Raw genomic sequence first — 144,179 nt, 5'->3', positions numbered from 1 at the left:
TTAGACTAAATTTGGAATTGGATAAGGTTGTTGAAGAGAGATGGAGCAAGTGCACAAAGGATGATGAATTGAAGGATGGAGCAAGTTTCACGCATGGTTTACTTTTGTGTATCTTGTAATGTTTCTATTTTTCATTTTTGAAGTAAAAATTGTTCAAGATTATAAAAAATTATTATGTTATGCTTTCAAACTTAAGTTAGAACTAAGTTCTCATGAAGTAGACACATTCATGGTTTGAATTAGTTATTGTTTAATGTAATACTTATGGTTTATCAATCTATTGAGAATTACAGTTTATGATTAATTTTGAATTTTTTTTTTATCAAAATACAATAATGAAAATCTTTTATTAAAAAAAAAACCATATAAGTATACTTATCAAAATAAAAATAAAAATTTTATTACTATATGTTATGATTTAAAAACATATTATAAGCGAAAAAAATCGTTATGGTTTATATAATATAATAAACTAAAAATGTTATCAAAATAATCAAATGTAACAGTTGAAAAGTGTTATGAAAAAAGTACAAGATTAAACTTCAAATTTATAACCAAAAACTCTATCTAAATGTTATTATTTGAATATTATAGCACCTGAAAATGTGTTATTGAATAGTTTAAGATAACACCGAACATAACATTCAAAAACTGTTATAGAAAAGACTGGACTTTTAATAACAGGGGCTATGTTAGCATTTTCAGAAGTGTTATCAATAGTCCCAGTTAGCAGTTTTTAAGTGTTATGAATACTGTTTTTTCTTGTAGTGTTTGTTACGTCGAACTGGGTCGATATTGACAGTAGAAAGGATAAGTAAACATACCGCTATTATCTATTCTAGTCATATCATATAGTTGACCATAGGTCAATTCAATCTCAATTCTGAGTGGTTAGTATTCTAACTGATTGTATTATTTGAGTTCTTTGACTTGTTCATTACAAGCGTACCTTACAGACTAGCCCATACTTACATCTTGGGAACTCGGTAGTATAATTGAGTGGGGGTGTTAATCATAGATATGGACATATATAACTTCTGATGGAGAAGTGAAATGATGGATTCCTTTTAGTTTGGATCAAGGTGCTAAATGATAGAGATCTCATTTCAGTAATTAATATTAGTGTACAGAAATATCATTTACAAGGAACTAAGTATTTTAAGGATAAAATACAATGTGGGGTAAAACAGTATTTTAGTCCCATCTCATTGTAGACTTTCTATACAGGATTGAGTGACAATTATGGTTGTAACAATTGATAATTAATAACATATCTATATTTCTTATAGAGTGTTCTATGAATTCAAGAGTGCAATTCCGAGTCTTTAGTGGAGTCACGAGGAATTAATAAGTTAGTAAATTTATTTGTTAGATTTATGTTAACTTATTGGAGCTTGATTTTATAGGCCCATGGTCCCCACTGTACCTTGGATAAAATCATCTAGATAGTCACAATCAATTGATTTAATTATCAATTAGAATTATCAAAGTTGACCAGGTCAATTTTGGATAATTTCACAGAGTTATGTAATTTAGAGAAGAAAAGAGAAATTAGGATAGATTTATTAATTAAGATAAATTGGTATCTAAATTAATAAATAAGTTTAAATCAAGGTTCAAATTATAAATAATTAATTTGATAAAGGATTTAAATAATTATTTAATTAAATTAAATCAATAGAAAATAATACACGCCTTGATTTTATGTCCAATGGGCTTATAATTAAATGCGAAATCTCACGAGCCTAAAGCCCATGAGAATTTTTACCTTGGGTTGTTAATTGTCTATTACTTCATTGATTTTTTAATTAAATATATGACCTAATTGAGCTTATAAAAGGAATGTTAAGTGAGAGTTGAAAGTAGAAGTTGAATCACAAGTTTCTGATAGGTTTTAGATTCTCTCTACTGCATAAGTCCTTTTCTAAGCCTCCTTACTCTTTTTTATTCTTCTCTCTGTATCTATTTCATGTGTTCAGAATTGTACACCCAGTTTAGGCTATTCTATGGGTACTTTGGAAGACTGTGAAAAAAATTGAAGAACGGTTCCGTTTCTTTGTAATACTCTACGACAGAAAGGATACAAGGGTTAGAGAAACTAAAGGAATGACTCATTCATTCCGCTACGTATAGTGTAAGTATTCTTATCATTATTTCTTTTTGAATTCAATTTTAGAAACATGTTCTAGGTTGTCTCTTATTAACTTGTTTAATATTAGATCTACATGAAAATAAATAAAAATCCTGTATAAGTTTTCTAAACAACTCGCCTCAGAGCCTTTGGTAATCTTTATTTCCATGCATGAACATGTTAAAAATTGAATTAGATGATGTGTTGAGTAATTGGATGGATTTCATGATTTTATGAAACATATTGAATTCTATGTGATCATTAGAAGTTTTTAGGTTATTTTGTTGTTTTTTCTATGCCATTACTTTTTATATATGCTTTATTTTGTATAAAACATGGTACAAATTAATTAGAAAATGGTTTTGATTCGAAAAATTGCACACAAAATATTTTTTTTTCGAAAAGTTTGGCATGGATGTCCACGTGCGCACACCGCCTAGCCACTGCGCACACTAGCGCGCGCATCACCCGAGCACCAACGCACACACCTGCGCGCAACGCCCTACCACCCGCATGCACCCACCCGCACGGTGAACAGTAGCCGTCATGGGTACTATTCATCCAATTTTTAAAAAAAATAAATAAAATGTGAAAATTGATTATTTATAACAAAGCCAAAAATATCAGATTTATTTTATCATTTAAAAATATTTTTTAAAATAAGATATTTTTGTTATTTGAGATTTAACTAATTAGTATCCTTACAAAAATTCAAATTCAAATTTAAAAATAGACTAATTTAATTTTAAATCTTTTAATATATTAAAATATTAGAATTAAGATATCAAATATTTAAGATATTTTCTTTTAAATACTTGTTATTTTTATTAAATCTGTTTATTCTATAGTTTTTAATATTTAAATTATTTAAAATTTGAAATTTGTTAGTTAGATATTTTCATGTATATTTGAATTTGTTTAACTTTTTTGAGATATTTTAAGGTTGTTATAACTATTAATATATATTTTTAAAATGGTTAAAATATTAACTTATAGTTGTAACAACATAATTCAAATACTTAAATGAAAAACATTTAAGATATTGATTTAAAATATTAAAATTGGTTAAAATTTGAAAAATATCAAAAAAATTTCAATCAATTATTAAAATATTTTTTTAATGGGATTTAACTTTAATTGTTGATAAATCCCATTTAAATTAAATTAATATTTTTTTTCCAAATTAACCTAAACCAAGTTAATTGTTGATAAATGAAATTTAAATTCATTTTTGTTAATTGTTGATAAATTTCATTTAAATTGACTTATTTTTGTAATTATTTAATTAATTCAAATATTTTGATAAATTCTAGATAATTAATTGTGATATTTTTGCAAATGAAATAAATTGTGATATTTTTGCATAAATTCATAGACTTGCTCATATAGTAACATGATTAGGCCAATCCAATTATAACATATTTGTTTGCACTATACGTGGTATTTTTGCAATTGAACTTAGATGCATATAGTGGTCCATATGTATGCTACATATATGGATTTTTCCAAATAAAATAGGGAAAATTACATCCTATACGTCAATTAAAAAAATGCTTTATACGGTAGTATAAACTAATTACCAAGATACAGTGAATTTACACCACATTGATAAATCTCCTCTACTATCAACTATAAATTTGTTCGTCTACTTTTTTTATTTTATTGTCTTAGTATCATACACAAAAATTCTAATTAAATATGGAGTTTTCACTTTTTTTTTGCTCTCCATTAATATTACTTTTTATAATTAATTTGTTTACAGTCGTATTTTTATTTAAATTGATATAAATGATCTTTCAATTTTATTATATATATTCATAAATTTTTGTAATATATATTAATAGTAGTAGGAGAGATAGTGAAAAAAAATATTATATTATTTTGAAAATCATAGCTAGTCAAATCTTAATCTGGTCAAAGTTTAAGCTTTAGTGCAGAAATATATTTTAAAGTTAAAAAATTAGTTTTGTAAATTTGTGTAACAATCATGTTAAATAAATTTATAAATATTTATGTAAATGTTAGTTACAAAAATAAACTTCTTGATTGTGAAATTAGTTTTGCAAACTGTTGTTACAAAAATGTAAAACTTGTTTACAAAATTATTGTAATTCACTACTCTGTAACTGCATTTTTATATAAATATATATATATATAACAAAGTGGTTTATAAATAATGAATATCTTAAATTTATATTTTTAAGTTGTATAACATAAATTTGATGGTTCCTGTAATTTTTTGGAATAATATTGTAATATATGAAAAAGTATAATATTTTTATGTAAATTTTGGTTACAATTTCTTAACTATAAGTTATTTTTGTAAATATTAGTTACAAAAATATCTTTCCTAGTTATGAAACTAGATTTGTAAAATACTGTTACAAAAATAAAAAACTAGTTACGAATTTGTTCGTAAGTTTTATGTACAAAAATTAATATTTGTAAATATTATTTACAAACATGTAACAAATATTTACAATTTTGTAATAGATATTTACAAGTTTGTAAACGTTGATCACAAAAAATTGTATTTACCACTTTTATTTATGATTTAACTTTTAGTGCATTTTTGTAGATTTCCCAATAAAATAATTCATAAAATGATAGGTTTTATTTGGGCCCATTAGAAAATGTAAAATTTAAATTCCTCTCTTGTGGGTGGTTCCACTTGTGAATGCCCATTTTCTTTGCATGACTATAGTGGACCTAATCAATTAATAACAATTAATAAAACGAATGTTTAAATTCCAGTCTTTTGGACCTTGTATGGAAGTATGAGGGCATTTGTAGTTGGAACGACATACTGGACTTAGCCCTCCTCCATACAAGCCCAATTGTTAAGGCCTATTTACCTGAGTTGGACTTACTTGTATAAGTTCATTATATTAGTTAAACCTAAATATTGATTAGCAACAAATTAATTCTAAATTAATTGAATTTGTTTCAATGTGACACTTTAGAATTAATAGGAAATTATAGGACTTTGGTTTCAAAAATTTAATCTTTTAAATTTTTTTGGATAACAATATTCATTAATTTTCTAAAAATAAATAATAAAAATACTAATTTTTAATTTTATAATGAGCTTATTTTAATAATTATATTCGATTTCCACCATTGGTTTAACAAAGTCAATAACTTAATGGGGCCTCAAGACACTTTGATTCGTCCCCCTATGGAAGGTGTTCATTAGTTATTTTGAAAGATAGATAATTACATGTCAAATTCTACTAGACTCACTCCTACGGTGACTACTAGGACTAAATATATTGATTATCGAAACTGTGGGTCTATCTCATAAAATAAGAGATTTTGTTTTCTTATTTTGATTGAATAGGAAGTTGTTAAGAATGGTATCCATTATTAAATAAGTTTACAACTTTATTTAGCTAGTGGTATTTTTTACTCTTGCCAACTGGGACAAGAATATCATAGATTAGTTAAAAACCTAAAGAAATAGAGATATGATTATTTTGGTATTTTTTTCCTCATATCTTACATATTTTTTGTATATGTTGTGTTATTTCTTAAAATTAGAGAGAATAGAGGTTTTATTGATCATAAGTGATTGATTTCTATTTTATTGATAATTTGTAGTATAATTATGGTTGTCTCTACTCCTATCCTTTCTCAACATTCGATGGAGAAACTCACTGGAGAAAACTTCCTTAAATGGAAGCAAAACATCAACATTGTGTTTATTGGTGACAACTCCAAGTTCGTCATGACTGAGATCCCCGGAAGTTCCAGTTGAAGGAGCTACCAAGTCTGTGAGGGATAAGTATGAGTGTTGGCAAGCGGCAAACAACAAGGCGCGGTTCTATATGTTGACTATTGGTCGACACTTCTAAGACAAAGATTGAGAATGTCGAGACGGCCTACGAAATCATGGATAAACTCCAAGACATGTGTGGTGCCAAGTCAGCACACACTCGTTTTGAGGCCACCAAGAAATATGCCAATGCTCGGACGACACCTTCTCAACATGCCCGCGATCATCTGATCAAAATGACAAACTACTTTTAGGAAGCTAAACTGCATGGATCAACAATAGATGAGGAAACTCAAGTTGGCTTAATCCTCAACAGTCTTTCTCCAGCTTTCGTGTCGTTCACCACCAACTATGTGTTGAATAAACTCAACTATGGTCTGACGCAGCTCATGAACGAGATTCAGACTTTTGAGTCTATCATGGGTGGACCATGTAAGGGAGGAGAAAAGAAGACAACTACTAGTACTGCTGCTGATCCAGCTAAGGCTGAAGCTAACCATGATTCGTCATCGAAAGATAGAAACAAGAGGAAAGGTGGAGGAAACAACAACCCCAAGCCTGCAAAGGCTGCAAAGATGAGTGCACAACCAAATGCACATACGCTTAAGGGGAAGAACAAGAAAAACAAGAAAGGTAAAGGTAAGTGTTTTCACTACAAAGAGAAGAGGCATTGGAAACAGGATTGCCCCAAGTTTCTAGCAGCGAAAAACAAAGGTAATGATTATAGTTCATATATCTTAGAAACATGTGTTTTAGAGAATGATAAATCTGTTTGGATATTGATTCTGGATCTACTAACCATGTTTGTAACTCTTTACAGCTTCTTTAATCGTGGGAGGAAGTGGATGAAGGCGGCTTGAAGCTTAGAGTTGGGAACAGAGCATTCGTTGCGGTCCAAGCTAAAGGAAGAGCTCGTCTGAAGTTCGAAAATAAATATTTAATTTTGAAAGATGTATTTTTTATTCCGGATTTTAGTAGAAATTTAATTTCAATTTCCATGTTGCAATTAGAACAATTTGTTATGACTTACACAAGTTCTAATATATCTATTTCTTTCAATGGATTACAATTGTGTATTGCATGTTTGGAAAACGAGATTTATATTCTGTGACCTAACGAACCCCTTGCTCTTAACAATGATTTATTCAAAGTAGCTAAACCTGGGACTAATAAACGTCAAAAGACCGACAACGATAACATATATTTATGGCATTTGAGACTACGTCACATTGGCTATGATAAAATTCAAAGACTTACAAAGGATGGGCCTTTGAGGGGACTCACCTTAGATGAATGACCTATCTGTGAATCATATGTAGAAGGCAAACTGACCAAGCGTCCATTCTCTGCAAAGGGTGATAGGGCGAAAGAACCACTTGGACTTGTGCATTCAGATGTTTATGGACCTTTGAATGTACATGCCAGGGGTGGTTTTGAGTATTTAGTCATTTTCATTGATGATTACTCTAGATACTCATGTCTTTACCAAATGTATAGGAAATAAGAAACATTTTCAAAGTTTCAGGTTTTCTTAGCAATGGCTCAAAACCAATTAGGTAAAACGTTAAAGATCTTGTGATCTGATAGGGGTGGAGAATATTTGGATATGCAGTTCCAAGTTCATTTAACTGAACTTGGGATTTTATCACAACTTATTGCCCCGGGTACTCCGCAAAAAAATGGTGTAGCAGAACGCCAGAACAAAACTTCATTGGAAATGGTTAGATGCATGCTTAGTTACTCAAATCTACCAACTTCATTCCAGGGACATGCAATTGATACCGCAAATGATATTCTCAATGTTGTGTCATCCAAATCAATCCCCAAAACACCTTTAGAACGTTGGAATGGCCGTGAACCTAGTTTATGCCGCTATAGAATCTTTGGGTGTCCCGCCCACATCCTTTGGAAAAAGGAAGGAAATCTAGAACTGCAAACTGAAGTTTGCATGTTTTTTGGCTATCCTAAAGGTACTCGGGGTGGACTTTTCTATAGTCATTCAGAAAAGAAAGTGTTTACTTCTACAAATGCTACTTTTCTAGAAAATTACTATGTCCAAAACTTCAAACCACGCAACAAAGTAGTTTTAGAGGAGATGGTTGAAGAATTGACTCCAACCAATATTCCATTGTGATAAATGTGAGTTGATGATGAAATTCCCACTCTTCATGTCCAATCGATGCAAGTCGATTTAAATGAAGAAAGTACCACTGTTCCTGAGCAAACAGACACGGAGCCTCGTCGTAGTGGGAGGGTTTCTAGGAACCCAGTTCGCTATGGTTTGGATGGTGAAACCAATATGGTTGTTGGTGACACTAGTGATGATGATCCTTTGTCTTTCAAATAGGCATGGTTAGCCCTGAAAAGGGAACTATGGCTCGAATCCATGAAACAGGAAATGGAGTCCATGTACTCAAATTCCGTCTGGGATCTTGTGGAAGCACCTAGTGACATTAGGGCCATTGGGTGAAAATGGATCTATAAGAAGAAACGAGGTGTTGATGGAAATATCAAAACTTATAAAGCTCGATTAGTGGCAAAGGGTTATACCCAAAGAGAAGGTGTGGACTATGGGGAAACTTTTAGTCCGTTAGCTATGCTCAAGTCCATTCGCATCCTCCTATCCATATCAGCTGCTCTCGAATATGAGATCTGGCAAATGGACGTCAAGACAACTTTTCTTAATGGAAATCTTGACGAAGTCATTTATATGGATCAGCCAGAAGGTTTTAAAGTTGTTGGACAAGAAAGAAAATTTTGCGAGTTGAATAGGTCTATTTGTGGACTTAAGCAAGCTTCTCATTCTTGGAACCTTAGGTTTGATGAAATAATCAAAACCTATGGCTTTGAAAAAAATATTGATTAGCCTTGTGTTTACCAACTGAAGGCAAATCAAATAGTGGTATTCCTAGTTCTCTATGTAGAAGATATCTTACTCATTGGAAACAATGTTAAGAAATTATCAGATGTGAAGAATTGGCTAAGCACTCAATTCTAGATGAAGGATTTTCGTGAACAAGTTATGTTCTAGGTATCTAGATCATCAAGGATAGAAAGAACAGACTCTTAGCTCTTTCTCAAGCATCTTACATTGATAAAATGCTTGAATGTTTCTCAATGACAAATTCCAAGAAAGGACGTCTACCATCCTGCCATGGAATTCATCTTTCAAAGAAGCAGTCTCCCTAGACTCTTGAAGAGGAAGATGCAATGAGAAAAGTTCCTTACACATCTGCAGTTGGAAGTCTGATGTATGCTATGTTGTGTACTAGACCATATATCTGCTATGTAGTGGGAGTAGTGAGCATGTATCAGTCAAACTCAGGACCAGAACATTGGATAGTAGTTAAGCATATCCCGAGGTATTTATGGCAGACTAGGGATTATATGTTAGTCTACAATGGTGGAGTTCTGAACCCTGTAGGCTACTCCGATTCTGATTTTCATACTGATGTTGATGACAGGAAGTCTACTTCTGGAATGGTGTTTACTCTTGGGGGTGGAGCTGTGATATGGAGAAGCGTAAAGCAGTCTGCGATCTCAGCTTCCACCATGGAGGCTAAATACATAGTTGTGTTTGATGCAGCTAAGGAAATAGTCTGGCTAAAGGAATTCTATTCGAATCTTGAAGTTATTCCAGAAATGGATAAACCACTTGTGTTGTTTTGTGACAACATATGAGCGATAGCCAACTCGAAAGAATCTCGTAGTCACAAGAGGAGTAAGAATATAGAAATGAAGTATCACATAATTCGAGAATATGTGGTCAGGGGAGATGTGAAGGTTATGAAGATTGCATCTGAAGACAATCTTGCTGATCTGTTTACGAAGATACTACCAGAAGCTACATTTGGTAAGCATATCAAAGAATTGAGATTAGTAGAATTAAGACATTAGTTTCAATTAGTGCAAGTGGGAGTTTGTTGGGGTATTATGCCATAATTAAAACTGAATTTCTTTGTAATCTCAGTTATTATCAATAAAAGAATAGAAATCATTTTTTGACTTGGTATATCACTTTCCTCACCTGTGTTATTTTCATGATTATTTATTTAATATAAATTTCTATTAAATCCCAAACATATCGCTAATCGTATTTGTAGTGACATAATCATAGTGGAATATAAATATGATTATATGTTCAAATATAAGTTAGTCCTAAGATTAGTCAGTGCACATGATTTCCACTGACTTGCCAATCTACGATATGATGTACTTACACATTGCAGTGTTATGTTCTTTCCAGAACATTAGCAAAGTAGATAAGATCAGATGTATTTGTTACATCGGATTGGACCGATATTGACATTAGATAGGATAAGTAAACATACTGCTATTATCTATTCTAGTCATATCATATAGTTGACCATATGTCAATTCAATCTCAATTCTGAGAGGTTAGCATTCTAACTGATTGTATTATTTGAGTTCTTTGACTTGTTCGTTACCAGTTTACCCTACGGACTAGCCCATACTTACATCTTGGGAACTCGGTAGTATAATTGAGTGGTAGTGTTAATCATAGATATAGACATCTATATCTTCTGATTAAGAAGTGAAATGATGGTTTCCTTTTAGTTTGGTTCAAGGTGCTAAATGATAGAGATCTCATTTTAGTAATTAATATTAGTTTACTGAAATATCATTTACAAGGAACTAAGTGTTTTAAGGATAAAATACAATGAGGGGTAAAATGGTATTTTAATCCCATCTCATTGTAGACCGTCTATAGAGGATTGAGTGAAAATTATGGATGTAACAATGAATAATTAATAACGTATCTATGTTACTTATAGAGTGTTCTATGATTTCAATAGTGCAATTCTGAGTCTTTAGTGGAGTCATGATGAATTAATAAGTTCGTAAATTTATTTGTTAGATTTATGATAACTTATTGGAGCTTGATTTCATATGTCCATGGTCCCCACTGTACCTTGGATAAAATCATCTAGACAGTCTCGATTAATTGATTTCATTATCAATTAGAATTATCAAAGTTGACCAGGTCAATTTTAGAGAAGAAAAGAGAAATTAGGATAGATTTATTAATTATGATAAATTAGTATATGCATTAATAAATAAGTTTAAATCAAGGTTCAAATTATAAATAATTAATTTGATAAAGGATTTAAATAATTTTTTATTTAAATTAAATCAATAGAAAATAATACAAGCCTTTATTTTAAGTTCAATGGGCTAATAATTAAATGGGAAATCTCACGGGCCTAAAGCCCATGAGAATTTCAACGTAGGGTTGTTAATTGGCTATTACTTTATTAATTTTTGAATTAAATAAATGACCTAATTGAGCCTATAAAATGAATTATAAGTGAGAGTTGAAAACAAAAGTTGAATCACAAGTTTCTGATAGATTTTAGATTCTCTCTAAACACAAGTCTTTTTATAAGCCTCATTACTCTTTTTTCTTCTCTCTATATCTATATAATGTGTTGAGAATTGACCACCCTAGTCTAGGTGATTCTAAGGATACTTTGGAAGACTGTGAAGAAAATTGAAGAACAGTTAAGTTTCTTAGTAATACTCTGGGACAGAAAGGATACAAGAGTTAGACAAACTGAAGGAAGCACTCATTCATTCCGCTGTGTACAATGTAAGTATTCTTGTCATTATTTCTCTTTGAATTCAATTTTAGGAACATGTTCTAGGTGGTCTCATATTAACTTGTTTAATATTAGATCTATAGGAAAATAAATAAAGATTATGTATAAGTTTTCCTAACAAATTCGAGGAGGTGAAACACCCCAGCAAATCCATCTGTGCCATGGTCAGTGGTTCTGGCACATAGAAATGGATCGGTCCTTCCTCCAACCTAAGAGATTGAGGTAAATCAGGGATGAGCTAACCCAGTGCGCTCCGATGAAACAAGGATAACTTCACTAATAAGACATTCACCGTCATTGGTTTGACATCCAACGCCACCTCGCCCACAGAGGAACTCTCCAGCTCAAAGGGATTACAGGAGAAATCCTCCTCCCTAAGAGGACATCTATAACCAACGGTCTCACGCTAATATTCAAGGTCCTCGATCCCAGCCATGAGCTATAAGATTTGCTAATGGACGTTACTGGATGGAGAGCTAGCGTGGAGGCAGGCCTGAGAGCGACTCGAGGAATCATTTGAGCTCTGCATAAAGTCTTCGTTCCGACAAACATCCCGACCTGCGTGATCATCTGAATTCACAAAGAAGATATCTAGTTAGCCATGATGATTTGAGTTATACTCAACACAGGGTAGATCCATCTATCGTACGCGAAAATAAGAATGTCCCACCTAACTGAGCTCAAGCTTGGAGAGAAAAAAACCCATCTAACGCATACAATAGGATGGGGGCTGAAAAAGGAGTCGATGCTTGTGATTCCTATGACGCGTACAACCCATCTAACAGCACATCTAATGCGTACAATAGCCTTTTGCTCCAAACATTGCGCCAGCTTCGTATCCTATTGGCTTTAGGAAGCCGACCATGCCTGCATATGATAAAAAAACTGACCCATCCAACAACCTCAGGACGTTCAACACATTAATGATGGTCCACAACGTCGGGTTTAACCTAAGATGTATCTTGTCCCTCGCAACTCTGACTGGACCCACGAGATTGTGGTTCAGCAAGTACAAAATACATTCAATCACCTCGTGGAAGAAATTGTCTTCCAAATTTAAGAGATAGTTTCGAGCATTGAAGGAAGCTTGCGTTGAGGCTGATTCACTGGCTAACATAAAACAACAACCTGGTGTGTCCCTGAAGGCATATCTGAACCGTTTCACCAATGCAATAGCACGAGCTATGGATGTTAATGATAGCTCCAAGCTCATGGCAATGCAAAGACATTTTATTAGTTTTAAATAAAAGTACAATTTTATTATATTTGAATATTATAATTATTGTTTGAATTAATTATATAATAATATCAAGAAAATTCCATATTCATTCATGAGAATATGATCTTGGATTAGTACGAGAGAATTAATATTATATATAATGAATAAAATAGTCAGTAACATATTAAAGTAAGGAATCTTTAATGAATGGTTACTAGTACGGTTTGCTAAGCATACGTGATGCAAGTAATCTAGGTTCAGATTACTAATGTGGATAGACATCTTAGTAAAGGTATTGTATATAATAGAGATTATATATGACATGACCGATGAGAATTAGTTATCTTTATAAACTTATCGTTTGACGTAAAGATTTAATTCTTGTCATAATAGATGATTATTTGTAAATTAGTCTAAATCCTGAGTATTCATGAACTTCTATTTATGTTTATTGGATCTTTTGATTCACTCGTTAAGGTCTCTTAGAATAATGAGGCTAACAACTTTGGTTTTGGAGATTCAATATCATGGATGGCTGGGAACATGAATTACAATATTGGAATCCATGCTTTCCTAACGGATCGAATATTGGTTCCCTTAACGGTTGATTCTGGAACTAAATAGTCGTTGAGCTCAAATCTATAATTAGATTATAGATAAATTATTTGCTAGTGAATTAATGGTACTTAAGGATCAAGAGGTAATTAGAAGGGTAAAACGGTAATTTTGACCAGCTCTAATTAACGAACCAATAATGGAAGACAGAACTACATATATTGATTATATCAATGGACTACTAGAGAAAACTCTGTAAATATAATTCTATAAATACTTAGAGTGCAATTCCATATTTATAGTGGAGTAATAATGGAATTAATAAATAAGATAATTAGATTAAAGAGTTTAATTAATAATATGGTTTATTTGAGCTTTGTATTATAGGTCCATGCTCCCCAGATCACCTATGTCCTACACTGTCAAGGGTAAGGATGTCAAAAGAAAGATTTGTTAAGAGAAAGGAATAAATTGCAAAGAAATTTATTTTCCACATGCAAGGAAATAATTATTTGATAATTATGGGTAGGTTAGTACTTGTGAATTAATTAATTATTTAACTATATAGTTTTTATTTTGAAAAACTATAGGTTAAAATTAATATTAATCTTGTTTGGATTAATATAAAGAGAGAAAATAATAAATATCTTATTTATAATATGATATTTATTTATTTAATTTAAAACTGATATTTTAAGATAAAGTTAATTTTAAATTAACTGATATTTTTTTTGGAATAAATATCTTGTCTTAAAAGTTGATTAAATAAATAAATGAGAAAATTAGGGCAACCCTAATAGGGCTGGGCGACACACACTTTACAGTACAGTGTGTGGGGCCTACCATCATGATTTTTATCACTGGGATTTGAATTTTGAATTTCCAATAAATTTGTTTAATAAGTTATTTTATTATTCTTTTTAAATATTATTTAAATAGATAATTAAATAAAAATATCTAATCAATTTTAATTTCAATTATATTTTTATTAAATAAAGATTATTTAATTATATTAAATATCTTTATAAATCTGATATACGTGATATTCAGATAATAGATGGATAATTAGACTCTCTGTATCCTAACTCTCTGAAAACTATTCTAAACCTTCTCTCTATCAAAACTCTCTAGATCTCATGTGTTGAGTGCATCTAGGGAGTCACATAAGTCAACCTTTTGATTCCTATGTGCCCACACACGTCCTTGTGTGTTTGAGGATTGGTCTGGAAGATCAGGGTGAAAGATCTCAAAACACTGGATAGGAAGATCGTTGATTTATACAAAAAGACTCAAGGACACTTGATAGGCTACAAGAGGTAATCCCTGATCTATTTGTATGTGATTTAATATTTATATATGTATATGATCATGGCTGGTATTACTATTTATGAAAATGGGTGCATATATTCCATTGGGTACCTTTGATTTGATCATTTACCAACAATCGGTACTTGAGCAATCTATACATATATATTAAATATTTTGTAGGTTTCTTGCATTTGTCATATGTATGTTGATATGCATATTGAATGGATGAATATGTTCTTTGAATGTATGGTTGAATGATGGATCGTTAATTTTATTGTTTTTCTAAATCTTGTGTAAGCCATAAAGGACATAGGATTTTTGTAAATTTATTTGAGAAATATAAATTTTAAAAAAAATATGTACACAAAAATGAGGAGGAACCCAAGCCATGCACCTAAGAGGCACACGACCCAAGCCTCCTATAGCCGCACGCTCTAGCGCCGTGGTTGCCTCACCCACGTTCGCACCTCGGCCCCGAGCTCCAAGCTCTCACGTGTGTCACTCAGGCTCCCGCATGCACACTCCCAACCGCACCCCTACGCCCTGGTCTCTTGCCGCGTGCTTCCCTATCGTGCACCCAACACCTAGCGTCGAGCCCCTGTTGCAGCCATGCACCCGAGCCTAAGGCTCAATGGTGTTGTCGTCCCTAGGATGGCTAGGGCACCAATCTTGGTGTCCAAAACTATAATTCCTAAGTTGTAATAAAATATCTTTTATTTAATTAATTTTTAAATTATTTGAATTTAAAAGTGTAATTATCTTATTTTATTTTATTAGAAAATAAAATATCTTTAAGTTGGTTAAGATATTTTAATATCTTAAGTTTAAATAATTATTTGAATTTGATTCATTAATTATTTAAATTTAACTAAATTAAAAAGATGACAAAAAGGGTTATTTAATTAAAAGTTATTTTTAATTAAATAAATTAGTTAGAAAATTTATTTCTAATTAATAAGTTGGGTAAAAGAAAGTTCCTAAAGATTACCAAGAAAGCCTAAAGGAGAGGATGAGCATTCTTGGATAGTCTTGAAAGCTACATAGGCTTAGATTGCAATTTTATTTCTAATTTTTTCAAAGAATTGTAAATCTTAGAAATACCCATTAGTACCTGGTTCATCATTTATTGTTTATTTATTTATTTGAATAAATGTTCATTGATGTTTGATTGATAACATGATCATGCATTAGTCAATTGCATGCCATTCATGAAACCCCACACAGTTTCTCATTAATCATGCATCTTTTGGAACACATGATTATCTAGGATTTTCCTATTTGTTTATATGAATTAGTTTTGATGAAATCAATTGCATGTAAACTACAAAGTATCAAATTAGTTAAAACTTGGTAACTCACACCATAATAAAGGCAATAGTTTTTATAGGCCTTTAAGATAACAAACTTTATATGAAAAGCGTTTTAGTAAAGTTAGATGAATGTAATAGGTAATTATTCAGATCACATTAATTATAGAAACAGACTCTTTTATAATTATATATTTTTTGTAATTAATTACATTCATAGGGTTATTAATGAACTAGTAATTAATTTGGAATTAATAGATTAGTTTAATAAAACACATTTAATCTAAAATAGTAAGTGGGAGAAGGTGAACATCTCAATGTGACCTATGGTCTCCATTATTAGTACAACACCATGAGATTTGAATAAGGCTTCAAGGCGGCTTTGTTTCCGTCCCCCTAAGGAAGGTTTCTAGTTATATCAATACAAAGGTTGGCTTCTTACGAAGATAGAAGGAAGTAATGTATTTTAGGCTTGACCGACCCTGAGGTGGCACTCTCTAAGTTAAGTCATGAAATATGAAACAATGGGTTACACTTACAAAGATGTAATTAAGCTTTTGCAGTGGATAATTGCATCTTGACCAAACGAGTGGTACTTTATATTTAAAAGAGAAAATCAAGAGTTATTTTAAGTTTTAAATTATAAAGATAAGATTGTCTTATAAGCTATCTGAATTTAACTTGACTGACCCTAAGGCGACACTTTATTTGTTGGGTGTGGAAAAGTAAATGTTAATTTATGTGTTTTAATTGTAGCATTCATGCATCATGTTTACTTTCCAAAACATTGATATTTTTTCAAATGATAATATTATTGATTTTTATTTATTTCAGTAATGTCGAACGGTGGAAATCCAATAACTGCTTTACTATCACTTGAAAAACTTAATGGTGATAATTTTATAAGATAGAAATCAAATATGAATCTTATGTTAATCTGTTAGAACCACAAATTTGTCCTAGCTGAGGAATGTCCTGAAGAACCCGCTGACACTGCCCCAAAGAATGTTCGGGACAAGTATGATGCCTAAATTCAATCTAATAATAAGGCAAAGTGTTACATGCTTGTGAGCATGAATGATGTTCTGAGAACAAAGCATGAAACCATGGAAACTGCATTTGAGATAATAGATTCTCTGCAGGCAATGTTTGGGCAACAATCTGGTCAAAGTAGACATAAGGCTACTAGAGCCTACATGACTACTAAGATGAAGAAAGGTGTTTCTATACGTGAACATGTTTTACACATGATTAATGTGATGCATGAAGCATACGTACATGGGGCCATCATTATGAGCGTACAGAAGTAAGCATCATACTGGAATCACTCACTTCTACCTTTTCTGTGTTCACTACCAACTATATTATGAACAAGTTGGAATTCAACATGACCCAGGTGTTGAATGAACTACAAACATTTGAGTCTCTTAAGAATTCTATTACTAAAAGTCCAATAAAGGCAAGAAGGCACCAAAAGCCAAGGAGAACGAAATTGACAACAACTCCAAGAAGAAAGTGTTGGGAATTGTGCACTGAAAGCATATGTAGTAGATATTGTTTTAAGAAATAAATAAATAAATTGAATTTGTTATGCATATATTTTATGGACTATATTATTCTGTGATAGTATTAAGTAAATATCAGAAAAATTCCTAAGTTCATATATGTGATCTCAACCACGTATTGGTACGGGAGGATTGTGTTTGAGTAAATGAACTTGAATAGTTCGCGATAAAATAAAGTTATGGAATCTTTAGATTAATTACTGCAGGTACGGTCCACTAGTAATATGAATACATGTGATCTAGATTCGGATTACTAGTGTAGTGGGACACTTTAGTGGATGTACTTTATATATTAGAGAATATATAGAATTGGACTAGATATGTTTATTAATACTTAGTTAAATATCGTTTCAAAGTATTAATTAAATATATCAACAGATTATCATATACAAATAGATCTTAATCCCGAAGTTACTATGAACTTCTATTTATGTTATATGAGTTCTTTGATTCACTCGTTAGGGTTTGTCAGAATGATCAGGCTAGATACTTTTGTTTTGGAAGCTCATTAATGTAAATGGCTAGGGACATAGTATATAGATATGGAATCTATACCTTCTCGTAAGAGATTGAATAATAGTTCTCTTAAGGGTTGACTTTGGGACTGAAATGTTATTGAGCTCAAAGTCATAATTTAGTTATCAATTGATCTTCACTAATGAAGTCAATGGTACTTAAGGGAACAAAATATAATTAAAAGGGTAAAATGATAATTTTATTCCCGATTAATTATGAACCATTATTAAAGGGTTAATTTGTATGTAATGATTATATCAATGGACACTTTATTATAATAAAGTATTCACTAAATGAAATGTCTATAATTACAATAGTGCAGTCTCATATTTATAGTAGAGTAATCATGAGATTAATAAATTAAGATTATATAATTAAAGAGTTTAATTAATAATCTCAAATTTATTGGAGCTTGGAATTATAGGTCCAGAGGTCCCCATAGTGGCTCTATCAACACTATTCAAGGCAAGAGTTGATATAAATGGTAAAATGGTGAAAAGATACATTTAAGAAGAAATTTGTTCATCGAGCCAAATATGCAATTATGTGATAATAGTGATTAATTAATTAATTACAAATTAGTTATAATTAATAATTACTTATTATGTAATTTTTGAAATTATATATAATTAAATTATTATAATTTTCAAAATTATAATAAAATAAATATTTAATTTTCGAAATTAGTATTAATTAAAATTTGTTTTAATTAATTGGTAGAATTAATTAAATATCTTTACTTGAGTGGGAGATAATAATATGATAAGTTCAAACTGGAGTTGATTTTAAAAGATTAATATTTTTTCAATTAATTAATTATATTTGATAATTAGTTAAAAATATAATAAATTCAAATTTGAATTAATTATCAGGTTGTTGGATTTTATCTCATAAAGTAGTTTGAATAAAAGAATTAAATAATTATGGAAAAATCAAATATCTCATGACACATATAGTCCCTGGACTGTGTGTTGCATGAGCTATATAAAAATCAGGGATAGATTTTTTTACTTTTATTTGATTATTTAATTAATGGAAAAATCAAAAGTTAGTTTTTTGATATTTTCATTAATAAGATAATTAATTAATTAAAAGATAAATTGTAAATTAGTTACAAATTTATTTTTTAAATTTGAGTATTTTCTATTTAAGTTAGACTTATCAGAAAATAAATATACTGAATACTCAATACATAATTTATTCGCTCTAAAGAAAAGAACGATGTTGTTATCACTGTTTTCTCCCCGGCGACGTGGCACGACACACTGGGTCAATGGGATATTTTAAAGAGATCCAAGGCCCAGACTTAGCCCAATGGATGGGGGAATAATTCCTCGTGGCCCAATTACCAGCAAGCGAAGCATTGTCCACTGGACGCACCCCCCCCCCCCCCCCCCATGTGGCACGACACATTGGGTCCATGGGCTATCTTCCCAGACCTAGCCTAATGCATCATCCATGATGCGATTAAGGGTGACAGACTCAAGTCTATGAACGGACCGGGATGATGGCATGAACCTGAGCTCTGGTAAACGAGCCAGGGTCCTGGTAAATGGACTAGGATGTTGGTAAATGAACCCGGACCAGGCGTCCGGGTTGGGCAAGATAGACTGTCCCCGTCATTGACATCACCCCAAGAAACACGGAGTTTTGTTTCCTCAACTAACTTGTAGAAAGGTTACATATGGAATGTACGCCGTCATTCAGAATAGTAGCGCCACTACTCTGATAGATCCTGTCCCCAGGATCCCCTTGGCAGCCAATGCAGACCAGTCTGAAGCAATGTACTGTTGTTAGCCGAAAAGCTGGGATAGGCTAAAGCCGACCCAATGGGCCCTGATTAGTGTATTTTATTTGATAAAATCATTTGTATTAAGCCTCCGTTAGTGATAAAATCATGATTATATCCATATTGGGCCCGGATTTGTTTGGCTCAAACCCAATGCACCCAACTGCCTATAAATAGGACCAATTGTGCAATGTAGAAAGGATCGCAAAATTTTCTCTTGTAAGCAATTACTATGCTCAACTTGCAGAAAACCCCATTGTAAAAGCTCTCTAAGCTCTAATACAATAGACTCGTGGACTAAGGCTCTTTAGCGCCCCAACCACGTAAAAAACCTTTGTATGATTATCTTTAAATCCTTTCTTTTCGCTCTCTTATCTTTCATAATTATAGTTTCCGAAAAACTCAGTAAACATTTTGGTGCTTTCATTGAGAGCCAAAGAAAGTTTGAAAGAAATCTTGAATATCTGCAACAATGGTGAACACCAGGCACACTGTGTTCGATCCTGCTCACCAACAACAGCAAGGCAATGGGGAGCCCTTGTCCAATCAACCATTCCCTCAGGACCAACCCGAGGATACACCCTATCGAATGCCTCAGTCAGACGATTCCCAGAATTTTGAGGACAGGGCAGACTATGATGAGGGTTACTATGAGGAAGATGAAGAAAATGAAGGGGGATACCAGGATCACGAGGTTGAAGGATCCTTCCATCCCTGAAGAAGAGATGAATCCCAAACAGGAGGACCCAGAGGTGGTCAGACTGAAACAACAAGCCCTGGATCAAGAAGCCATGATAGCTAAACAGAAGGAGGCCACCCGCCAAATGCAAGAGTCGCTCCTGGCCCTTCAGGCCTTCATTGCTACCCAGGGATTGACAACCAATCCTCCAATCGTTCCGCCTCCAGAAACACGGCCTCTGGCCCCACCAGTTAGGACTGGCGTGCCTGAAAACATGAGTCTGATTCCTCCTCTGGGATCACATCCTGGAGACGGCCCATCAAACTCGGCTCAAGAGAAAGGGAAAGCCAAAGTGGATGACCCTATGGGAAAAGAAAATCCCCAGAGGAAAACTCATCCAATCCCAAAATCTGGGGCTAACCCTTGGCAGCTCCCTAGGAAGGAGCGGAAAGGTCCCGTCCCAGGACGGGATAATCCAATCGATCCACAAGGGAAGCGCCCGCAGGGTGCCAAGCCCCGGACTTTCCCTAGACAAACTGGACGGGAACAATGTTTCCATACCAGTGCCTTCGTGAACAAGGATCACAAAGGACACCACCATGTGGAAGAGCTAGAGGCCATCAGTTCAGGAGACAATACTTGGGCGTGTCCGAACACTCCATCAGTGCCACACTGGTGCGGGAAGAGGGAATAGTCCAGCTCCTGGTTTATTACGTGAGCAAAAGGTTATTGGGTGCAGAGTATAGACACCCGCTAATTGAGAAATTAACATTTTGCTTACTTATTGCGTCCCGAAAGCACTTTCAAGCCCATGCCATAAAGGTACTGACGAACCATCCCCTACGGCAAGTGTTACAGAAACCCGAGTCATCTTGAAGACTCCTGAAGTGGGCCATGGAACTTAGTCAATTCGACATTGCATACATCCTTAGGATTTCAATCAAGGGGCAGGCCCTGGCTGACTTCATCTAGGAGTGTACCAAGATCATTGAAGATGAAGATCTCGTCGACCTCGTTACGCTTCTACGGAAGGTCTTCGTGGACAGAGCCTCAAAGGAAAATGGGACCGAGGTCGGGATCATCTTAATATCTCCTCAAGGACATCAGTTGCAGAGTGCCCTCCACTTCTAGTTTGAAGCATCGAATAACGAGGCCGAGCACGAGGCCATGTTGGCTGAATTATGTCTGGCTCGAGAAGTAGGAGCAGCAAGTCTAGAAGTTTACAGCGACTCCCAATTGGTGGTCAGACAAATCTTGAGGGAATACCAAACGAAGGGGGAAAGGATGGCCACTTATGTGACGCGATCTCAGAAGCTACTCCAATCCTTAAGGAAATATTCCATCCTCCAAATCCTCAGGGAAAGAAATGTGTTTGCAGACCCATTAGCAAAGCTGGCCATGGATGTTGTAGCAGAGCTCTCTGGGCTTGTCCTAATCAACCACCTTCCTGCATCGAGTATTCATGCCCATGAATTCAATGCCATATACTACTCCACATCCTGGATGGGCCCTCTCATCCACTACCTAACCACAGGGGGCTTACCCGTGGACAGGGAAGTCGCTAGGAAGCTTTAGTACCAGTCTCCCAGATGGATGGAAAACTCTATCACAGAGGGTTGTCCATGCCATACCAGACTAAAAAATAAGTGCGATCATGCAATCATGCACGAAGTGCACAAAGGTTTCTGCAGAGATCACACAACCAGACTTAGTCTGTCCAAGAAAATCCTAAGGTAGGGATATTTCTAGCCAACATTGAAGAAGGACTGTGTTGGTGACATCCGCAAGTGCGAACAATGCCAAAGGTACGCGAAGATCTCACGAGCCCCTCCAATGGAAATAACCCTGATGACTAGTCCTTGGCCTTTCCTAGTGTCACTACACGAAAAAATGCTTTTAATAACACCGAAAATGTGTTATCAAAACATACCATAACACTTTTTGATGTGTTAAGACTGACTATGTTATCGTAGGTCAGGGTACTTTACATAACACTTTATCAGTGTTATACAGATGTGTTATTATACTGTCAACGATAACACACTTTCTGTGTTATTTTAATATATAGATAAGTGTTTAATTATGTTATTTATAGTCGATTATATAACACATTTCAATACTTATAAATTTGTGTTATACTACACCTTAGTATAACACTTTTTTTGTGTTACACTACACTTTAGTATAACACTTTTTTTGTGTTATACTACACTTTAGTATAACACATTTTTTTGTGTTATACTATACTTTAGTATAACACATTTTTTGTGTTATACTACACTTTAGTATAACACATTATTTGTGTTATATAATGAAGTTTGCATAACACAATTATTTGCACAAAAAGTGTTATTGTAATAGATATTATAACATAATTTTCGTATTATTGTTATATTTAGATATGTTTAAATTCTCATTATATATTTTATTTATATAACACTAATTTATTCTATTATATTTTAATTTTTTTTATATAATTAAAATTAGCTTTCTAATATATACTAGCATCATCAAATGAACTTGATTTTCAAATAACAAAAAGTAAAAACATTCAACATTGTATTAACAATTCACAAATTAGTTTAAAACATTCAACACTGTCATCAACAACAAATGTTCTTTAAGTATTCAAGGAGTCTTAAATATTCAACATAGTGAAAATTTACTACTTTCAACACAAAGCCTTCAAAATTAAGTATCCTTTTCTACTTCGCTTGTCACATCTGCAAAATAAACAAAGAAATATTTTATTGTTATTATCTAGCATCACAAATTACTTCAAGAAAAATGCTATGGAAATTATATCCAAGAAAGGAAACCACATACAAAATAATGAATTCACACTACACCAAAGCAAACAAAGAAACCAAACACTAAATTATAAGCTTATGCTTTGGATGCAATTTATTTTGCTTAGTACTTAGTGGGCATCACCCCACCGTAGTTTTAGGATTGGACAGATATTTTGGTTATCTATATGCATATTATGCTTTTCAAGCTGAAACTCAATTTAAAAAAACTGTTATTATGAAAGAAAAACTGTTAGCATTGGTTTATGTTCTATTCACTTATCCCATACATTAAGCTATAGTGTGTATAATACTAGTTATGGAGTTGGGGTTTTTTGTTTTTTCTTTCAAGTGAATCTCTACTGATCATGGGAGTGACTAAATGCTTGGGGTACTCTTAGGCACTGGTAGTGATCGAGATTGGTGAGAATTTTGGGAGACCATTATATATTTTGTCTAGCCTTCCTTTTTATTTTTTAGTTGCAATTTTATGAACTTCTCCAAAAATTTACGTTGCCTAAAATGAAAGCATGATGGTCCTAAAAGTGTTGGCAAAAGCGAGTTTGAAATAAAGAAAGGAGATTGGAGCTATCCCAAGTAAGTACCCGCTGCCCATAATGGTTCAGTGAAATTAGATACTCATGGATTATATTTCATAGGATTCATCCTAGAACTTTTTACATTGAGAATATTATATTAAGTATAATTAAGTTGAAGGATATTACACTTTCAATAAAATTTTAAAGTAAGTTTTATTTTTATTACTGCAAATTTTCCCTAAAAGTGCCCATTAGTATAGTTTTCTATCTACTCTTCTGACCACACCTATCTTTCTTTCTTGTTGCTTCTTTCCATGTGTCCTCTCCACTTCTTCTTTCCATGTGTCCTCTCAAGTTGCTTTGGGTTGACATTTTTTTAGCATGCCTATTCCCAATTTTCCACAATCTATCGCCAAATGAATCTTAGAAGTAATCTGAAATATACGCAAACCCATAGTGCACCCATCCAAATTTCAAACAGTGCAAAGCCTCTTCACATTAATACTTTTGTGTGTTGCAAAATGATTTAATTAAATATCTAAAGTGGTTTAAATATAATTTTTTATTAGGTTAATTTCTTATTGTGACTGCAGCAAGGCATATGGTTTTCTATTTTTTGTAATTTAATGATTTGCTTATTTGGCTCAATCTGAATTGTTCCCCAGGATTCCCATACAACTAGCTGCAAATTGAAGTTGTAATAGAGAGCTTTCACCAGTTGAATAGAGGTATAATAACTGCGTTTTTTTTTCTTCTGTTTTTGCTAGGTAAGCACTGACTTGATTTCCATTTTAGCATCTTTTATATTTTCCCTTTGATGAGCATGATATTTGGTCTAGTTAGATTTTCTATTGAATGTGATGCCTCCTGATACGGGTTTTGATGCACATGCATATTGTAATAATCACATATGGTAGTTCTAAAGGCAGTAGTTCTTTCATGTGGTGACTGTGTGTTTCATATTGAGTTTATTCGATTCTTCCTTTTTATTTGTTGATTTTTCTTAAGGAAGAGGGTGTGTATATATATATGTGTATCCCTTTCAGTATTGTTTAAGAATTAAGATACAGGAAATGAGAAATTGTATGTTTGTTTTTCATTTGTAATCATTTAGAAGCTTAAAAAGATCCTTTTCTTCAGTTAAATTTGATTGATTGATTTTTTAACTCAAAGTTGCGTGTGTATGGCTTAATTTTTGTTGAACTTGTGTTTGGCTGTTTGGTTTCTGTTGAATAGAATAATCACGTGGAATGGCTATTACTTTGTTCTAAGTGTTCACAGTGCAGTATATTCTTTGAACACTGAAACTAGAAACTAGAAACTAATGGTACAAGGAGTTGAGTGTGAAAATAGGAATAATATTTAAATGATTGGTTTGTTGTTGGATGAATAATATTTCATTCTAGTTCAATTATAATTTAGCAAATTTGAAAAATGATCTCACTATGTACTATGTTATGAAGAGTTGAACCAAGATCATTAAACAACACTAACCATGACTATCAAAGATAAACATTATTTAAGTAAGCACATTAATATTTTGGATGGATTTTGTATTTCTTTAATACTATTCATGCTTCTGTTTGATCTTGCTCTTTAATATTTTCCAATTATACATGCTTCTGTTTCACCATATTTAATATGTTCTAATTAATAATTATACATGCTGGATTCTTAACATTTCCTTGGCCAGGTAGTCTCTTGGTCATTTCCTTTATGTATATCCTATCTTGATAGAAATATTTTCATATATAATCAACTAACATCATGAAACATATATTTATATATTATTAATTGTGCTTATTTATTTGTGGCAATTAAGTCTATAGTGGCATTTAAGCCTTGATTCTCTTAAAATATAATTTAAAAATTTATAGTAGCATCCCACTTGGTTTTGTACTAAGGAATAATTTTGGCTGGTTATATATTAGTATAACTTGTTTTTATCTTTGATTATACATATAATTGTTATTTGACTTATTTTTCATCAATATTTATGGCTGAAAAATCTAATCTATACATATGGAAATAATAAAAACAATATGACTAAATGAAAAATCTAATCTATACATATAATGAAAAATCTAATCTATACATATAAGAGCTTACCTAACCATCTATCAATACCAAGTTAAAAAATTCAAACAACACATAATAAGTTGTCTTCCTTATATCACCACAGCACACAAACAAATTTTCCAGAACCGACTTCTCTAATACACACAAGTTTTCAACCTTCCGTTATCACCGTATCACACAATTTTAATCTCAGAACCTACTTCTCTATGGATGAATATTTAAGATATTCAAACTCCTCTAACATTTTTAAGATATTAATAATAAGAGTTAAAAGAACATAATTCCGTACCTCTTGCAAATTAACTTTGCAATGCTCCTTGCCAATTCGATCCACAACCTAAAGAATATAATCAATACCTAAAAGATTAATACAAAATTAAAATTAAATGATATAAAAGAACCATAAAATTCATGAAATTACTTCTTATCAGTTGAAGGTCAAAATAATTTATTTGGCAGGGTTAAATCGCTAGAGCTGAACATAAAGATGTGTGTGAAGCCATTCTACATGGTAGTATCTTATATTCAAAATGGTTGGTAATTTCTTTTATGTTTATAATTGGATTCTTGTTAGTTATTTTGGTCCAGTCAGCAATCTTTTATGTTTATAATTGGATTCTTGTAAAGCAGTTAGTTATGTTTCGTTATGTTTACTACTGCTATATATACTGTTGATTTGTATACTTTTACATATAGTTTTTTAGAAACTTTTCCTTGTAATTCAGTAAAAAAATCTGTAACTGAGAGAAGAGAGATTTGTTCTGAAAGAAGAAGGAAGTTTTAATAAAAGTGGCTGCCCGTTGATGTAGCTTAGAGTTCTAAGTTTTGACTCTAATTCGAACCACGTAATTCTTAGTGTTGTGTTTTAACTGGTTTGATTTCTTGTGTGTTTCTTCTAACTGGTTTGTTCTCGAAAACTTAAACTAATAGATCATAAATATGTATATGGTAAACTATCACAAAAGCTTTCAGTTTTTATCTTGAATCTGTACTGTGAAACACTATCTCAAAAAATCATTTCAGAAGAAAAATAAAAATAATTTAGCTAGCACTGTTACCAAAAGTAAACTGAAAATAATGGTGAACCTGATTTGCACAATACAAAAATATCAACATTCAGGGCATTAAAGTATAGCAGAGGACAAAAAGAATGGAGAACTTAACCTTCCAATAGAGTAGACTATGAGACATAGTTGACCAAAGACTTTAGAGATGACTAGAGACACTCAAGATGACCAGAAGAGAAGCAAGTAGGGGCAGATCTTCAATGGTGAAATAGAGATTTTCTTTTCCTAAAATGTTGATATAGCGAAAATGTAAAAAAGAAAAAACCCTTACAGTTACCAAAAATACAAAATAATGAAGAAAAAAACAAGAAAATTCATACCAAAACAATGATAACGATTCCAAGAAAATGCATACCAAAACAGTGATAACGATACCAAAACAAGAAAAAAACAAGAACAGCCAGTCTTTAAAATATTGACCTCTGATGTGTAGAACTATATTAAACTTGGCAAATCAAACTAAAGGCCTTACCTCAAGGAACCATTAGAGCCAGTATCAAGAATATTTGTTTTTAAAGCCACATTAAATAAATTTGCCTTAACAGTTGCTGCAGAAACGTATCAAGGGCAACTGACCAAAAAAAAAAACAATGTAAAAGTCATCATAATCAGAAGCCAGGCTTCGGGCAAGAAAACAATTTAAGTATATGCCAAGAGGCCCCAAAACATTTTAACACCGTGAAATTTTGGGGTTTGTAGCATTCAAGCACTTAAATGCCTTATTGAAACAATTGCATCAGTAAATCTTCTCATAAGAAACGTACTGGTGGAAAAGTATAATGATATCCTTATACACAAATTTTTTTAGTCAAAAGCAAATGACATAACTATGATGCTCTTGGTGACCTTAACTACTAGCTAGAGAGATAGAGTTGCATCCTAAATTTATATATATAAAATGTAACTGTTCTAGCATGTGATTTACACATTCAATCTATATTTATCTGTTCAACACTCATTTTCTCTCATAAAAAATAATCTTAAGTTATTAATTTTATTCTCAAGACTTGAAAGAGAATATAAATTTGTAGTGCGTGTAAATATATACAGTACAAATTATTCAGATTTCCTCTCTTCATTCTCTTCTACTTCTTCTTTCACTAATTCCACTACAATTTACCAATTCAACATTTGTTGTCATCTTTGAATTACACTATTTATCTCATTCACTTTACATTTTTTTAAAGAGAGTATTTATTTGGCCCTCAAACTGTAGAATTAGAATCTCATTTTGGCCTCAAGACCTTCAAATGTATGGTTTTACTACCCAGACCTAGTTTTTTTTGTCAACAATAAAATAAGGGGCCAAAACATGATTAGAATGGTAAAATGAGACACTTGAAAGTTAAAAGGGCCAAAGTTAGAATGGTAGTGCATAAAAAAGCAGGGGCAATGGAGACCCGAGTATATCCACAACAGCAGCCATAGCCAACAACAGATCATAAAAGCTTTTGTAATGCTTTTTTTAATGCAAAATGAATGTCCAAAAAGCAACATGCCACCTTCACAGATCAAAACAGGAAAGGGAAACTTTTCTAGAGCAATTATCATCATATTCATCATCTATGAGGGAAACTTTAAATAACAAATTACCAATTACCACTATATAGTAGGCAAGACCTTTCAATTCTACACCAATCTAGAAGAACAGAATGTTATCAACTATACTATAAATGATAATTGGTATATGTATATTAACATTCTAATTCCTTCATGTGCACATAAAACTACAAGATACTGAAAAGTTGCCATGCTAAAAAAATTTCAGTTCTTGCACTCAAATCACACATGATGAACAAACTCCAAAAACCATCAGTATAACCTTATTCATTTTCAATTTTGGTTTTATAAACCTGAAACAAAGATCTCTTAAAACCTAACAAACAATATATTAAAACATTAAGAAGACAACCAGAAATCTAAACCCAAAAACAATATTAGTTTGCAATCTTCATTTTTAAATCATATAATCTTATAATAATAATATTTCCAATTTATTATTTTCAAATAAAAAATCACTTAACTCCTAATATATCACCATTATCTCCCATGGGAATTGCAATAAAGAAACTCTAATGACCATCAAAATTCAATTTCATCAAGAACTAACCTTTATTGCACTAACGCATAAGACATTGTATTGAAGCAAATATGCATAGCCATCTTGAATCTATTAGGAAGAAGGAGGAGCATTCTTTAGTCTCAATTAAACTCAGTGGTTTGAGTTTTTTATTCATCCATAAAAATCATAAAGTTATCCATCTATATCTATTGGCATCAGAACACTTTGTAATGCTAATTTTTGTCATCTTGTAGTTGTAACCATATACACCTAATATCATACCTATCAAGAAAGAAAAAAAAGACCATAGATTCCTCACCTCTTGAACTAATCCTTGAGCTTTCATCAAATTTCCAAGATTACTGTGTGCATCAACCTGTAACATTAAGAAGAAATGTTATGTTCTATTCAAAGATTTTGTTAAATCATTGAATATCCAAGTGTCAAGAGTCAGAAAGAAATTCTACCAAACGTTGATTCAGTGCAAGAGCTTGGTGACAACATTGAGCTACCTCATTAAACTGCCCTTTACGCATATATGCACTTGCTAAATTTGACCATGCATCAGCAAAATTTGGCCGGAGCTGCAAAATAAAACAATCAGTATAATATGGAAAAAATAATTCAAAGAAAGAATATATATTTTTGCTCTTGAATACTTACCTTATCTCCAGTAAATAAAGAGAACAGACTAATGCAATATATAGGCAATAGAATACTTACCTTATCTCCAGTGCAAGCATTGGATCAATTGGATAGGCTATTGCATGTAAAGGTTGCACACTAGGAATAAGAGACATCTAATAGCAAAGATTGATTGATTTAGAGTGGAACCTGACTGGTAAAGTGGTAATTATCATCAAATTAAACAACACTTTACCTTTATCTGTCTTCTCAGAATTCCTTCAACTTTAATAAACTTATTTTCATGATCATCCCAGTCGCAAACACACTGGAGAGTGGCACAAATTCAAATATCAGATTAGATAAACCAACGGGGAATAGTTATAAAATCCAGACAAAGTTTCACATAGGAACATAAGAGTACAACATAGAAACTATAAGCTAAGTCAATAATGTGTATTAATGTACACTATTGAATTAAAAGTGCATTTTCCAAAGAGCAAAAAGGAAAGGCCCTTTCACCACACATGAGGCCTTTAATTTCGCAAAAAACATAATGATACTCTGCATACTAATACTGTATATGAGGCTAAACTAGAAGAACTTGAAAAACAATAATCTACAAGGCCCCTACCCATGTGCCATATACATATTCTATATGAAACAGAAGATGCAATGAAACTTCAGTTGCATTCCTGACTTTTAGAGCACTAATAACTAATTATGCTAGGTAACATAAAAGACTTATATAATAGTCAGTAGTGAGAAAAAATAAAACTGAATTAAAACATAGTTTAATATGCAAAGTAAAGTTACTTCTTACAATACCTGTAATGTATGTAAAAGGTTACAAGTTGCTTTTGGAAAATCAGGATGTAGAAAAAGTGCTTGCTTATAGTTTTTTATAGCAGCTTCAACATGTCCACTGTACATACAAAATCCAAAAATACACTATGTTAAAACATGGAAGAACAAACAGTATGCAATCAGATAAAAAGCTTGCAACCCCTTATAATTATTATTAAACACCTGTCCTTGTAAGCAGAAGCTAGATTAGCATGAGCTTCTGCCATTGAAGGTCAGATATTGTTGGCTCGAAATAATCTTGAATGGCTTCATTAACTCTCCCAATCTCTTTATATGTGTTCCCTCTATTGACAAGTGCATCAGCCGCCAAAGGATCAATTCGGAGAACTTCATTATAGCAAGATACAACATCTGTGTAATTGCCTTGTAGTATTTTTTTTATATTATTATATAAGAAACAAACTTTAGTTAATAGAAAAAATTAAATTGTGAAGAGAAGAAGAAATATATTCTTTTAAACAAAAGGAAATAGAATAATACAAAATGAAACCGGAAAGAAAAACAGACTAAACACCAACCATATAACCAAAACGTTCGCTATAACCATATAACATAAAATTACCAATGCCATCTTCTCTTAGTTGGAAAAGGCAGAGCAAGAAACAAAACAAATGAAGGTGACCATTCTATAGATGATAACCTTTCTCCATTTGGAAAGAAAAAAAATATTGTATAATTAAGTATTTTCCCAAAACAAATATAAGCAACCATTACAGGCATGATAAAAATATATGATTACCTGCCGTTTATATATAATTGTTAAATTGTTAAAAGGAGCAGAAAGTCCTGTTGTCACAAACAATGTTCCCTTGTCCTGCAGCAGAAGCATAATAACTGTCTATTAGATGCTTGCAAGCTAAATACTTGACAGTGGAACCATAAAAGATACTAAAGATTACCTTCCAAGCATTTGCCATGTTTCCATAACACTCAGCAAAGCGAGGATCAATTTGAATAGCTTCTTCATTTTTTGCAATGCACGTATCAAAATCATGTAGCTAAAACAGAATAAAATAAAATTTAAGAATCAGGTGCAAGTAAATTCACTTACAAGCCAGAAAACACTGAAGAGCGTACATATATTGAGAAAAATACATGAGTGCTAATAAGCTTCATTGAGAGCCTGATAATGGGTTGCACCCAAGAGAAGGAGATTATCTGTGCGCCGAGGGTGGATAAAAAACTCAAAATGGCCATGGGTGGATAAGATAAAAAGCAAAGCAAACCAGGAAAATTAGCATAGGGTGATAGCAGTTAATTGAAGAATGTAAATGGAGAAAAAGTATCTCTAAAGAAGATTTTGAGACTCAGGAAAATCTTATTTATATATAGAACTTTACAACAGTAGCAATACACAACATAGAAATAGATGGAAGTTGTAACAGTCTAACTGAATACAACTGAAGCTAACAAAACTAACAAACCAGAAACAGAAAACTAATCATGTAATATTACATTGTCTAACAATATATACATATATTGTTATCTTATTGGAAAGCTTCCACTTTTCACCCTTGAATTTATAAAATTATGGCCCTAGAAAACCAGTGGTAACGACTATTCAATAAAAACAAACAAGCATAAGTGGATTCATTACAAAAAACTAGTATACAATCTGATCCCAACTTAATCCACAAAACCCATTACAAAAATAAATGTTTATGTTGTCTTTTAAACAAAATGATTGGTTGAACCTTAACTCTTTTTTAACTTCACATTGAGTTTTTCATATTAATTTTTCTATTTCAAGTAAATAGGCATCACATTCATCCAATGCAAATAAAGAGCCATGATCTTCTTCTTTCTCAAAATTTGTCTCTCATTGACAGTTAAATGAACCATTATCCTACAATGAATATAATCAAACAAATGAAATTTTTAATCCAACAATCAATTATTCTAGCAACATAAATACTTAAACTCAACCTAAGAAAATATCCCATAAGAAAAATTTCACATGGATTAAAAATTGCCAAATATGGGTCTTAGCCATATTATTACAAAGACCCAAGAAAATGTGATGATATTGCTAAGACCCATGTGAAATTTCTGAAGCTGATTTTGAATTTTTTCTATACACAGGTCAAATTATAGCAGCTGATGCCAAAAAAAACTAATAACATCATGTACATAAAACTTATCTCCTCAAAGCTATATCATCATCATATTTTTTAGTAAAAAAAACTTCTCTTTGTTAATCATAATAATCATCTATCAAAGACATCAACACTTTTGAGAACACGATATGATTGGAAACATGAGGCTCTTGCGAAATGGTGAGCCAACTTATATGGAGACCATTTAATAAAAACAATATAGCCAAATATTATAGTAGCCATTTATGGCTGTGAATTTTTTTATTTAATCATAATCATAAGATAAATCAGTTTAACATAAAATAATAGTTTTGTACTCCTATGATAGTTGCGTCAAACTAAAACATCATATCTCCAATCCAAAAACAAAGAAACATAAACATACATACACTCCACTGTTCAAAACTCAAGATTGGGATTTATTCTACATGATTAATAAATGGTTCAGTTAATGTGGTGCTATTCTTTGTTAGCTGTGCTTTAGTGTCTCAGTTTCACAGATTCTAGACCATTCATATGTAAGACAATGGCATCAGCTCCCAGCTAATCTGAGAAGCCTTTCCAGTTTCCATAATACTTTCCTTACTATTTTGTTTCTCTCATCCGTTTTCAATAAAAAATTGAGGATACCATACTAACCTATTGTTTGTTACCTTATCTGAGTAAGGACAGTATTTTGCAACTCTCACTGTCTCTGAAGCCTAATTCAGATTTTGAATGACAAAGTGAGATTTCAGGGAGAGGTCTAAAACGGTAAAAAATATAATCCATTCATTCATGAAGTCCCAGTTCTATTTTCCTTTTTCTTTTTTGGAATTGGTGAGCTGTTCTATGATGTTGTTTATGTTCTCCCCCTCTCTTAATAACATTTTTTGATCTCTAAAATGACCAATACTTTCTTTCACTCCCTCTGTAGTTTTTAGGTCTAAGAGTAGTGATGCTGGCTGGCTGACTTGGACAAACTGCTCAGCAGAGTCACCAAAACAAAGAAACAGTCACTTTCACTTTAAAAGAGATTGTCAAACAACAAGAACAAAGCATTTCGATTGGAGGTGTTACTATGCTTTTTTTATTTGCATGTACAATTATTTAATTATCAAAGAATAAAAAATGGGCTAAAAATGGTTTTTTTTAGTTACTATTTGATTATTATTTAAAAAAAAAAGTAAGTTGTAGATGAAGATTTTTATGGTAATATTTTGAAGACATGTTACTACTCCTTGTCTTAAAAAAATAAATATTTAGTATTATGATTGGAGTTGTATTGAAAAGTTAAGGAATCTACATTAAATTGGAATAGTAAAAGTTGCTTTCACTTTCCATGAGAGAAAAAAGTTTGCAAGTCAGTACTAGAATAACATTGGTGGATACCAGAAACTATTCTCAATTTTGGGATAGTTAAGTTATTATAGTCTTCTTTATTTGAATTTTTGTATGTCTATCATAAACAAAGAAGAAGAATAAATCTCTCTACACTCCAGACACCAAGACTAGAGTTCATTTTCTCTCTATACGATATAACAATATATGATCATCAACATACATACACTCCACTATTCTCCAATCACAAAACCAAACCAATATTTGGCTCAAAAAATACCTCAACTCATTTGATAATAATTAATACTTTTAAAGCATCACCTCTGCATCTCAAAAAATAAAATAAAAGACATCACCCCAGCCTCTGAATGTTGATTTCTTACAAAAATACAAACAACAAAGAAATGAAACCCAACTTTTCATTATCCTCATTCTCAGGACAACCAATGAGAGCAAGAAAAATGATAATTATAAAATCAAGAACTTAAACAATAAGTGAAAAAAGAACAAGAAAATCAAAGCCAGTAATTCCCTTTGCTCTTTCTAAAAACAAAACAAACATATAATTGATGATTTCCAGCCACAACAATAGTTCAGTACATTTGACTGAAATTTAAAGTTATGGAAGGATTACTGATAATAGCACCAAACCAATTCAAACTTCATTAAAACCAGCAGTAAAAGATAATTCCTTGGTGAGATCAAACAACTTAAGATAATTCAGAAGTGGGTTCTTAGTTTTATGTTGTGATCAGATTTCAAAAATCCTACATCATTATCCATTGTCAAAACCAAGAACCATGAGTCTCCAGCAATTAAAAGAGAGACTTCATCCTTGAAATCCTCTAAAGGTACAGAACATAGTAATATAAGTGTTTCTTTGAAAGGAAATCCTTAGAATTTTCTAAAGCTATTTCATCTAACCAAAGAATCTAATCTCAGCAGTCATTACTAATAACTAAACACAATACAAAGTACAAGCTACTAAAAAGATTAAAGGGCATATTGAAATATTCACTGGATTGGAAGACATTAATTTCAAATTGTGTTTCATGAAAAACATCAGATGCTGTAAACCCAAAAAGAAAAACAACTATTCCCTGTCATTCCTATTCAAACACAACATAGGCCACGCTCTTATTGAAATCTACCAATCCAAAAACTCTTATTCGCAAATTAGATGCGATTATACCCATGTTTAAGCAATATATACATACATATATAAACACCTGAATCCATTTAGTAAGAATTATTCATATTCATGTCATATATAATCCCAAAATAAATGCATATAACATATGAACAATAAATCATTAAAGACAATGCTGCCCTAACCCCTAATTTGGGACAAAAAAACAAAATTAGAAATAAAACTTAAGAAAAGAAAAAAAAGACATGGCCAAAAAGAAAGAGATCTTTGGGGCATAGAAGACAAAAAAGAGTTAGTTCATAGTTATCAATGGATTATTTAATATATTTTTATGAAAGTGGTGAGAAGAAGAAAGTGGAGAGGACACATAATGGAAAAAAGCAACAAGAAAGAAAGATAGGTGTGGGCAGAAGAGTAGATAGAAAATTGTACGAATGGGCACTTTTAGGGAAAATTTGCAGTAATGAAAATAAAACTTACTTTAAAATTTGAATGAAAGTGTAATATCCTTCAACTTAATTATACTTAATCTAATATTCTCAACTTAATTTAGATGCTATAGAAAAAACAGGGGCAGTGTTTATAAAGAGAAGAAAATATGCAGTTGGACATTATAATGCTTTGATTGCTCCATTGTTTCTCAAAAATAAATCCAAGAAAAGGTGCTCACACTTGTTGAGTCATTTTCACAAACTTGATACCTTATTTCTAACATAGATTAGTCTATGCACATTGAGCAAAAAAAAGTAGACTAAATGTCATATGAATATATATCTTCATCTTCAAAGAGTTTTACTAAAGCATGTTTAAAATACAAATTTATCTTGAATAGTTTCTACTCAAGCATTCTGTAGCCAAGAAAAGTTTCTTGATTTGTATTATTGCTTCATTAAAATTCCAATAACTAACATATATTTTACAGGATATGTTTAACAAAAACAAGAAAAATGACATCTCTATATATCAATGGTAAAAAATGACAGTTTCTGCATAGGAAATAAGCAGCCACAAAAGTCTTTTTTTTCCCTAAGCAAAGTGCATATTGCCAAAATGTAGAGAGATCTCATTCATGGGCATGCTTGGATATATTTTTTATGAATTAAATATATTTCTTTCTTTTTTTTTCTATTTTTTTAAAAAGGCAAAACATAAAAGTAAAAAATTGTTATCATACAAGGCCAAAGGTTTTCTAAAGAAAATAAAGTTTTCCTAAAAAAATAATATAGTGAGGGTTTTGGCTAGTATATTAGTGTTTGCAAATTAAAAGGAAAAAAAACTAGTATAGGAAGAAGTTGTACCTGAACAGCCACCAATCAGAGAGTAAGAGAAACAGTGAAAACACATAATTGTAAACAGTTCAGATACCATAAGATTAGAGCAATTACATGTCCACAAGTGACAAAAAGAGCTGCAAGCTGTTCTTCAGTGACCTATGTCCCAGTTACCAATTAATTAGTCATGCATACACCAAAGAAGAGGTAAATAATGGGCCTAATGGAAACACCAAAAATAAGTTGCAAATGGCTTACCTGTTGATCAATGTCAGAAACATAAACAATTTTTTGAATTCTATCTTCCCGTTGTGCCATACTAGTCCTGTTGTTCGTTCTCCGTTTTCCTTGACTGTTCCTCTGAAAAACAACACCCATCAACAAACTTTTCAACTTGGTTCTAAAGGTTAGAGTTCAATTCACATTAGTTTTAAATCATAAATATAATCTCTCTGAACTTTACCTTATCTTTCCAAAAGATACAGCAAGAAGTTATGAAATCAAAACCCATAAAAACTCATATGAAAAACACAAACGGGCACTGGTCATTCATATAAATTCGATTGAATTGAATATCAGTAAATTTCCTGCCTTACATCTTCTATGAATTTTCATTTCCTTGAGTTAGAGAAAAAAGAGCAATCGTCACAGTAATAAGCAAGTTGGCAAATGGAAAATCATTGAAAAGAAAAAAAGAAAGAACATTGAAATATGAATAGATAAAAAGCTACAGCAGTGGCTCAGATAGAAACAAATTCAGTCATCAAGTAACAAATATATACATGACAACACAATTTCCCAACATTTTCTACCTGATTAACTGTAGAATAAGCAGCGAGAACGTCTAGATACCATTTGCCTTCAGGATCCCATATACATGATCCCTTTGCCTGAGAGAACACAACTGGTATTGGGTGATAGCTGCATTTCAACAGCTAAAAACTCTTAGACAAGTATTGTATTAGTATTTAGAAACAGCTGCTCATTAGGTTGCTCTAGCAGAAGAAATTCAATACAAGGAAAACTATACACAAGATAATGTAAGTGCAAACTTCAGAACATCAAAATGACACAAGTTGAAGAACATCAAAAGTGCTTACATTCCTTGCCAGTTCGTCCAAAACAGGGTAAGCTTCTCTCTCGAGGTCCGTCACACTGGAATCCTAGAACGTACAAACAATGTCCAATGCAATCTCAAAAACTTGAAACTCAAATGGAAGCTCACATTGCAGACCTTCAACAGCCTCTGGAACAGGTAACCAATGTCTACTTGTTAAATCATTCATTTCATTTTCTTGTTCCACAAAAGGACCTGCTGCTCCATTGATCTGAAATGGGCCTTTATTAGGAAGTTGTTGCCTGAGTTGATCCACAAACGAAAGAACTTCATGGCGAAGAGGGTCAAGCAACAACACCTCTTCAGCAGTAATTATTGCCTTAATAAATTCTAAATTAACCACCATGGCCTTCTCTCTTGCTGCAAGACAAATATAGCAAATATACTTATACAATTTATCATAACCAACTACCATACATAATTAATATACAACAAACAAAGAATCAGATACCAGGGTTCATTGATTCTTTAGCTACTTTTGACTAATTGGACTGTAAAGCTATAGCTTGGGCAGATTTCATTAAAGTGAGGGGAACACGCAAGGTGAAAGAGAACAACTCCAAAACAGTTTCTTCTTAAATTGTTCATATAAATAATCTGTAACTACATTAAATTTTCAAAACTAGAAGACATATATATATTCCCTAAACAAAATTTACAATATTCTGATATTGAAATTAGAACAAATTCACATCAAAAAAGGGGAAATTACCAAGGATGTTAGAGGAAAGATCTCAAAAAGTAAGAAGAAATAACAAAAAAACAGGGTGATAATATCAAATGTACTAAAATGTTGAATATAGTAATTTCCCTGGTGAAAAGTTTCCCGATTTTGATTTCTCCAAACAAGCCACATGAACATATCTCCCAAGCTTGTCAACTTGTCTTGCCTCACCCCTTCTATCTTTCTTGCACACTTTACAAGTTTTGTCCACCCACCCTTCTTCCACATATTTCCCATCCACTGATTCATTGAAACAAAAAACAAAAAAATATTCTATGATTTGTGGATTGAATTAATGATATTTTCAATAATTCAAATTCTAAATCAGTCCTACATAAAATCTTGATATGCATTTGAAACTGAGAATCAATTGTACTAAGAAAAAAAAATTAAAGTTGTTTGTTTAGAGAAGGTACATGTGTAATAACTATATATATATAGAATATCTTCAACGTAGGATTTGAAAAAATCTTTGTATGTTCCTCCAATTTTCCTTCTGAGATCTCCATACTGAAACAAAACAAAACAAGACAAACCAACTTTGTCAAGAAAAAAAATGTCAAAAGGACCAAACACATAATCAAAGAAAGTTGGGAACTAAAACCATATATGATGATATGATTATGTGTGGTATACATGTTCTCTGTTCATCTTTTCTCCTGATTTGTTAGCTTGTCTGGCATCTTCTAGAAGCGCAACATCGTGTTCTGACCTAACACGAGAAAAATCAAGTGTCTCACGCAGGGAAGAAGAAGGCTTGGCCGCACATAGGGAAGAGGAGAAGAAGAGCTGGCCTCCGGTGTCATCGTTCGCTTCTGGTGTCGTGTCAGGGCTTGGGCCCGCGTGGTCGAAGCTTCGACGACCTCTGAAGATCCCTAGACGGCGCGTGTAGGGGAAGGTAGCAGTCGGTCTCCACAAAGACAAAGGTGAGAGAAAAAGAGTGAAGGAGAGAGGTCTGGTGGGAGAAGGAGATCCGAGAGAGAGGAGAGAGAATGATGAAGAAAAATGAGAAGGAATTGAAGGAAATGAATTGGGTCTCTCGGGTCTCACAAATTTTCATGTCTCACAAATGAAAAAAAAAAATGCTAAGTGGCAGGATGGTGTAATTATTACCGCCCTTTTTTTCATAAAGTGGCCTAATATAAGTACTCTAGCATGATACTTTTTTATTAGTATTATATTCATGTGTTATGGAAATGGGTATTTGGTGTAGTGAAGACATAGTCTCCCACTTGGAACTCCAAGTTCCTACTCTTGGGATCTGCATAGCTCTTCTGCCTACTCTGAGAAGCGAGCATCTGAGCTCTAATCTTCTCAATGGCCTCACTGGTCCTCTGAACTGCCTCAGGACCCAAGTATCTCCTTTCACTTGTCTCATCCCAATGAATGGGAGATCTGCACTTCCTACCATACAACATCTCATAAGGTGCAACTCCAATGGTAGACTGATAACTGTTATTGTAGGAGAACTCTATCAAAGGTAGATACTTACTCCAAGATCCACCAAAGTCCAGTACACATGCTCTCAACATGTGTTATAATATCTGGATCGTCCTCTCATATTGCCCATCTGTCTGAGGATGATAAGCAGTAATGAAGTTCAATTGTGTTCCCATGGCCTTCTGCAAACTCCCTCAAAACATGGAAGTAAAAGTAGGGTCCCGATCTGACATGATCGACCTAGGCGCTCCATGGAGGTGCACGATCTCTCTCACATAGAGATCTACATACTAATCAACTGTATAAGTAGTCCTCACTGACAGAAAGTGAGCTGACTTGGTGTAGCGATCCACTATCACCCAAATAGAATCATGCGGACCAACAGTCCTGGGTAAGCCCACCACGAAATCCATCGTGATGTCTTCCCACTTCCACTCTGGGATATCTAGAGGCTACAATAACCCTGCCAGCCTCTGATGCTCAGCCTTGACCTGTTGACATGTCAAGCACTTAGCCACATACTCAACTACATCTCTCTTCATCCCCGACCTTCAATACAACGATCTCACATCGTGATACATCTTTGTGGTGCCTGGATGCAAAGAGTAAGGTGTAGTATGAGATTCATCCAGAATCTCTCGCCTCAAAGCAGTGTCTAACGAAACACATATCCACCCTTTGTATCTCAAAATTCCTATCTCAGACACTATATAATCTTTGGATGCTCCAGCCAGAACATCTTCTCTGATCTTGATCAGCTGTGGATCACTTAGCTGACCCTCCTTAATTCTCTCCAACGATGTAGACTGTAGCTTAATGTTAGCCAACTGGCCCACCAACAACTCTATACCCGTTCTGGTCATACCATCTGCTAACTCTCTGGCTATCAGCCTCATACCATGAATCTATCCCGGATCCTTCAGGCTTAAAGCATCAGCTACCACGTTGGCCTTTCTTGGATGATACCGAATCTCACAATCATAATCTTTTACTAACTCCAGCCAACGCCTTTGTCTCATATTAAGATCTTTCTGAGTGAAGAAGTATTTCAGGCTCTTTTGGTCTATATAGATCTCACACTTCTCTCCATAAAGATAGTGCCTCCATATCTTCAAAGCAAAAACCACAGCCGCCAACTCTAAATCATGAGTAGGATATCTCTTTTCTTACTCCTTCAACTGACGAGAAGCATAAGCAATTACCTTCTCTGATTGCATCTAAACACGGCCCAAACCTTGATGAGAAGCATCACAGTAAATCACAAACTTCTCCTGATCTGTCGGAAGACTCAGAATTGGAGCTGTAATCAATCTCTGCTTCAGTTCCTGGAAGCTGTTCTCACATTTATCTGATCACACAAATTTCTGGCTCTTGCGTGTCAGCTCAGTTAATTCAGTAGCAATCTTTGAGAACGCTTCCACAAAACGCCTATAATAACCTGCCAACCCAAGGAAACTTTTAACCTCAGAAGCATTCATTGGCCTTGGCCAATCTCTAACCGCTTCAATCTTCGCTGGATATACCTTAATTCCCTCCTTACTGACAATGTTCCCAAGAAAGTATACCTGAGATAACTAGAACTCACATTTCTTGAACTTAGTAAACATTCTGTGTTCCCTCAGTCTCTGCAGAACCAACCTCAGGTGATACTCATGTTCTGACTCAATCTGAGAATACACTAGAATATCATCGATGAAGACGATCAAAAACTAGTCTAGATAATCCTTGAACACTCTGTTCATCAGATCCATAAACGCAGCAGGGGCATTAGTCAATCCAAATGACATAACTAGGAACTCATAATGCCCATACCTGGTACGAAAATCTGTCTTCGGTATATCTCCCTCCTTGACCCTCAACTGATGATAACCAGAATGAAGGTCGATCTTTGAGAATACCTTCTTACCTTGCAACTGATCAAACATATCATCTATCCTTGGAAAATGATACTTATTCTTAATTGTTAGCTTATTCAGTTCTCTATAATCAATACACATTCTCAGAGAACCATCCTTCTTCTTTACAAACAGAACTGGCGCACCCCAAGGTGAGAAACTAGGTCTGATAAAACTCAAATCCAACAGTTCTTGCAACTGTACTTTTAATTCTTTTAACTCAGCTAGGGCCATTATGTAAGGCGCTCTATACACTGGCTCCGTCCTTGGTGCCAGTTCTATAACGAACTCAATTTCTATGTGTGGTGGCAACCCTGACAAATCTTCTGGAAACACATCCCGAAATTCACATACAAGTCTAGTATCTTCTGGTCTCACTGGCACGACTTGAGTGGTATCAACCACACTGGCTAAGAATCCAATGCAACCTCCTTGCGATAAATCCCTAGCTCTCAATGTAGAAATCATAGGAATGCGAGGTCCATGCACAGCACCAACAAACACAAAAGGATCCTCACCCTCAGGCTTAAAGGTGACCATCTTCCTTCTGCAATCAATGGTTTCCCCATACTTTGCTAACCAATCTATACCCAGTATCATATCGAAGTCAGTCATAACCAACTCTATTAAATCCACTGATAACTCTCTGCCATCTACTGTCATTGGCAAAGATCTGACCCATCTCTTGGATACCACTAACTCTCAAGTGGGTAACAAAGTTCCAAACCCCACAGCATAGAAATCACAAGGTCTACGCAGTCTATCAATAATACTACTAGCAACAAAAGAATGTGTAGCACCAGAGTCAATCAACACATTATAAGGGGTTCCAGCACTAAGAAGCTGACCTGTAACAAATGAAGGAGAAGCCACAGCTTCCCCTTGAGTCAATACAAACACTCGAGCCGGGGCCGAGCTGTCCGCCTTTCTGGGTTCTTCTTTCCTTGCCTTAGGCCAATGCTTTTTAAGATGACCCACTGCTCCACATGAGAAGTAGGCCTTTTCCCTACACTCTCCTAAGTGATGTCTCTTGCATCTAGGGCACTCAGGATAAGACTTCCAGGCTTCACTACCACCTGGACGACCCATAGAAATACAACGAGGCCGCCTTTAAGGACCTAGAACTGGGAAGGTGTCAGGAACCTTCCTCTTCTGATCACTGGGGCCTACACCCCTACCAAAACCCACAAATGGAGGACAGTTACGGTGAACGGTGAACTGGAAATTTGATCTGCTACCCGAGTCCTTTGGTTAAAAACATGCTCTAGGTGTTATTAACAGGTTAAGGTGGCACAATAATAAAAAGGAAAAGATATATTTTATTAAGTATATAACTGCTCATGAGCTTATCAAAATGTGTACAAGTTATTTACAACTCAAAATGGTCACTACTGTTTCAAATTTACAAACCCTCCAACTTAAGCGGAAAAATAGGGTAAACCCCCTAGTTCCTCTGAGAACTCCTTGGCCGTGGTGGTGAAGCGGCCGCATATGTACACATCACCACCTCAGATCTCCACTCAAGGCTGGGTGAGCTTTTCTTTCCCTTTACCTGCACCAAATAGCACCCATGAGCCGAGGCCCAGCAAAAAAACACAATATAGCATGATATAATATCAACAATGATCATAATAATCATTCAGGACTATCAGTCCAAAACAGATAGGTGACAGTCACAAAAGTCACTAAATTAGGAATAGCTCCCTTCAGCCTTGTGACGATAGGGTCGTCGGGGCTTAACAGGTAAGTAAACCTTTCATTAGCTTAAACAGGATAGGTACATTGTGACTAGTCACCAACATAACCTTCCTCATGACCATAGAGTCATAACCCTGGAACATCGTTCCCTAGCCATGTGACAAGCGGTCACCTGAGCCTTAGGCCCTGGCTCTGAGTAACTAGTCTTAGACTAGCCAAGTGCTTATAAGTTTCATCGACCTTAGGGTCGGTCCAGCATTAATGCCTTAGAGACATTCAATGCTGATATCGATTAGATCTAATCTTCATTCGGCCCTGCGTTCAGGATGCTTATGCTGTTTCTGACTCTTAGGTCAGTGTTCCTGACTAGTCAGTGCCATATACAAGTAAGCATCGTTCACTAGCATTTAATATGCAATACATGTCCACATTTATCAATCAACATGCCTCAATAACAAATACGCATGTCATATATACACAGGGTGCAGTTTTCTTACCTCAGATTCGAGCTAGAATTAATAAAACAACGACCTCAGAGAACGAGCAACTTTTAGTCCTTTAGCGGTCACCTAGTCATAACCAAACATAGGTTCCCAAACCAAAATATAGCCTCCGGGACATCAATCCAAACTAATCCAAGTAGTAGGAACAATCCCGAGGCCTAAAGCTATGTTCCCGGGGTCAAAACACACAAACGGGCTCAACCCTGCTCAAGGGCTGTGGCTTTGGCACCTTGGGCCGCGGCCACCAGCCACCTCTGAAACAAGGGCCGCGGCACCCAGCAAAGGCAATTTCCCCCACCTGCTTTTTCGAGCTAGGGCCGCGGCACTCCAAGAACAAGGTCACAGCCCCCAACCCAGAACATGCCCAAACTCGTTCTCCAACATCCCAAAGCCTCCAAAATCATGCCTAAACATTACCAAATCATCAAATCAAAGTTCCCAAGCTTCCCAATGGCCCAAAACCATCAAAAACCAAGGCTCAATCAAACCAAAAACTCAATGGTTCACAAAAATCCAATTCAAAGCATAGAAACTCTAAAAACTCAAAACTTTAAACTTAGATTACCTTTGATTGCGTTGTTCTCCATCAAATCCTTCAGTCAAGAAGCTTCTAATCTTTCCTAGGATCGCTATGCCTCTATACTCGCTTGATTTCGAATGCTAGAACTCGAGATATCTTTGAAAAGGCTTCGAACGGTAAAAATGAACTACGAGAAGAGAATGAGAGGTTTTCTAACGTACGTTCTTTCTGACAAGCTACTTAAAGCTTAAGTAACCTCAAATAAAACCTAGTGCTCGGGGTCCCAAAAACCTCCCCAGGGACTAGGTGTGTGCACGACGTGGTTTGGGCAGTTTGAACATTTTTTAATACACCACGCCACAAGTGCGGTGTAGTAGCTAGAACACACCGTGCGGTGTGATTTCGTTGCACCAAACCGACCAAACCAAACCGTTTTTTGTGGTGTGGTTTGGGTGGTTTTCCACGGTGTAAGTGTGTTAAAAAATATGTGTGAGATAGGGAGGTGATAGGGAGGGGGCACAAATGATATGAGAGAGGAATGAGTTGTTGTCGTGTATGATGTGTTAAAGAGTAGGGTTATACCCTAATTTAAGTGGGCTCCTAGTTTTAGATTGAGTTACTAAAAATTGGTATATATGTAAAGTTTAATTTTTTTAACATATTTGTAAGTATATGGTGCGGAGTGGTGCAAACCAAAATTTCACATCGCCAAACCGCGCACCGCACCGCACTGCGCGGTTTAGCTAAGATACAAACCATACCGAACCATTCCACTTTTGACACCGCGGTTTGTGGTGTAGTGTGGTGCGATGCGGTCGGTCGCCGCGGTTTTTCAGTTTAGATGCTCACCCCTACCGGGGACATTATAGTCAAAACTTCCAGAATTTCATCCTGATCTCAATAACTCCTAATTTATCATCAAATAAACATTCTTATTACCCAATAATTGACCCTGTTATGACAAAACCGCTAATCCATTATATAGGACCGTCTCATGCCGAATAGCTCGAATATATCTCCATAATAATGGGATCTCATTCACAAATCACAATATGCACCCAAATTCACAAATATACCCTTAATGGGCCAAATTATCAAAATATCATAATACTCAAATGTGGACCCACATGCATGCATATAACATCATATTATAATATAATTCACATAAACATGTATATTATCATTTAATGGCATAATTAAACAGTTATGGCCCTCCCGGCCCACTAATCCAGCCTTTAAACCGCATTAGGTATTCGGGGCATTACATATGGCCCAGACCCAATCTTATGTCGGACATACATGGTCCGAGAATACGAAATACCAAAAAATTGGTTGACCTAATGTGGTGTCAAATAACCAAATACCTGTCCACGTTTCCTCTGTAATGACCCAGAACCATTGGGACATTTGTCTTAGGGCTAAGTTGTTTAAAATTAGTCTTATGAAAAGCCAGGTTGTTGGAACCTAACCCAAAGGTTCAAAATAAGCTAATAAACTAATCTCTAATGGCCCAGGCCATTGGAACCTGAACACCAGAGTCAGGACAAATAAATTTGATGACAATTATTAACTCCCTAGCGGTCCAGGTCGTTGGAACTTGAACATCAGGATTAAAGTGAGTTAAGTAGTTAAGTCATATCTAAAAGAAATCTCTAACGGTCCAGGCCGTTGGAGCTCGAACTATAAAATTGGGGTAAAAAAACTAAGTTATACTGACAAGTCCAAAACAGTCCAGGCCATTAAGACCCGAACACGAGTCCCTGGACAAGCTAAACGCCTTTTGAAACCTTTCTCTTGTGGTCCTGGGACCGAAAATTCGACTCATGTTCATGCAAAGTGGTAAAACACTTAGTGAATTTTGGAGGAAAAACAAACGAATGAAAAAGGGAATACTGTGTGCAAGAAATAAATTCAATATATAAAAAAGCAAGCAAGAAAAATTGTCTCGGATGCATCTCCGTCCATAAAGGTAATCCAAATATAAACAAAAAAGATGCCCTAGTTACAATTTAAAGGCCCAGGCCCAGACCTCTATCTGCTCCAAGGCCTCTGGAATGACTTCATCTTGTTTAGCCTTGGCCATGAGCTCTGCATTGGCCTTCTCCTTAGCCTTGAATTCAGTTTTCTTCACACCAGGGTCAAGGTAAATAAGGAGGTTCATGCTTTTGTCCTAGATCCAGGCCATGTAGATGGCCTCATCAAAGGTGGCCTCCAGCAAATCGTCTGCCTGCTCCTTTTCTTGGCGAACCTTCTCATTTCGCTTCATCTCCAACTGAGCAAGTCATTCAGGGCTTGGATCTGGGAGTCAAGAGTTGCAACCTTCTCTCGATCCTGGTGAGATTGGGCCTCACTGCCTCGAGGAGGGCCTTGGTCGATGCCTTCGAGCCCCGAAAATGAAGAAGCTTTGCCTCCTGACTATCCACCAACTTTTTGTGGTCAGCTTCCTTCCTAGACATGGTTTCTTCAAGTTGGAACAGGACCTGGGTGGCCTCCTCGCAGTCACCCTAAACCCGAGCAGCCTCCTTGGCCAGGGCCTCCCTAGTGGCTTCTCACTGGTTCACCGCCCCCTCTAGCTCTATTTGGACCGTCCCCAACTTCATTGCCATCTCCGCCACCAGGTCAGCATTCCTGTGGGCCATCAGCGCATCCTGGAACAAACCAAAGTTAGAAAACGTCCAGGAAAAAGTGTGGTAAAGTAAAATATCTTGCAAACATATAACTTATGACAGTGGCCTGGTGACGAATGTCTTCGGAGATGAACTAGGTGTCTTGATTTTCCAGAGTGGTGTATCGCTTCAGTTGCAGGTTGGACATGGTTGTTCAGACCTGTGCCAGCAGATCTGCGGCCAGCGGAGCCGTGTCCTGCTCTAACATAGGATGAAAGCCAGTCTCAGAAACGAGCAGGTCCACGATCGGTTGCGGAGTGCTAAAGGCTATCGGGTGTTCGGTGAACTCCACCTTTCACCGGACAGTTAAGGTCCGGTATACTTCCTCCCATTTTTCTCAGCCATCTTCCCAGGCCCGGGACACCATTCTCATCCTTTCCTCCTGGAGGACCATGTCCCCCTTCTCGGGGAGGGCCGGATTGATAGCAGCACGTGGGCCCCCGGGATCTCCTGAGTGACAATAAGGCTCTCCCCAGAATAATGCTCCTTGGCCAGGATACGATCTTTGGTCCAAGCCTTCTTGGCCCCTTTTGCGGACTCGCTAGCGGCCAAGTCCATAGCTCTTTTCTCTAACCCGCTATTATCCAAGGGCTCTTGATCCAAATCGATAACCGGGAGATGAGAGAGCAAGAACGGAATGACTTTGATGCGTACCATTGAGTGAACAGTCGCGACTGGAGTCCTTTCGACATCCTCCGGGTCCGGTCTCAAATCCCCGATGACCAACTCGAGCACCTTCTTCTTAGGTAGGCCCTTGGAAGCCTTCTTCACTATGCTTTGGGTGTGGCCGCCCAGGCCTCCATCATCTAATTCATCTTGGTCACGGGGTTAGACATGGACAAACAGAAAACAGTCAATAAGATAAAGCAAATATTAGTGTAATGTCCTCCGGGACGAACCCTTGTCTAAACCACGGGCACGACTCAACTCCCCTAAGTCAAAGGAATGAATACGGTCCCCCATGCCGTCCAGGTCCAGAAAACTCCCATATTGTAGGAACCCGGACGAATACATGAGGGCTAATGTATCCAGGACAATGGGGCAGGGGAGCCCCACCTCTCAGACGACCTGAATCGGGTAGTATCGATATTTTTCCTATCCCTAACTAAGTCCTCGAGGTGAGGAGCATAAGTTAAAAGAAAAGAAAAATTACCTTGCCCCGAGATGCTGGCTCCAGGAGCCCCACTGTTTGGCTAAGCCTCCCCGAGGAGGGCATCCAGCTCCTCAGATGCAGCCTTCTCCGCTTGGCGGGCCTGCTCCATTTTCTTTTTTTCCCAATCCGCGCGGGCCACGACCTCAACGACCTTGATATGGAAAAGGCCAATTCCTCCGTCAGGGCAGGATCTCTCTCGCACTGCAGCCCCGGGAAGCTAGGGGCTGCAATTTTCTAGTTGGTCGCGAGCATCCCAACCAGTCGTAAATTCTCCGTGTTCACATTGCCCCCCACATCCAGCTCCTCCATGCTCAGGTTGGCATAATACTTCTTCCAATCCAGGATCAACTTGGTGAGAAGAGTTTGGGCATACAATCCTATTTTCCAGGAGCATGAATGAGGAACAAACAAAACAAAAGAAAAATGAAAATGAGTTAGGGAGGAAACAACTTACCCATGCATTGGAAGTCCAACACCAACGTGGGGTTCTTCTCCAGGAGAAACCCGGATGTCATGAACCAGTAGTGCCTGATGTCCAGGGGGTGCTTCCAGGAATTATAAGGAGCTGGATAGTTGTCGCGGGGCTTCAATATGTAAAAGTCATCCTGGGTCTTGTCTTTGATGTTAAGCTGTAGCTCCAGCTTATGGATGTACAACACCTCCTCAAGGGTAGGCGACGGGATCTCCTTAGACGCATAGAAAATGTACCACTCCGCGAGCAACTTGTAAGTCTGTGGCAGGATTTGGAACGACGCGATTCCCACAAACTTAAGGAATTGCGTGAAGTAGCTGTGAAGTGGGAGTGTAGCTCCCGCACTAATGTGGCCTATGCTCCAGGCACCAAATTTGCCCACGTTGGTGTGGGCCTTCTCCTCCCTCCTGGCCAGCCGATTGTAGAAGTGTCCGAGAGTTGATTCTATTCCCCAATGCTTCTCTAAAGCGTCCAACATCCGATAGTTCCGGAACTCATTTTTCTCCCCATCCATCTCCCATGTGTTACTAGTGGGAGGCTTATGCCCCTCCAGGATGATGGGGCTCGATTGTACAAATTCCTCCGGATGAAGGGTGACGCCGCGACTAATGATCGATGATCTGGGAACAATTAAGGAAACAAGAAAACCAAGCAGTTAGCACCAGAACCCAAAAAGATTGGTTAAGGTATGAGGGTATCTCCTAAAACTTCTTGGAGAAGTCCCCTCTGGGCCTAGATTTGGGATCAATGGAGATCCCAAGAATCTTGATCGGGAACTAGGAAGGAAAGATTTTTTCTCAATTTTCCTAGATCAACCTAGAATGCCCAAAGAGATTCGGGATGACCTAGACCGCCTGTTCTACAGACCAACTCTATTGTGCTCGGAACCACCCTATACGGTGGTCCTGGCTCTAATAATCCTATGTTCATGAAGGTAATACTATAAAACAAAAAAAAAAAGAAAAAAAAGGAAAAAAAAATAAAAATCAGGGAGCTTACTGTAAGGCAATATGTATGAAGGTTGTAGTATTTCCGGTGATAAGGTCGGCAAGATCTCGACTTTGAACAGACGGAGGCAATACAGAAGCTCGTCTACTGGTTCGATCGAGATTGAACTGTCTGACGATGGTGCAAAACAAGGATGAGTTGGAAAGAAACGGTGACGGAGATGGAATAGTCGTCAGAGAAGTTTGTCTCTCTCTTTTCTTTTAACTTTGATTATTTAGAATGCATAAAGTTGCAAATGAAAATCTTGGGGTATTTATAGGGCCAAAAGCACACTTCTTGATCTAACAATTTAGGATGACTTCCCTCATCTAACGGTCCCTATCAAGGGCTTTAATTAGCCCTATCAAATATCAGATCATGGATTAGCCAATTCGCACTCCGCGTCCACCCGATCCAACAGTCCACAATAGGAAATTTCAGAGATATCCTCATCCGACAGTCCTAGTAAGTCCAGAAATATTAAATAATCTACTCAATTACCATATCAACATCACTTGTACAGACGAGCCGCCTCAGAAATCATGCTGACACCTGTATGTCAACACGATAATAAAGAGATTCTCTCCAATTTGTCAGGCGCGAGTAATATAGATACACCAATTTTGGGGAAACACATATGTATAGCATAATGAATTTGAAAGGATAGGGGTCGGCCAAACGTCCCTTAAGTAAATTAACCTGCCTTCTGGGAAACAAACCGGGCTGTTGGGATTTGATCAGGGACATTGGCACAAACTCTTTTCATGCGAGGTTAACCAAGTGGCCTCCCATGGAAGCAAACCCATCTCCTGGGAAACAAACTGGGATATTGGAATTTGATCCAAGAAAATGAAGCAAGCCTCCACTGTGCAAGCACAAATGAAGGCTAGGGAGGTAAATGTTATCCCTATTTTCCTCCCGGGCACGTGGCACGACACACTAGGTCCACGGGCTATTTTGAAGAGATCCAAGGCCCAGAATGAGCCCAATGGACGGGGAAGGAATAAGTCCTGGTGGCCGAATTACCACCAAACCCAGCATTTTCCACTGGGTGCTCCCACACGAGGGAACTGGGACCATGATGTGGGCCCGATTTGTCTTCCCGGACCCAGCCTAATGCATCATCCGAGATGTGATTAAGGGTGACAGACTCAAGTCTAAGAATGGACCAGGATGATGGAGGATGAACCCGAGCTCTGGTAAATGGACTAGGATGTTGGTAAATGAACTCGAACCAGGTGTCCGGTTTGGGCAGAATAGACTGTCCCCGACACTGACATCACCCCGAGAAACACGGAGTTTTGTTTCCTCAACTAACCTGCAGAAGAGGTTACATATGGAATGTACACCGTCATTCAGAATAGTAGTGCCACTACTCTGACAGATCCTGTCCCCAGGATCCCCTTGGCAGCCCACGTGGACCAGTTTGAAGCAACTTACTTTTGTTAATAGAAAAGCTGGGATAGGCTTAAGCCGACCCAATGGGCCCTGATTAGTGTACTTTAATTGATATAATCCTTTGTATTAAGCATCTGTTAGTGAGAAAATCATGATTATATCCATAGTGGGCCCGGATTAGTCCGGCCCAAACCTAATGCACCCAACTGCCTATAAATAGGACAAGTTGTGCATTGTACAAGGGATTGCAAAATTTTCTCGGGTAAACAATTACTCTGCTTAACTTGCGAAAAACCCCATTGTAAATGCTCTCTAAGCTTTAATACAATAGACTCGTGGACTAAGGCTCTTTAATGTCCCAACCACATAATAAACCTTTGTGTGATTATCTTTAAATCTTTTTTTTTCGCTCTCTTATCTTTCATAATTCTAGTTTCCAAAAAACTCGTTAAACAGATACTTTTCTATCTCTCCCTGAAAAAGATACAGAACCAATCTTAGGCCTATTCTCTTGATCTCATGTGTTGAGTACATCAAGTTGAATAAGAAATATACCATCCTTTATTTTCTAAGTGCCCACACACTTCTTGAGGTGTACAAAATGTTGTGGAAGATCTTGGTTTGAGTACCTGGGAGCAGCTTGGATTGGAAGTTCGTTCATTTTACGAAAAGATTGCAAGGACACTTGATAGGGATCAAGAGGTATGTTCTGTAATCCTGCTTATGATTAATGTATGTATATTAATTGATCCACATATTTTAAAGTAGTACACTGGGCAAAAAACCACCATTCTGTTGCGTATTAGGAAACGCATTCTTAACAATTGGTACCAGAGCAGTCATTAATCTCTGCATACATTAATTACTGTGTGGGCATAATGTGCATTCTTATGTTATCATAATATGTGTGAATGGATGGATGTATGTATGTTTAAAGTTTATACTTAAGGGTCGTTAATTATATGGTGTTTTGGGTTTAGGAATTGCTCTTAAATTTCTAGATGAAAAATGTAAGCCAATTTGGGGCATAGGAATTTTTTGTAATTAGTTTTCTACATTAAATTATTTGAAAAAATTATGTAAGGCCAGAGCCCCGGGTTCCGTGCCCTAAAGCCGGAGCCAAGGCTGTCGTACGGCTCCGTGGCCTAAGGCTTCCATGAGCGCGCCCCTGCGCCAGTGCCACGCGTGCCCTTGCACTGATTGCCGTGCGCCTCTGGGCCTCTCCTGTCATGCGCCTCCCGTGCGCGCCCCGCGCCTGCTGCCCCGTGCCCATGTGCTAGCCACTTGCAGCTGCGTGCCCCAGCCACGCGCTTCCTGCCATGCCTCCTACCCCACGCCGAGCCTCCTTGTGCCGCTAGCCCTAGGGTTTTTAATCCTAGGGTTCGCACATTGTTATCCATTTAAATTGTGGGCCTAATTAATTTTAGCCCATAATTAAAAATTGTTTTGTTTTGGAATAATTGTTTGAGCCCAAATTCATAAGTGAGCGTAATAACTTATTGGGCATTAAAGCCCAAAGTTGATTATTCTTAATATTTGTTTAAGATAATTAAAAGTTAATTTAATTCAAAATTAAATGGATAAATGACTTAATGGATCATGACTACTTGTGAAGGCCCAAAGTTGAAGATAGATATCTCTTTAGGTTTTATTTAGTTTCTTACATTTTTATGTATAATTTTGCAAGTGTTGTAATTTTTCTAGAAATACCCAAGACACCCGGCCCACATTTATTTATTTATTTAGTATTTATTTATTTAAAATTTTTAATGTGATTAAATTGTTCAATATATTATCATGCATTTTTTGACATGCCATACATATTACCCACACAATATTTAAAATTAGCATGCATCTCATATGAGTAGAAACATGCATTAGGATTGTCCTTTGTCATTATATGATTTATGATGGACCATATAATAATAAATCTAGTTTTAACTAGTTCAAGAGCGGAAATTGATTTTAAAAGTAGTCTAATTTAAAGTATTTAATAAAATTGTTTTATTAAATAATAAATGATATTCCTAGTAGTTATAGCAAATTAAAATTGAATTAATTAGGGCATAATTCTATAATTTTAATTTTGCTTAATTGGATTAGTAATTATTAGAATATCATTTGGTAAAAATAGATCATTTTATTTTTACAAACTATTTAAAAAGTATATGATGTTTTGAGAAAACACATATTTTAAAATAGTGAGTGGGAGAAGGAGTTATGACAATAAGTCATATGGTCTCCATTATTAGTTAGCACCGAGGTAACATGGAGAGGGCTTCGCGGCACCATTTCTTGTGCCCCCCTAAGGAAGGCTTCCGAATGTGTTATTCTCAAGGCAAACTTCTTTTTTAAGAATAGGATTTAATGATGTATTTCAAGTTTGACTGACTTTAAGGCACACTCTTGAGTTAAGTCATTGATCTAAAATAATGGGTTACACTCACAAGGTGCATTAGGCTTTCGAGCGGACTAGTGTATTCTTGACCAAACAAGTGGTTGTTTATAAGTCAAAAGAGAAATGTTGATTTGAGTTTTCACTTATAAGTTTGAGAATTTGTCTCAAAATTAATTTGGAATTAGTCTGACCTACCCTAAGGCTGGTCCATTAATGTTCAAGTTAATTAATCGTGGAATTAGTAATTAATTTTTATGTGTTCTTTAATTGTTGCATTCATGCATCATGTTTACTATTCCAAAAATTACTAATATTTATTATATGCATAAATTCATTTTTTTTATTTATTCCCATCAAAGATGTCTATTGGTGAATTACACACCGATGCTTTTCTCAAATCTTTGGTAACACTAGTTTCAAGGCATTTTGACCATTTTTTCTTATAAGAAGTTGATGTCAACTGTTTGTAACAAACCTCCAACAGAACTACCTTTGGCTACTAGCTATGAAGCAGAAGAAAAATATACGAATTGGATGAAATCCGATCGGTTGGCACGTTATTGCATGCTTTCAACCATGCTTGATGAAACAAAAGAAAAATATATACACTATGACTCAGCACATAAGATGTGGCAAGCAATGACAAAGGAAGTCTTTGCTGAGTGTCATCGTTTCTATTGAACGAAAAAGGTAAATGAGATTTACATATATTTTTTCAACTTTGAATAGTAGATTCAAATACTATGAAAGTAGATTCAAATTTTTGGATAGTAGATTCAAAAATATATGCCACTAATCTATTTTTCTTTGTTTTTCCTTTTGCAGAATCAGAACCCTGAAAAGGAGGAAGAGACAGATGAGGATTTTGATAGCAAGTAAAGCTGGAGGAGTTGGAGAGTAGTTTTCTTTAGAAATTTTATTGTTAGTTGAACAATTTAAATTTTTATTTTGTTTTAGAAATTCTAGATTTCTTTGAACAAAGAAAACTACATTTTATAAATTTAGTTTATTATTAGTAATTTTGATTATTAATGTTTGGAAACTTATTTATATTTTTGCATGATATTTATTTCGTTTATTAATAAAATAGTTATTATTTAAAGAAATTATTTATTTACTTGTTATGCAAATGATTTGGGATAAACAAATTTGCATACTTATATTGAATGAATTTTTTTTAATTAATTCTGAATTATTTAAAACAACTAATCCTAGATCTATTAAACGACAAAAGACTAATTCCAATTGTGAAACATATCTATGGCACTTGAGATTGGGCCATATTGGTCTAGATGGAATTAATAGGCTTGTAAAGGATGGTCCTTTAAGAGAACTATCTATTGGAACTATCCCTATTTGTGAGTCCTGACAAGAAGGCAAGATGACCAAGAAACCTTTCTCTGCTAAAGGATCAAGAGCTACAGAACCACTTCAGCTGGTACATACAGATGTTTGTGGCCCACTTAATGTACAAGCAAGCAGAGGTTATGAATACTTTGTCACTTTTGTTTACGATTATTCAAGATATGGTTACCTATACTTAATGCATAGAAAATCTGAAACTTTTCGAAAGTTCAAAGAATTTCAAGCAGAGGCTGAAAAGAAATTAGGTAAATCACTAAAAGATCTTTGATCTGATCGAGGAAGAGAGTACTTGGATTTTGAATTCAAGGACCATCTGCGTGAGCATGGTATTCAATCCCAACTCACAGCACCTGGAACGCCACAGCAAAATGGTGTTTCAGAAAGACAGAACAGAACGTTACTACTTATGGTTAGATTAATGATGAGCTTTTCATCATAACCACTATTATTCTAGGGCTATGCGATTCAATGTGCTATATACATATTGAATGTTGTTCCATCTAAGTCTATCTAGAAGACACCCATGGAATTATGGAATGGTTGTAAACCTAGTTTACACCATTTTCGAATTTGGGGGTGTCCTACACATGTGCTTAAAGGAAAGACCAAGAAGTTGGAATCACGCTCTGAAGTGTGCATGTTTGTGGGCTATTCGAAAGAGACAAAAGGTGGAATTTTCTATAGTCCAAAATAGCATAAAACATGACTATGTCAATAACCACAAACCTCGCAGTAAGGTTGTACATGAGGAGATGGTCTTGAATGAAGTTGCAAAGTTACCAGCAACAACCAATGAAAAACAGCAAGAAGAAACTGCTAGTTCTCGTTAGAATAGTAGAGAGCCTCGTCGTAGTGGAAGGGTTAGTAAGCAACTCATACGTGATGAACATGGAGTTCAAATGCTTGTGTTTGACACAAAAAAAGACGATCCATTGACATTTAAAGATGCAATGGATGATTCTGACAAGGACAAATGGAAAGACGCCATGAACCAAGAAATGGAATCGATGTATTCCAATTCTGTTTGGGTTCTTGAAGATCCAGCTAAGAATATCGAACCCATTGGTTGCAAGTTGATATTCAAGAAGAAAAGAGGAGCGGATGGGAAAGTAGAGACTTTCAAAGCAAGGCTTGTAGTCAAAGGCTACACACAGAAAGAAAGGGTTGATTATGAAGAAACTTTTTCTCCTGTAGCCATGCTAAAATCCATTCGTATACTTTGTCAACAAGGTTTGTCAACATTTTGTTTAAAACCAAACGTTTTCTCCTGTAGCCATGCTAAAATCAATTAAAACGTTTGGTTTTAAACAAAATGTTGACAAACCTTGTGTCTATAAACCAATCAAAGATGGTGTAGTAATATTCCTCGTTCTTTACGTTGATGATATATTACTGATTGGCAATGACGTAACATCATTATCAAAAGTAAAGAACTGGTTAGCTGAACAATTCCAAATGAAAGATTTGGGAGAAGCCAAGTAGGTGAAGGGCATTAAAATTCTTAGAGATAGACAAAACAAGACTTTGGCACTGTCTCAAGCAACTTATATTGATAAGGTGCTAGAACGCTTTAATATGTAAAACTCCAAAAAGGGTGATATGCCAACCCATTCTGGAGTATTCCTTACCAAGGAGCAGTGTCCTAAAACACCTCAGGAAGATGAAGCTTTGAGAAGGTATCCCCATGCCTCAGCGATAGGCAGTCTAATGTACGCCATGTTGTGTACAAGACCTCACATTTGTTATGTAGTAGGGATAGTCAGCCGTTATCAATCCAATCATGGATTGAGTCATTGGATTGCAGTGAAGAATATTCTCAAGTATCTTACAAATACTAGAGATTATATGCTTGTAGATTCAGGTGGAGACCTGAACCCCACTGGTTATACTGATTGTGATTTTCAATCAGACAGAGATAGTCGGAAATCATTTTCTGGATCAGTGTTTACTCTTGGAGGAGGAGCAGTAGTCTGGCGAAATAATAAACAAACCATCATTGTAGAATCTACCATGGAAGTCGAGTATATAGCAGCTTGGGAAGCAGCTAAGGAGGATGTGTGGCTGAAGAAGTTCTATTCTGACCTGGAAGTAGTATCAGATATGGATAAGCCACTAGTCCTATACCGTGACAAAAGTGGGGTAGTAGCTAACTCAAAGGAACCACAGAGTCACAAGAGGGGAAAGCAAATTGAGAGGAAGTATCAATTGGTAAGATAGATAGTTCATCGAGGAGATGTTACTGTTTTGAAGATAGCTTTAGAGCATAATCTTGCATATCCTTTCACAAATACTTTATCTATAAAATCTTTTAATGAGCATGTAAGAAACATGTGAATTGGAGAGATGCTTCATTTGCTTTAGGGCAAGTGGGAGATTGTTAGGAATTGTGCCCTGAAAGCATATGTAGTAGACATTGTTTTAAGAAATAAATAAATAAATTGAATTTGTTATGCATATATTTAATGGACTATATTATTCTGTGATAATATTAAGTAAATATCAAAAAAATTCCTAAGTTCATATATATGATCTCAACCACATATTGGTATGGGAAGACTATGTTTTAGATAAATGAACTTGAATAGTTCGCAGTAAAATAATGTTATGGAATTTTTAAATTAATTACTGCAAGTATAGTTCACTAGTATTATGAATACATGTGATCTAGATCTGGATTACTAGTGTAGTATGACACTTTAGTGGAGGTACTTTATATATTAGAGAATATATAGAACTGGACCAAATATGTTTATTAATACTTAGTTAAATACCGTTTCGAAGTATTAATTAAATATATCAACAGATGATCATATACAAATAGATCTTAATCCTGAAGTTACTATGAACTCCTGTTTATGATATATGAGTTATATGTGTTAGAAAAAATTGTTTTGCCTCAATGGAAATTGATAATAATATTACCACTCTATGCAAAATATTACAATAGACAAGGATTGATTAAATAAAGTGTTACAACTCTATAACTGAAAATTACAAATAAACAAAGGAAATGAAGAAGAAGAGAATAGTAAAATCCAACTCTAAGCAAAATGTTACAAATAAAGTAAAGTGTTTGAAACAAAAGAAAAGAAAAGATTACAACTCTTGAACAAGAAATTCAATTAAAAAGAACAAGAGAATAAGAAGAAAACAATACAATAGAAAGGAGAACTGAAATATAAGAAACTCTCACTTACACAACCTAAGTGAAGAGGGTTGGGGATCACCAACTTGAACAAGGTTTAAAACCTTTGTCCAAAAGCTTATTTCCCCCTAACTCAAGCACTAAGGGATCTCTCTCAGTTATTGGAAAAGCTTTATGGAATTATCAAGCCTCAAGGAGTTTCTAGCCAAGTGCTCTAATGGATAGAAATGTTGTTGTGTCTTACAAGTGAGCTATAGACTCCTATTTATAGAGTTTAGAGACACCCTTTGAATTTCAAATTCCACCAACCCCCATGGCTGTTACCAATGTTTAATTGGATTAATATGGAATTAAAACAAAGATTTTGGAGTTATTTGGGTTTTTTGAGCCGTTCAACAAAGATTGAAAAATGGTCAGTTTTTTGGCTTGTGGCTGCGGCCAGAGACATTAGTGGCCGCAGCCACTGGTCTCTGTCCCATAGGCCGTGGCCACCAACCAATTTCAGCACTTAAAAATGTGCTGTTTTTCCAAACGGTTCCAAACCCTCCCAAATGATTTTGTAACTCCTAAAACATATTATTGGGGTTAAAATCATATCTCTAACAGCCATATCACATATGGCTTTATGAAATTCATCTCAAAATTTTGTAACAACAATTTTACACAATAAATGGTAATATTTGGAAGTTACAAATTTGTAACACCAAATATGTTACATTATTTGAATATATCTCATGTATCTAAATATTGTAACTCTCTATTATATGTTACAATATGTGACACACTTTGTCACATTTATTTAATCTAAAATATTATATTATAATATAATATAATATTACATTATATTATAAAATAATATAACATGCCCCCACTAGAATAAATAGTTTATCTATTGTAACACTTATTTAATCAATCATTATATTTTGAAATATAACATATCCCCCACTTGATTAAATAAGAACTCTCTCTTGTAGGAGTCATTGCTTTAGTGCATAAAGCAAAGTGTTTTTGAACTTGAACTTTACTATAGTGTAATTATCACAAAATTTGTCGAAAATTAGGTTGCACTAGGCATTGAACCATCTTTTCATGATGAAAAATCGGTGATAATACACACACCTTTGCGATGTTCACTTGAGACCTCTATGTCTCGCTTTGCATCGTTAATGGCCATGTGCACTTTCCATTCATGGACGTTCTTGAGAATACTCCCAATTCTCATGAGAGGCGGCACCACCCCTAGGTCCATATAGGTAGAATTCTTACAGTATTTTGTTACCAAAAATACTTGTCTTTACAAGACTGAATACTATTAAAAAACCTTTCGGTTTTAACCCTCCACTTGGTAACACACAAGTACTCAATATCTCAGATGAGACTTGTTTTGAGTACAACTAATATTCACTTGATTGACTTGTTATTACCTATTGAACCTAACACTAGTTGAATAACTAGTGTTAAGATAGGTTACCATCAATCGTGAATCTCTTTAGGGAGTTTAAGTCCCATCCCTCGAGATGATGCAGCCACTAAATCCTTCGTTAGTGGCTTAGTGAAAGGATCCGCCAGATTTTCACTTGTTCTCACATAGGATATTGAGATGACTCCTCTTTGAATCAATTCTCTTACATATCCATGTCTTAGACTAATGTGTCTAGACTTCCCATTATACACTCCGCTGTATGGTCTAGCCAATGTCGCTTGGCTATCACAATGTATCGATTTAGTAGATACATTTTCTTTGATTAGGGGAATCTCTATCAACAGATCCCTTAACCATTCAGCCTCTTTGCCGGTAGCAGCTAGAGCTATGAACTCTGCTTCCATAGTGGAATGAGATATACAGGTTTGTTTCTTGGAACCTCAAGAAATTGCACCTCCACCAAGTGTAAATACCCAACTAGTTGTGGACAAGTTTTCCCCAAGATTGGATATCCAACTTGCATCTGTATATCCTTCTAAAATCGAAGGAAATTTGGAGTAGTGAAGGCTTAGTCCTTTGGTTTTCTTAATATAACCTTGGACTCTTCCAATTGCCTTCCAGTGATCCACATTTGGATTACTTGTAAACCTACTAAGTTTACTTACCGCAAATGCTATATCAGGTCGTACACTGGGCATCGTACATTAGACTCCCTATAGCACTAGCGTACTCCAATTGAGGCACCGCTCTTCCTTCATTCTTCTTTAGTTTTACACTATGATCGAATGGAGTATTGGCATCTTTAACCTTGAGATGGTTAAATTTGTTCAATACTTTCTCAACATAGTGGGCTTGCCCTAACGCAAAACCCCCACTATGTTTCTTTACATTGATACCGAGTATGGTATCAACTTCTCCAAGATCTTTCATCTTGAAGGTTGATGATAGAAACCTCTTCGTTTCTTCTATCCCTTTCATGCTATTACTTAGAATAAGCATGTCATCCACATATAAGAAAACAATGATCACATATCCCTTACAAGTTTTGGAATACAAATACTTGTCTCCATTGTTATGTCTAAACCCATTAGACATGATGGCTTGATCAAATTTCTCATCTTAGGAGCTTGTTTCAATCCATATAAGGATTTTACAAGTCTACAAACTTTATGTTCATATTTTGGTAGGAAAAACCCTTCGGGTTGTTCCATATAGACCTCCTCATTGAGGTCACCATTAAGGAATGTCGTTTTGACATCCATATGATGAACATACAAGTTGTGTATAGAATCTAAAGCGAAAAAAATTCTTATAGAAGTTGTTCTTGCAACAGGCGGAAAGGTATCGAAATAATCGATACCCTCTTTTTGCCTAAACCCTTTAGCTACTAATCTAGCTTTAAAGGTTTGGATAGTGCCGTCAGTATGGTATTTTCTCCTAAATGCCCACTTACACCCAATTGGCTTAGACCCCGGTGGGAGGGCTACCAATTCCCAAGTGTTATTGGAAAGAATGGAATCCATCTCATCATTGATGTCTTCTTTCCAAAATGCACTATCTCTCGATTGCATAGCTTCTCTATAAGTCTTAGGATCATCCTCAACGAGAAGTACAATAGGTATTTTCCTAATGACTTCCTCTCTATTTCATCCACTACTAGAGTTTTATGATTTTTAAGCCTTTGACTTCTTCTAGGTTCAAAGGGTTGCTTTACATCCTTTTGAGAATTCTCCTCTTGAGAATAAACTTTGGATGTAGAAGATTGAGAATCGTTCTCATATAACAAATTCTCCTTTAGAGATGTTGAAGCTTGAGAATTGTTGTCACATAACATATTCTCAAAGAATCCAACTTCTCTAGATTCAATCATAATATTAGACTCTAAGTCTAATAGCCTATAGGCTTTACTATTGTTGGCATAACAAACAAAAGCACACTTTATGGCTCTTGAACCTAACTTTGTTCTATTAGGTTCATTTTTCTTGCAATATGCAAGACACCCCCACACTTTGAAGTACCCTATGTTGGGTTTTCTTCCTTTCCATAACTCATATGGAGATATCTCATTTTTCTTCATCGATATTCGATTAAGAATGTGACAAGCGGTTAAAAGCGCTTCACCCCATAAGTTGAGGTTCAACTTAGAAAACACCAACATAGAATTTATCATCTCTAGATAAGTCCTATTTTTCCTTTCGGCAACACCATTGTGTTGTGGTGTATAAGGTGCAGTGCACTCATAAATTATACCATTTTCTTCACAAAATGTATTGAATTCATTAGAGAAGTACTCTCCGCCTCTATCACTTCTTAGCACCTTAATCTTTTTATTTAGTTGATTTTCAACTTCTAATTTATACAATTTAAAAGCATCAAAAGTTTCATCTTTATGCTTTAAAAGAAACACATAGGTATATCTACTAAAATCATCTATAAAAGTAAGAAAATACCTATTACCACCTCTAGTTAAAACACCATTTAATTCACAAAGATCACTATGGATTAAATCTAGTAAATTAGATGATCTTTCTACACTAGGAAATGGTTTCTTAATCATTTTCGCCTTAACACATGTTTCACATTTACCATAGTTTTTAATATTGCATGCAATCATACCATATTTTACTACTCTTTTCATGGTAGAAAAACATATATGCGATAGTCTAAGATGCCACAAAAATAAAGAATCATACTCAACAATATAGACGGAATTAGCATTTTTATTGATAACATTGAAATTTACATCATTGGTGCACAATTTAACCATACCCTCACAAGAGTACCCCTTTCCCAATAACACATTTGATTTGGTAAGTATAAGTTTACCAGACTCAAAAACGACTTTAATGCCGGGCTTGCCAAGCAAATCACCACTTACCAAGTTTCTACTCATTTCGGGAACATAAAGTACATTCACTAATGTAACTTTCTTGCCGGAGGTGAAGTAGACATTAATAGTACATTTGCCAAGTACATTGGATTTTCCCTCATTGCCCATTTGTATCTCATGGTTGCCCTTTGACTCTTCAAAGGTCTTGAACAATGATTTGTCATAGGTGACATGGACGGTGGCACATGTATCATACCACCACCCTTTCACCTTGCCTTGGACCGGATTCATCTCACTAAGGGTAGCAACTATGTTTTCCTCTTGAGTTGCGTTCACCTTAGGTCCTTGTTGCTCTTTTCTATGCCTACACTCTGTAGCATAGTGACCCTTTTTCCCACACACAAAGCAAGGACCTTTCTCGCCCTTAAACTTGTTTGGGTTGGTTTTTGGACCCAAAGGTTTCTCATTACCCTTTTTCCCTTTGTTTTTGGGATGTTTTGGTTGTGACACCGCATTTTCTTTGGAAGTCTCTCCATTAGACCCCTCCACAAGTTTATCTCTACATATCGATTCCTCTTCAATTCGAATATGTTTTTGGATCTCCTCCAAAAAATAATCCTCATTTTTATGAAGGATTCTTTTCCTATAACTCTTCATAGTTGGTGGTTATTTAGCCACTATAGCACCAACTTGAAAGGCCTCGGGAAGCTCAATCTTTAACACTTTCAATTTATTAACAATAATTTGCAATTCATGAATTTTAGGAAGAATAGGTTTATCACCAAAAAATTTGAAATTGAAGTATTGAGATACCAAAAACTTTTTGGTACCTTCCTCTTCCGCCTTAAACTTTTTCTCAAGTGCATCCCATATGTCCTTGGCCGATTTGGTCTCAGTGTAGAGGTCATAGAGCCTATCGGACAGGGCATTGAGGATATGACCCCTACAAAGGAGATTGTACTCCTCCCTCTTCTTTCTTTTCTCCACCTCCTCGGGAGTGACTTTGTCGGAGGGCTCGGCTAGAGGTGCCAAGGAAGAATCAAGGATGTAGGCGATTTTGAGAGTGGTTAGAAGAAACCTCGCCTTGTCTTGCCACCTAGTAAAATTGGATCCATCAAACCTATCCAATCTCACTAGGTCTTGGTTCATGATCTTGATTGTCTCCCCTTCCATTGAAACAAAAAAGGGATAAGCTTTTGAATGTTAGGAAAAATTGTTTTGCCTCAATGGAAATTGATAATAATATTACCACTCTATGCAAAATATTACAATAGACAAGGATTGATTAAATAAAGTGTTACAACTCTATAACTGAAAATTACAAATAAACAAAGGAAATGAAGAAGATGATGAAGAAGAAGAGAATAGTAAAATACAACTCTAAGCAAAAGGTTACAAATAAAGTAAAGTGTTTGAAACAAAAGAAAAGAAAAGATTACAACTCTTGAACAAGAAATTCAATTAAAAAGAACAAGAGAATAAGAAGAAAACAATACAATAGAAAGGAGAACTAAAATACAAGAAACTCTCACTTACACAACCTAAGTGAAGTGGGTTGAGGATCACCAACTTGAACAAGGTTTAAAACCTTTGTCTAAAAGCTTATTTCCCCCTAACTCGAGCACTAAGGGATCTCTCTTAGATATTGGAAAAGCTTTCTGGAATTATCAAGCCTCAAGGTGTTTCTAGCCAAGTGCTTTAATGGATAGAAATGTTGTTGTGTCTTACAAGTGAGCTATAGGCTCCTATTTATAGAGTTTAGAGACACCCTTTGAATTTCAAATTCCAGCAACCCCCATGGCTGTTACCAATGTTTAATTGGATTAATATGGAATTAAAAAAGAGATTTTGGAGTTATTTGGGTTTTTTGAGCCGTTCAACAAAGATTGAAAAAAAATGAAAATTGGTCAGTTTTTTGGCCTGTGGCCGCGGCCAGAGACATTTGTGGCCGTGGCCACTGGTCTCTGTCCCACAGGCCACGGCCACCAACATTCAATGGCTGCAGCCACCGACCAATTTCAGCACTTAAAAATGTGCTGTTTTTCCAAACGGTTCCAAACCCTCCCAAATGATTTTGTAACTCCCAAAACACATTATTGGGGTTAAAATCATATCTCTAACAGCCATATCACATATGGCTTTATGAAATTCATCTCAATATTGTCTAACAACAATTTTACACAATAAAGGGTAATATTTGGAAGTTACAAATTTGTAACATCAAATATGTTACATTATTTGGATATATCTCATATATCTAAATATTGTAACTCTCTATTATATGTTACAATATGCGACACACTTTGTCACATTTATTTAATCTAAAACATTATATTATAATATATTATAATATTACATTATATTATAAAATAATATAACAATTTGATTCACTCGTCAAGGTCTGTCAGAATGATCAGGCTATAAACTTTTGTTTTGGGAACTCATTAATGTAAATGGCTGGGGACATAGTATATAGATATGGAATCTATACCTTCTCATAAGAGATTGAATAATGGTTCTCTTAAGGGTTGACTTTTGGGACTGAATGTTTATTGAGCTCAAATTCATAATTTAGTTATGAATTAACCTTCACTAGTAACGTCAATAGCTCTTAAGGAAACAAAATATAATTAAAAGGGTAAAATGGTAATTTTATTCCTGATTAAAATGGTAATTTTAAATTTGAATATTTTCTATTTAAGTTAGACTTATCAGAAAATAAATATACTGAATACTCAATACATAATTTATTCGCTCTAAAGAAAAAAATGATACTTTTCTATCTCTCCCTGAAAAAGATACATAACCAATCTCAGGCCTATTCTCTTGATCTCATGTGTTGAGTACATCGAGTTGAATCAGAAATATACCATCCTATATTCTCTAAGTGCCCACACACTTCTTCAGGTGTAGAGAATGTTGTGGAAGATCTTGGTGTGAGTACGTGGTAGTAGCATGGATTGGAAGTTCATTCATTTTAGGAACAATTAGCAATGACACTTGATAGGCATCAAGATGTATGCTCTTTAATCTTGCTTATGATTAATGTATGTATATTAATGGATCTGCATATTTAAATGTAGTTTATATATGTTACAAAAATTTTTGTTGTACACTGCGCCAACCCACCACCATTCCGCTGCGTATTAGGAAACTCGTTCCTCACAGAAAGAACCAAAACGAAAATGTTTCCACTGTGGAGTTGAAGGTCACTAGAAGAGACACTGCAATAAGTATCTCTCTGAGCTGAAAAAGAAAGGTAAATATGATTTACTTGTACTTGAAGGCTGTATAGTGGAAGATGATATGTCATCCTGGGTTTTAGATTCAGAAGCCACTAACCATGTTTGTTCTTCCATGTAGATACTTGAGTCATCAAGGGAGTTGGTAGATGGTGAGGTGACCATGCGAGTTGGAAGTGGTGCGCTCATTTCAGCAAGAGCAAAGGGAACAGTCCGTTTAATTTTTGGGAACAATTATTTTGTTTTGAACAATGTTTATTTTATTCTTGGATTTCTAGAAACTATGTCTCTTTATCTATGTTGCATGAGCAATTTTTTTATATTTCTTTTAGTAATAATGCGATTGTTATTTTAAATAATGGTTTCAAAATATGCAAGCAGAACATAATAACAGACTGTATATGCTCAAACCAAATGAACGAACGCTCAATAATTCAGAATTATTTAAAGTAGCAAAACCGCAAGGTAACAAAAGACAAAAAGTTTCAAACAAGGATGACACATATCTTTGGCATCTTAGACTTGGTCATATAGGTCTAGATAGGATAAACTGGTTAACAAAAGATAGACCTTTGAGAGAACTAAGAGTTCGAACTCCTCTGGTTTGTGAATCTTGTCTAGAAGCTAAATTGACCAAACGTACTTTCTCAGTGAAAGGAAATAAAGCCACAGAATCATTGGAGCTTATACAAAGCGATGTCTGTGGTCCAATCAATGTACACGCAAGAGGTGGGTATGAGTATTTCATCACTTTTATTGGTGATTATTTAAGATATGATCATACTTACCTAATGCTTAGGAAATCTGAAACATTTGGTAAGTTTCAAGAATTCAAAGTTTCGGCTAAGAAGCAGTTAGGTAAGACTCTAAAGACACTTTGATCAGATCTAGGTGGAGAATATTTGGATTTAGAATTCAAATATTTCTTGTTGGAGCATGGTATTTTATCCCAACTCACAACACCAGGAACGCCACAACAAAATGGTGTTTTTGAAAGAAGAAACAAGACCTTGTTGGACATGGTCAGATCTATGTTAAGCCACTCTTCACTTCCCCTCTCATTCTGGGAATATGCACTTCAAAGGACAACGTACATTTTGAATGTGGTCCCATCTAAGACCATTAGAAAAATGCCACTGGAACTGTGGAATGGAAGAAAACCTAGTTTGCACCATTTTTGCATTTGGGGCTGTCTTACTCATGTTCTTAGACCTAAATCAGGGAAACTTGAATCAAGGTTGGAAGTGTGCATTTTTGTTGGCTATGCGCCAGAAACAAGAGGTGGTTATTTCTTTAGTCCCAAGGATAAAAAAAAGGTATTTGTTTCAACAATTGGACCTTCCTTGAACATGACTATATGAATAACTCTAAACCCAGAGCAAGGTAGTATTGGAGGAACTCACAGCTAATAAGATTCCATCAAAATCATCTTCATCATTAAATGATAAACGACAAACCGAGGAAACCATGATTTCTGGAGAAAAAAAACTCGGTGCAACGTCGTAGTGGGAGGATTGTGAAACACCATGTTTGTTACGAACATGAGGCACATGTCCTTGTTTCTGATACAGACACTGACGAACCATTTACCTTTAAAGAGGGAATGGATGATCCTGAAAAGGAGAAATGGCAAGATGCCATGAACCAAGAAATGGAATCGATGTATTCCAATTCTGTCTGGGAACTTGTGGATCCACCTGAAGATGTCAGGCCCATAGGGTGTAAGTGGATATACAAGAAGAAAATAGGTGTAGATGGGAAAGTAGAGACTTTCAAAGCGAGGCTTATAGCCAAAGGTTACACTCAGAGAGAAATTGTTGATTATGAAGAAACATTTTCTCTTGTGGCCATGCTCAAATCCATTCGTATCCTCTTATCCATAGCGGCTGCCATTGATTATGAGATATGGCAGATGGACGTCAAGAAATCATTTTTGAATGGCTATCTTAATTAAAGTATCTATATGGTACAACCAGATGGGTTCATAAAGAAAGGGGAATATCAAAAGGTCTGCAAGCTGTTGAAATCCATTTATTGATTAAAGCAAGCATCTAGATCTTGGAATATCACTTTTGATGAAATAATTAAAACATATGGCATTGAACAGAATGTCGATAAAGCATGTGTGTATAAAAATATCAAAGGAAAAGTGGTGGTTTTCTTAGTTCTTTACGTTGATGACATTTTGCTCATCAGGAACAATGTAGAGACATTGTCAAATCTAAATTAATGGTTAGCTGAAAAGTTCCAAATGAAAGAATTGGGCGAGGTGAGCTATGTGCTGGGAATCCAAATCCTAAGGGATAGGAAGAACATGCTCTTGGCACTTTCTCAAGAAAATTATATAGAAAAAGTGCTTGAAAGATTCTCTATGGAGAATTCCAAGAAATGTCAATTACCGACCAGACATGGAATCGTTCTCTCCAAGGAACACCTCAGAAGGAAGAGGATATGAGAAAGTATCCCTATGCTTCAGCAGTTGGGAGTCTGATGTATGCTATGTTGTGTATTAGGCCGACATATGTTATGCAGTTGGGATTGTAAGTCGTTATCAATCAAATCCTGGTTCAGAACATTGGATTGTAGTAAAGCACATTCTCATGTAGCTTAGGAGAACAAGAGATTATATGCTGGTAGATTCGGGGGTGAGCTAAACCCTACTAGATACACTGATTTTGATTTCCAATCAGACAAAGACAATAAAAAATCGACATCTGGGTCAATGTTAACTCTTGGTGGAGAAGTTGTGGTTTGGAAAAGCATTAAGCAATCCATCATAGCTGATTCAACCATGGAAGCCGAAAACATAGCGGCTTGTGAAGCATCTAAATAAGCGGTTTGGTTGAAGAAGTTCTACACTAATCTGGAAGTTGTTCTAGATATGGATAATCTGCTAATCCTATACTATGGCAACAATGGAGCAGTAGCAAATTCCAAAGAACCTAGAAGCCACAAGAGAGGGAAGCATATAGAAAGGAAATACAATCTGGTAAGAGAGATTGTACACCGAGGTGATGTGACTGTTATGAAGATAGAGTCGGAATGGAATCTGGCTGACCTGTTAATCAAGACATTTCTTGCAAAGTCGTTCATGGGTCACGCGCGCAATATGGGATTAAGGGAAATGTCTCACTTTCTTTGAGGGAAAGTGGGAGATTTTAGGATTAATGCCCTAAAAGCATGTAAAGACATTTTATTAGTTTTAAATAAAAGTACAATTTTATTATATTTGAATGTTATAATTATTGTTTGAATTAATTATATAATAATATTAAGAAAATTCCCTATTCATTCATGAGAATATGATCTTGTATTAGTACAAGAGAATTAAGATCATATATAATGAATAAAATAGTCAGTAACATATTAAAGTAAGGAATCTTTAATAAATGGTTACTAGTACGGTTTGCTAAGCATACGAGAGGTAAGTAATCTAGATTCAGATTATTGATGTGGATAGACATCTTGGTAAAGGTGTTGTATATAATAGAGATTATATATGACAAGACCGATGATAATTAATTATCTTTATTAACTTGTCGTTTGATATAAATATTTGATTCTTGTCATAATAGATGATCATTTGTAGATCAGTCTAAATCCTAAGTATCCATGAACTCTTATTTATATTTATTGGATCTTTTGATTCACTCATGAAGGTCTCTTAGAATAATGAGGCTAATGACTTTGGTTTTGGAGATTCAATATCGTGGATGGCTGGGAGCATGAATTACAATATTAGAATCCATGCTTTCGTAACGGATCAAATATTGTTTCCCTTAAGGGTTGATTCTGGAACTTAATAGTTATTGAGCTCAAATCTATAATTAGATTATAGATTGATTATTTGCTAGCGAATTAATGGTACTTAAGGATAAAGAGGTAATTAGAAGTGTAATATTGTAATTTTGACCAGCTCTAATTAACGAACCAATAATGGAGGACAAAACTACATATATTGATTATATCAATGGACTACTAGAGAAAACTCTGTAAATAAAATTCTATAAATACTTAGAGTGCAAATCTATATTTATAGTGGAGTAATCATGGAATTAATAAATAAGATTATTAGATTAAAGAGTTTAATTAGTAATCTGGTTTATTGGAGCTTCGTATTATAAGTCCATGGTCCCCAGATCACCTCTCTACTACGCTATCAAGGGTAAGGATGTCAAAAGAAAGATTTATTAAGAGAAATGACTAAATTGCAAAGGAAATAATTTTCCTGGGCAATGAAATAATTATGGGTTATTTATTAATTGTGAATTAATTAAATATTTAACCATATAGTTTTTATTTTGAAAATATATAGGTTAAAATTAATATTAATCTTGTTTTGATTAATATAAAGAGAGAAAATAATAAATATATTATTTATAATATGATATTTATTTATTTTATTTCAAACTGATATTTTAAGGTAAAGATAATTTTGAATTCATTGATATTGATGTTGGAATAAATATCTTGTCTTAAAAGTTGATTAAATAAACAAATGAGAAAATTAGGGCAACCCTAATAGGGCTGGGGGACACACACTATACAATATAGTGTGTGGCGCCTAGCATCAAGATTTTTATCCATGAGATTTGAATTTTGAATTTCAAATAAATTTGTTTAATTAGTTATTTAATTATTCTTTTTTAAATATGATTTAAATAGATAATTAAATGAAAATATCTAATCAATTTTAATTTCAATTATATTTTAATTAAATAAAGATTATTTAATTAGATTAAATATCTTTATAAATCTGATATACGTGATATTCAGATAATAGATGGATAATCAGACTTTCTCTCTAAGGCGATAGTTTTCTCTAAACCTGAAAACTATTCTAAACCTTCTCTCTATCAAAACTCTCTAGATCTCATGTGTTGAGTGCATCTAGGGAGTCATATAAATCAAAATTTTATATCCTGCATACCCACACATGTCTTTATGTGTTTGAGGATTGGTTTGGAAGATCAAGGTCTGAGATCTCAGAACACTGGATGGGAAAATCCTTGATTTATACAAAAATACTCAAGGACACTTGATAGGATATAAGAGGTAATCCCTGATCTATTTGTATGTTATTTAATATTTATATATGTATATGATCCTAGCTGGTATTAATAATTATTAAAATGGGTCCATATATTCCGCTGCGTACCTTTGATTTGATCATTTAATACCAACATTGGGGAACAGTAAGGGGAAGAGGCTAATGTGGGCAACCAGAATGGAAGCAAAAAGAACAAGCCTGGAGAAAAGTGCAAGCCCATCTACACCACCTACATCGACTTGACCGATATGCGAGAACATATTTTCCTGGTGAACTCTAACCACCTTCCATGGAAGAAGCCGGGGCCTTTAAGGCACCATAGGGCGAAGAGAGACCCTGCTAAGTTCTACCGACATATCAGCCATAATACTAATGATTGCCGGCAGCTAAAAAATGAGAATGAAACCGAGTAGTTCCCAATCAACCATCCTGGCAAAATACTCATCCAGTTCTAGAAAATCTGGCTGGTCAACCCCGGGCTCAGATAGATCAAGGGAACCAAATCGTCCCCCTTCCAATAGTAGGAGGGGATATAACCACTATCGTCAGTGGACCCCATTTGGTGGGCACAAGTAATAGGGACCAAAAAAGGTACATACAGGAGCTAAAAACCCACAATGATATTGAATTTATTCTGGAGCAGTGGCTATCAAAACAATAGCGGTTGGAGAAACAACCAATCATTTTCACGGAAGAGGACACTAGCCACGTCCCGTTCCCACATAATGATCCGTTGGTGATAACTGTTTAACTTGCCAATCGAAGATTATGAAGCATATTAGTTAATAATGGGAGCTTGGTAAATGTGCTATTCAGGTCCACCCTGGAAAATATGGGATTGTCCGTAAGCGATCTTAAGGCGACCTCGATGACCTTTTACAGATTCTCATAAGAAGAAGCAACATTTATAGGAACGATTGGACTTTTAGTTACGCTAGGGGATGATATGCAAATTTTTTCTCATATACTCGAGTTCGTCGTAATTGATTGTCTAGCCGTATACAACGCAATTTCGGGACGACCCGCACTAATGACTTTTGAGGCTATCACCTCGATCTAACATCTGGTGATGAAGTTCCCCTCAACCTCAAGTATATATACTGTGAGAGGAGATCAGCTCGCTGCTAGAGAATGCTATAGCATTGCCATAAAGGGGAAATCACAATCTGGGTAGCAAGAAATGTTCATTATTGAGGGAGGAAAAGAGCCTCGGGTAATGAAAATTGAAGAACCTCAAGAAGGAGGTAATGACTTCGCCAAGGAAAAAAACATTGATCCAAGATTAGGCGAAGATAGGTCTAATCTCCAAGCGTTGGAAGTTCTCAAGGAAATTAGTATCAACCCAGAAGTACCTTCGAGCGTAGTAAAAGTTGGAAAAAATATTGGAACCAAAAGGATGAAGGTGCTGGTCAGGTTTTTGATAAATAAGTATTTGCCTGGTCAAATGAAGATATGGTTGGAATCAGTCTGAATAAAATAATGGATACTCTAAATCTTGATAAGAATCTTCCTGCAAAGGTACAAAAACAAAGTCTTTTGGGGAAGGAGCGGTCAGAAGCTTTAGAAGAAGAAGTAGCTCACCTACTTATGTGTTGATTCATCAAGGAAGAAAAATATCCGACCTGGGTCGCTAACCCTGTTTTGGTCCCAAAACCCAATGGAAAGTGGAGAACATGTATTGACTTCTCTGACCTCAATAAGGCATGTACTAAGATTTTTTTCCACTACCTCGAATTGATTATTTGGTAAACGTAATAGCCGGTCGAAAGCTCATGTTTTTCATGGATGCATATTCTGGATATAACCAGATCGCAATGAACCCTACAGACAAAGAGCACACTGGCTTCCTGGCTGAGCATAACATATACTACTACAAGGTTATTCCATTCGGGCTAAAGAATGCTAGTGCAACGTACCAATGGCTAGTCAACCAATTGTTCTTAACCATATCAGGAATAACATGGAAGTGTATGTCGATGATATGCTTGTTGTTGGAGGAGAGTCAGATAACTCCACCACAAAAATTAGAATCTACACGAAATTTCGATTGACAGATACTTAGAAAAGATTGAGAAAGAACATGCAAACCCAAGTAGAACAATGGTGTTCTTCAACTTTGAGGAAGCTTCAAACCCTAGGCAAGTTCACCACTTTGAGAAAATCCTTAGAGCAAACAAACATAAACCAAGGCTTATACACATTGTAAAACATTATCCTAATACTCTATTTCCTAGCCACCATTGATGATTGAGGCCTACTCAAGAGGAAATGAGGATTGAGAATGAACAAGCCTTCAAATATCAAAGTAAAGCACTTTCTTGGAGAGTTCTTGTAGAAAACTTAGAGATTCTTAGAGATAGAGAGAGAGAGAGAGGGTAGAGAGAGATTGGAGAGAGTAATGAAGTCTTCTAAATCACTATTTTTTTACCCTTATATAGAGTAGGCACCGTCATTATGTCTAACCAATATAATTATACTTGAAAAACACGTCATTTAGCGCATTTATGATATTTCACGTAAATGCTAGGGTTCCTGGAAACCCTAGCCTTCAAGCGATGTCTCGCCTCTTGGGTGGCGACGTATCGCCACCTTCTCTGAGTTCGGACACTTCCAAAGATCCCAAAAATTCTCCAAATGCAACCAAAATTTTTGGGAACCCTTAAATACTCTCATGTATCACTTTGGACCCAAATTTGCATTTTATAAGCGCCCACAATTGACACTCAAGTTCACATCTTCATTATGTGAATTCTACTAAGTGTTTATAAATTGCTTGTATCTTAACACTTATCATTTGTATTTAACAAATCATAACAATCCCTCGATATGGGTGCAAACCAATCTTAACCATACCCATTTGCACCCAATTGGTTTGCACCCATTTGGAAGGTCAACCAATTCCCAAGTGTGTTTTGACATAATTGAATCCATTTCATCATTAATAGCCTCCTTCCAAAAAGTGAAGTCCCTTGAGGACATTGCTTCCTTGAAGGTTTTGGGATCATCTTCTGTTTGACGTACTATTGGATGTTTCCAAGTAACTTCCTCATTATCACCTTCCACACGGTATAGTGTCTCTATTGGATAACACTTCTCACTTGATGCCAAATCTTTGGGCCTTTGGCTCCTTCTAGGAAATTGAGGTTGCCCACCAACTATTTTAGGAGTCTCCTCTTAAGGCACTCTCGTTTGAGTTGATTCTAACTTGTTGTCATTGCATGACATGTTCTCAAAGAACTCAACCTTTCTAGATTCAATTATTACATTAGACTCCCAGTCTAACAATCTATAAGCTTTAATATTTTGGGCATAGCATACAAATGCACATCTTATAGCTCTTGGACCCAACTTCGTCCTTTTTGGATCGGTGCTCTTACAATAAGCAAGACACCCCCGCACTTTAAGATAACCAATGTTTGGTTTCTTTCCTTTCCATAACTCATATGGAGATATATTCTTTTTCTTCATGGGAATACGATTCAAAATATGACAAGCGGATAGCAAGGCTTCACTCCAAAAACTAAAATTCAATTTTGAGTGTAATAGCACAACATTAATCATTTCAATAAATGTTCTATTCTTTATTTCCACTATACCATTTTGTTGTGGAGTATAAGGGGATGTACATTGATGAATTATTCTATGTTCTTCACCAAACAAGTTAAATTCATTTGAAAAATATTCACCACCCCAATCACTTCTATGTATTTTAATTTTCCTTTTAAGTTGATTTTCAACTTCTGCTTTATACACTTTGAACTCATCAAATGCCTCATCTTTATTTTTAAGCAAATATACATATGTGAACCTAAAGAAATCATCAATGAAAGTAATAAAATATATACTTCCTCCTCTAGTCAACATTCCATTAAGTTCACATATATCACTATGTATCAAATCTAACAACTTACAATTTCTTTCAACACTAGGAAAATGTTTCTTTACAATTTTATATTTAACACACAATTCACATTTTCCATGCGCAACATTATCACAATCAATTAATCCATATTTGATAGCCCTTTTAATTGTGCTAAATCTTATATGTGAAAGTCTAACATGCCACAAAGTAATAGAATTTGAGCAAGCATATAACAACAAAAACAAGAAACTTTATTGTTCACATTGTCAATAGAAGTACAAATTTTGAACATGCCATCACAAGCATATCCATTTCCCACAAAAACATTGTCTTTAGATAAAATAAGCTTGTCGGAATCTAGCACAAGCTTGATTCCTAGTTTGTCAATTAAATTTCCACTCACAAGGTTTCTACTCATTTCCGGTACATACAAAACATTAGTGAGTAGAACCTCCTTGTCGAATGTGAAGACCAAGTCAATGGTTCCCTTTACTTCAACCTTGGACCTTTTCTCATCGCCTATTTAGATTTCATGCCCTTCCTTTGAGGATTCCAAGGTCTGGAATAGAGTTCTATCATATGTAACATGAATGGTGGAAGAAGTATCATACCACCACGAACTCACCTTTCCATTAATGACATTAACCTTACTTAGTATTGCCACTAGCTCATCTCGGGCTGAGTTTACTTTTGCCTCATTGTTATAGCTCCTCTTGAACCTACAATCTCTAGCATAGTGGAAATTCTCGCCACACACAAAGCAAGGTCCCTTGGAACATTTGAATTATCCCTCATTCTTCTTGGGCCCCAAGGGTTTTTGACCCTTGCCCTTGTTCTTGCCATTTCCTTTCCCTATGTTAGGAGGATTTTCCACAACATTGGTGTAAAGACCCGACTAACTTAAAGACCTCAAACCCTTAAAAAATACTAAGACATACTACTATCTTTTGGATATAAATACATAAAATAACATAACTTTATTATAGAAAATCCAAAATAAGGGATCCCATTGTTATTACATAAAATTATAAAAAAAAAAAACAAAACATTTAATTAAATGTTCAAATACTAAATGCAGAAATCATAAATACATAAATAAAATACTCAAATGTCAATGTCATCCTCGATTTGAGCAAAGTAATAGAATTTGAGCAAGCATATAACAACAAAAACAAGAAACTTTATTGTTCACATTGTCAATAGAAGTACAAATTTTGAACATGCCATCACAAGCATATCCATTTCCCACAAAAACATTGTCTTTAGATAAAATAAGCTTGTCGGAATCTAGCACAAGCTTGATTCCTAGTTTGTCAATTAAATTTCCACTCACAAGGTTTCTACTCATTTCCGGTACATACAAAACATTAGTGAGTAGAACCTCCTTGTCGAATGTGAAGACCAAGTCAATGGTTCCCTTTACTTCAACCTTGGACCTTTTCTCATCGCCTATTTAGATTTCATGCCCTTCCTTTGAGGATTCCAAGGTCTGGAATAGAGTTCTATCATATGTAACATGAATGGTGGAAGAAGTATCATACCACCACGAACTCACCTTTCCATTAATGACATTAACCTTACTTAGTATTGCCACTAGCTCATCTCGGGCTGAGTTTACTTTTGCCTCATTGTTATAGCTCCTCTTGAACCTACAATCTCTAGCATAGTGGAAATTCTCGCCACACACAAAGCAAGGTCCCTTGGAACATTTGAATTATCCCTCATTCTTCTTGGGCCCCAAGGGTTTTTGACCCTTGCCCTTGTTCTTGCCATTTCCTTTCCCTATGTTAGGAGGATTTGCCACAACATTGGTGTAAAGACCCGACTAACTTAAAGACCTCAAACCTTTAAAAAATACTAAGACATACTACTATTGTAACGACCCAAATTCCCTAATAAGGTTTAGGACCTTGATTAGGAGGCCGGGAGGGCCATAATTGATTTATTGTGCTATTATATGATTATATGCATGATTATGTGGGTCATATTATTATATGATGATAAAGGCATGCATGGGGCTATATACTCTGCTGTGAGGGTAATATGGTAATTTGGCTCATTGAGAGCGTAATTGCATACTTGCGTATATATTGGTAAGCTAAATTTGAGACCACATTATTATGTGGATATATCTGTGATCTACGACTTGAGACGATCCTAGTGAGCAAATTAGCGAAAAAGTCATGGCGGGGATTTATACCCGGCTCGGGGTGAGCCTAGGGGTATAAACGGGAATTCAGTGAGCATATTGGAGTCTATTTTTAACATCGAGGAATATATTTGGAGATTAGTTAGGTATCGGGAATTAAGTGGTAAATATTTAAGACACTTGAGGAATTAGTGGGAATCGGGAGCAATGACTAAAATGCCCTTAGAAGGTTTAAAGGTTTAGTTATTATTGGGAGGGCAAGGTGGTCATTTGGCTTACTTAAGGTTAGGCTATGTTCTGCTTTTTGATGTTAGTGGAGGTTGTAGATAAACTTAGAAACTTAAGGAAAAGAAAAGAAGAAGGAAAGAAAGGAAAACAGAACACTTAGAGTTATCTCACTCTCTCTCATTCGGCTAGGGCATCTCTTCACCATTTCTTGTGGGTTTTGGAGCTGGAATTCTAGAGCAAGCTCAGGATGGAGCTTGGGGCTAGGGACTTTGGTGAAGCTTGAAGAATTAGCAGAGTTAAGCCAGTCAATTGAGGTAAGTTTTAAGGTTTTCTGATGTGAATTTCTGGGTTTTAATGAGATAGTTTTTAAGTTTGAGTTTTGGATGGAATAAAGGGATATGAACCTGAGGAGTTGAAGGGCTTGAAGCTGGTTGGATGCTAGAACGATTCTACAGCTGAGGTAAGGATTAATTTGAAGTTTGATGGTTGAATTTGAGAGTTTTCATGGCTGGTTTTGAGTTTGTAGGTTTGAAATTTCAGAAGTTGGAGTTGGGATTTTGGTGAGTCTTAGGCTGGATTTTTGGTTGGGTTGTGTTGTCTAAATCATTATAATGTTGTTATTATTAATTGGTTTTGAGTTGGGGGCTTTAGGATGGTTTTAGGTGAGGTTTAGAGATTGAAAATGGTGGTTTTTTCTGGGTTCGAAGGGTCGGGCCGCGGCATGGTTCTTGGTGAGCCGCGGCCCTTCGATGTTGTAGCATGCTGAGGAAGGAGGGCGGGCCGCGGCATGGTCCAAGCAATGCCGCGGCCCTTACCTGTTTTTGTGCCCATGGAGGGTTCTGTCAGGGGCCATGCCGCGGCATGGATTGCCCATGCCGCGGCGCTTAAGGGATTTTGGGATTTTGAGAATTTAGGCTTGGGAATTTAACCTAGGGTGCTCGGGGTTGAGTCTTTTACCATATTTGGTGAAGTTCAATGTTCCGAGGACTAGAACTTGGCTTAGAAGCTCATTTAAGATTGTTAATGGTAACCTTTATCTTGGTTGTGAATAGGTGCTAAGCTAGGGCTCGGGGATCGGATCGCGCTCAAGGAACATCGCTTATAACTAGCTCGTTTGAAAGCCAAAGGTAAGAAAGATGCACCTGATTATGTGGCTAGGTTGGGACTAAGTGTTCCCTATGTTTGTATGCATTGTTATGTGAATGTGATTAACCAGGTGGACACGATGGGACTAAGAGCTCCCTACATTTGTATATCATGTCGAGAGATGGTGTTATTACGCCATGGGACACGCGATTACCGGCCTAAGGGTGTCGGAATCACTATTGCGCACTGGGGCGCGGCTCGGCCACTGGGAGCTGAGGCAGCTTATTTGTCACTGAGCTCGGTTAAGTTGGCCTGAGTCAGTGAGTATTACACTGGGGGCGGCCCTAATGAGCCGAAGACAGTGTGTTAAATAGAGGGTGCGACTAAGGGCGCCAACCCTGAATGTTATTTGATGGATATGATAACTTACTGATTATACATGTGAATATTGTGTTATGGATATAGTTGGTTGACTGTCTAGATGACAACTGTTATCACTATTTGGATGAATGTTATGAAATATTGAATTCTTGGTTGAGCTTTGTGAAATATTTGATAAGTGTTGCTGATTTTGCTATGTTATTATGCTTTCTTGCTGGGCCTTGGCTCATGGGTGCTACGTGGTGCAGGTAAAGGCAAGGGTAAGCTGAATCGACCATGAGTTGGAGAGCTCTGGGGGCGAGGTGTACATCGTCAGCTGCTCGGCCGCCACGGTCGAGAAATTGTACAGGAACGGAAACCTAAAATGTATATTTTGCCATTAGAGTGGCTTGAACTATTTGTAATTTCTAGAATTTATTGTAACTAAGACATCTAAACCCTATTTTGAGTCTCCAAGTATTAAACCGTCATTTTTAATGAGAATAGCCTGTTTGTGACCAAAATCTTTTTATTCCTACTCTGATAATGGTATAGAGTCTACACTTTGTCTGAATGACTTGATTAGCAAGTCTTGCACTATTTTAAACACACAGTGTAACGGTCTTGGTTATCCAGGGCGTTACAACTTGGTATCAGAGCCGTCTGGGTTTATGGGTTCCTGAAGATTAGCTGGACATGTACACTCGCCGCTAAAGACAAGCTCGACTCAAGGGTTTGTAGTGGAATACATGAAATTGTATGCTTAAGTACTTGAATGAGATATGGGTGTATTAATTGGTATGATAAATGGGGAGCATGAGATACTGATAGGGCCTGGCCCTTGACTGCTGTGTGATGCTATTAAGGCACGCTGTTTAGCATTGCTCTTGCATGTGGATGAATACATGGATAATGATGATATATGGATTGCGGGTTATTATATGTTTAAATTGAACTTATATGTTATACCTGTTTATTGGCATGGAGGGCATAAAAGGTATGAACGCATCTAGTGATAAAGAAATTTGATAATTTATGCATAATATGGGTGTTTGATATGTTTTATGTGTGCTTGATTGTTATGATTATTCGGATCTGCCCTTGAGATGGTTTTGGGTATAAACGTCAGGGTTGAGGAGTTTAGTCGGTGAAGACAGATTAATTCAGGGTGTATGTATTGAGAATGGTCAATCAGATTCAGTTTTGGTTTTGGTAAGGATAGAAGATGACAGTTGGGGGTTGGAATCCTCCACCTGCCCTTGAGATTCGTAGCAGATGTTTGCTGATATATGAGTTAGGCTGTGAGGTCTGATAGAATGGATTGGATGGATGAAAAAGGCAAGTTACTGAGGAGGAACAAACAGGAATTATTGTATGGAAGTCTTATTCTCTAGTTTTGAGGAAGGTTTGGGTTTGTTCAGGAATCAATTAATGAATGGGTGTGGCTAATCCTGTTCTTAGTAACATGAGAAGGATAAATTAGGACAAAGTAGCCGTACTAGGTAGTTGTGGCAAAAGGGTGTCAAAAGTGGCAAGATAGCGGTGGTATGTATTGCCGAGTTTGGTGGGTTGGTCGATCCACTTTGGGTTATGGTACAAATGGATGAAGTCGGAGATGATAAGTCATTTGCGAGTTAAACACTGAGATGGTTGTCTGTGCTTGGGCAGTAGAGAGAGGGCCTCATTATCTAAGATGAAAAGAATACAGGTGATGATATTTTTGTTCGTGGAAATGTAGTAAGTGTGGCTACTCGGTGATTGGAAGAATGAGAACCTTTGGTGGTTTTATGGCTCCTGGTTTGGACAGGAAGGGGGTTCAGTGTACAGGTTGGCCATTGAGGCAAGGAAGACTGGGATACTGTACTCATTTAAAGCCAAGGTTAGTTTCTCAGAAGTGACCAGTGGATTGGATAGCCTTTGCTGTGGTTGGGAAAAAGAGCTGAAAGGATTTGGTGCTGTGCGTCTATTAGGAAGGATTCAGATAAGTATTTGTTGAGGAAAGTTAATATGTTATATAAGGGACAACCCTGGACAGTCATGAGTATCTCTTGAAGTATATTGATTGGACTGAATGGGAATTAAATTAGTCAATAGGAATGTAGATGAGAATGCAGCTTTCGGGCACAGCTTGGAACTTGGGTATGGAAGGAGTTGGTATCGGGGACGCAATGAGGGATGATATTAGGTTGGCTTAAGGAATTATTGAGTCACTTGGAGAAGTATGCGACTTATAAGTGAATTGGGTAGAGTATTGTGTCGTGGGACTTGTAGATGTTGCCTGTTAGGGATGAAGAGTTTAGATGCCTCGTTACAAGACAGGACAATGTCTTCAGGAATTGATTATCGATCTGGTTATTACTAGATAAGGATCAAGGAAAGAGACATCTCAGGAATTATTACTTGTACCGAGAGGAGTGTGATGTATTAACAGTAAGGATTCCTAATCGCTTGGTACTTCAATAACATGGGCAAGTCTGACAGACAGGGAATAGAGAAATGACATGGATGGATTGTATTCAGATTCACTGGTGATAGGGTAAACCACTCCCCAGCTAGAGGTAGAACATGAACGACTACTATACTGATGATATTGCGACTGAAGCAGCAGGGTCAGAGGTAAGGCTTCAGAAGGTATTAACTTCGATCTTCAAAGGTATTCAAGATTCAGCTACAGGAAGAGAAGAGATTTGATTGGAAGCACACTAAGATCAATGAACATATCAGCTACTACTTGGAGTATCCTCGAAGACAGTCATAACGTAAGGATATTGAGTATGAAGAGTTCGTCAAGTATGGGGAACAGTGATGGGTTGTAAGAAAGGAGCAGTAACTCTTGAGTTTAAAAGGGGAGATCCTCACAGTGGTTAATATTGGTACCTGGAGTGGGAAATCTGTTGCGAGGGAAAGGTTAGAACTTTAGCTAGTATGATGAATACTACTTGAATTGTATCAGTGGGGCAAGACAGACTGGATTAGTTTGTGGGATTCCATATGAGTATCCAAGAAATTTGTCAAGAAGTACGTCTGCGTAAAGAGATGGAATGGTGATAAGATTGGTATCAGTGATAGAATTGGATCTAAGACGTTGTATTGAATGATTTTAACAACGCGGTGAGAGTTAAGGTCTCAATTGTTGAGTAGGATGACATTCCTCAGGAAGGATCTTTGATCTGGTTATTACCAGCTAGAGATCAGGAATAGTTAAGGATCTTTGATCTGGTTATTACCAGCTAAGGATCGGGTGCAGTTAGGGATCTTTGACCTGGTTATTACCAGTTGGAGATCAGGGAAGCGGATAGGTAGGAGGTTGCTATTACATTAGATAAGGGCACTAAGGATGCTGAGTTATGTGTTGAGAGTTTGGTCAATGTCAAACTGTTTTGTGAAATAGGTGGAAAGAGTATCCAAAGATTATCTGAATTGGACTTGTAATTGTCTTGATCGATGGCACAGTGATGTATTCTGGTTAGAACTTTGTTAAGGTTGAAGAATGCCTTGGAAGTAAGAGTTTCCCTAGGCAAGCATGATGGTACATGTAGTTGGGTTGAGTTCCACGTCTTTGTACAGATTAGAAACGGTTGCTATGTTGCTTTGACACTTCAAGACAGGAGGAAGTGATGGTCTATGCATGATGTTGGTTAAAGGATCCGACTAGAACTAGGGTGGAGTTTCTAGTAGGCTTAATAGCCAGTGGATACTTGGAATTATTATTGTATACAGGAACAAGAACGACAGTTAAGGAAATCCCAGATGAAAGGAATTAAAGGCAAGTCTTGATTAAGTTAGCTAAGGATTCTACGGTGTTACGTATAAGTTTATCGTGATATAAGGACCAAATCTGGACTCTGGTGGACACCGAAATTACATGGAAATTCTGGATGAATCTCATACTATTCTCTTGGTCTTCTCGCCCAGACATTATGAAAAGGTATAATAATTTGAAGGTTTTGTATTGGAGGCCTAGGTAGAGAGGAATATAATGAATGATGAAAAAAATTCTTAACCTGATAGCAGTTCGTGATAGGCATCGCAGCCTTTGAGTATGTTATAATGAGAATAAGGAAATATCGTGATAGGTATCGCAGAGAGACTGCCAAGACGGTTGGGTCATCATAGATCAGCATCTGGGGAGAACTTGCTTTTATCAGTAAGGATAATTTAAACAGCTGACCAGTATTCAGAACTTCGAGCGAGATGGGTGGTAAGCCTCCATGGAATTCAGAGTTAATTTCATTGAACAAGGACTTTATCTTACTCTCAGGTCTTGGGAGGATTAAGAAAGGCGATGAACAGATAATCGGAATCTGATGAGTTTTATTATTTACAGACTAATGGTAAATCAAAGAGAAAGGGAGTTATCCAGTTATTGGAAGAACACTTGATGAAATGGAATATAAGAAGGATTGTATATCATCCCTTCGTTGGAATGAGATAAGTGATATGTTGTATTTGGATCTGGAGGTAGATCAGGGGATCATTGAGATTATTAAAAGATTAGAGCATGGGTTGGAGAAACCCATGTGTTGATTGATAAGGATCTACAGATAAAGATGAAGGTAATCCATGTGGAGTGACCGATTCAATCATGGGATTGAAAGAATGAGATTCTGGGGAATAAGATTGTACCTCGAGTTAAGGTAACACACTAGAAATGGTAGGGTCAAGGAATGACCGGGATAGCTGGAATCAGTTATGTGGAAGTGGTGTTCCGGGTAGTTCAGATAAAATTTCGAGGACGAAATTTCTGTAAGGAGGGGATAGTTGTAACGACCCAAATTCCCTAATAAGGTTTAGGACCTTGATTAGGAGGCCGGGAGGGCCATAATTGATTTATTGTGCTATTATATGATTATATGCATGATTATGTGGGTCATATTATTATATGATGATAAAGGCATGCATGGGGCTATATACTCTGCTGTGAGGGTAATATGGTAATTTGGCTCATTGAGAGCGTAATTGCATACTTGCGTATATATTGGTAAGCTAAATTTGAGACCACATTATTATGTGGATATATCTGTGATCTACGACTTGAGACGATCCTAGTGAGCAAATTAGCGAAAAAGTCATGGCGGGGATTTATACCCGGCTCGGGGTGAGCCTAGGGGTATAAACGGGAATTCAGTGAGCATATTGGAGTCTATTTTTAACATCGAGGAATATATTTGGAGATTAGTTAGGTATCGGGAATTAAGTGGTAAATATTTAAGACACTTGAGGAATTAGTGGGAATCGGGAGCAATGACTAAAATGCCCTTAGAAGGTTTAAAGGTTTAGTTATTATTGGGAGGGCAAGGTGGTCATTTGGCTTACTTAAGGTTAGGCTATGTTCTGCTTTTTGATGTTAGTGGAGGTTGTAGATAAACTTAGAAACTTAAGGAAAAGAAAAGAAGAAGGAAAGAAAGGAAAACAGAACACTTAGAGTTATCTCACTCTCTCTCATTCGGCTAGGGCATCTCTTCACCATTTCTTGTGGGTTTTGGAGCTGGAATTCTAGAGCAAGCTCAGGATGGAGCTTGGGGCTAGGGACTTTGGTGAAGCTTGAAGAATTAGCAGAGTTAAGCCAGTCAATTGAGGTAAGTTTTAAGGTTTTCTGATGTGAATTTCTGGGTTTTAATGAGATAGTTTTTAAGTTTGAGTTTTGGATGGAATAAAGGGATATGAACCTGAGGAGTTGAAGGGCTTGAAGCTGGTTGGATGCTAGAACGATTCTACAGCTGAGGTAAGGATTAATTTGAAGTTTGATGGTTGAATTTGAGAGTTTTCATGGCTGGTTTTGAGTTTGTAGGTTTGAAATTTCAGAAGTTGGAGTTGGGATTTTGGTGAGTCTTAGGCTGGATTTTTGGTTGGGTTGTGTTGTCTAAATCATTATAATGTTGTTATTATTAATTGGTTTTGAGTTGGGGGCTTTAGGATGGTTTTAGGTGAGGTTTAGAGATTGAAAATGGTGGTTTTTTCTGGGTTCGAAGGGTCGGGCCGCGGCATGGTTCTTGGTGAGCCGCGGCCCTTCGATGTTGTAGCATGCTGAGGAAGGAGGGCGGGCCGCGGCATGGTCCAAGCAATGCCGCGGCCCTTACCTGTTTTTGTGCCCATGGAGGGTTCTGTCAGGGGCCATGCCGCGGCATGGATTGCCCATGCCGCGGCGCTTAAGGGATTTTGGGATTTTGAGAATTTAGGCTTGGGAATTTAACCTAGGGTGCTCGGGGTTGAGTCTTTTACCATATTTGGTGAAGTTCAATGTTCCGAGGACTAGAACTTGGCTTAGAAGCTCATTTAAGATTGTTAATGGTAACCTTTATCTTGGTTGTGACTAGGTGCTAAGCTAGGGCTCGGGGATCGGATCGCGCTCAAGGAACATCGCTTATAACTAGCTCGTTTGAAAGCCAAAGGTAAGAAAGCTGCACCTGATTATGTGGCTAGGTTGGGACTAAGTGTTCCCTATGTTTGTATGCATTGTTATGTGAATGTGATTAACCAGGTGGACACGATGGGACTAAGAGCTCCCTACATTTGTATATCATGTCGAGAGATGGTGTTATTACGCCATGGGACACGCGATTGTCGGCCTAAGGGTGTCGGAATCACTATTGCGCACTGGGGCGCGGCTCGGCCACTGGGAGCTGAGGCAGCTTATTTGTCACTGAGCTCGGTTAAGTTGGCCTGAGTCAGTGAGTATTACACTGGGGGCGGCCCTAATGAGCCGAAGACAGTGTGTTAAATAGAGGGTGCGACTAAGGGCGCCAACCCTGAATGTTATTTGATGGATATGATAACTTACTGATTATACATGGGAATATTGTGTTATGGATATAGTTGGTTGACTGTCTAGATGACAACTGTTATCACTATTTGGATGAATGTTATGAAATATTGAATTCTTGGTTGAGCTTTGTGAAATATTTGATAAGTGTTGCTGATTTTGCTATGTTATTATGCTTTCTTGCTGGGCCTTGGCTCACGGGTGCTACGTGGTGCAGGTAATGGCAAGGGTAAGCTGAATCGACCATGAGTTGGAGAGCTCTGGGGGCGAGGTGTACATCGTCAGCTGCTCGGCCGCCACGGTCGAGAAATTGTACAGGAACGGAAACCTAAAATGTATATTTTGCCATTAGAGTGGCTTGAACTATTTGTAATTTCTAGAATTTATTGTAACTAAGACATCTAAACCCTATTTTGAGTCTCCAAGTATTAAACCGTCATTTTTAATGAGAATAGCCTGTTTGTGACCAAAATCTTTTTATTCCTACTCTGATAATGGTATAGAGTCTACACTTTGTCTGAATGACTTGATTAGCAAGTCTTGCACTATTTTAAACACACAGTGTAGCAAGCAACTGGAGGCTCTCTTCACACTTATCAATCTAGTTGAATCTTTTCTACTTCCGAGTAAGGTTGGTAAGCGGAGTGGCTTTCTTAGAAAAGCCCTCTACAAACCTCCGATAATAACCTACTAGTCCCAGAAAACTTCTTACCTCTGATGCGTTCTTTAGTCTTGGACAATCCTTCACAGCCTCTACCTTAGATGGGTCAATAGAAACTCCTTCCCTGGATACAATGTTCCCGAGGAATGCAACTTGCGAAAGCCTAAATTCACACTTCTTGAACTTGGCATAAAGTTTATGCTCTCTATCGGAGCAAGATCAACCTTAAATTTCCTCGTGCTTGGCTTCATCCTTTGAATACACCAAGATATCGTCGATGAACACTACGACGAATTTGTCCAAGTAATCCTTGAAGACCCTATTCATTAAATCCATAAATGCGGCTGGAGTGTTGGAAAGACCAAAAGACATAACTAGAAACTTGTAATGTCCATAACGAGTTCTAAAAGTTCTCTTAGGAATATCCTCTTCCCGTACATTGAGTTGGTGATACCCGAACGGTAGATCAATCTTTGAAAACACGATTTCTCCTCGGAGTTGATCAAACAAGTTGTCAATTCAGGGTAGCGAGTATTTATTCTTAATTGTCACCTTATTCAGCTCGCGATAATCTATGCACATCTGCATGCTTCCATCCTTTTTCTTCACAAATAGAACTGGTGCTCCCCATGGAAAATGGATCGGTCTAATGAAACCCAAGTCTAAGAGTTCTTGCAACTGCGTCTTTAACTCCCTGAGTTCAGTAGGTGCCATCCGATATGGTGCCTTGGAGATAGGCTCGGTGCCTCGTACTAGCTCGATTGTGAAGCCAATTTCCCGAGTCAGCAACAACCCTGGTATCGTCAGGAAATACTTTTGGGAATTCTTTTACAATGCGGACGTCTCCAACTTTTAGTGGCGTTTCCTCTACCACATCCGTGACGCTGGCTAAGAATGCTTGACATCATTTTTCTATCATCCTCTGACCTTTGAGAGATGAAATAAGCGGTGTTCGTAGTCCTGAAACTTGTTTCATAAAGCATAGTCTCTGACCATCAGGAGTCTCGAATATCACTTTCTTGCGTTTGCAGTTGATGGTTGCGCCATGCCTTGCTAGCCAATCCATGCCCAGAATAACGTCGTAGTCTTTGATCTCTAGTTCTATCTGGTCTCCTTCTAGTTCTACGTCCTTAATTTTGATCGATACGCCTCGTACTATCAGTGATGATAGGACTACTTCTGTAACACCCTAATTTCTCATAGATTACCGAGAACACAGCGTTGGGTCATAATCGTAAATATTGCTCTTTTATTTAATAAAAAATTAAAATAAATACATGGATCCATGGTTTTATCAAAATAAAATACTTGTCTTTAACATAAAAATGAGCAACATTTAAATAAAACAAACTTTAAAAAAATAAATAATTTGGCCCGCTTGATCTTGCTGGACTATATGGTCCCCAATGAATACATCACGAAGCTCTTAGGTCCCACTCGCCACTGGCCTTTCTATCCTTAATTTCCTGAAATAACAACATCATAAGGAGTGAGCTTCTAAGCCCAGTAAGGAAAATACAAACAAGAGTTAGTCATATAATCAAACATAACATATATTCACCAAAGTCATACAAACACAACATCTAGATCATATCATATCTTAAGTCATAATTCTAAATCATAATCTAAGCCATAAATCATAAATCATACTCTAAGTCATAAGTCATAGGTCATAAGTCATAGATCATAAATCATAGGTCATAAATCATAACTATAGAACATATATCATAATCATAACTAAGAATAACAAATCAGATATAATAAATAGATGAGTGCATATACAGTGGTGGCAATTAAGCCCTGGACAAAAGTCCGTCATACACTAGACATAGGTCCGTCATAAAGTTTTGGCAACCGAGCCTACCGGACATAGTCCGTCATACATCATTGGACACCTTAGGTCCAAACACACTTACCCCTTTATTGTACCTGAAATGTTAGATCATAAAAACATAAACTATATCATACATTACATAAACTAGATCATAATACTAAACTATCTAATTTTCCTTACCAACACTGGGATAATTGAGAACAAATGCTGAACTTGGAACACTCCTAAACCAACAATAAAGAAATAGTGAGTATTTCTAAAGGACAGAGATGAAAGGAATAGAACTAAACCACCAAGAGGAAACTTACTGAAAAGACACCTTAAGTTCAAAGATCTTAAAATCCTAACCACAAAACCATAACAAAAGTTAGAACCTGAATGAAAACTAAAGAAACTAAGGAATCAAATAGAATGAAACTTAAGAATAAGGGTACCTTAGTTGACCTTATGGATTAGTCAAACTCCAATACCGAAACACTCTAACCTCACTTCCCAAAATGTTTTATAAAGCTTAAGAATAGAAAAGCTTTTTCCCAACCCAAGTGTTTATCACTCTTATGGTCTCACTAGCACCTTGGAGTCTGATCACAGCTGAAGAGTAAGTGAAAGGGCTAGGTCCTAAGTCCTATTTATTGAAGATATTTGAATATTCATCAATTAGAGGCTGAAGACTCGGTCAAAACTATCAAAGGTTGGTCTAAGGAGTCAAAGTTAGTTTTTTAAAAAAAAAAAATAAATAGAATCCTAACTTCTAACTTCCTAAATTTCGTAACTCTAAAATCACCCATAGTAAAATTAACATAACTAGAGCTGTAGGACTCCGATTTATACCATCTTTATACTGTTAGAAAGATAATTCAATTATCTACAACTTCCTAGACATGGTATTTTTCGAAATTGATAATATAACTGGGTCAAAAATAGGTTGGAAGTTACAGTACCCTAAAGTTACGGGAAAATCTATTTAATAATCTAAATAACAACCTAATCCACAATTAAATAAAATCGTGACAAATGTCATGATTCTAACAGATTCTGGTGAAGACTAAGTCTTATATTTCCCTTATTTTATCATTAAAATAATAATTCCTTAATAATCATGCATATGACAAGTGTCATAATCCTATTGGCTCTATCTAAACCTTAGGAATAACCATGCTCATGACAAGTGTCATATTCTTATTGGATCTATCTAAACATTAGGTTATAATAATTATCATATTAATAACCAGCAATATTAATCAAACCTTATGTTATAATTAATATTCTTAAACTATAAGTTAAACTTATAAAATCCATAACTATTGCTAGGAGTTTCCAACTAAGTCCCGGTTTGAACCAAAATCCACAGAATCTAAAATACTACAACTACTACTATCTAACTAACTAAGTAAAATTCTGGGACGCTACAGGCTCTATCTAAACCTTAGGTTATAATTATTAGTACACCTAGAACAAGCAATATTAATCAAACCTTATGGTATAATTAATATTCTTAAACTTATAAAATCCATAACTATTGCTAGGAGTTTCCAACTAAGTCCCGGTTTGAACTAAAATCCACGGAATCTAAAATACTACAACTACTACTATCTAGCTAACTAAGAAAAAATTCGAGACTCTACAACTTCGCCCGAAGGCAACTCTGTTACAAACCTAGTTCCAAATCTTTTACAAGGTTTGTCCAATTTCTCTATCATTCGTAACGAGATATACGAGTGAATGGCTCCCGAATCAAAAAATACTGAACATACTTTATTTAGGATAGAAATCTGACCTGTGACTACTTTATTGCTAGCGTCAACTTCTCCCTGGGTTAAGACAATGACTCTGGCAGGAACTATCTTATTGTCCCTTTTCTCCTCTGGCTTGAGCTGGGGACATTCTTTCTTTCAGTAACCTTCCTGACCACAATTGTAACAATCCTTGGTGTTTGCACAACACTCACTAGGACGTTTCTTTTGGCACATAGAGCACTGTGGGTATTCTACATAACCCGACTTGCTACCTCTATTGTTTGTCCGTGCTCTTTTATCGTTATCAAACTGCTTGTTGTCAGGATGCCTTCTTTTCTGACCATTACTATTGTTGCGAGACTGATGGATGTTGTGGTTGTTGTTCTGACCATTCTGAGATTGACTCTGCTACTTAGGTTCTGGCTTACTGGCCTCCTCTTTACTAACATTGGCCTGAAGCCTTTCTACTTCTTTCGCCGTTTCTAGAACATCGACATAAGTAGTATTTCCCGGGTTTGCTAGCTTAACCCCTAGCTTAATCTTTGGTCTAAGTCCTCTAACGAACTTGGTAACCCTCAGAATGTCAGTTGGAACCAACTCTGGTGCAAACTCGGCTAGTCGGTTGAACTTCTGAGCATACTCTACTGTTGATAAATTTCCCTGCTTCAGACTAGCGAACTCCTCGACCCTTGTAGCGATAACTGTCGAGTTGTAGTACTTTTTGTGGAACATCTCCACAAATCTTGTCCATGTCATGGTGGCGACGTCGTGAGTCTGCTGAACTAAGTCCCACCATATTCTAGCATCCTTCTTTAGTAGGGATGAAATGCAGGATATGTGGTCCACGTTACCGAGATTCATGTACGCTAGGATCGGCTCTACATTTCTAAGCCATTCTTCCTCCTCGAAGGGGTCGGTTGTCCCTTCAAAGTTTGAAGCATGTTGCTTATGAAACCACTCGTAGATTGGCTCCATGTGTAGAGCTGGGTAGGGCACATAATTTTCCATTGGCCATCCCCTATAACGACCTACTTGATGGGGTGCTTGAGCCATTTGCTGAGGCTACGGTTGTGGCTGAGGCAGAGGCTGAGTTTGAGGCTGCGGCTGAGCCCATTGTCGTTGTTGCTGCATCATTATCTTGAGCCTCAACATTTCCCCGAGGAAGATTCGTAAAGATTCTATGTTTTTGCTCATTTGTGAATTGGAATTCCATCTTAGAGTTGAACCTAAGTATGAGAAAATAATATCCCATAGCTACTGGTAATTCATCTTCATCATCTATAGTCTCCCATATTTCTTCTAAAGTTGCAATTACAGTAGGATAATCTTTAAAAAGTCTAATGACTAAAACATATTGCTCCGTAGCTCTCATCATGATTTGTTTAGTTGTTTGGAGGTGACCTATCTCATTGTGGAATAAGAGTAATCTTCAAGTGATTCTTTCTAGCACCCCTACTGTATTTCTTGGCTCTCTAATTCTTTTCAAGGCCTTAATGGCTCGGATATCCTCATAGGTTAAGGCTCCATCCATTCTTAACTGAAAACATAAGACTAAAATGTTAGCTAAACACATAAACATAATAACTATAACATAAACACTTACATTGCCAGTTAGATTCGGAGCTTGAGCGTGTGTATCAAGGAGAACTTCATGCAAATGGACCGTGGCTCTGATACCAACAGTAATTACCCAACTATTTCTAATACCTTGGACCATTAAAAACTACTAGACTTAGCTACTACTTTTGGAGAAAACATACATAGGAAATAATCATAAACATATTAAAACTATAAAAGTGTAAAATAAAATGTGATAGGGTATGGGATCCCATTGTTTACAAAGCATAAAATATAATTTTAAATGCTAATTGTCGAATGACATTAAGAAAACATAATTTAAAAGACTAAAAATAACTTCGTCCTCAATCGACACGCAATCCATTCATTCCATTGATCCTTAACACACAAGTCAAGCTACCAAGAATCCGTCCACCTCCATAATCATTTTCCTGCATCACACTAAAAAAAATAAAGGAGTGAGCCAAATGTCCAGAAAGGAAAAATATACTAACAATCATATAACTTAAATCATAAACATAAGACTATATCATAAACATATACTATTAAACTTCTATCATACCTTTAACACATAAAAAAAATCGTAGTCTTGGGGTTTGCTATCTAAGCAACTATAAGCCCCAAGCAACATAAAAACATTGGGGTTTTCTAGCTAAGCAACTATAAGCCCCAGCGACATAAAAGCATTGAGTTTTGCTAGCTAAGCAACTATACGCCCCAAGGAATACAAGACATATTCATATATATACATCATAAAATAAACATATAATAACATAAACATATCGTAACATATAAGCATATATAATCTATCCTATTTTCCTTACCAAAAGCCGGGATATTTGGGAACAAGAACGAGATTTAGAAACTCCTATAAACCAACAGTATAAAAGGGTGAGAATCTTTAAGAATAAAGATGAATATGGGAACTAAACCATCAAGAAGAAACTTACAAAGAAGGGTCTTAAGCTTCAAGAACTTAAATACCTAATCAAAAATCAATAATAAGAGTTAGGATCTGAATACAAGAAACTAAAGAATTATAAAGAATTGGACTTAAAGAATAGGAATAACTTGAATGACCTTATGAATTGGTCTAAACCTCAATATCGAAAACAATCTATTTCTCACTTCCCAAGTGTTTATAAAAGCTTATAATGAAAAAGCTTTAACCCAAAACCCAAGTGTATCTCTCTATAATAACACTAGCACCTTGGAGGCTTTGATCAACTGCTAAAAGAATAAAGAGAATGGCTGAGTACTAGGTCCTATTTATAGAGTTCAAGGAGTGAAACTACCCCTTTTAATTTGAATAAATAAATTATTATAAAATGAAAAAGATTTGAATTTTCGTTCAACTAACGCCCAGAACTCGATCAAAATTGTTTAGCGGCAGGTCTAAGTGGTTAAGGCTATTTTTAAAATTCAAAAAGTCAAACTTTAAAAAAAATATTCATGGTGCCGATATATCGCCCACCCTAGGCGATATACCGCCTCCCCCTGTAGTCATGAGGCTTGTTTGATCGTTCGTGCAAAGTCGACGTGTTTTCCGTATCTTTCGTAGGCAATATATCGACGTATGTAAATATATCAAACATGTATTTGCACTTTTTCGGCATAATTTGAATTGGATAAACAACTTTGACTTAGTCATAATACGATCCTAACAGTTGTTGGAAGGTTCTAGAGCTTCTAGATCTTTCTTTTATTAAAACTATTCATCAAAATACTTAATTTCCTTAATAATCATGATTATGACAAGTGTCATGCTCTTAATGGTTCTATCTAAACCTTAGGTTATAATAAATAATATCTCCATTACCAGCAATGTTAATCAAACCTTATGTTATAATTAATATTCTTAAAATATAGGTTAAACTTATAAAATCCATAACTGTTGCTATGAGTTTCCAACTAAGTCTCGACTTGAACCAAAATCCACGGTAACTAACATACTACTAACTAATACTAACTACTACTACTACTACTACTACTACTACTACTACTACTACTACTACTACTACTACTACTACTACTACTACTACTACTACTACTGTCTAGCTAGGCTAAGTAAACATTATGGGACTCTACAAAGTGAGTGTTTGTGATATAGTTCCTTTGTTTAATTACTGTTTAGTAAAAAAGCCTAATATCTCTTTTGTCGGATTTCTTAATCCACTGTTGGCAAAAAACCGCATCAACTGATGTCTATCCACATTAGTAATCTGAATCTAAAGCACTTGCATCTTGTATGCTTAGTATACCCCACTAGTAAGCGTTCATTAAAGATTCATTACTTTAATATGTTATTGACTATTTTATTCATTATAATTTTCTTAATTCACTTGTACTAATATTAGATCATATTGTCATGAATGAATAAGGAATTTTCTTGATATTATTATATAATTAATTCAAACAATAATCATAACATAAAAATAAAATAAAATTGTACTTTTAATTAAATTAATAAAATATATTTTTATGATTTTAGGGCATTATTCCTAACACCCCTAGATGGGGACCGCTGCATCGTGTGTTAAAAATAGTGCTTAACTCATGAAGTATGTCATTTAGACCTAAAAGTGTAATTAAGGTTAAATGGCAATTTAGGTATTAAAAATTTTGGTCAATGTGTTAACTTTCATTAAAAAGGATTTGAATAATTACAAGGGATCCCAAAGGTTTTAAATCAAAACAAAGCTGTAATAAAATTACAAAACCAATCGACCTATGCGGCAAAATATGAGCTAATAACCATTGTTCCATAAAAGTGATGCGACTGTGGTGGCCGAGCAGGGTGACTAAGTACATGCTGGCCCTACAGTTCTCCAAATCATTGCAGGTCCAGCTTTCCTTTACCTTTACATGCACCATCAAGCACTCGTGAGCCAGGGCCCAGCAAGAAAACTATGATGACATTTAAAACTCAGAAGAAGCATGACAATAGATAACACAATTCATGTCAATCAAATACTCATTCATGCGACTTGTGCCGAAGAAATGGGATCATAACCCTTTAAGTGGCCCTTCCATCTCGACCGACATTACACATGCACTTTGCCAAATATGGCTATTGACACCGTTTTTTGTCAGCTTGAGAACATAAGACCATGGATTCAAGAATAAAGATATAATCAAATAAATAACATCATATTTTATAGTGGTTCAGCGCTAAAAAGATGACCTATGTCTACTTAGTCACTTTTATTAATATTTAAGCTTGAAGAACCATAGTGTTCAGCGAACCTGCATCGCCAATTATTCTATAGTCCTCCTTCGCTTTACATTACATAAGGATTTTTTATACAAGAATGGTCATTCAACATTCTGAATGGCCTCCTTGTTTCTATCCCATCTCGTCTTATTTATAGTGAGGAGTTTACGGTTATAATTAGTTCATGGGCCTAAGTTATTGGGCTTGCCCCGCAAATAGTTCTTTACAACAGAAATACAGTTATATTTTGATAAATACTACTCTTTACTCCTCTACTAACTCTATTTGCGCGGGTGTTGTGTGTTGCATAAACATGATCCTCTTGTTAGCGTGTAATGGTTTGCCTTTGTACGTCATGAGAATAGGAAGTACTTTGTACGATGTGAGAACATGAACTACTTTGCATTCTGTGAGAACAGGAAGCACTTTGTGTTGTTTGAGAATAGGAAATACTTTGTACTTCATGAGAACAGGAAGGAAAAGTGTTCTGTTCATCATCCCTTCATAATTGCTATTTTTTAGATGTCATAAATGCCCAAAAAGTGGGTATAACATTTGCCACCCAAGTCAGTTTTTGTGCTTTTCACAATTTTGACTTAGTTAAGCGAACAATGCCCCCATTCTTTTTTGACGCATTATCCTTTATGTTTTGTTCACCCCTGTAAAGTCATAATGGGCGGTATGGTATGTGATGTACCCAAACAGGTTTAATCCTTACCATGAGAGTAGTCATATGTGATGAGGTTCTCGAAATTATCCTTATTCGCTTTTTTATATGAGCCCAAAGGCAAATAAATTGCATCTAATGCACATACGTGAACAAGCCTCCTAATAAACAGTTGTACCAGTCGTCCATTCTCATACTTGAATAGCTGACCCATTTCACTATAGGATCTTCAGGTCCATTATTTTGAAAACCTAGCCCATCACTTGGTTTTGTTCACCTAGAAGTTTTCATGGTTACAAAGTAAATAGTCGCCAACTTCCCTTGCCCTTATGACGTTCTCACGTCATGACCAAAAGATAACCCGCAACTTGGTCGGAGTGAAGTTTACAACGGTGGAAAGGGAACATTGTGGGTAGAGAAGCTTTTGCTCCTTGTCGAGTTCATTTCCATGAATAGGAATAAAGATGGTTAACCATCTCCCATTTATTTGAATGAGTTGATGCCATTAGAGTAGAGATTTCAAATTATTACTCGTTTTTAGGCAAACAATTGAACAGTTAATCTTTGTCCGTTCCCCTCAATAAAAAAGCAAGCCCCTTTTTCGATTCTGTTCTCAACTTGTATGTGTATGTTGGCCTTGTGCGAATGGGATCCTAAGTAACTCCACGTCGCCTTATGCCAATAGGTTCTCATAACCCATCTGATTTGTTGCTTGTTCATCAAATAATTGAATGATTTGAATAAAGTAATGCAAACGAACAGGACCCTATTATTCATAGGCTTTACCTTTTATTTTCCCCATTTATAATATAGGCGGACAAACAAGCTTTTCCTCTTAAGCAATAGGTGAATAGGTTGCATCTTTGAATATGTGAACAACCCCACCTAAGTCTTGGTCCAATCAACCTTTTATGAATAAAAACAAGCAGGTACTCATCTTGCCAATGAGTGCATGCACACCCTTACAAATTACTACTCGATTACTCAAACAGACATTACTTGTCTTTTCCTTAAGTTGAATTTGCTAGTGTCTTGCAAACAAAATGTTTGAATCAACACATAAACAAAGAGGTTGCTTGAACTAACATGTTGACCTGTGAAATTGGCCAACAGTCATATGAATAGTATATGACACCTTTTGAACGAAATGAATATAATATACGACATAGTACAAATATCTTAAATAAACACACATAAATTTTGTAGTGGTTCAGCCCTATTCTGATGAACAGTAATAACCTAATCCACTTAGTCTTTGGTATTGAATCACTCGATAGATAATTACACGGATGAACTGAAGTATTCACTCATCACCGATTTTCTCACAGTTTCTCCCCAAAAAATATATCTCTCAAAATCGTTCCTAGAAAGATCCAACAAAGTCCCCTTTATATAGCCCTGGGTCCTTTATTTATAGTACCCAGGGGCTGTTACATGATCATTAATACTGGAGATCGTGGTTTGGTACACGATTATTGGATAGTGGAGATACCTGTCCACCTCCCCATGATTACTAGATCGTGGGTCTTATCGTTGTTTCTCTGGATTGTGGTTGACGATGCACGATTGAAACCTTTGGGAAAATGCTAAGTCTTGGTTGGTCCATGAGACTTAGATGCTATGCCTGATGACATTTTAGAGCTTGGGTGCTAGGCCTAATGACCCTCTAGATGCTAGACCTGTTAATCCTCTGGGTGCTGACCTGTTGATCTTCTGGGTGCTAGGCCTGTTGATCTCAGATTCAACGAGCGTGAACTTTATCCAGTGAAGAGTATTTGGGAATTTAGGTCGACCACCCTATGAAGAATAGGGTAGGCCGACACCCATGTGTCTCTTGAACATGTCAGGTCGACCACCCCTAGGGGTTGGGGTCAGGCCGACCACCCATAGGGGGTTTAGACCTGGTCGACTTCCTTATAGGTCCTGGACCTATCCTTTTTTGCTCATCTATCTTTTTTCAATACTTCGTCATTTTTCCATGACTTCTGATGTCACGTGTCGCTTTCTCATTCGCCACATCATCTCTTGAATCATGACGGTCAACATTTTCCCCCCAAGTTTATCGTACTGTGTTCAACATTACGGTAAACTTGATCTAGCCCGAGAAACATATCGTAGCAGGTACTCTAAAAGCAAAGTCCCTTGGGATATTACGTAGTACTTTTATCAACTATCGATAAATTTGCTCGGCACATTTTTTTCAAAGATAATTGTAATTCCTAAAATTAATTTTATTTTTCAAGGAGTTTTTATGTCCTAAAAATATAATATATTTTTCAAGGAGTTCTGGAGTCCTAAAAATATAATATATTTTTCAAGGAGTTCTGGAGTCCTAAGAATATAATATATTTTTCAAGGAATTTTGAAGTCCTCAAAATATAATATAATTTTCAAGGATATTAATTCCTAAAAATACAAAATATTTTTTAAGGAATTTGAATTTTTAATAATACCAGATACTTTTCAAGGATTTTGAATTCCTAAAATATGGTTAGCCTGAGAGGTTATAAGTAGAGCCTCACTCATCACATTCTCAGACCCATGCACCTAGATTGTAGGGTATTTTGAGCATCATTATCCAATTCTTCATCAACTCTATATATCTTCACTTCACATCATTTAATTTAAATTTGCTTAGATTTAGTAGAAATACTTTGAATCTTTGATAAATCTGTCTGAATCTCTTGCTTTGCTCTGCTTTTATTCACAACAACTGACTTGTCTGAACCAAAAACTTGTTTTTAATCAAAAATTTTCTTGATCATTGCCTCTTTCTATGTGATGCGTTTGGGTTTAAAGGTCAGTAGGTTGACCACCTTCAAATTCATTAGCTTGGGCGATTTCTAGGCTTGTAAAACTCTAACCTAGGTCGACCACTCTTGAGATTCACTAGCCTCGACGATTTTCAAGTTTGTAAAACCCTAGGTGGACCACCCTTAAGTTTCCTTGGCCTGGGAGATTTCCAAGCTTATAAAAATTATGCTTGGGTGATTTTCAAGGCATCACATTTAGGCATAGGTGTCTTCCAGGGTTTCAGATCCAGGCATAGGCGATTTCCAGGTTTGTAAATTCCATCACGGGCCAACCACCACTATGGTTTCCCTTGCCTTGTGAGATTTCCAGGCCTACCTATTCCATCATGGGTCATGTACTCGTAGGGCTTCCCTTAGCTTGGGCGATTTCTAGACATGTGAATTTGATCATGGGCCGACTACCCCTAGGGCTTTTATCATAGGCCGACCACCCCTAGGGCTTCCATCATGGGCCGACCACTCATAGGGCTTCCTTAGCTTGGGTGATTTCCAAGCTTATAGACCCTATGATTGGACGATATCTAGGGTTAGAAAATCCAAATCTAGACTCCATTCCCATGTCTTGGGCGATTTCCAGGGTTCCTAGTCCTTGGTGGTCGGTCCAAACCTTAGCATAGGTCGGCCACCATACTCCTTGGGTGATTTTCAGGAATCCAAGATCTAGGGTGATCGGTGCAACCATAGGCCGACCACCCGAGACCCTAAAAAAAAATTTCCTTCGGTTTCTTCAATATTGCTCCTTATTTAATGGATATGCCCCCAGCTATTGGCTTCATTATGTTGATGCACTAACTCTACTCTTTACTTTTCCTTTGTTGCAGATGTCCAGCTCCTCTTCGCCTGACAAGTCTTTGAGCGAGCGTACTCCCCAAGAGTTGTTGGAAAGAGTGAAAATGACTCTCCCCCATTTCGCTCTATATTTATTTAGTGATGAAGATTTCCTAAAAAGGTATAGCCCAATGCCAAGAGTAAAACAGATAACTCAGAAACCTTCCGAAGATAACCCTCACATTGCCAGGCACATCTGTCAGGGCTCTTCGCCTGACTCTTCTCAGATCTCTTCTAAACATAGTACTCCTCATGGCACATCTCAGGGAAGACATTCTTCTCAGCGAAGTCTGTCGGGTCAACGAGACTCCTTGCAACGCCCTTTGCAACGGGATACCAGTCAAGTTCCCCATCACTCTTCTTCTCAGTGAGAACATACTAAGGGCTCTCATCGCCAGGCTACTCATCCTCGAGAGCGTTCTGTTCACAAGTTCCAGCCTATGGTGGTTCGCCCTTCTCCCAAGAGTAAGACAGTCTCGCTAGCTGTGAAGCAGAAGAAGAGAGCACAAAAAGTGTTCCATTCATCAGATTCTGGGGCCACCTTTGCCATTGAGATCATATGGAAATCGGTTGAGAAGTCCCGCCCTGTTGATTACGATGTGGTTTTGTTCAAAGGGGCTGCCTATGACATAACTGAAGAGAAGGTAAAGAACTCAACGAATACATTTGACCTCTCTAGCATTTCTATTACTATTCCTGGTCCGAATGTTAGAGTTGAGGACCCCCTTTTGGGTATGTGCACCTGGACACCTTCTTCCATGAAGTCTGGCGCCATCCTCACATAGTCAATCCTTGACATTCAGAGTGTAAGTCCTCTACAGTTTTCTTTTTGTCCGACTGGCTTGTGCGTCGACGTTATCTAACACTTGTATTTTTTTTGCAGGCATTGATGTTGGTCTCCCATGTCCGTGATAGGTATGTAGAGTATACCTCTACGCTTTCTAACCTTCGTTCTAAGCTTGAAGTTGCCCACCATGAGGTGCTGGACCTTAGGCGCATGAAGAGATCAGTACTCTCTGCAGTACCAAGGAGCTTAAATAGCAGGAAGTGACCGAGTTGACTGTCAGGCTAACCCAAATGGAGGGGAAACTTGCCGAACAACTCAAACAATTTGAAGCTAAGAAGGAGAATCTGATTGCTGACATGGATCAACTACGGAAGGATGCTCTTGTCGAGAGGGAGGAAGAGGTCAAGGCTGCCACGGACAAGGCTCGAGAGGAGTATTTAGAGACAACTTTCTCTTGCTTCTACTTGATCTAGAAGTCCAACAAAGATCTGAACTTGGATTTCCTTCCCAGGAAGACGCAAGCGAAGGAGCATAGGAAGTGTCTAGCTCGTGAGGCTACCTAGGCTCAGGGTGGTTTTTTAGATGATACTCCTCACCCTAGTTAGTCTTCTTTTGGTCTCTTACTTTGTCTTTCCTTTCATGCCATTGGCGGGGCACCTTGTACTTGACAATTTTTACATATGACATTTTATGCCTTTATGTTATTTTTTTTTGAGTACTCAGTGTATTGATTGAAATTTTTTATTTTCAATGCTTACTAAGTATATCAAATCACAACACTCATTGGTTTAGGTATTAGTATACTCTGAACACGTGTATTTCACGTGCCATACTAACCTTACTCCTTTAAGTTTTGCATGCTAACAACCATAGTAATGTGAGTAGTATGACACTTCACCAAGTACCATGAACAAAATAGTCAGGTCAACCACCCAATGGCTAATAGGTCGACCACCCTATAGGGTTGATGATTTGGCCGACTGACCTATAAGGGATTTGGCTAGGAGTCTCCCCACCAATGCCTTTTTTGTTATTGTTTTTTGCACTTTCGGAAAATATGTTGAATAAATGTCCTAGAAAAACTTGAGCTTGCCTAGTACTTAAGGTCACGTCTTCATTGCTTGTGTATACCCCGATCGGTATGTACTATATGCCCCCCAAGTGATCATGGTTTAAAAGCCTTGCTCTCTTGCTACTTGACCATGCCTTGCTTCGAGCATTTAGACACATAGTACTATCCTTTTCACCCAATTATGCAAGCAACAAATGCTTGTCCCTCATTGGTAGTCGGGTGATGGTTTCATAATCAGCAGTAATGATTCCTATACACAAATCTAGATTGTGTAGAAAGTGTCGATCATGATCTACGTAATCTCTCATGTACTCATTATAATGATTTTAGACAGAAGTGTCTAAGTTGGACCAACTTGGTCTAGATGTGCTAATCGAGCCTATAACGAGTCTTAGATCAAGTTATCACTCAGTCCCTCAAGGACCAGATTCGATTATGATCCAATGATGGCGACTGGTCTTCGGACTAGTCTCTTTTTTGATCGTATGGGTCGATAGGTTCCACAAGAACCAGGATCGAATGTGATCAAATAATGGCGACTGGTCTGGGGACCAGTCTCTTGTTTGGATTGTATGGGTCGATAGGATCCTTATGAACCAAGATCGAACATGATCCATCATTTGATGACAAAGTTCTAGGACCTATCTCTCTTGTTGATCGTGTGGGTTGATAGGTTAATCAAGAACCAGGATCGAATATCATCAAATAGATTGACGATAAGGTCCTTGGACCAGCCTCTTGTTTTGACAGTATGGTTTGATAGGCTCCTCAAGAACCAAGATCGAACATGATCTACAATTTGACGACAAGGTCTTAGGACCTGTCTCTCTTGTTGATCGTGTGGGTCGATAGGTTCCTCAAGAACCACGATCGAACATGATCAAATAGCTTGGCGACAAGGTCCTCAGACCAGTCTCTTGTTTGGATCATATGGGTCGATAGGCTCCTCAAGAATAAAGATCGAACATGTCCATAATTTGACGACAAGGTCATAAGACCTGTCTCTCTTGTTGATCGTGTGGGTCGATAGGTTCCTCAAGAACCAAGATCGAGCATGATCAAATAGTTTGGCGAAAAGGTCTTAGGACCTGTCTCTTGTTGAATGCAATTAAAAGAATTAAGAGAAACTTAAGAAATTAAATTCATTCATTCATTGAAGTATAATTATTGTTACATAGATAATTTGGAAATACTACATTTGCAAATTAAAATTTGTGTCGCTGTTGAACAGCTTCACTAATAGTACCGGCGAAGATGTTCACCATTCCAGTAGTTTTTTATTAGTTCTCCATTCAGTCGAGCTATCTTATACGTCCCTAGTGGGATCACCTCCTCCACAAGGTATGGCCCTTCCCAATTAGGTCCTAGTACCCCTGCTGGAGTGTCCATAGTGTTTAGGAATACCTTCCTCAGTACTAAGTCTCCAACTTGGAATTTTTGATCTTTCACTATAAAGTTGAAGTATCTCGCCACTTTTTGTTGATGTGCTTCTACTCTAAGACTCAACTTTTCTCGTCTTTCTTTGATTAAATTGAGTGACTCTTCTATTAGTTGATGGTTCTTCCCTTGATTGTATGTCTCTCGTCTATGCGATGGGGGAGTGAGTTCAACTGGCAACATGGCTTCATATACAAATTCCAAAGAGAATGGTGTATGGCCTATCATTGTTCAAGCCATCGCTCAATTTGACCATAGGACCTCCGGAAGTAATTCTAGCCAGGCTCATTTTGCTTGTTCAAGGTTTTTCTTCAAAGTGTCTTTGATAGTATTGTTCACTACTTCTACTTGACCATTAGCTTGGGGGTGTGCTACGGAGGAAAATATCTTTGTGATTCCATGCCGAGTACAAAATTCGATGAACATATCACTGTCAAATTGAGTCCCATTGTCCAAGACTATCTTCTTTGGTAAACGGAATCGACATATGATATCCTTCGCCATAAAGTTTAAGACTTTCTTTGAGGTGATTGTAACGCCTTGGGTAGCCAGGACAGTCACACTGTGTACTTTAAAAGTCATTAGGCCATAAACGTGTATCTAAGTGTTATTAACGGCCAGGGTTAAAATTTTGGTAAAAAAGGAATGGATTTTTCATTAAAAGCGTTAAACTATGCATTGGATCCCATAATAGTGTTTACAAAGTTGTTTACAATCCAAAATGGTCATTACAATTCAAAAGTTACAAACCCGCCGTCCTAAGTAGCAAAAATATGGTTAAACCCTAGTTCCCCTTGAGCACCTAGGCCATGGTGGTCAAGCGGCTGCATATGTACATATCGCCACCTAAGCTCTCAACTCAAGGCTTATTAAGCTTTTATTTCCCTTTACTTGCAGGACATAGCACCTGTGAGCCAAGGCTCAGCAAGAGAACTTATTACTGCTTGCATATAAGCATTAATAAATGATCATAAAATCATTCTGGGGCTCGCAGCCCTAATCAGATGACTGTGGGTCATCCTGGGGTCCTGTGGCTTGAATAGATGACTTTGAAGTCATTTTGGGGTCCTGTGCTCTTAATAGATGATTGTGAAGTCATTTTGGGGTCATGTACCCTGAATAGATGACACTAGAGTCATCCTGGGGTCCTGCGATCTAAGACATGTGACCATCAAGTCACCTGGGCCTTTTAGCTCTGGCTCTAAGTACCTATCCATAGACTAGCCAAGCACTTTAGTTTTCTTCGAGCTTTGAATAGAAGACTTTGAAGTCATTCTGGGGTCATGTGCCCTGAATAGATGATTGTGAAGTCAGTTTGGGGTCTTGTGCCCTGAATAGATGACGGTGGAGTCATTCTGGGGTCCTGCGCCCTAAGCCATGTGACCATCAAGCCACCTGGGCCTTTTAGCCCTGGCTCTGAGTAACTAGCCAAGCGCTTTAGTTTTCTTCAACCATTGGGTCGAACGAGTGTATAATGCTCTATTGATTAGATCTAATCATATCGACCAGTGCTCATTGCACTATTGCCGCTCTTGACTCATAAATCAATGCCATACGACCAGCACTCAACACTATTGTCGTTCCTAACTGATAAGTTAGAGTTCTAGCACCTGCGCTCAATACTATTGTCATTTCTGACTGATAAGCCAGTGTGTTTCTCAAGTAAAAAATGAAACCAAACCTTCATGATGCAACATATATTCATATATTGAGCAGTCAATATGCTTCATCAACAATCATGTATGTCACGTAATGGGTGCAGTTTTCTTACCTCAGGCTTGAGAATTGTTATCCACAAAATTTTGTTCGATGACGTGGCAATTGGTTGGGACAAGTGGCAATGCATGGTCACTAAATGACACATTAATAGTCAATAAATGTGTTGACTAAAGAAGTGAAAAGGTTGGAAGTTGACATGCGGGGTTGTGATATCACTTGTCAGGAAATATATTTACCTGGATAGGTTGCCCGACCAGGTAAGGTTCTTCGCTAACCAGTAATGTGTCTTGGCCAACCAGAGATGTGTCTTGGCCAACCAGTAATGTGTCTTGGCCGACCAGTGATGTGTCTTGGCCGACCAGTGATGTGTCTTGGTCGACCAGTGATGTGTCTTAGCCGACCAGTGATGTGTCTTGGCCGACCAGTAATGTGTCTTGGCCGACCAATGATGTGTCTTGGCCGACCAGTAATATGTTTTTGTCGACCAGTCACTTTAGTAATGTGATATGCTTGACCAGATACATCAGAGAATACTATTGTCTGGTCAGGGAGAAGTCTCACCCGACCAGACATGCGGTTTGGCCGACCAGACATCTCAGGAATGGAACTCACCCGACCGACCAGACAAGTAGTTCAGCTGACTAGTCATCTCAGAAATGGGTTTCATTTGACCAGTCGCCTCATAAATGGGTTTCATTCGACCAGCTATGTCAAATTGAGGGTGTAGTTGACTGGTTGTGTCAGAATCTCAGGAGTTAACTGCGCAGTGACTTCTTTACAGAACCTCAATAACAACTTCAACCCTAATCGCTCGCAACTACAGCGCGAATCTCTCAGATATCCCGAAGTAATAGCTATATTGTTGCAATTTGGATTTGCATATTATTTTATTAATTAAAGTTGGTTAAAACAACCAAGGACCCTGTCAAAACGGTATATTTTTCATGTACAATCCATTAGCCTGTAAATAAATGGCTCATGGCATCATTTGTGTGGATCTGATCTTTTAAACTCTCTAGTTTGAAGACTTTGGGACCGTTACTTGGGGCATTCTGGGAGCATTTTCTAAGAGTTTAGAGAGAGAAACATTGTACTTTTCCACTTATACTTGAGAAACTCAGTTGACTAAGGTTCATCTAATCTTAAGTATAGGCTACATATATCACAACTCTAAGTGGATTAGGCTATTCCCAACAAATTGTGGCTGAACCACTATAAAATTACTTGTGTTATTTATTTTCTATTTAAGGTTTATTGTCATTTTTGTGTGTACTCGCAGTTGGCCAAAATCGTGGTCAAATTTTTTGGTGCTTTCTGTTATCCCAAAAATTTGAAAAGAATAATGTGGCAATAAAATTAGCACATGGCATGAGTTAGTGGGGTGATCTGGCTTAGCAGTGGCCCAATGCACCAGCTAAGAAGTTGGACAGATAGTCAAGTCAAATACACCCGACCGAAGAGAATATTTGGTCTAAGGGTTGCTTGGCTCAGACCCCAGTTTGAATACCCTAGTGATTGATTTAAAACCAAGTCCAAGAAGATTGAAGGAGGGCTTTGGATTTTGGTTAAGGGATAAAAGCAACAGGTCCGATCGGACCTTAGCTTGAGGAGCCTCTTGATATTTTGGCTCAAGTGTGTCCGAGGTAAACCTCTCAAGGTTTCCTGGGTGTTGGCTCGAACGTGTCCAAAGAGAGTGACTAAGGGAAAGAGGTCCCGTACAGGCCAAATTTTGGGACTTAAGTTTCAGTCAAGGGGAAGGCCACATAATGGCCGATCGGATATGCCATAGAAGTGGTATGCTTGGGCTTGTTCGAGGTGAGAAGAAGGAGGAAGGTTGGCTCGGACCACCTTGGTCCGAGGAGAAGATTACAAGGTCCGATCGGACCTTGGTTGAAAGAGATAGGCTCGGACTACTTTGGTCCGAGGAGAAGGACATCATGTCCGATCGGACATGCCATGGGAGAGGTGCCTTGGACCATTTTGGTCCGAGGAGATGGCATGACAAAGATGGCTCGAACCACCTTGGTCCGAGGAGAAGACTACAAAGTCTGATCGGACCTTGATTGAAGGAAATAGGCTCGGACTTGACCGAGGTGAAAATGCTAAAGAGGATGGTTCGGACCACCTAAGAACGAAGAGAAGGCCATCATGTCCGATCGGACATGACATGGGGGAAGTTACCTCGGACTTACCCGAGGTAAGGTGCAAAAGAAGTTGGCTCGGACCACCTTGGTCCGAGGAGAGCCAAACTTGCATGGCCTTTGGTCCGAGGAGAGCCATGCATTTACCACCTTAGGCCCACAGAAAGCTCGAAGGAGTAATCAACATGCATGTGAGACTACGTCAAACTCGCCGAAGCGACTTCAGTGAGAATTGGTCTAGGCACCCGGGAATCTCTCACTCCTCACTCGAATTTAGGGATCAGTTGTATTTTAAACATTTATTGTAATATAAATATAAGGTGAATAATAAAATATCCCTATCTAAGGGGGATATCATTTGAGAATCCCAGGCCTATAAATAGAGGGTTGGGAGGATCGTAAAAGGACTTTTTTGGCAAATTGAGAATTAACCTGTGTTCTAGAGAGAGAAAGTGTTTTTCCAGAGAGAACCCCTTTTTTGTATTCTGGTATATTTGCATTGAAGAAACTCAGTTGACACTGGTTCATCTGATCTTGAGTGTGAATACAGTAATAAAATCTCTAAGTGGATTAGGCTATTACTGATTATCGGGGCTGAACCACTATAAAAATCTCGTGTTATTTATTTGCATTGATAAAACTGTCTGTGGTCGTTTATATTCTCTTGAAGGCTTGTCGTATTTGACGTTCTCACGTCGTTTGCTAAAATCACAGTCAACACTTTCATTGAGAGCCTGAATAGAAGAAATACACTACTATCCTACCAATATGGCACCCAGGAAGCCAGGTACATCAAGAGAGCCTGCTAGATCAGAAGGACCTGGACCTCAGAACCCTGAGGCTAAGCCCAGGGTCTTTCTCAAGGAGACAACTCCTGAAGTTTAACTCTAGGAAGCAATGGCGCTTTACAATAGGAGATGATGCAATTCAATGCATGACAGGAGTCTATCACTGAGGAAATGTCAGGCAGAAGCCTGTATTTGAGCAACAAAGATGGGAGATGGGTGATAGAAGTGAAGAGACTAGGCGATCGTAGGAAGAGGCCGACGAGGCTGCACTTGCTCTAGAAGTGGCTACTCAGTTGAACCAGTTCAATGCCTAAACGGCAGCACGACGAGCAGCCGCCTAGGGAGCAAGAAATAATAATGCTGGTCAGAAGTCCCCTGCTGGCAGAGCCGATTCTCAGGGGACAGACATAAGTAGAACTAATCCCATTGGTCGGGGAGAAGATGGGGTCCTCTCCAAGATTGCCTTGATGCAAAGGGAGAATTCTAGAACCCCTTCTAGGAGCCACCAGTCAGAAACTTCTAGATCAGGGAGTCACCAGTCAGGTGGTAAGAAGAATCCACCCAGGCATAAACAAACCCAGGACTCCTCGAGATAAGAAAACTTTACAGTTTAAAAATGGATATGGTCGGGATGAGGCTGATATTCATCACACCGATCGGTCAAAGGAGAAAGAGGGTAACAACCAAAAAGGAGGAAGAGACTGTCCGGGTCGTGCCGAGAAGTCGTCACTACATCCTGGCCGGCAACGTAGTGGGAGAGAGCAGGTCCCGCGTAGTAATCCCTCTGAAAAGTCAAATCGAGCAGTTTTCAATTGGTTAGTGAATTTGAAAAGTTCTCAACTGGTCAGTAAAAACTGGGCAATGTTCAACTGGCCGGTATTCTCCTGGTCAGGAAACTGATAGTAATTGGGCAGTGTTCTACTGCTTAGAAATTCTCCATATACTCTATGTGTTTAATGAGTAATTAATCATTGATCAATTGGGAGCACATAGGTATACTGGTATATAATTTATCTTGGTACAATTCCAGTTTGAAAGATCGAAAGTTCACTTGGTCCTGAGAAAAGTGTTCATCATAGACCTAGCTGCTGGATTGCTAGGACCGAATTGGGAAAGACTTTATCAGATCAAGAAAGTCTTGCCTCCTAGCACTTACAGCAAAATTTATTGGCTGAATGGAGCCTAATCAAGAACCACTGGAATGGTGAGCGTCTGAGTATATATTATCACTAAATATCACTTTCAGAGTGGTTGCTTAATTTCAAGTTGTTCAACTTGTTATTTAAGTTTGGTTTATGAGCTGGTTATTTGCTGACCATTCATTTATTTTTGAACAATTTTTGTTGTTTAAGACTCGTGATTAGACACGTTTTGTCCTTTTTTAATCTACGAGTAATAAAAGAGACTACGCACAGCGTGGTCGATTCTTGCTACAAATATGCATGTGTGTTAATTATTCTAACAGTGTTCAACTACTCGAATATTTTCCATATATTCTATGTGTTTAATGAGTAATTAACTGCTCGAAAAAATTCGGTCAAGTAGCAAGTGACCAAGGATCTTTCAAACCTTGATCACTTGGGGGCACATTGGGTATATTGGCATATAATTTAACAAGGGAAATAAGAGCACGAGTTAAGATATTGGTTTTGAGGCTGACTTGTAAATTTGTGAAGTCGAAAAAGGTCATTAAGCTAACTTGTTAGGCTGACTTGTAATTTTTTTGAGTCCAAAAAGGCCATTAAGCTAACTTGTTTGACAAATCCTAAATAACTTGGATTTTTTCAAAATTTCAAGTTAGAAGAAAATATTCGTGTGACAAAACATTATGCTCATAAAATGTTAGAGAAATGAGAGTGTGAGAAAGTATACTTAGTAGGGACTTATGAAATATCTAGAATTTCTAAGTTAGAAAACTAAGTACTCATGCGAAAATTTAAGACATACATCAGAGTGACTTTACTATTCACAAAAAACTTATAATGTTTTAAGTCTAAAAGACTTAGAATGTTTCAAGTTAGCAAGGAAAATTAAAGTATAAATGCCAATAGCTCAGCCGTACGAGAAAAATATCAAAGCTGCTAAGCAGCAATTGTCTTCATAAAAGTATAAGAAAAAAGAGTAAACTACTAATCAGGTACAAAGTTTTGCTGGTCAGGTGCAAAGTTTCCCTGGTCGGGAGAGTAGATACAGCTTCCTTGGTCGGCTAAGCATGCATCACTGTTCGAGTAGGAAACTCCATGGTCGGGTAGGAAGCCCCTCTAGTTGAATAACATGTTTAGTGGTCGGGTAAACTAGTCCCTGGCTGATCAACACTGTCGTCAACATCTGGAACCTCCTCTGGTCGGAATGATAGAGCAGGAGAGGCAGGCATAGCTCCAGCTAGAGCGATGAGCTTAGCTTCACATTTGGCAAGCTCTTCTGCCCTTGCCTCTTTGGTGAGAAAGTCAAGGTTGAGAGGCTTGTTTTGCTTCCATATCTGATAGAAGCAGTTGAAGCAGATCTCTTTATAGCGAGCCAGATCAGTTTCCTTGTCTTGTTTCAACTCTTCATTCTCATGAGTCATTTTCTCTAGCTGGCCAGTCAATGACATGTCGGCCTAGATCAGCTTATTATTTTCATCACAAACTCCCTCATACATTTGTCCCGGTCGGCAATTATTTTCTCTGCCTCCTCAGTCTTTTATTGGAGATCTTTCTCAGATTTAGTCAGAGTTTCAATCTTTTCTTGGGCTTCCACCAATTGATCATTCAAGACCTTGACCAGCTCCTTATAGTCGACTGCTCAGTGTTGAGCATGACTAATAGTGATGAGCCCTGGAGTAAATAAATGGAAAAGTATTCAGAATTAAGAACAATCAGTAAGAAAGCGAGTGTTTCTGATAAGATGCTTACACTCATAATTTGAGCAATGTCTTTGTGAAGGACAACTTCAATGCTTTGTTGGGGTAAAGTCTCAGAGGTCTGAGTAGTTATTGAGTGGTGAAGAGTATGGACTAGTAACTCTTTGTCGTACTCACCAGCAATGGAAAGGGGCTCACTTAAGTCAGCCGGTCGGGTAGTTGTTAAGCTAGCAGAAGGAGGAATAGATGGAGGAGTCAATCATGGGATAGTGATAGGCTGGTCAGATGATCTCCCCTGGCTGGTCGATATAGTCATCAAAACCTTGCTCGGAGGGTTTGAGCTACTACATTCACCAGGTTTCCTCTTTTGGGCAGAGGAAAGCTTGAATTGCTTAAACATGTCTGGATCTGCAAAAAAGTGAAGTGCAAAACTGGTCAGTGGAAATGTGAGATAAATATAAGTAAATGAAGATTTTACTATGACCACATGACTTTACAGATTTCACAAAATCAGCCACAAAATCTCTATTTTACAAAGATTCATAACAAAAATTTCGAGAATATATTCCCAAAGGGGGTTTTGGCATGTACATGTTCTAACAAGTTTTTGTCCAGAATTTTAAAGCTTAAAATTCTTGAAAGTAAAGATCAAGAAGAGAGAACTTACTCAAGTGGGTGGAAGAGCTTTGGGTTTCTTGTGAGTTTCCTTTGAAATTGCTTGGAGACACACGAAGCCTTGATGAAGAGGTTGGCCACGACAAGGAGGAGTTTTCTTTTTTATGGTGCTTGTTTAGGCATAAGAGAATGGGGTTATTTATAGGAAAGGATGGAGTCCTCAACTCCTCATTTTCGTGATCCCATTATCCTACTTTTTGAGAAATTAGTAACTACCCTTTTAGTGGACTCAAAAATTTAATTGTACCTTTATTTGAAAAAGGCGGGAGAGTTCCAAAGATCATTTTTTGGAATTTTAAGACACAATAATTATTAAATTCACTGTGGATCTTTGCAAGGAGTTAGAAGAAAATTTTATCATATGAGAAAATCATATAATAAACTTGGGGGGCCAAATGTTATCCCCAAAATTTTGTTCAATGACGTGGAAATTGGATGGGACAAGTAGCAATGCATGGTTAGTAAATGACACATTAATAGTCAATAAATGTGTTGACTAAAGAAGTGCAAAGGTTGGAAGTTAACCTGCAGAGTTGTGATATTACTAGTCAGGAAATAGATTTACCTGGTTAGGAAGTGATTTTCCCGACTAGGTAAGGTACTTAGCCGACTAGTAATGTGTCTTGGCCGACCAGTGATGTGTCTTGGCCGACTAGTGATGTGTCTTGGCTGACCAGTGATGCGTCTTGACAGACCAGTGATGTATCTTGGCCGACCAGTGATGTGTCTCGGCCAACCAGTAATGTGTCTTGGCCGACCAGTGATGTGTCTTGGCCGACCAGTAATGTGTCTTCGCTGACCAGTAATGTGTTTTTGCCGACCAGTCACTTCAATAATGTGATTTGTCCGACCAGCTACATCGGAGAATACTTTTGTATGGTCAGAAAGAAGTCTCACCCGACCAGACATATGGCTTGGACGACCAAACATCTCAGGAATGGAACTCACTCGACCGACTAGACAAGTAGTTCAGCCGACTAGTCATCTCATAAATGGGTTTCATCCGGTCAGCTTTGTCAAATTGAGTGTGTAGCTGACCGGATGTGTCAGAATCTCAGGAGTTAACTGCCTAGTGACTTCTTTAGAGAAGCTCAGTAGCAAATTCAACTTGAATCGCTCGCAACTACAGCGCAAATCTCTCAGATATCCCGAAGTAATAGTTATATTGTTGCAATTTGGATTTGTTTATTATTTTATTTATTAAAGTTGGTTGAAATAATCAAGGACTCCGTCAAAACGGGATATTTTTCATGTACAAACCATGAGCCTATAAATAAATGGCTCATGGGATCATTTATGGGGATCTGATCTTTTAAACTCTCTAGTTTTGAGGCATTGGGACTGTTACTTGGGGCATTCTAGGAGCATTTTCTGAGAGTTTAAAGAGAGAAACACTATACTTTTCTACTTATACTTGAGAAACTCAGTTGACTAAGGTTCATATATCACAACTCTAACTGGATTAGGCTATACCAACAAATTGGGGCTGAACCACTATAAAATTACTTGTGTTATTTATTTTCTATTCAAGGTTTATTATCGTTTTTGCGTCTACTTGCAGTTGGCCAAAATCGTGGTCAACAACAGTAAAATAAGTTAAGAACGATCCTGACCTTAGGCCCTCGGTGGAAACCTAATCATAACCAAATATAAAATATCATCAATAAAATGAGTAATTAAAGATTCTCAGACAAAGTCCTAGCCCTCGGGACCTCGAACTCTACCAAACCAGGTAGTAGATTCGATCTCGAGCCTAAATGTTTGAAAACCTGCTCTTAAAACCAAGCATGGCCAAAAAGAAACAGGCAGACCGTGTCGTACTCTCAAGGGCTGCGGTGCCCTCGAGACACACAGCTCCCTTGTTTGGGTGCTACGGGTGGGGGCCACGACTTGCCCTTGAGGGTCACGGCGCGCCATGCAGAAAAAGCCCCAACAAGGCTCTAGGGTTCGCTTAGGTCTTGGCACCCAAGAACTCAGGCCCCCTGAATTTTCTTCAATTCAAACTCAAGAAAAAACACTACCAAACAACCCCAAAATCGATACCAAACCACAACACAACATTACTACCAATCTAGTAATAAAACTTAAGCTTTATAATACTTTAAACACTATCAAAATCCCAATTCAATGATCAAACTTGCAAGCTTATAAACAACATTAAAAATGGAGGAAAACTCAAAGTTCAAGCTTATAATCATTACCTCAATCACTAAATTATCCCCTAGCTTCACCAAATCAAGAACCTAGCTCAACTTAGCTTCAATTCTCCTAAACTCCAAGCTTCAAACATAAAATCAAGAGAGAAGAGAGAGAAAGCCCTGTTTTCTGTGGTTCATTCCGGCTTCCCCTAGCTGAGTCTATCTATTAAGCCTAAAATGACTAAAATACCCCTAAGGTCAACCTAATCCCTCAAAGCCACCCAAGGGAAATTTTGTCATTACCACATACCCCGTTAATCATAACTAACATCTCTCAATTCCCGTCATTCCCAATATCCTTAAATAATTACCAATTCATTTCCCATTTCCTGCTCAATCCCCGTAATGTACTAACCACCAAATTACCTCTAGGCTCACCCCGAGCCTAGAAATTAACCCCGTTATGACTAAACCGCTAACTTGCTTCCTAGGATCATTAAATGTCGTATAGCTCAAATATATCCACATAATAATGTGGTGTCACCCATATATCACATACATGCACATAAATATACAAATACAACCATATAATAATACAACCCACATAATCATTCATATTGTTGACTGCGTTTTTAGCCAACGACGTGAGAACGTCAAATACGACAAGCCTTCAAGAGAATTTAAACGACACAGACAGTTTATTAAAGAAAATAAAGAACACACAAGATTTTTATAGTGGTTCAGCCCCGATTGTCGGTAATAGCCTAATCCACTTAGAGTTGTGATTTATAGATCCATACTCAAGATCAGATGGACTGAGCCAACTGAGTTTCTTCAGTACAGATTGCAAAAATACAAGAGTTCTCTCAAATTTCAGCACTTTCTCTCTCTAGAATACTCAGACCCAAATTTCTCTCTCTAGAAAGAAGAAGCAGAAGAAGCCCCTCTCTCATCCCATAAGCCCTCTATTTATAGGCTTAGGGTCATACATACGGTATCCCCTAGAACCGAGATATTTTATTATATTTATTACATTTAAATGAAAAAGAAATATTCAAAATTCAAAATGTAACAAACCCCCCATTTGTGGGAAGAATGGGAGATTCCCGCGTATCTTGTTGAAGTTGTTTATCAGAATCTTGACTTAGTCCTCCTCTAGCTAGTTGATCCACCTCTCCTACTGACCACTCATGCAAGTGCTGGTCGGACATGTGCATGGTGGTAGGAGATGCATGGTGGTAGGACATGCACTTCTCTCCTCTAACATGGCATTCTCCTCTAGCATGCCATGTTTCTCCTCGGACCAAATCCTTGGGGTCTCCTAAGACCACTCTCTTGGGGTCTCCTAGGACCACTCTCTTGGGGTCTCCTAGGACCACTCTCTTGAGTTCTCCTCGGATGCACTCTCCTTAGCTCTCCTAGGATGCACTCTCCTTAGCTCTCCTAGGATGCACTCTCCTTAGCTCTCCTAGGATGCATTCTCCTTAACCTCCTAGGATGCATTCTCCTTAGCCTCCTAGGATGCACTCTCCTTAGCTCTCCTAGGATGCACTCTCCTTAGCTCTCCTAGGATGCATTCTCCTTAGCCTCCTAGGATGCACTTCCCTTAGCTTTCCTCGGACCAAGGTGCACTTGGCTTGGTTATGACATCTTTCAAGCAGTCCAAATTCTTCGTCAGTCTATCGGGTCCCTTTATCACAACTCTGAGGAGTCATTGTATTTATTGACTATTAATGTGTCTTTTACTGATCATGCACTACCACTTGTCACCTTTATTGCCACGTTATTGATCTCCAATTTTTGGGTATAACACATATAATAACATAATCACACATTAAATAAATTATTACCCTCCTATCCTCCTAATCTAGGCACTAAGCCATATTCAGGAATCTGGAACGTTACAATGATGGTGGCAAGCGTTTCTACTTCAGTCCATTTGGTGAAGTAGTCTATAGCTACAACACCAAATTGGACTCCTCCCCTTCTTGTGGGTAGTTTTGTGATCAGGTCGATTCCCCATACAGTGAAAGGCCAAGGGCTTTGCATTTGTGTTAAATCATTACGTGTCGCCTGGGGTATCTTGGAGAACATCTGACACTTGTGGCATCTTCTGACATACTCCATCAAGTTTTCATTCATCGTTGGCCAAAAGTATCCTTGTCTTAGGATTTTCTTTGATAGGCTCTGCCTCTAGCGTGATCTCCACAAAACCCCTCGTGTACCTCGTTCATTAACAACTTTGACTGGTCTGGTGTAACACACCTTAGCAGTAGTAGGAAGTACCATCGTCGGTACAAGACCCTTTCGACTATCATATATCATTTAGCTTGTCTCACCAACATCATTGCTTTGTTCCGATCACTAGGTACTACTCCTTTATTGAGATAGTTAATAATAGGAGGCATCCATGTATCCCCTAACTTAACAGGTAGTACCTCCTGCCCGATTATGCTTCTTTCTGCCAAGTATTCAACGAGAACAACATTCAGGGTGTCTGCATCTTTTGCACTAGGAAGCTTGGCTAAGGCATCAACATTGACATTCTACTCCCTCGAGACTTGTGTAATCGAGTATCTCTTGAACTGTTAACAAGTCCTTCACCTTGTTCAAGTATTGCACCATCCTAAGTCCCTTGGCTTGATACTCCCCCAGTACCTGGTACACCACTAGCTGGGAATCACTGAATATCTCCATGAATTGTGCATGCACATCCTGAGATAAGAGTAATCTTACTATTAATGCCTCGTACTTAGCCTTGTTGTTTGAAGCAATGAATCCAAATGTGAGGGCGCAGTGGACTCAATGATTCTTCAGAGTGATCAGTATGACTCCTGCTCTAGAGTTGTGTTCATTGGATGCTCCACCAACATATAGCTTCCATACGGGAGTATCTCCTTCCTTCTCGGTATCTCCATTCTCTGACTGGTAGGAAGGGTCTTCAAGTTTGGTGCCTTTGACTATGAAGTCTGCCAATGCTTGTCCTTTTATCGTCGTCCTCGAATGATAAGTAATATTAAAATGCCCTAACTCCACCGCCCATGTGAGTAATAGCCCCGAGGCCTCTGGTTTCTAAAGAACTTGTCGTAGTAGTTGATCGGTAGGACTCGGATTGAGTGAGCTTTGAAGTATGGGTGCATCTTTTGAGAGGCGATTACTAAACATTAGGCTAGCTTTTCAAGAGGGGGATACCTAGACTCCGCACCTAATAGCCTTTTACTGATATAGTACACAGGGTGTTGTACCTTGTTCTCTTCTTTCACCAAAGCAGCGCTGATTTCATGCTCGGTGATTGCCAAATAGATGAATAGTACTTCACCATCTATTGGATTCACTAGGATGGGAGGTTGAGCGAGATGCTCCCTCAAGGCTTGAAAGGCTTTCTCACATTCCTCGGTCCATTGGATCTTCTTGTTTGCCCTCAGTATGTTAAAGAAGGGGACACACTTGTCCGTAGACTTTGATATGAACCTATTGAGGGTAGCTACTCTCCATGTTAAGCTTTACACTTCTTTGATTGTGGTAGGTGACTTCTTGTCGATCAATGTTTTGAGCTTCTCGGGGTTAGCCTCGATTTCACGTGAATTGACTATGTATCCGACAAAACTTACCAGAACTAAGTCTAAATGAGAACTTGAGAGGATTTAACATCAGGCGATACTTTCTAAGTATTGCAAAGCATTCCTCCATGTCTTGAAAATTCCCTCCAGCTTCTTTTGACTTGACCAACATGTCATCGACATATTCCTCCATATTTTTGTCGAACAAATCTCGGAACATGCCATTCACTAAACTCTGGTAGGTGCCTCCTGTGTTCTTCAACCCAAATGGCATTACCTTATAACAGTACAATCCCTTGTCTGTCCGGAAGCTGGTATGTTCCTCGTTGGGATGGTGCATACTAATTTGATTATACTCAGAATATGAATGCATGAATGAGAGTATTTCATGTCCTGCAATTGCATCGAACAGTTGGTCTATTCTGGATAGTGGGAAGCAGTCTTTGGGGAAGGCCTTGTTCAGATCTATGAAGTCCACGCATGCCTCCACTTCCCATTTGGTTTTGGTACCAGTCCTGGGTTTGATACCCAATCTGAGTAGTAGGCCTCCCTTATAAAACCATTTTCCTGGAGTTGCTCGACCTCCTCCTTCAGGTCTTGAGATCGGTCTTTGTCAAGCAGTCTCTTTTTTTATTGCACCAGTGGGTAGTTTTTCTCCACATTGAGGACATGGCTTATTACGGACGGAGAAATTCCAACCATGTCCTTATGTGACCAGGCAAAGACGTCATGGTTCTTCTTCCAAAATTCTACCAACCGTGCCTTAATTTCAACCTTTAGTTCATTCCTGACTTTGATCACTCTAGTCGGGTCCTCCTCATCTAGTAGGACTTCGTCAAGATCTTTGACTGGTCCTACCCCCATGATGTCATCCCCAAAATGAGAATTGATCTTGTTTCCCTCGCTTTGAGAAACTTGCTATAATTACAAATCTTCATTATAAGGAGCCCCCGACTCTAGTAGAGTGTTTCTTTCAACGTCAACTTCCATGTTGACAACCTCATCGGTTCCTTCATTCTCTTCGCAGCAGGTTACTACCATGTAGTTTATGCATGGTCCTTTCTTTGCCTTGACAACTGACGCATTATAGCATTCTCGTGCCTCCCTCAAGTTACCTTGTACGCATCCTTGCCATGTGCTTGTGGGGAACTTCAAAGACAGATGTCAGATAGACACTGTTGTATGTAATGCCATCAGGAGGGATCTCCCGAGCACTACGTTGTAAGCCGATGAGAAATCTACCACCAGGAACTTTTTCATCACAGTTTCATGCCTAGGGGCATCCCCCATTGTCACCGGCAGTCTTATAGTTCCTGCTGGTGCTAGGCATTCTCCCATGAACCCATATATTGTTATATTATTTTATAATATAATGTATTATTATATTATATTATAATATAATGTTTAAGATTAAATAAATGTGACAAAGAGTGTCACATATTATAACATATAATAGAGAGTTACAATATTTAGATATATGAGATATATCCAAATATGTAACATATTTGGTGTTACAAATTTGTAACTTCCAAATATCACCCATTATTGTGTAGATTTGTTGTTACACAATATTGAGATGAATTTCTTAAAGCCATATGAGAAATGGCTGATAGAGATGTGATTTTAACTCCCATATTGTGTATGGAAGTTACAAAATCAAGTAGGAATAAATTTGGAACATTTTGAAAAAAATTGAAAAATTGGTTGCTGGAAAATGTCTAGGGCCGCGGCGCCTGTTTGTCAAGCCATGGCCCAAGTGGCTGATAGCATCTTCCAAATTTCAGTTTTATCCAATTTTGAACGTTTCCAACAGCCAAATAACTCCCAAATTCTCTATATTAATTTCATAAACATCCAATTAATCATTGGTAACAGCCATGGGGGTTGGTGGAATTTGAAATTCAAAGGGTGTCTCAAAACTCTATAAATAGGAGCCTAATGCTCACTTGTAAGAAACAACTTTTCTATCCACTATAGCACTTGGCTAGAAACACCTTGAGGCTTGATTATTCCAGAAAGCATTTCAAAAATCTCTGAGAGATCCCTTAGTGCTTGAGTTAGGGGGAAATAAGCTTTTGGACAAAGGTTTCAAACCTTGTTCAAGTTGGTGATCCCCAACACTCTTCACTTTGGTTGTGTGAGTGAGAGTTCTTTGTTCATTATTCTTGTTCTTGTTCTTTCATTCTATTGCTTTTCATTTCTTCTATTATTCTCTATTTACTCTTTTATATGTATCTTTTGTTTTGGAGTTGTAATCTCATCTATATCTTTCATTCTACTACTTCTAGTTTATTTGTATCTTTTTGTCTAAGAGTTGTATTTTCTACTTCTATCATCTTCTACCTCTTTCTCTATATTTACATGTATTTTTTTCATAGAATTGTAACACTTTTTAATCAATAATTATTTATTCGTAATATTTTGTTTAGAGTTGTAATTATCTTACCATTTCCATTGAGGAAAAACTATTTTTCCTAACATATCACTTGGGAACAAGGTGCCAGGTCCTTGACCGTGAGCTTCATCTTCTCAAGGGATGAATTGTAGATGATATCTACTGAGCTTCCCGTATCCACCAAACATCTCTTCACTCTATCATTGGTGATTTGAATGGTAAGGACCAGAGGGTCATTATGGGGGTACCTCACATGCCTAGTGTCATCCTCCGTAAAATTGAGAGTTTCACTATCATACTTAAGATTTTTTGGAGACCGCTCCTTGACTGCCATGCACAGGGAAGATTCTCCTACCTCATGTCTTAGGGTCCTTGCATATCTCTCATGAGAATTGTTACTATTGCCTGCTATTTGGGGCCCCCCAAAAATGGTATCCAATGTGAAGTCTACGGCCGCTGGCTCTAGTGGTAGACTCCTTTGCCTTCAGAACTCTGGATTCCTGCTTGGGGTTTCAATCTTGACTCGGTACCTCGAGAATTATCCTAAAGAACTAGGATCAAACATGATCAAATAGACAGGTTCTTGAGAGACAGGTCCTAGGTCCTCAAGAGATAGGTTCTTGTGGAAAACTCTCAATGAAAGCACCAGTTTTCCTGATCGAAGGAGAAACTCTATCTCATCCTTCAACTATTTGCAATCGTTTGTGTCGTGTCCATAGTCATTATGGAAATGACAAAACTTGTTCTTGTCCCTCTTTCCTTCTGAGCGCAAGGGTGGTGGCTTTCGGTATAGTACCTCATGGTATATTGCCAATCAAATCTCAGCCCTTGATGTAGTTAAAACAATATAATTGGTGAACCTGTGCTAGTAGGGTAGATGCTTAGGCTGTTGTTCAGTTGGTGCTGACTTAGCCGTCTTTTCTCCACTCTGCTCGACCCCTGAGGTATTCATCTTCTTACTAATTCCCCCATTTTAACCCAGAGGGTTTGCACCATTCTTCCCTGGCTTGATAGTGGTTGGATGGTTTATGCCTTTTTCTTCTTTCATTATAGCGTCATCTAGCTTCATGTATTTTTCTACTCGGTCCAAGAACTCCTGCAAGGTGTTGACGGGGTTCCTGTGTATGCTATCCCACAAGGGACTACAATAAATTACTCATGTTGAGATGGCAACGAACTTCCCTTCATCTCCTACTATGGATGTTTGGTTTTCCTCCCTCATGAATCTTTGGATGTAGTCTTTCAGGGATTCAGCCTTCCCTTGCTTGATGTCAGCTAGCTGATTGGCATAAACTGGTTGAATCCGTCTAGCGCTAAAGACCCTGCAAAATTCCTTCCTGAACTGATCCCAGGAAGTGATGGATCTAGGTTTGAATTTCCAAAACCATTCTTGAGCTGAGTCAGAGAGAGTGGCAGGGAATACCCTGCACCTATAATCATGCTCCACACTGAGTAACTTCTTCTGATCCTCAAACTTTCCTATATGTCTACTAGGTCCTTCTTTCCAGCGTTTTTGGGAAGTTTTTGGGTCTTGTATTTCAGTGGTGGTTGAGCAACGTGGATCTTGGAACTGAAGGGACTCCAACTTATATGAACCAACTCGATGTCAGAAGTTTTCTTTTTCAGGCCCTAAACAGCCATGGTGAGTGCATCTATTTGATCCTGCACTGCTGGTGGGATCGCTGCTCCAGGTGGGGTAGACATCCCTGGTACCCCCTCTTGAGTGTTGGTCCTCATGTTCATCACCTCCCTCATATCCTAAGGTTGTGCATCTTTTCCGAGCCTATCAAACACAGTATTGGTGTTGTTCATCGGTTCTTTTCCATTGTGAGAGTGAGGGTGTAGGGGTGGTGGGTATGCCTTGCCCTTTCCGGTGCAGTCCTGCCCCCGAGCCTCTCCTCCTACATGAATTTGAGACTTTGAGCGGCCGTATCCATTCCTTTCATGCCTCTCAAATGTCTGACCTTCCTCTCCTATGTTGTTTCAACTGTCCCCCTTGGAGGGGGCCTTTGGGTTGGTAACAGTCTTACTCCAAGAGGAAGTGTTATTCTTCTTAGTCATGAAGGAGGCAGTCTTACTCCAAAAAAATTCCCTTTATGAAGCCCTGGGTCCTTTATTTATAGTACCCAGGGGTTGTTACATGATCAGTAATACTTGAGATCGTGGTTCGGTACATGATTATTGGATAGTGGAGATACGTGTCCACCTTCCCATGATTATGAGATCATAGGTCTTCTCGTTGTTTCTCTGGATCGTGGGTGACGATGCACGATTGAAACCTTTGGGAAAATGCTAAGTCTCGGTTGGTCCATGAGACTTAGGTGCTAGGCCCAATGACCCTTTAGAGCTTGGGTGCTAGTCTTGATGACCCTCTGGGTGCTAGACCTGTTGATCCTCTGGGTGCTAGGCCTGTTGATCCTCTTGGTGCTAGGTCTGTTGATCTCAGCTTGAACGAGCGTGAGCTATATCTAGTGAGGTGTATGTGGGATTTTAGGCCAACCACCCTATGAAGAATAGGGTGGGTCGACCACCCATGTGGCTCTTGATCATGTCAGGCCGACCATTCCTAGGGGCTAGGGCCAGGCCGACCACCCCTAGGGGATCTAGGATTAATCGACTTCTTTATAGTTCCTGGACCTATCCTTTTTTTCTCACCGATCTTTTTTCAATACTTTGTCATTTTTCCATGACTTGTGATGTCACGTGCCGCTTTCTCATTCGCCATATCATCTCTTGAATTTTGAGGGATAACATAACCCATAAACAAACAAGATGCTTGAACAAACCCATAAATGAACAAGATGCTTGAACTAACCCATAAACGAACAGGAAGCTTGAACTCCTTTAATGAGTCAGTTCCCTTGTTCTTCCCAAGTATAGATTCTTTTGTAAGCAATCTCATTTCTATGTTCTAGTCTTTTTTTTCAGTTCAGTTCATCCTAGTTGTACACTTTTGAGCGAACATTCCTCATAATGTGTATGTGCGAACAAAATCTTACTCTTTCCTTTCCTTTTCAGGTACATGGTTTTGCTTGGTGTTCGAGGAGTCTGGTTTCTTTTACAATCTGGTTAGGCCTCATTCTTTGAGGTGTATTGGGATCTGTTCATCCCTATTTGCTTCTGATCTGGGACCAAGTCCATGTCTCCTAAGAAATCAAGAGCATTAAGGAAGAGGAAAAAGGTTGACTATACCAAAAAAAGGCTTGGAGAAATCTTTAGCTCAGATGGTTTTGTAACACCGAGATCCATCTTTTCTACGAGTGACTTGTCCCATTTAATAAATAAGTATGGACATATTGGCTATCTCTGTCTTAGAGTCCCTGTTAATGATGAGCAAGCAGGCTCCCCACCAGATGGGTATACCGCGTGGAGTCCCATGCATTGCCAAGCAGGTGCCTTCCTAGCGCTTCATTCATACTTTGTGGAAATATATGACTATTTTGGGATAGCCCCATTCCAACTGACGCTTAACAGTTACAGACTATTGGTACTGCTGCGCATTTTGTATAGAGTATTAGATTGGCCTCCCTCTGATGCTTTGGAGGTTCACTACTTGTTCAATATCATGTCCAACCGTGTATCAAGTTATGAAGGATTCTACCACTTGTGTAGCTATTCTGGTGGGGAAGTCCGTAGGAGTGGTGTTTCCAACCCTGGTCGCTAGTTTAGTCAATACTTTTTTACCAATGCCCTCCAATATGATCATAGGTCATTCTGTGATATTGGTAAGTATCTAATCGTTTCCCTTAAAATAGTAGTCTGTTCGCTTCCTTCATGTTAAGCTGATTCTATTCGCTTAACTTGTTTTTTTAGGTCGTTATAGGGGTTCGTTAGGTCGCAAAATATAAAGCCCATTTTCCAAACATGCAATACACAATTATGATCCATTGAAACAAATAAATCTATTAAAACTTGTGAAAGTCATAACAAATTATTTTAATTGTAACATGGAAACTGAAATTAAATTTCTACTAAAATCCTTAATAAAAAATACGCCTTTCAAAATTAAATATTTATTTATGAACTTCAAGCGAGCTCTTCCTCTAGCTTGGACCGTAACGAACGCTCTGTTCCCAACTCTACGCTTTAAGTTGCCTTCATCCACTTCCTCTCACTATTCAAGAATTTGTAAAGAGTTACAAACATGATTAGTAGATTTAGAATCAATAATCCAAACGAATTTATCATTCTCTAAAACACATGTTTCTAAGATATATGAACTATAATCATTACCTTTGTTTTTCACTACTAGAAACTTGGAGCAATCCTGTTTCCAATGCCCCTTCTCTTTACAGTGAAAACACTTACCATTACCTTTCTTGTTTTTCTTTTTTTTCCCCTTAGGCGTCTATGCACTTGGTTGTGGGGTCGTCTTTGCAGCCTTTGCACGCTGGGGTTTTGTTTTGTCCATCTTTCCTCTTGTCTCCAGCTTTCGAAGACGATGCTTGGTTAGCTTCATCCTTAGCTGAATCAACAACAGCAACAGTATTCTTCTTTTCTCCTCCCTTGCTTGGTCCACCCATTATAGAATCGAAAGTCTGAAGCTTTTTCATGAGCTGCATTAGACCATGGTTGAGTTTATTCATCACATAGTTTGTGGTGAACGGTAGGAAAGTTGGAGAGATATTGTTGAGGTTTAAGCCGACTTGAGTCTCCTCATCTATAATTGCTTCCTGAAAGTAGTTGGTCATCTTGATCAGGTGATCACGAATGTGTTGAGATGGTTCCATCCGAGCATTGACATATTTCTTGGTGGCCTCAAAATGAGTTTGCACAGACTTTGCACCGAACATGTCTTGTATCTAATTCATGATTTCATAGGTCGTCTCAACATTGTTCATCTTTTTCTTGAGAGTGTCCACCATACTAGTCAACATGTAGTACCGTGCCTTGTTATTCGCCGTCTACCAACACCCATATTTGTCTCTTACAGACTTGGTAGAACCTTCAGCTAGAACTTCTGGGGATTCCTCAGTCATGACGAACTTGGAGTTGTCACCAATCAATACTATGTTTATGTTCTGCTTCCACTTAAGTAAGTTGTCTCTAGTGAGTTTTTCCATAGAAAGTTGAGAAAGGATGCGAGTAGACACAACCATACTTAATACTACATATTATCAATAAAATAGAAATCAATCACATTTGCTCAATAAATCTTCTATTCACTCTAATTTCAAGAAATAGCACAACATATACCATAAATAAGTAAGACAAAAATAATACCAAAAAAGCATACCTCTATTTTTTTAGGTTTTTAACTATTATATGATATCGTTGTCTCAGTTGGCGAGAGTAAAAAAATACCATTAGTTAACTAGAGTTGTAAACTCATTTAATAATGGACACCATTATTAACAACCTACTATTCGATCAAAATAAGGAAACAAAATCTCTTATTTTATGAGCCAGACCCACGGTTTCGATAATCAATAGATTTAGTGCTATTAGCCACCGTAGGGGTGAGTCTATTAGAATTTTGACCAATAATTATCTATCTTTTGAAATCTAACCTTGTCCAAATAACTAATGTGCACCTTCTGTAGGGCGACGAATCAAAGCATCTCGAGGCCCAATTAAGCTATTGACCTTGTTAAACCAACGGTAGAGATCGAATATAATTCTTAAAATAAGCTCGTTATTAATTAAAAATAGTATTTTCATTATTTATTTTTCGAAAATTAATGGCTATGGTTCTCTAAAAATTAAAAAAAAAAGTAAATTTTTAAAACCAAAGTCCTATAATTTTCTATTGATTCTAAAGTGTCACATTGAAACAAATTCAATTAAATTAGAATTAATTTGTTGCTAATCAATATTTAAGAATAACTATTATAATGAACCTATACAATTAGGTCCAACTCAGGCAAATGGGCCTTAATAATTGGGCTTGTATGGAGGAGGGATGGGTCCAGTATGTCATTCCCACTACTAAGGCCCCCATACTTCCATACAAGGTCCAAAAGACATGAATTTAAACCTTTGCTTTATTGATTGTTATTAATTTATTAGGGCCACTATAGTCATGTAAAGCAAATGGGCCTTCACAAGTGGAACCACCCATAAAAGAGGAATTTAAACTATACATTTTTTAATGGGCCCAAACAAAACCTAACATTTTATGAATGTTTTATTTAGCAAGATCCATATATTAATCAACATATGGGCCACTATATGCATCTAAGTCCAATTGCAAAAATACATATAGTGCAAACAAACATGTTATAATTGGATGGGCCTAATCATGTTACTATATGAGCAAGTCTATGAATTTATACAAAAATACCACAATTTGTTTCATTTGCAAAAATACCACAATTAATTTTCTAGAATTTATCCAAAAATTCGAATTAATTAAATTTTTGCAAAAATAAATAAGTCAATTTAAATTAAATTCATCAACAATTAACAAAAGTTAATTTAAATTTCATTTATCAACAATAAACTTAGTTTAGGTCATTTCGAAAAATATTAATTTAATTTAAATAAGATTTATCAACAAATTACCAAAGTTATTTTGAATCCCATTTATTAATAAAAATATTTTATTAATTAGTTTGAAAAACATTATATTTTTTAAAATTTAACCAGTTATAAATTTAAAAAAAATACCATCTATTGTATTTGAAAATATATCTTAAACATTTAAACAAATTCAAATATCTATAAAACTATCTAGTGAACAAATTTTCAAATTTCAAATTATTAAAATATTAAAATTCATAGAATAATCAGATATTTTTATTTTCAAATAAAAGATTTCAAAAATATCTTTAATATCTAATAACTTAATTCTAATATTTTAATATATTAAAAATTTTAAAATTAATTAGTCAACCTATTTTTAAATTTGAATTTGAATCTTTGTAGAAAATATCTATTTTTTAAAAGATCAAACAACAAAAATATCATATTTAAAATATATATAATTTTAAAAAATATAATTTTTTTGATATTTTTGTAGTAACCCATTAAAAATACATTCAAAATTCGAATTTTAAGAAAAAATTTATCGCAGATCGCGGCCAGTGAAAAGGTGGTCGCGGCTAGAACCCAAAAATTTAAGAAAAAATTTATCACAAGTCGCGGTCCGTGAAATGGTGGTGGCATCCAAAACCCAAAAAATTTAAGGAGAAATTTATTACAAGCCGCGACCAGTGAAATGGTGGCCGCGGCCAAAGCCCGAAAAAAAAAATTTAATAAAATTGTGTGTAATTTTTCAATCAAAAAATATTTTCTAAATAATTTTTACCATGTTTTATATTAAATAAATCATTTATAAAAATTAATTGCATAGAAAACACAACAAAATAACTCAAATTCGCTAATAATCACATAAGAATCAATATGCTTCATAAAAAACATGAAATCCATCCAATTATTCAACACATCAAATAATTCATTTTTTACCATGTTAATGCATGAAAATAAAGATTACCAAAGGCTCTGAGGCCAGTTGTTGGAAAAACTTATACAGGATCTTAATTATCTTCATGTAAATCATATATTAAACACATTAATATAAGACAACCTAGAACACGTTTCTATAATTTAATATAAACAGAGAAAATGATAAGAACACATACATTATACACAGTGGAATGTATTAGTTCTTCCTTCAGTTTCTCTAATCCTTGAATCCTTTCTGTCGCAGAGTATCACCAAGAAACTGAACCGATCTTCAATTTTTTTCACAGCCTTCCAAACTATCCTTAGAATCACCTAGACTATAGTGGGAAATTCTCAACACATGAGATTGATACAAAGAGAGGAAGAATATAAGATAATATTGAGGCTTAGAAAAGGACTTATGTTGTAGAGAAAATCTAAAACCTAGAGCATCAAGAATAGATCTTCTGATCTTCTCAAAAGAAGTGATTCAAAAAAGTGATTTCAACTCTCACTTAGCATTCCTTTTATAGACTCAATTAGGAAATTCATTTTAATTAAAAAATCAATAAAATAATAGATAATATCAGCCATTAGGTCGAAATTCTCATAATCTTTAGGCCCGAGAAATTTCCCATTTAATTATAAGCCCATTGGACTTAAAATCAAGGCTTGTATTATTTTCTATTGATGAATTAATTAAATAATTATTTAACTCCTTTATCGAATTAATTATTTATAATTTGAACATTGATTTAAACTTATTTATTAACTTAGAAACTAATTTGTCTTAATTAATAAATCTTCCCTAAAATCTTTTTCTTTCTTAAAATTGTAAAACTCTGTGAAACTATCCAAAATTGACCTGGTCAACTTTGATAATTCTAATTGTTGATGGTGAAATCTCGTCAACGAAATTAGGTCGGAAAACTCAAAGATAAATGCGTCGATGTTTAGATAAGAATTTATAATTAACTTATGGAGGGATAAACACAGATGAACAATGGAGTGAAAGATGTATATTGCTTAATAGCTTCTGCATACAATGAATTTTCCAACCCCCTTTTTTGGAGGGTCATCATCTATTTATATTGGAGCTCTAATGGATCCTTTGTACATAGTGGTCCCTCAGGAAAAAATAGTACATGAGTACACTGTCAGGATAGCATTACAGGTGGTAGTGGTGTTGGAAGAGTGGTGGTTTACTCTAGTACGTGTCAGGGGCCTGGAAAAGTGCTCTTGTCTTGGTACCATATTATGTCTCCACTACTTATTGGGTACTGACCTCATAAGCGTGCTGGGAAAATCCTGACCATGTACAATTCTTGTACTGCCACTACCCATCTGGCGCGGACACTGTATCCCTACTCCAACTCTTCTTGGTCTGTTGGCTCATTTTGTTTCTCTCCTGACTTCATGTCAAATCATTGTGAGGCCTCTGTTGACCTTCCTCGACTGCATGTCCGAGGGACCCTTGACTCCCCATCTCATGTGACTCATAGGGGGAGTAGTGCCCCGTGGTGGCCCTTACCTTAGGAAGGGAGGTATGGCCTAATGCGTGTGTGATGAGACATGACACCTATGAATAAGATTAGGATCTCATCTTGTGAGACCATCATTTTTCAGCCCCCACATCGCGAGGCCCTTAGTATGTGGCCCAGGAGTGCTTAGTGGAGGCTGTGCCTTGCGAGGCCCTTAAGGACGCGGCTGGCGCGCAAGGCAAGGCCACTAGGCCCATAGCATGGCTAGTGCGCGAGGTGGAACTTGGGCGAGGCTGGGGTGGTGGCCGCGCGAGACGTCCCCCAGGCGAGGTAGGGGTCGCGGCTGCGTAGGGCGCAAGGCCTGCTGGAGCATCTCCGCGAGGCGTCATCCAAGCGATGCCCCTAGGTGCGCGAGGCGGAACCTGGGCGAGGCTGGGACCGTGGCTGCGCGAGACATCCCCGAGGCGAGGCATGGGTCGCGGTTGCTTGGGGTATGAGGCCCGTTGGAGCATCTCCGCGAGGTGTTACCCACGCGAGGCCCCTGGGCGTGGCTGTGTGGGGCACGACTGTGTAGTGGCCGCGGCTGTGTAGGGCGTGAGGCTGTGGGTGCGCATGCGTGAGATGGCACCCATGCGAGGCCAGTAGGTCCATGGGAGGCTTCACGAGACAGCTCCACGAGGTGGAGGTTATAGCTGCATGGGGTTGCCTATGCAAGACGCACCTGGGCAAGGCCACGAGGACTCCCACGCGAGACGGCTTCACGAAACGCACCTAGGCGAGACGCCCCCACGAGGCATGGTGCAACATGTTCATATGTGCGAGATGGGCATGTATGGGATGTAGCCAATATCGTGAGGATCGAAGGTTCCCTCATTGGACCCGTGGCCTCTTAGGACTACATCAGGCGTCATTTTGCACAATGCGACTTATCATCATTCTAGGCCTTAGGCTCTAGGCTAGCCCGATCTCTAAAACTCAGCTTGCGCTGGTTGTTGGGTCACTTCTTTCATCTTCACAGACTCTTACTCATCTCAACGCGGGATCGTGTGTTTACTTGTTATTATTTTTTTTTCTTGGTGGATTTTTTGCATCCACACTTGCCCCCTCGTCTTCAGGGAGGCCTTTAGGCGTTCTTGTAGACTCTTTTCTTCCTTTGTGTCATTCTCTTATTCTTCTTCTTCTTCTTTTTTATTTATTTTTTTTGTATTTATCATGCTCGAGGTCCTTTGGAACCCACATGAAAGGGGGTTCGATAGGTCTCTGTTTGGTGCACCTTGATCGTATCTATAAGGATATGTTGACCCCTTGGGTTCTAGCTATCCTTTTACATACTTTTGCGCGCGCTTATTTTTTCTTGCGAGAAGCGTCCTTCTCGTCATTAGGCATAGTACTATTTTTGCAAGCGTCTTCTTTGAGACCCTTTTTGCAAGCGTCTTCTTTGAGACCCTTTTTCGTAAGCGCCTACTTTTGAGACCCTTTTTCCAGGCGTCTACTTTTGAGACCCTTTTTGCAAGCATCTACTTTTTAGACCCTCTTTGCAGGCGTCTACTTTGGAGACCCTTTTTGGAGGCGTCTACTTTGGAGACCCTTTTTGGAGGCGTCTGCTTTGGAGACCCTTTTTGGAGGCGTCTGCTTTGGAGACCCTTTCTGGAGGTGTCTGCTTTGGAGACCCTTTTTGGAGGCATCTGCTTTGGAGACCCTTTTTGGAGGCGTCTGCTTTGGAGACCCTTTTTGGAGGCGTCTGCTTTGGAGACCCTTTTTGGAGGCATCTGCTTTGGAGACCCTTTTTGGAGGCGTCTGCTTTGGAGACCCTTTTTGGAGGCGTCTGCTTTGGAGACCCTTTTTGGAGGCGTCTTCTTTTGAGGTGATTTGCCCTCGGGTGGGGACTTTCATGGCTAGAGGGTCTTCGTTCGATCTCAAACATGGTCTGCGACCCCTCTAGCACGATGCCCCCTTCTATATGGAATCTCCAGATGTATTGGTAGTTTGGCCACTGGAGGAAGGTTCGCTTTCTTCGACATGGAAGTTCTTATGGCCCTCTTCCACACATATGTACTTCTGTGCTCTCTCTCGAAGTCATCCAAATTCAAAACTTCTCTTTTGAGCATGCTACCCCATAACATGCTTCCTGGACGAAATCCGGCTGTAATAGCCATCTTGAGCTCCACTTTGGTTAAATCTCCCACCTTTGTTGCCTCTATACTGAACCTATGGACGTAGTCCTTCAAACTTTCATTCTCACCTTGTTTTATGTTAGCGAGGTTGGTAGTTGGCATGACGTAATCACAGGCTGCATGGTGCTGCTGAAGAAATTCATCAGAGAATTGTTGCCATGACTCGATTATTCCTGGCCTTAATCTCTTGAACCACTTGTACGCCACTCCTTTAAGCGTAACGACAAAGCAATGACACTTTTCCCTTTTGTTGACCCCTCTTAACCTCATAAAGTTATTGAAGGAGTCTATGTGATATTTTGGGTCTGTAGTACCCTCGTACGAAGTCATGCGAGGCTCTCTGAAGCCAGTGGGCACTTGCTCAGCCTGAATCTCCCTTGTGAAGGGTGAGTCACGGTCGAATTCTTCATCATCCATGTGCCCCCCAAGTGCAGTGGTGATCTTGCCCCGAGGGCTTCGCATTTTGGTGTCTAGTCCCCTCCTCTTTTTGCATAAGGAGTCTTGCGGGTTCTTGGCCTGATCCCTTGCCTTGGTTGTGTTCCTTGGGGGAATCGCGGGGGGTGCGTGTCTTACATCTGACCTCTTCCCATGGAGCTCTTTTCTTAGGCCAGGGGGTGCCTCTTTTGAGGGGACTTCGGCCTCGTTCTTACGACCATCATCTTCTCTCTGCATTTTCTCCTGGGGACATTTCGTCGGCCTAGGTCCCCCATGGTACTTTGCCTGGGGGGTTTTACTGGTGGAAAGTTGGGTTCCCCCATCGTCTATGGGGATAGTGTTTTCCCCTTTTTCATGATCCTTCCCTTTACGCTTTGGGAGGGGTATGATTGACTTCCCTTGCAGTAGGTCGTTTAAAACCTCCTGCATATTCTCTATCGTGGTTTCCAGCCTTTGAGTCTTTTTATGCAACTCGTGAATCTCCTCCTTGTAGAAGCGAGTCCTTGAGCTGGAACTTACCGAGCGTACCCCGGGACTCCTGCCTGGCCAGTGCGTCGAGGGACCTGGGTCTTGGTGGCCTGAGCGTTGTGTCAGCAGGGGCCGATTAAGTGGATACAGTAGTGGCTCTGAATGACCTCCGTCGGGCTGGATAGTTGGGGACGATGCTTCCCTCCCCTTCCCTGGGGGAAGAGGTTCCTCTGGTCTATCTCCATGCTTAGACGGAGGGGGATCTTTCTTGGAAGCCCTCCGCTCTACTTCGTTCTGGCGAACGTCATCCTCTTGTATTGGCCATAGGCGTTTTGAACATCTTAGCATCTTTCTTTGTTGGAAGTGATGGAAGAACACTGGCTTGATGCTTGTTCTTCCAACAGACGGTGCCAAACTGTTGACAGTGAAATCTCGCCAATGAAATTAGGTAAGAAAACTCAAAGATAAATGCGGCGATGTTTAGATAAGAACTTAGAATTAACTTATGGAGGGATAAACACAGATGAACAATGGAGTGAAAGATGTATATTGCTTAATAGCTTCTGCATACAATGAATTTTCCAACCCCCTTTCTGGAGGGTCATCATCTATTTATATTGGAGCTCTAATGGCTCCTTTGTACATAGTGGTCCCTCAGGAAAAAATAGTACATGAGTACACTGTCAGGATAGCAGTACAGGTGGTAGTGGTGTTGGAAGAGTGGTGGTCTACTCTAGTACGTGTCAGGGGCCTGCAAAAGTGCTCTTGTCTTGGTACCATATTATGCCTCCACTACTTGTTGGGTACTGACCTCATAAGCGTGCTGGGAAAATCCTGACCATGTACAATTCTTGTACTGCCACTACCCATCTGGCGCGGACACTGTATCCCTACTCCAACTCTTCTTGGTCTGTTGGCTCATTTTGTTTCTCTCCTGACTTCATGTCAAATCATTGTGAGGCCTCTGTTGACCTTCCTCGACTGCATGTCCGAGGGACCCTTGACTCCCCATCTCATGTGACTCATAGGGGGAGTAGTGCCCCGTGGTGGCCCTTACCTTAGGAAGGGAGGTATGGCCTAATGCGTGTGTGATGAGACATGACACCTATGAATAAGATTAGGATCTCATCTTGCGAGACCATCATTTTTCAGCCCCCACATCGCGAGGCCCTTAGTATGTGGCCCAGGAGTGCTTAGTGGAGGCTGTGCCTTGCGAGGCCCTTAAGGACGCGGCTGGCGCTGTGTGCCTTGCGAGGCGAGGCCACTAGGCCCTTAGCATGGCTGGTGCTTGAGGCGGAACTTAAGCGAGGCTGGGGCTGTGGCCGCGCGAGACGTCCCCCAGGCGAGGTAGGGGTCGCGGCTGCGTAGGGCGCAAGGCCTGCTGAAGTATCTCCACTAGGCGTCACCCAAGCGAGGCCCCTAGGTGTGCGACGCAGAACCTGGGAGAGGCTGGGACCGTGGCTGCGCGAGACGTCCCCCAGGCGAGGCAGGGGTCGCGGCTGCTTGGGGCGCGAGGCCCGTTGGAGCATCTCCACGAGGCATTACTCACGCGAGGCCCCTGGGCCCGGCTGTGTGGGGTGCGGCTGGGTAGGGCGCGAGGCCGTAGGCGCGCCTGCATGAGATGGTACCCACACGAGGCCAGTAGGTCCATGGGCGGTTTTGCGAGACGGCTCCACGAGGTGGAGGTTATAGCTACATGGGGCACGAGGCCATGGGGCTGCCTATGCAAGACGCACCTGGGTGAGGCCACGAGGATGACCACGCGAGACGGCTTCGCGAAACGCACCTAGGCGAGGCCCTTGGGCGCACGAGACGCCCCCACGAGGCATGGTGAAACATGTGCATATGTGCGAGATGGGCATGTCCGGGATGTAGCCAATATCGTGAGGATTGAAGGTTCCATCATTGGACCTGTGGCCTCTTAGGACTACATCAGGGGTCATTTTACACAATGCGACTTATCCTCATTCTAGGCCTTAGGCTTTAGGCTTGCCCAATCTCTAAAACTCAGCTTGTGTTGCTCGTTGGGTCACTTCTTTCATCTTCGCAGACCCTTACTCATCTCAACGCGGGATCGTGTGTTTACTTGTTAATATTTTTTTTCTTGGTGGATTTTTTGCATCTACACTAATTGATAATTATATCAATTCATTGAGACTATCTAGATGATTTTATCCAAGGTACAATGGGGACCATGGGCCTATAAAATCAAGCTCGAATAAGTTATCATAAATTTACTAACTTATTAATTCATCATGACTCCACTAAAGACTTAGAATTGCACTCTTGAATTCATAGAACGCTCTACAAGCAATATAGATACGTTATTAATTATACATTGTTACAACCATAATTATCACTCAATCCTCTATAGATGGTCTTCAATGAGATGGGACTAAAATACTGTTTTACCCCTCATTGTATTTTATCCTTAAAACACTTACTTCCTTGTAAATGATATTTCAATAAACTAATATTAATTACTGAAATGAGATCTCTCTCATTTAGGACCATGAACCAAACTAAAAGGAAACCATCATTTTACTTCTTCATCAGAAGCTATAGATGTTCATATCTATGATTAGCACTCCCACTCAATTATACTATCGAGTTCCCAAGATGTAAGTATGGGCTAGTTCGTAGGGTAAGTTGGTAATGAACAAGTCAAAGAACTCAAATAATAAAATCAGTTAGAATACTAGCCACTCAGAATTGAGATTTAATTGACCTATGGTCAACTATATGATATGACTAGAATAGATAATAACGGTATGTTTACTTATCCTATCTACTGTAAATATCGGTCCAGTGTAATGTAACAAATACATCCGATCTTAAGATCATATCGTAGATTTGCAAGTCAATGTAAATCCTGTGCACTGACTAATCTTATGAATAACTTATGTTTGAACATATAATCACATTTGTATTTCACTGTGATTACGTCACTATAAATATGATTAGGTATATGCTCGGGATTTAATAGAAATTTATATTAAACAAATAATCATGAAAATAAAACATGTGAGAAAAGTGATTGAGAAAGTCAAAAATTGATTTCTATTCTTTTATAGATAGTAAAATAAGACTACAAAGAAATTAGGTTTTAATTAGGGCATAAATCCCCAACATGAAGCCATTGGAACACGCTTCAAATCTCACAATTGGGATCATCTAGAGCACTTTGGTTGAGGATTTTCATGATCTAGGGTTGTACTTTATCTTTGGGTAGGTTCTCTTTAAGATCTTGAGGTTTTCATAGTAGTTCTTGATGCTTGATGCAGGTTAATGGTGAAATTTATTAGGAAGCTTGTTATATTTATGTGATTGGATAAATATGGGGTTCGTTGGGGACTTCCTCCTTGACTTCTTGGCGACTTTTAAAACTTTTTTGAGGGCACTATAAAGTGAATTAGGTCTTATAAAGAATAAGAATGATTACATGGTATTTTTTTTTAGTGATAAGTCTCTAAAAGTACATGTTTGAATGTTATTGGATTAGGGCTCAGTATGGAAACTAGAAGGAACATGTTTGTGAGTGCTTCTGCACTTGAGGTAAGAAAAGTAGACACCTGAATACAGAGTGTACGCTTGATGTACTCGATTTTTGTTATAACATGTATATGTTTATATGTAATGAATATGTTATTAGTTACAAATTTATGAACGAGGTATATTCATTAACTTAGGTGTGTGGTAGACCCCAAGGGGTTGTCACAAGGGCAGTGGCCCATTGCAAGGGTAGTATACTTATGTTATATTATGGACATGTTGATTAAATACAGATGTGAAACATGATTGTATTGGTTTTATCTTTCTGTTTGGGTTTTTGGGTTGTGTTTGATACAATTCTTCTTGCTAAATTTGGGTCACGGGTTCTCTTTGTGTAGATAAGGACAAGAAAATAGTTGTACAATGAGTTGGAGAGCTGCGACAGCAAACGTACATGTTAGGATTTAATGACCTTAGGGGTCGAACCTCACATTTATTTGACGTGTTTTTCTTTTCTTTTCTAAAATATATTTCGTTAAGTAATTAGAAGTTTTTAAGATTACAGTTAAGGCAATTGATGTTGAGATCATTGCACTTTTAAATGAATTTAATTAGGTTACTTTACTTGATGATTATATCTTTGTGACCTTAATTAAATTTAATGCAATCAATGAGGAATGCATTATTACCATAATTGAGAATAATGCAATCAATGAAGAATGCATTACTGCCATTATTGAGATTAATGCATTCAATGAGGAATGGATGATAACTCTAAAGGAACTTGACATAGTTTATGCATGTAGTGATGAGACTAATGCAACCTTGAGAGAAAGTAAATAGGTCAATGCAATTGATGATGAGCCATTTCAAAAGTAAGTGAAGATAATAAGGTCAATGCATTTGATAATGAGATCGTTGCAAACCTAAGTAAGGATACCAAGGTCAATGCATTTGATATTAAGATCATTGCAACCTTGAGTGAAATTAATACAACTCAAGGAATGGTGGAAGGATTGTGGTATGATACTTGTGCCACCATTCATGCAACCTATGATAAGACTCACTTTAAAACCTTTTGAAGTTGCAAAGGGTAGACTTGAAGTCCAAATGGGAAATGAAAAGAGATTCAAGGTTCTTGGAAGGGGCTGCATTGATTTGTTCTTCATTAATGGAAAGAAAGTGACCCTAACTAATGTTTTCTATGTTCCCGATATAAATAGAAACATTCTAAGTGGAGATTTATTGAGTAAATCCAATATAATGGAATTTGAATTTGGTAAACTCAGTTTGACTAAATTAGGCACTTTTGTGAGAGAGGGTTATTCATGTGAAGGGATGATCAAACTTTGTACTCTTGATAATGACAATAATAATATGGCATCTAACTCTTACAATGTGATTAATACTAATTCTATTACTTTGTGTCATAATAGACTTGCTTATATAGGTTATAGCATAATTAAAATAGTTCTTAAATGAATATTAATTAATTGTGAAGTAAATGAGCATGATAACTGTTAATTATGTGTTAAATCTAAAATGGCTGAGAAATATTTTCCAAGTATTGATAGATGTTCAAACTTACTAGATATAATAAATAATGATTTATGTGAATAAAATGGCATGTTGCCTAGAGGAGCAAATAGACACTTCATAACTTTTATAGATGATTGTTCTAGGTATACCTAGGTGTATTTACATAAGAGTAAGGATAAGATATTTAATGAATTTAAAATCTATAAAACTAAAGTAGAAAATCATTTGAAAAGGAAAATTAAGATTCTTATAAGTCATACAGTGTTCAATACTTTTCAAATGATTTTAATGAGTTTTATGAAAAAACGTGCTATTGTACATGAATGCACTACACTATACACTCTACAACAAAGTAGAATAGCTGAAAGGAAGAATAGGACATATCTTGAGATGATTAGCCCTATGCTTTTACATGCTAAATTGTGTTATAATTTGTGGGGTGAAGCTTTGCTTGATGCGTGCCATATATTAAATCAAATTCCTATGAAAAAGAACAATGTGTCTTCATATGAGTTATAGAGAGGAAAGAAGCCTAACCTAGGCTTTCTTAAAGTGTGGGAGTTAGTTGCTTATTGCAAAAGCACATTGTCTAAAAGTACCAAGTTGGATCCAAGGGTCATTAAGTGTGCATTTATAAGCTCTTCCTCAAATAGCAAGGCCCATATGCTATTTGTAACGACCCAAAATTACTATTAGGGCTTAAGGGCCTTGATTAGTGTGTCGGGAGGGCATAATTGATATATGTGTGATTAAATGATTAAATGAATGATTATATGATTACATGGATATGTGAAATGCATGTTTATGAGTATTAAATAAGCATGTGGGCCATGTTTAGCTTATAAGGGCGTATTAGTAATTTTGGCCCGTTGAGGGCATAAATGTGATTATATGTGATAAATTGTTGAGACCACATTATTATGTAGATATATTTACAATATATGGCTCGAGACGGTCCTAGTGAGCAGATTGGCGAAATAGTCACAGTGGGGATTTATACCCGGCTCAGGGGAGCCTAGGAATATTTCCAGAAATTTAGAAAATATATTGGTGATTATTAGACATTAGGTAAGTAGTTGGAAGTTAATTGGATGATGGGATTTAATTGGTAAATATTAGGAACGCTCGAGGAATTAGTGGGAATTTGGAGTAAAATGACCTTTTTACCCCTAGGGGCCATTTGAGGATTAGAGAGCCTAGGAGGGTAAAATAGACTTTTAGCCATTAAGGGATACATTCAGAATTTAGAACTAAAACAGAAGAAAGTAGAAACATCCCAGAACATTTTCCTTCTCTCTCACGGTTTACACACTCTGTCTCTCCTCAATCATGATTTCTCTCCTCTCTCTCTTGGTGATTGAATTTTAGGAACTTGACGGAAGTTAGAAGCTTAGAGACTTGAGGAAATTGAAGGAGCATAGGCTAGAGGAATTTAAAGCTAATCAACTAGAAAAATTCAGTTTGGGCGCTTGAGGCTTTAAGCTTAAGAGTATTAGATTGGAAGTTGGTGGGAGGTTCAAACACAATTGAGGTACGGTTCTGAATCTTCATCTTTGAATTTCTAGTTGGATATAGACAGAATTTTGGAGGCTTGATTGGTTCTGATTTGGGTAATAATGGCTGATGAATTGGGATAGTGATTGAAGTATAATTGCTAAGGTTTTGGTGTTCAAAATAGGTGATTTATTCTTGAATTCGTACCTTGTTTGATGGTTGAATTGGGGAGGCTGTTAGGTAAAATTCTAGCTTAAGATTTGTGATTCTTTGTTGGGAAAAAATGGAGTGAAAACCCAGATTTCCTGGGTTCGAAAGGGCGTGCCACAACCCAGCCTGGGGGGCACCGTGGCGCATGTGGCCCTTCAGGTCTGGGTTGCTCTCTGACTTGGGGGCGCGCCGCGACTCACTGGGCCAAGTCGTGGCTCGCCTCCCCTTTTGGATGGGGTGCTTCCTCTATGAATTGGGGGCAAATTGCAACCCGCCTGGGAATTTTAGCCTTAGAAGTGTTTAAATAATTGTTAGGATTCAGGGGGTTCGAACCTAGGCACTCGAACAGCTTCCACTACTTGGATTAGTAGAAATGGAGGTCCCGGAGGCTAGTTTCAGTCTCCTAGGTATTTTGTTTCGATTTGAAGTTCATGGTTACCATTGACCCTTGTGACTAGGTTTATCGCCAAGGCTCGGGGCTAAGGATCGTGCTCGGAACCATTTCACCTTCTCCGCTCGGAATTAAAGGTAAGAAAACTACACCCTTTTTGTGTGGATGTGTTGGGACTAGGGTTCCCTATATTTGAATACAAATGATGTATGATTATGATATGTCAGGTGAGCATGAAATAAATGGCCTAAGAGTGTTGGGACTCATATTTGCGCACAGGACGCGGCTCTGCCATTGAGGGCTGAGGTTAGCTAAATAATCACTGAGCTCGGCCTAAGCGAGCCGGAGTCAGTGGGTTAAATAGAGGGTTCAGCCTAAGGGCGTCGACCTTGGGTATTGTATGATGAATATTGATATGTTTATCATTGTTGATCTGTTGCTTAAAGCTTGTTAAATATTGAGATGTATGGCTTGTGAATAATTGATTTCTCTGATTAAATGTCTGTTATGACATGCTGAATAACTCGTTAACTATTTTTTATGGATCATTTGATTGTCTATATTATTTATGCCATGCTTTATGGTTTTCTTTTTGGGCCTTGGCTCACAGGTTCTACGTGGTGTAGGTAATGGCAAGAGTAAGGTGGACTAATCCTGAGTTGGAGAACTTTGGGGGCGGGATGTACATAGTCAGCTGCTCGTCCACCACGGCCGAGGGATAGTATAGGGACAAGAAAACCGAAAATGTGTATTTTTCCATTATAGTGGCCTTTGCTTGTATTTAACTTTTGAAAGCTGTAAAGAAGTCCTTTAAATTTTGTTTTTGGCATCCCATGTACTAATAATTTATTTTAATGAAAAATTATCTGTTTATGACCAAAATCTTTTAACTCTAGCTTGATTATGACTCTAGGGTCACATTTTCAACTAAACAACTTGATTAGCAAGTCTTGCACAATTATAAAAACACAATGTAACGGTCTTGGTTATCTAGGGCGTGACAACTTAGTATCAGAGCCGTCTAGGTTTAAGGGTTCCTGAAGACTGGCTGGACATGTACACTCGCCCCTAAAGACAAGCTTGGCTCAGGGTTTGGTAATTGTATATTCATGTTTATAGGCTTAAGTGTTTGAAAGGAATATGAATGTGTTAATCTGTTGGATTAAAAGGGAGCATGAGATACTGATAGGGCCTAACCCTTGACTGCTATGTGATGATATTGAGGCGTGCTTATTAGCGTTGCAGTTGCATGTGGATGAATATTTGAGTAATTTTTTATATCTTGATTGCTAGTGATTGGTTGTGTTCCAATGGTGGATCATGGAAATATTTTTACCCTGTCATCATAGTCTAATTGCCGAGTCGTTGATTGCAGATTAACTTGGATAGCTATGCATCCAAGGTGATCTATAGGACTAGTCAGCACTGGGTCCGAGGCTAGAGATGATGACAAGGGCTAGAACCCGCCGCCATCCCCCGAGAACTGGCAACATATATTGGTAGATATGCAATCCCAGCTTCAGAGCTAGGAAGAACAAATTAGTTTACTGAGACAGCAGGCTCCATCAAAGAGTGCTGCATCTATTGTGCCACCTATTATGGCACCAGTTTTACAGACATCCGAGATTGGGAACCAGTTGGAGCCACTATATGAGCGGTTCAGGAGACAACATCCTCCAATCTTCGAGGGAGGACCAGATCCACTGAAGGTCGAACAATGGATGGGTATGATTACTGGTATCCTAGATTTCATGAGGGTAGAAGGTAATGATCGGGTGGCATGTGCCACTTATATGCTGAGAGAGGATTCCTGCATTTGGTGGGAAGTTGCATCACAGACTAGAGATGTTACTATTTTGGGTTGGGATGGATTCAAGGATTTGTTCAATCAGAAGTTTTATAACGATGTCGTCAGTGCAGCGAAAGTGAATGAATTTGTAGGGTTAGTTAAGGGCAATATGACAGTTACAGAGTATGCCCTGAAGTTTACCAGACTTGCGAAGTTCGCACCAGATCTAGTGCCTACTGATGCAGCTAGACAGGACAGATTTATTAGAGGGCTTAATGCTATGATAGCCCGAGATGTGAGAATTACAACAATACCTGGGGGGCGACTTATGCCCAGGTTGTTGAGAAGGCTCTTACTGCTGAGGAAGCAGAAAACAAAATTTAGAGGGAGAACACTGCAAGACGGGAGGTTCGTAAGGTGGTGACTCTATATTCTGGGTTTGGTCGGGGTGGGGCCCACAATGATTTGAAGAGGAAGGCCCCTGACACTTCGACCGATGCTGATCCTAATAGGAGGGGTTGGGGTGTTCAAGGTGATCGATGGGGAGGCAGTGATGCATGGGGAAGCTACCCAGAGTGCACAAGGTGCAAAAGACGCCATCTGGCCGAATGTCGAGCAAAGGCCTGTTATGTGTGCGCGGTGGTGGGACACCTCAAGAAAGATTGCCTAATAGTGAAGAAAGGAGAAGCAGGGAAGGTGGACAGCTTGACACCAGCTCGAGTGTTCATTTGTAGACCTAGTGAGTATTGTACTGCAGGGTTCGGGCCTATTTTTCCTACAGGGAAACAGGTAGTTTCTAGGAGATGGATTATAGGACTACAAGTGATGGTTGATGGTAGGGAGCTATCAGTAGACTTGATTGAGTTAGGTATGGAGGACTTTGACCTGATTTTAGGTATGGATTGGTTGGTTAGATATGGGGCTACCATTGATTGCAGGAAGAAGATGGTGACTTTTGAGTCTGAGGGAGAAAATCCCTTTTTTTTTGTGGGTGCGGTATGTGGACCCTGCATACCATTGATATCAGTACTGAGAGCTAGGGACCTATTAGAGGGAGGATGTATAGGTTTCCTAGCTAGTGTGGTGGATACTACAAGAGTTTTTCCAACAGGGTCGGGAGAGACCAGATTAGTTCGTGAGTTCTTGGATGTGTTCCCAAAGGATTTACCAGGGCTGCCGTCGCACAGGGAGATTCAGTTCGTCATTGAGTTGGCACAGGGGATAGAGCCAGTGTCGAGGGCACCGTAAAGAATAGCACCGACAAAACTGAAGGAATTGAAGATACAGTTACAGAAGCTTCTTAATTTAGGGTTTATCAGGCCTAGCTACTTGCCTTGGGGTGCCACAGTTTTGTTTGTGAAGAAGAAGGATGGGACTCTGAGGACGTGTATAGACTACAGAGAGTTGAACAAGTTGACCATCAAGAATAAGTACCCTCTACCAAGGATCGACGACTTGTTTGATCAAGTGTAGGGAAAGAAGGTATTCTTGAAAGATTGATCTTCGATCTGGTTATCACCAGCTGAGGATCAAGGACGAGGATATACTGAAGACGACCTTCTGAACGATGTATGGGCACTATGAGTTTCTAGACATGTCTTTTGGTTTGACCAATGCCCTAGCAGCCTTCATGGACCTCATGAACAGGGTATTCAAGGGCTTCTTGGATCAGTTTTTTATTGTCTTCATCGATGACATCCTAGTATACTCCAGTTTAGAGGTAGAGCATGAGCAACATCTTCGACAAGTCTTGCAGAGGTTGAGAGAGCACTGGTTGTACGCCAAGTTTAAGAAGTGCGAGTTTTGGTTACCAGAAGTGTAACGCCCTGTCCTTTGGTTACCAGAAGGACCGGAAATTTGACTCGCTACCCGAGTCCTTTGGTAAAAAACGTGCTCTAGGTGTAATTAACAGGTTAAGGTATAAAACCAATAAAAAGGAAATGGATATGTTCATTACAAACTGCTCTGCAGAGCTAAACAAAACATTTACAAGTGGTTCTCAGTACAAAATGGTCATTACTGTTTTAAATTTACAATCCCGCCGACCTAAGCGGCAAAAATAGGGTAAACCCCCTAGTTCCTCTGAGAACTCCTTGGCCGTGGTGGTCAAGCGGCCGCATATGTACACATCACCACATCAGCTCTCCACTCAAGGCTAGGTGAGCTTTTCTTTCCCTTTACCTGCACCACATAGCACCCATGAGCCAAAGCCCAGCAAGAAAACATAACACTTATATAAACATTATCAAATGATTATCATTATAATCACACTGAGCATAAAAATTTCAAACCAATGAGTGAACATCACATGATTCAAGAGGGAGAGTGGCTGCTAGGTAAGCCACTAGCCTCCAAGCGCTTATTTCATTCATCGACCCTCGGGGTTGGTCTGGCATTAATGCTCTTTGAGCCATTCAATGCTAATAGTCGATTAGATCTAATCTTTGTTGGCTTGCGTGATCCACGCTAAGGCCGTTCTGACTAATGAGTCAGTGCTATGTGACCAGTGTCCAGTATCACTGCCGAACCTGACTAATAAGTCACAGCTTCACAGCTGATACTAACACCTTTGCCAATTCTGACTGATGAGTCAGTGCAACGTGACCAGTGCCCAGTACCACTGCTGAACCTGACTAATGAGTCACAACTTCACAGTTGATACTAGCACCTTTGCCAAACGTGACTAATAAGTCAGTACCATGCACAAGTGAGAAACATATGCCCAACATTCTATATTCAATCCATGTCCATATTACACAACCAGCATGCCTCACGAGTATTCATGCATGTCACGCTTGGGGTGCAATTTTCTTACCTCTGGTTCGAGCTAGAATGAATAAAAGAATGACCCTGAGAACGATCAACCTTTTGGTCCTTTAGCGGTTACCTGGTCATAACCAATTATGGGATTCCATCAATAAAATGAACAATAAAAGGTTCCCAAACCAAAACCTAACCTCCGAGACATCAAACACTACTCAACTAGGTAGTAGGTTCAACCCCGGGGCCTTAGACTTGCATCCCCGAGCCAAAAAGCCATTTCTGGCCAAAAAGCCACTAAGGGCCGTGGCCCTCCTTTGCCATGTCGCGGCTCGCCCCTCAAACAGAGGCGCCCAAACTCAGTATCCCCCAAAGGCCGCGGCTCCCCCTGGCCATGCCGCGGCGCAACCCCCAGTTGAGCCAAAACCCTTGTTTTTTTTTTCTTCCCTTGCGTTTTCTCTTGGAACCAACCCATCAAACCCATTTTAAAACACCACTCAAAGCTCCAAAACAATCCCTAAACTTGTTCCATATCACACCCTTAGCAAAACCCAAGACAAACCCCAATTAAACTTCCATAAATTCCAACAATCCTCCATAAAAATACAAGCTGAAAACTAACATTAAAATAGGGCAAAACCAGAAAAACAATTGATAAAACCCACCTCAAACCTGGAATTAAATCCTCCCCAGCAGCTCAACCAAGCCTAAAACCTCAGCCCCTTGATCTCCTAGCTTGATTCCACCCTTTGAGCTCAAAACTCCAAAGAAGGAAAGAGAGAAATGAATGCACGGGAAGGAGACAGTTCACTCTCTGTTTTTGCTCTGTTTTGTACGGTTTCTACAGCCATCTAAAACCATATATATCCAAATCCCAAATGACCAATATACCCCTAGGTCTTTTAAAGCTTCTAAAACCAACTCAAGGGTAATTTTGGCACTTTACACCTACACTGTTAATGATAATTAACGCTTCCCAATTCCCGCTAATCTCAATATTCTCAAACACCAATAATTCACATCCCGTTACCCTTTAATGTCCGGTAACACTCTAACCATTAAAACACCCCGAGACTCACCCCGAGCCCCGAGCTTAAACCTGTTATGACCAAACCGATAATTTACATTCCTTGATCGTCTCATGCCAAATGGCTCGAACAAACCCACATCATAATGTGGTCTCAAGATATATCACCAACATGCGTACAAATAATCAATTTACCCTCAACGGGCCAAATTACCATCACACCCCTGTAATAAGTAATATGAACTCACATGCATGCATTTCACATCATATCATAATATAATCAACATATACATTCATTTTACCAATTAATAACATAATTAAGCAAGTATGGCCCTCCCGGCCTACTGTTCACGTCGTTAAACACAACGGAGAATTCGGGGCATTACAAGAAGTGACATTTCTTGGACATATTGTTGGTGAGGATGGGATTCAGGTGGATCCATCTAAGGTGGAGGCAGTTAGAGATTGGCCAAGGCCAAGGAACGCCTCAGAGGTTAGGAGTTTCCTTGGGTTAGCGGGTTACTATAGACAATTTTTTGAAGGGTTCTCGAAGATTGCTACACCGATGACAGAATTGACACGAAAGAATTTAAAGTTTGTCTGGTTAGAGAAGTGTGAGAATTGCTTTCAGGAATTGAAGTGACGGCTTATGACAACACCTGTGTTGAGTCTTCCTTCAGAGGGAGGAAAGTTTGTGGTATATTGTGACACGTTGAGGTTGGGTTTGGGCTGTGTGTTGATGCAGAACAAGAAGGTTATAGCTTATGCATCACGACAACTGAAGGAATATGAATAGCGGTACCCTACCCATGATCTAGACTTGGCAGCAGTGGTGTTCAAACTGAAGGTGTGGCAACATTATCTGTATGGAGAGAAGTGCAAAATATACACTGATCACAAGTGTTTGAAGTACTTCTTCACCTAGAAGGACCTGAACATGAGGCAGAGGCGTTGGCTGGAGTTTGTAAATGACTATGACTGTGACATTCTTTACCACCTAGGAAAAGCCAATGTAGTGGCGGATGCATTGAGCCGGAGAGGACCGGGACAATTGTTTAGTTCTACTCAGATATCGAGAGAATTGGCAGAGGAGTTGTCCAGAGCATGGATAGAGTTGGTGGTGGGTCAGTTAGTAGATGCGCAGTTACAGGAAGTTAGAGGGAATGTCTTAGCGGGAGCGGCTAAAGACTATTCTATTTCTGAGGTTGGTTTGCTACGGTATCAGGGTCGGATCTTTGTTTCGACTGATATGGGGATTAGACGTGAGATATTGGATGAATCCCATACTACGTCGTACTCATTTCATCCAGGCACCACAAATATGTATTAGGATCTACGGATGTGGTATTGGTGGCCTGGGGTGAAGAAGGATCTGGTGGAGTTCGTGGCCAGGTGTTTGACTTGTCAGCAGGTGAAGGCTAAGCATCAACGACTAGCGGGGTTACTACAGCCTTTGGGTATTCCTGAGTGGAAATGGGAGGATATTATGATGGATTTTGTGGGAGGTTTACCCAGGATATTGGGGCTACATGACTCAGTGTGGGTGATAGTAGACAGATACACCAAGTTAGCTCACTTTCTGCCGGTGAAGACAACTTATACTGTGGATCAGTATGCAGAGCTATATGTGAGGGAGATTGTGCGTCTCCATGGAGTTCCCAAGTCTATAGTGTCAGATTGGGATCCTATCTTTACCTCCAAGTTTTGGGGTTGATTGCAGAAGGCTATGGGGACTCAATTGAAGTTCAGCACGACCTTTCATCCTCAGACTGATGGATAGTCTGAGAGGACGATTCAGGTATTGGAGGATATTCTCAGAGCATGTGTGATAGACTTTGAGGGGTC

The 144,179-nt window shown here is 37.6% G+C and overlaps 1 protein-coding gene across 1 annotated transcript; it reads right to left on the bottom strand.

Annotated features, from left to right (window-relative positions):
• Positions 1 to 38,203: 38,203 nt before the first annotated feature.
• Positions 38,204 to 122,274, bottom strand: LOC133815133 (uncharacterized). The gene is made up of 4 exons (XM_062248010.1): positions 122,078 to 122,274; positions 38,807 to 39,080; positions 38,599 to 38,680; positions 38,204 to 38,410 (listed from the first exon to the last, which is right to left on the bottom strand). The coding sequence occupies exons 1-4, from the start codon at positions 122,272 to 122,274 to the stop codon at positions 38,232 to 38,234; spliced, it is 732 nt and encodes a 243-aa protein (XP_062103994.1). The 3' UTR covers positions 38,204 to 38,231.
• Positions 122,275 to 144,179: the final 21,905 nt, after the last annotated feature.

The sequence above is a fragment of the Humulus lupulus genome, chromosome 2 (genome assembly GCF_963169125.1).
Source record: "Humulus lupulus chromosome 2, drHumLupu1.1, whole genome shotgun sequence".
Lineage (NCBI taxonomy): Eukaryota > Viridiplantae > Streptophyta > Magnoliopsida > Rosales > Cannabaceae > Humulus > Humulus lupulus.
The sequence above is the reverse complement of the archived record's forward strand: the minus strand, read 5'-3'. Positions and strand labels throughout refer to the sequence as shown.

Bases quoted from the DNA above. Each gene is read 5' to 3' on its own strand.
- LOC133815133 (XM_062248010.1), bottom strand. From the start codon at position 122,274: ATGAATAAACTCAACCATGGTCTAATGCAGCTCATGAAAAAGCTTCAG. The intron at 38,681-38,806 runs GTATACCACACA...GTTTTGTTTCAG, and splicing joins AAAAGATGAACAGAGAACAT to TATGGAGATCTCAGAAGGAA. The intron at 38,411-38,598 runs GTTATTACACAT...TCAATGAATCAG, and splicing joins AGATATTCTATATATATATA to TGGATGGGAAATATGTGGAA.